The 130,931-nt window shown below is 47.0% G+C and overlaps 5 protein-coding genes and 1 long non-coding RNA gene across 15 annotated transcripts; 2 read left to right on the top strand and 4 right to left on the bottom strand.

Moving 5' to 3' along the window:
• Positions 1 to 9,732: 9,732 nt before the first annotated feature.
• On the bottom strand, positions 9,733 to 18,560 carry mRpL27 (mitochondrial ribosomal protein L27). The gene is made up of 3 exons (XM_077633609.1): positions 18,464 to 18,560; positions 12,285 to 12,466; positions 9,733 to 9,970 (listed from the first exon to the last, which is right to left on the bottom strand). Exons 1-3 carry the CDS (start codon positions 18,519 to 18,521, stop codon positions 9,764 to 9,766), a joined length of 447 nt encoding a protein of 148 aa, XP_077489735.1. The 5' UTR covers positions 18,522 to 18,560; the 3' UTR covers positions 9,733 to 9,763.
• Positions 15,780 to 18,457, bottom strand: LOC144100763 (protein FAM133B-like). The gene has a single exon (XM_077633610.1). It carries the CDS (start codon positions 18,369 to 18,371, stop codon positions 17,925 to 17,927), a length of 447 nt encoding a protein of 148 aa, XP_077489736.1. The 5' UTR covers positions 18,372 to 18,457; the 3' UTR covers positions 15,780 to 17,924.
• Positions 18,561 to 18,562: 2 nt separating the features above from the next.
• Positions 18,563 to 71,513, top strand: mms4 (Methyl methanesulfonate sensitivity 4). Of its 7 annotated transcripts, none has more exons than XM_077633606.1 (13): positions 18,563 to 18,914; positions 24,656 to 24,712; positions 32,035 to 32,169; positions 33,468 to 33,624; positions 34,136 to 34,291; positions 34,812 to 34,970; positions 40,249 to 40,341; positions 41,668 to 41,780; positions 45,185 to 45,320; positions 46,261 to 46,376; positions 50,238 to 50,406; positions 52,265 to 52,321; positions 71,319 to 71,513. In XM_077633606.1, the coding sequence occupies exons 1-13, from the start codon at positions 18,703 to 18,705 to the stop codon at positions 71,322 to 71,324; spliced, it is 1,566 nt and encodes a 521-aa protein (XP_077489732.1). In that variant the 5' UTR covers positions 18,563 to 18,702; the 3' UTR covers positions 71,325 to 71,513. The 7 variants fall into 7 exon arrangements, with proteins under 7 accessions (XP_077489732.1, XP_077489729.1, XP_077489728.1 ...); XM_077633603.1 differs by lacking the exon at positions 71,319 to 71,513 and adding an exon at positions 58,030 to 59,363 and having other exon boundaries at positions 45,197 to 45,320; XM_077633602.1 differs by lacking the exon at positions 71,319 to 71,513 and adding an exon at positions 58,030 to 59,363.
• A 132-nt stretch (positions 71,514 to 71,645) lies between these two features.
• LOC144100764 (uncharacterized) lies at positions 71,646 to 74,022 on the bottom strand. Its single transcript, XR_013307831.1, has 2 exons — positions 73,495 to 74,022; positions 71,646 to 71,764 (listed from the first exon to the last, which is right to left on the bottom strand). It is a non-coding gene; the product is annotated as an uncharacterized LOC144100764 (long non-coding RNA).
• A 9,812-nt stretch (positions 74,023 to 83,834) lies between these two features.
• Positions 83,835 to 121,746, top strand: UQCR-C2 (Ubiquinol-cytochrome c reductase core protein 2). Its single transcript, XM_077633596.1, has 13 exons — positions 83,835 to 83,940; positions 86,325 to 86,405; positions 87,191 to 87,340; positions 87,839 to 87,903; positions 90,470 to 90,526; positions 93,959 to 94,083; positions 94,912 to 95,009; positions 106,869 to 107,019; positions 107,102 to 107,304; positions 108,194 to 108,274; positions 111,087 to 111,160; positions 111,793 to 111,946; positions 121,600 to 121,746. The coding sequence occupies exons 1-13, from the start codon at positions 83,881 to 83,883 to the stop codon at positions 121,684 to 121,686; spliced, it is 1,386 nt and encodes a 461-aa protein (XP_077489722.1). The 5' UTR covers positions 83,835 to 83,880; the 3' UTR covers positions 121,687 to 121,746.
• Positions 121,747 to 122,652: 906 nt separating this feature from the next.
• Nubp2 (NUBP iron-sulfur cluster assembly factor 2) lies at positions 122,653 to 130,366 on the bottom strand. 4 transcript variants are annotated; one of them, XM_077633598.1, is made up of 10 exons: positions 130,206 to 130,366; positions 129,806 to 129,933; positions 129,659 to 129,747; positions 129,076 to 129,185; positions 126,407 to 126,561; positions 126,051 to 126,161; positions 125,897 to 125,984; positions 124,619 to 124,749; positions 123,276 to 123,309; positions 122,653 to 122,886 (listed from the first exon to the last, which is right to left on the bottom strand). In XM_077633598.1, exons 1-8 carry the CDS (start codon positions 130,258 to 130,260, stop codon positions 124,625 to 124,627), a joined length of 861 nt encoding a protein of 286 aa, XP_077489724.1. In that variant the 5' UTR covers positions 130,261 to 130,366; the 3' UTR covers positions 122,653 to 122,886; positions 123,276 to 123,309; positions 124,619 to 124,624. The 4 variants fall into 4 exon arrangements, with proteins under 4 accessions (XP_077489724.1, XP_077489726.1, XP_077489723.1 ...); XM_077633600.1 differs by having other exon boundaries at positions 125,897 to 125,966; positions 130,206 to 130,363; XM_077633597.1 differs by lacking the exon at positions 123,276 to 123,309 and having other exon boundaries at positions 130,206 to 130,365.
• Positions 130,367 to 130,931: the final 565 nt, after the last annotated feature.

Here is a 130,931-nt window from a genome sequence, read left to right as displayed (position 1 = left end):
TTCGCCAGATGAGGTGAAGGGAACAAAATAATAGTTCAGCAAAAATTCGCATAAATGCGCAGCTGCTGCGAAAATTTAGCAGAACACAAAACCGAATTTTGCATATATATGCATATATACACGTTGAAGAGCATACTTGTTTGTGTTTTCTTTTTTTCTGAAATTAACTGTTTCACATGGTGCCACTGAAATAGAACTTGCTAGTCTGTCCCGTGTATAGTCTTTCATTCTTTTTTTTTTTATGTTGTGTGCTCTGGATCGCGCTGTGTATTTCATAATACTTCTGAACCAACTATCCCGCCTTAATGCAGTGTAAAGTACTGCCTTTAAATTTAGGCTTCCTGAAAAGTACATGGCTACCCTGGAAGCTTTCAGTGTCCAGCTTGCTAGCACGGGGCTTATATTTAAATGGCCCTCTGCAACACTTTGTATTTTAGAACATCACGATTTTTAAGTGCACAGCTGTCAATAAATTATCTCATGAGGTTGTAAAGAAATCTTTCTTTGCCAGCATGAATTTAGAGCTTGATGCCCGAGACCCTGAGCAAGGTTCTTGATGTAGGGTTGTTTGCATGCTGTGCTTGCATAAAAGTGGTCCACATATTGGTCACATTTCAATCACACTCTCTGGTGGTTAGCACAACCCTCTCGGAACATTTATGCTGAATGAGTGTGCACGTGCCTGCTTTTGGCTAAGTCGTGAACAATACTGCCATGCATGGTCATACCCTGGCTTTGTGTTCAACCTACCTTTTAATGCTGCTCTTGTTGTTGAATATTGCAATCTCAATATTGCATTATTGCATATGTTTGGGCAGCTGGCTGTGTCAACAATGCCTTCTCCTGCAGCAGTGAGGGCAAAAAAAAAATCCTGCAGTGTTTTGTTTTTGGTCACGAATATTGTATTTATCTTCATAACAATCTTTCGTGTGGCTCGCCATGCCTGGAATGCTTTCTCACACAGCAGTGAGGATGGGCAAATATACTAAGAAGTCTTATTTGTTGACCCTGAATGCAAAACTTAGTATTATAAGATGTTCATAATGATGGCCTTACCAAGAATGACTTTCGATTCAAAACTCAAAGAGCCCCTCATAAAGGTGACAGAAACGGAGAGGGCCGACAGTTCCTATAGTAGCATGGCAGGAGAGGGTTTATGGGGGGGGGGGGGGGGGGCGATGTCACTCCCATCCCAGAGCCTGAAATTTTACGTAGGAAAACCATGCCAAAGCCTTTTTTCTCACCAAATAACCAAGAAATATGTTTCAAATGAGACCCCCCCTTTAAGAATGATCCATAAATCCACCCTTGTAGCACTCCAAGGTGGCATGTTTTACATGACGTTGGAGATTATTCTCAGTTTCCTCATACGAAAACTAAACCATCCCGAACAAACATGAGTAGATTCAGGGCCCCATACAACCTGTACACAGAGGAAACACTGCGGTAGAGATGAAATTGTTTTCTCCACTCAAAGATAGAAATTAAAAATGGAAAAATACAACAGTAATAAGCACTCAAAAAGCTAAACATGATTTTTGACGTTGGCGACAGCTTTAATTAGAAGCACTTAGTTCTACATTTTGGTCAGTGTGCGCTTGAATACACCAAGTGGTGTGTGCCATTCAATCACGGTAAAAAGATCCTTATTTGTGTTCAAAAGCATGGGTATCGTCACGGTTTTCTCTCATTTCGTTGTGTATATAAGTCACAAGTTTGTTTTTTGACAAAGCTGATCCACCCTCAGTACAGCGTAATTGCATCAAAAAGCATGCGTGCTTTCGCTGTAGTTCAAGCCTGCCAGGGCGCGGATCGATTTCTTCTATGTAATAAATATGTTTGCCAAATTGGTAGCCGTAGTTGTGCCCTATAAGAGAAGACAGTAATATATATTGAACTAAATGAGCGCTCTAAATTTCTCAGGGATTTGGTTTCTTATTGTCCATAATGGTCCTACTACTCGAGATAAGTTTAGTTTCAGATAGTTCATATGCTCATTCCACAAGAGCTGCTCATGAAAGAAAACTTTATCGCGTCTATGCTCTATCACATCACTTTGTAAATACAAGGAAAATTCCAAAGTAATTTGGGTGTTACAAGCTCTAAAATTGATGTATTTTGTTTTGGCAGTGTTTAGCTCGAATTCATTGGCAGTTAGCCATTCAGATAGTTCACATAGCCAACTGTTTGCGTCTATTTCTAAATTAGAGAAGATAGGGCCGGGAAAGAAGACATCTGTGTCACCTGCATAAAGGAGCAATTCTTGTGTTAATGGAATACTGGCTATATCATTTATGTACAACAGGAAAAGCAACGGGCCAAGTATTGGGCCCTGGGGCACACCTGTTAAAATTGATTCTAATGTAGAAGAGGTTGTATTATATATCACGCATTGCTTAAGGTTTGATGAGTAACTCTCAATAAGTTAAAGTGCTCGTCCTCGTGTACCACACAACGGGAGTTTATCCACAGATCTAGTTTAGTGCATAATAATCTACATGACCGTAGCTTTTCAGTGCTTCTAGAAGTTTAGGAGTGCCCAGCGACTTCAGTATATGTTTCACAGTGTTGTGCATTATTTCAATGCTGTGTTTCATGTTCAACGTGCAGAGCTGTAGCTGTATGCACAAATTTTCTCTACTTGGTGAAATATTAGCGTGTAATGTTACTGCATTGTAGCACACTTTACCCGTGATCCACAATACAGACAATGAAAGTCAATGTAATGAACACATCAAATTATTTTTCATCAACGTAACCACAGGCATCATGGAAATTTAATGCACATGTGAATTCTCAGTTCACTAAGTACTTTTTATCAGAACTGACACTATCACAGGACATGGGCACAATAAACACATGTGAGAAAAGCCCCCCAAATTCAATAACATTCATACAATACACGAAGGGTGGCAAACGAAATCCAGAAACCATATGGACAGTTGAAACATTTTCACTGTCATAAAGGGTGGAAATGCTTCGCCTTTTTAGCACTTCTTGATCATGACCTCAGCAAGAAAAGCAACTGCTCAACCTGCTACAGGAAACGGATCTAACAATAGCGTGCGACCAAAATACAGACTTGATCTCGATATGAAGGAATACACATAAGCCTGGTATGTCCCCAAATTGCTCGCTCTACGCTTCAAACTTACACGATTCAAACGGGCATGCAACAAAGTTTCTGTATATTAAGAACAAAGCGAGCACAGCTGGTTTCTTTACAATATCGCTGTCAGCCAATGTCGTGACCCCCCCCTCCCACCAAAGCGCAGTTGCCGAAAAGCAAAAGTGACAGTTATATTATAATCAGCACCAGCTGCAATTGCTGGAACGTTGCAGGAACACACATAAGTAGCCAGGGGATTTGATTGCTGATGGAAACGGGGGCGTCTGCAGCGTGCAGACGTTGGTGAGTGGCGACACCACGGGTTCCTGAGCATCCTCAGGGAGATCCCCGCAGGGGGATGATGGTGAGCAGTGTCACCACGGACCCGAGCACCCGTGCCTAGCCGTGCATGTCATCGTTGTGTCCTGGGAAAAGGGGTTCCTGGTGACTGAGGCGATGCCAAGCGTTTGGCCTCTCGGCAGATGCAACACACCACTTTGGCCCCAGCTTCCTGTAGATGGCACCTCCGGCCTGACCCGACCCTGGGAAATCTGCAGTCGCTTTTCCTGTCCTCCCCTCTATCTTTCACTTTCCTACCCCTTTTTCACAACTCTCCTGTCTCCTGCTCACTTCTTGTTTTTTTCCTTTTTTCCAGGCGGCAAGGGTTAACCTTGTGTGGCCAACCATCCTGAGGTGCGTCATATTTGGTTATAGTTAGAGTGTACAGCTGGCATGGGCAGAGCTTGCTTGCAAGCTCCTGTCCCGTTCCCTTGTTGGCCTCCATGGTGGGCGGCTGGCACCGCGACCGAACTGGAAATACATTTCATGGCTCATTTCTTACTCTCCGCTGATCGTCCCCCAAAAAGAGGGCGCACCGAAGTGACTGCTCAATTCTTTGGCAGCAAGACAAATTTCCCATGCTACCATGTCGCACATAGCTAAGACCCTAAAAAACTGCTCGACTTGTGTCACCTTTCGTCGTTTCAAGAGCTCTAACTGGCGCCGTAGGGCGAAGTTACAAAATGAAAAAGCTATTGCTAATGGAGACCTGCTTCTGGAAATTCTGTACAAGCATCAACACGAGAAACTCTCTGATATTACAACATTCTGATAAATTCCATTAACAATCAGCCCACGCCGATCACTCAACACTGTTTGTGGAGTACTTTCTGATGATGACCTAAAATACCTAACCGAGACTGAGCTACTGGAAGGATTGAGAGACCAAAATGTTACTTGCTGTCTATAGGATCAAAATAAGACGCGACAACAGGGGAACACCAACGAACACGCTGTCCTCACCTTTGCCTCTAGTATACTTGCCGATTCAGTCGAAGTAGGGTATGCGAAGCTCAAACTCAGACCATACATACCCGATCCATGCCGAATGCTACAAATGCCAGAGTTACGGCCACAGTTCCCAGAGCTGTCGGGGCAAACAGACCTGCGCTAAATGTGCTTCTCATGGCCATCCCGCTGAAAACTTTGATGTTGAACCCCACCTTTGTGTAAACTGTGAGGGCAGCCATCCAGCTAACGGTCATGCCCAGCCTGGAAAAAAGAAATAGTAACACTAACAGTCAAAGAAAATAAATCATTCAGAGAAGCGCAGAAACGACTCTCGTTGGGGCAAAACACGACCTACTCTGCTGTGGTGCAGCAGGGCACAGCATTGCAGAGGCCTTTGGCGCCTGCCCAGGTCACACACAGTGAACCTGGAGCAGGGCCACCGATGCCCCTGGTGGCTGCGGTTAGTTCTGCGCCACCACCCAAAAAACAGGCCATGTGGACGTCCTGGCCAGCCGGCCCCAAGGCCCCTCTCCACAAGGAGAGGCCTAACGTGAAAAGAACCGTGCGTTCCGCAGGGTCGTCCAGCGTATCTGAGGATGCAGTGGACACCAGTCAAGGCAGTTCTGTACCGTCAAAGTCAGATGGACGGTGGGGCTCGTTAGACTGAGAAAAGAAAGAAAAGCCCCGAATCAGGGCACCTGAAAACACTTAGATTTTCTTGTCACAGATATACTACATAATGGCTTATATACATTGGAATTGCAGAGCACTTTTACATAACATAAGTGATATAAAAGACATCATGTTTGCATACTCGCCTGTGGTCTTGTGTTTACAGGAGACAAACTTAGGTTCAAAGCACAAAGACATTCTCAAAAGCTTTAGTCTTCCATCACGATCATCGAGAGCAGGCTCTCAGGTGGTGTTTGAATAATAGTTAAAAAAGGAGTTGCAGCTCGAGAACTTGAACTCAAAACTAAATCAGAAGCTGTGGCGGCCATCGTACACTCATTAAAACAATTACACCGTGCTGCGTATACCTGGAGCCACATCGTAAGGTAACCATTCATGTATTAGGAGAGCTTTTAGACAAACTACCAGACCCATATTTAATATTAGTAGATTTTAACGCACACTCCAGCTTTTGGTGTAGTGAAAAAAACTGGCACTAGAGACCAATTTATTGAGGATTTTAGAATGAGTAATGATCTTTGTCTGTTAAATGTCAGGAAACCAACGTATTGCTTACCTAGCCCAGGAAAGCTGAAATGCACAGATGTAACTTTTAATTCACCTTCTATTTCTAGAGATTTTAAATGGGATGTCATAGAGAACCCATATGGGAGTGATCATCTACCTGTATAGTAATCAGTTTAACAACTTCACCAAAAGTCATTCCAACGAAACTGCGACGATGGAAGCTGCACTTAGCTGACTGGGCACGGTTTCGAAAAAAGGCCAGCCTAGAAGAAATAGTTACCGACAACCTCAGTGTAGACAAACATAGCGAACTTTTCACTAACAGTATTATCACCGCTGCGCGCCTAGCCATCCCTCAGTCATCTAGAGTAGTAAAACAGAATCACAAAATATGGTATATGTACACAAGAATGTAGAGAAGCCAAAAAGACACAAAACAAAGCTTGGGGAATTTTCCGTAGGTATCTAACGCAGGAGAATTTAATAAACTTCAAGAAGGCAAGAGCGAAATCCAGATGTATACGCCACAGTGCCGAAAAAACTTCTTGGCAAAATTGCGTGTCGTCTATAAACAGGTCAAGAACATCAAAACTCATGTGGGAGAAAATTCGAGGGGTAAATTGCAGCTACTCCCCATTCATAGTTTTCCTTCTGACAGCCCTTGTTATGCAGACTTGTCTGGAAGAACAAGCAGATATTTTAGGTGAATATTTTTTTACTGTTTCCAGTTCATCCCACTCTACAGATTCATTTCTAAAATATAATAAATTCCCCGCAGGGGGGCGTCAGCAGCTAGCAGGCGTTGGTGAGTGGCGACACCACGGGTTCCTGAGCATCCTCAGGGACATCCCCGCAGGGGGATGATGGTGAGCAGTGTGTCACCACGGACCCGAGCACCCGTGCCTAGCCGTGCATGACATCGCGGTGTCCGGGCAAACGGGGATCCTGGTGGTTGAGCCGATGCTGAGCGTTTGGACCTTCAAGGCCTCTCCGGGGAGGCAACACACCACTTTGGCCCCAGCTTCTTGTAGACGGCACCTCCGGCCTGACCTGACCGGGGGAAACCTGCAGTCCTCTTTTCCTGTCCTCCTCTCCATCTTTTACTTTCCTATTTTCTTTCTCACAACTCTCGTTTCCTCCTCTCTTCTCGGTTTTTCTTAGTTTTTCATAGGAGGCTAGGCTTAACCATGTGTGGCGTAACTACCCCAGAGTTGCCCATATTTGGTTATAGCAGTGGTGTACAGCTGGCGGAGACTTTCTCAAGTTCCTGTCCTGTCCCCTTGTTAGGCTCCATGGTGGGTGGCTGGCATCATGGCCGAAGAACGCACTTTTTTATGGCTGCTTCTCTTCTTTCAAATGACCGCCCTCTGAAAAGAGGGCGGACCGATGTCACCTCTCAGTTTTTTAGCAAAAAGAAAACTACATTCCCAAAGTATCACACCATTCATAGCAAACAAAAAGAAAAGCCAGCCAGCCGTTTTTGCATAAAGTTGACACATTTTATTTTTTTTCCACACCATTGACTACTAACCCCGTCTCCTAGTACCCTCCACGATAGTCCCGGGCCTTCCCTTTCTCCTTCCTCTGCGAGGGGGAAAACTCCACTTCCCGGAAAGGGCATACAATGCCCTCAGCGGTCGTCGTGTGGGGAAGTCTGGTGCGTCTGGCGCCCACTGGTCTCAAGGTACAGGGGTAATGCCCGGTGCGGCTACCACCTTCCATTTCAACAGTGCCCCCCCCCCAGAATGCGCAGAAGCGCATACTACAATTCTGTCAACTCGATTCTTGAGGGGCGTCTTCCAGTGGCACGGTTTTCATCTTATCCAGTTGAAAGCAGTCATAAAAGCGTTCCAAAAATAAACTTCGTGAAGCTCGATCATGCATGTCATTAGTTCTGATCTTGCCAGGGTGATCGCCTTCAGAGAGCCAACACGATTTTCGGTGAACAAAAAGGTGTTGGGCGTCACTCCCCAGTCATCGGTCATGCATAAGTAAACTATGGCTCCGCAGGCTGCCGGGCTGGCATCGGCGAAAATATGCAGTTCTCGGTGGGTAACACTTCCGCGCAATCCGTTACTGTAGAACCTTGGAACTTCAATGTTTTCCAACTCAGCCAGCTCATGACATTTGCTGAAAGATAGCATGCTCTTGCAGATCTTCGCAGGATGTTTTGGCCTTGCACATCGGAAACATCAGCCATTCCCCTGTAACATGTTTCTTCTCCGATGGTTCCCTTGCAGCGGTGCAATTCTCAGTTATATGTTGTTTCGACTTGCGCAGAAGGCATTCTACATACTTCATTGTGCCATGCAAGGCTGCCACTGACAAGCGTCGAGGCTTGTCAGGATGCGCTGCACTGTTCACCAGTTCATGCGCCTGACTACGGGATGCGGACTTGTCGATGGTGTTGTTGGGTTGCCCCCCCCCCCCCCCCCCCCCCCCCCCCCCCCCCCCCCCGTGCCTTCCTGTTCTCAGCTCTCAACTTCGATCCGAAGAAATTCCACAAGTACGCGCAGCTCTTTCTTATGCATCGACTCTGTTCCTGTCTCGGAGCTGGTGATGTTACCGTTGCTGAAGCCCTCTGTGTCCTTCGTAGCCATCATCCTGTTGCACAGCAGGCTCAGGTCATTCGGTAGAGCTCGGAGCACAAGAGAGTAGAGCATTGCGCAGTGTGATTCTTCGCCCACAGCCAATGGCTTGTATGTGAGCCTGTAGACCATCATACCAGAACAGCAGAGTGTTGCCTGCCAATGACACCTGTGCAGCAGCCATAAGGCCCTCCATATGGTCCTGGATGAGGATGGCTGTAGCACTCTGCAGTCGGTTGCGACCGCTCGATGGCAGATGCTCCACCTCCTCTCAGTGCAGGTTGCAAATATTGGAATTTATCTCCTGGTGTGCTGTGTGATGTCAGTGCACGTTAAAGACCCCCAGGTGGTCGAAATTATTCCAGAGGCCTCCACTACGGCACCTCTTCCTTCCTTTCTGCTTTCACTCCCTCCTTTATCCCTTCCCTTACGGCGCCATTCAGGTGTCCAACGATATATGAGACAGATACTGCGCCATTTCCTTTCCCCCAAAACCAATTATTATTATTATTATCTCCTGGTGATAGGCCATAGCTCACAAAATGGCTGCCAACTTTTGCTTTCACCGTTGAATTTCACGAGTTCCAATTTGGGGAGTTTTATCTTGGCCACTGTTCTTGTTGTTCTGGTTCAATCTTCATTCGAGTTAGTGCTGCCCACATTCTTTCCTTGTGTGCTACGCTCCGCTGCAGACTTCAGCTTGGCTAGAGAAGTCACGATTTCTGGTTGAAAAGTCTGTGCCGCCTTCCTGTTCAGTGATCAAAGGCTCGATCGCAGCGTCTACATCGTTCAGCTGAGGTTGAGTCAATTGCAGACACTCGATAATAGCCTCCAGATCCTAGGCGTTCGGTGCGGTGGACTTCAGCAAGGCTTCCACCTCACCAACCAGACGCGTCGCTTGAGTTCGCAGGGCATTCCTCTTTTTCTTCAAGATCTCCATGTCTGTCAAAGAGTCGTTCTTGATGGTCCGTTGATGTTGCAGAATCGTTCCTGGGTTTCGGTACCAGAAATTGGTGTAGTAACGGAGTGATGTGATCGATGTTATTGATCACTCACCATCACATACATTCTTTTTCTGTAACCAACCCAACAACCACCATTTATTTTATGAAGGAGAAAAGGCGGCACGCTACATCACTGGCCAAGGCAAGTCAACAACACAACATTGACTACTAACTCCATCTCCCAGTCCCCTCCATGGTCGTCATGCGGGGAGGTCCAGCATGTCCAGCGCCCACTGGTCTCAAGGTAAAGTGGTAATGCCTGGTGCGGCTACCACCTTCCGTTTCAACAGCACTTCCTGGCCGCACCCATCTTGGTTTAGAAAAGTGATTCTTTTTTCTAGACACCCTCCCATCCTGTCCAACAGGAATTTAATATGTTGCTAGCATCACTGGCTATGTGACAACAAAAAAATTGTGAGAAGTTGCATGCACAACACTGTGCCGTAAAGGGTTACTTTTAGATGGCATGGAATGGCATGAAGGGATCATAAGGGCTAACAGAGGCGCCACAGTGGTATTTTGGATAAACTGATTGGTCAGATTTATGACACTAACAATGTTTATTTCATCCACTAGACTTGCGAGACGAGCCGAAAAGTCTGCCCCTGAGGCATCGGAATGACGTGGAAGTACTTCTTGTAGAGGGCTTCCGTGCTGCGTCCTTCATAGAACCTTTGCACTCGTGGGTGCTCAGCATCCAGCTCCACCTTTTCACGTGTCAGCATCACGCGCCCTTCGACTGCCGCAATCAGCGTCTGCCGGCTGTGGCCAAACACCACCTGCACGTGCGGACAACCCCCGTGAGGTCACTTGTGTTTGGTACCGAGAGTGAAAATGCGTGTACTGCACCAATGGACATGCATCACTTGTACTGACAACCAACAATGTACACACACCCTACAACACAGTACTCTGCAGTAGAGATGCCAAATTTTGATTGTGTTTCTCTGCAATGGTGGACTATGAATGCTGAAGGGAACTTGCTGAGGACAACAAAATAATATATAACTAAATTTCTCCTCCCGTATTGCTTTCGTTTCAACACCCAATTTCAGATTATGTGAGGCGTACTGGGGACCAAAAGTGCATCGAGAATGGTAAAATAATATGCACTCCCACAAAAATCACTCGCCAGAGAACAAGAGTGACTCCAACATACACGCACCACACAAAGAAATCCACAAATTTTTATTTTTTGATGTAGAACAATGATATTTGACAAGCTCATTTGGCTGAATGCTTATATACAAAATTTCACCGAAAAATTTGACATTGAAAATTTTTATACGCTTCATTGCTACACCAAACTCGCACAAAGCCTGGTGTGACGACAAAAATTGGAGGAGACATTTCAGCGTTGATGGGTTAAGGCCCATATATGCAAAATTGTCTATTCTCTACTTTACATTAATAGATGCCTGGAAGTCCTTGTACCACTGCTGCTGCAGCGGTGCGCCAGCTAAGCGATGCACCAATGCCCTGTGATGGCAGGTGCTGCCACCGGTGGGGCTTGTGCAACCACTAATTCAACTGCCACGGTAGGCAGGTTGTGATGACCACACAAAGTCACGTGACCGGCTCATTTTTCGACTGCGCGAGGCCAAGCAGAATCTTGTACCCCAGGTTGGCCATAAGGTGGCCACCCTACTTCAGTCAGTTTTTTGCTCACAACGCCACCGATGCCGAATTTTCTGCAGAATGGGAGCCTTAAAGAAGTACATATAAACACCTAACTTTTGGGTGCGTGTTTTCTTGTTTGTAATGATGCGTGAGGAATTATTATACATGGATTACCGCCTGGTATTCTCCTAAGACCGCTAAATAATTTATAATCACATTTCTTTCTCGTGCTGTTTCGGTTCGAGTTTCAACAGCTGAATGAGGACCGTAACGTCAACGTGTGCTTACAGGTCACGTGGGACGTGAAAAAGCTGTAATATAATCGGTGCTTCCACATTTGTTGTCATTCCGGCTCCTGGGGAAGACTGGCTTCAGCACTGCAGTACATTAAAACGATGAAGCAGTGGTTATATGGACGTTTTTTCATGCCTCATTTGACACAAAAGCACTCTTTGACATCACAACCATCAATCGGCTGTTGAAACCAAGACTGAAACAGCATGACACAAAAAATTTGATTATAAATTATTTAGCGGTCGTAGGTGAATATCACATCGTGATTCATGCATAGTAGCGTCTTCCCCATCATTGTAAAGAAAAAAACATGCGACCAAAATTAGGTGTCTATACTCCTTTAATGCTATCATGTTAAAACATGGTAATAGCCTGCAACCACTCTTAAGTTTTATCCAAAGGAATGGTCATTCTTCAAACAGTATTAGCGGCCTGATTTTTTTTTTCCTACTTCAGTATGTTATGTTCATGCGTGCATAATGCACGTCATGTCAAATTACTGACAGGGTGAAAAATGAGAACACAATACAGGAACTTCATTGGATAAGGAATTTATCAAGAAACACGGTGCAATAAACCGCATGAAAACCCTATGTTTTCTGCAACCTATGGTCACAAGAACATTTTTCAAAGTCACTTCTAAGCTGTTTCTGGGGAAAATTTTTTGGGATATAATTATAAAAAGACCTTATAGATACCAAATCTGGTGTTTTCTAAAATCCAATTTTTTTTTCTCGAATTTTGTGATCTGATCCCCACGCTCCCACTTCAAAGAAAGTTAACTGCCAAAACTAGGAAGACAAAACGTCTCCCTGTGGCTGACGCTTTGGCAGACACTTGGTAAAACATAGCAAGTGTTTAATTGGGGAGCTTGGAGGGACGGATCTTTCAGTGCAGCATCAGGTGAGAGCACCTTGTCTTTTGGTGCCGCGTAGCCTCGGTAGCGACAGTTGGCACACAAAGCTATGAAAATTTAAAGTGAGAAAAGTTCCTGTATGAAAATGCGACGTTCTGAAAGATTCACTTAAATTTGCAGCCCCAACCAGACAGAGAAGCACCAACACTGAGAACAACGGGACAAATCCCCTGGTCTATGAAATCCTGTATTTGTTGTTTTTTCGTAATTATTCTTGAAATTTGTGTCGCATTTTACACAATTTGATTTTAAAAAGCCCTCACATTCAGCCCCGGGTGGAACTTGAGCCTATTCTGTTTGACGATGACGTCCCCCTTGTGTGCAGTTTGGCCACTGTGGATGCGAACGCCAAGCTTCTGGCCTCTGGCTCCAGGCCCCTGGCGACAGGCACGGTTGCCCTTGGCTGCACCACGCACGCCCTGGAGCTGCACTGCACTGGGCACAGCTGCACCAGAGAGTACAGCTGTCAAGTTCAATCACCATTGCCACACTTGTCGGCAGGCAGTGCCACTGTCCCAGCGACACAGGTTCATTCAGAAACCATTCATGCATAGGCTGCAGTGTGTGGGCCACAACACCTCTGATGGAAGCATGAACCTCCAGCAGCTGCAATAAAGTGACTTTCACTGTCAGGTGGGCCACTTGAGTGCATTGAAAACAGTGAAGCTTTTCACTATTTGGCCTTTCACTTCAGGTGTCAACTGACATGCAGAAAACTCTCAGTCTTGTGCGACCATCCTTCCACAGATGGCTTGTGTTCGTGCAAACTACAAGCTGCTGCGACTAGTGGCAGCCTGCAAAACCTGTGGAAACACTGCTGCCAGGACGACTGCACTAAAGCTATCAAGATACCTGAGGCACAATGCACGCTATGGGCGAGCTCACTCTTGTTGTGAAGGATTGCACTGTTTACTTTGCAACAGTCAGTTCATTACAAACTACCAACATTTCACTCCCAGACAAGAAAGTGCCGATTCAGTATCAGCTCTATGGCCTCCGCAAGTAGCGCTACAGAACAGCAGGTGCTTTGATTAATTTTTTGCACTTTCATCTCAAAAGGATATCAAAGACAAGTCCATCCAAATTTTTTCCTGGTAAAATTTGATGGCTTAGCTTGCTGTGGCTCTGGTTGCATTCATTTGGCAGCAAAGACATAGTCATTGTTGAAAAATTAGACGTTGAAAATTAAATACAGCATACCCTCATTAATTCAAACTTTTGGGGACCAGAGGTTTCTGCTGGAATTAGCAGAAGTGTGCTTCAATATAATTCAGGACCAAAAGTAACCTGCTTTATGCATACTGTGCACACAAATAGTACTTTGGACCCTATTCTCTAAGCATCAGTATAACAAAAAATAGGGGTGAAGGAAATGAATTTTACTCAACCAGCAGTCTCCGATTGGTTGGCTGGTTGAAAAAAATTTATCGGCACTGCACTGGTTTCCCAGTCGAGTGAGGGACCTCAAGGGAGTAGAGAAAAAATGTGCACACTATATTAAGGTTGAATCATTAAACAGCCACGAAAGAAAAAAAATTGCACCACAGCAAATTTAATTGATGGAAAAATAGACAATTTTCATCTGCTATTGAGTGAAAACTGCGCGGCAATGTTACAGTGAGAAATATCAAAACAGAACAACTGCAAAATAGCAAGCACTTCCGCAGCCTCCTCCTGTATGAGGTGGCTTCACCACATACGAGCAGCTCATAAGCCGCATGTTTTCGGCGCACAGGACCGCGCAAAAAGAAGCGAAGGGTACGCACATTCTAAAAAGAAAAAAAGTGGTACGGTTTTAACATAGTTAAACTGAGTAGGACATGCGAAACCTCTTGAGGCAACACCGCCTCGAAGGCAACCGCCTGCAAGATTGGCAGCCACGCGCATAGAGTGAGGGGGTGGGCCGGTTCCATGCGCAAAGCCTTCGTCAAAGGTTGAGGCTTCACACATACCTCAGGTTTTTCAGATTTACTGGTGGGCGTGAAAGCGCTAAAAATACCACTGACGCACCTATTAGCAATCGAAACAGCTCGCTGATGCACGGCTGATAGCTGGTACTGTTCCGGGCTAGTAGCGAAGCTCGGAAAACGAAACTGCGCTGCAACGGGGCACCTTCGATCGCTTGGACCGTACCTATACACTCCATCCCCTCCTTGAGACCGCATTTGAGTTAACTGAGTGGAGCTTTCAACTCAAGCGGCACTACAAACCTCACGCAACAGACCTCGGACGCTGCGAGAAGTGGAACTGAACAAAAAGTTTGAATTAAGCGAAACTGCAGTAGGAATTATGCGTGACCGCATTTGAGTTAACTGAGTGGAGCTTTCAACTCAAGCGGCACTACAAACCTCACGCAACAGACCTCGGACGCTGCGAGAAGTGGAACTGAACAAAAAGTTTGAATTAAGCGAAACTGCAGTAGGAATTATGCGTCTTTAAAATGCGTAAAGAATATACTCGGTCAATCAAATTTCTGAAGTTTGTTTGAATTAACTGAAAGTATGAATTATTTTAGTTTGAATTGTGCCGGGTGTACTGTAATTTTTCCTGCAGCGCCATTTAAACTTTTGTCACTGACGATGATGTTGAGTGCAAAGGGGACTTGGTGATGGCTGGCGACAATTAGATGGCCTCATAGATCCACAAACAGAGAAGTATGCGACGTTACTGTGAACTGCAGCGATGGTTCCCTTTTTGGTGCCCACTCTTGTCTTCAGGACATGGTGTTCGATCAATATCAATTTCCTGCTCCAAGTGTTCCCTTAAATTGGAATATTGCTGAAACCGAACTTTGAGTTCACTATCGAGCGTGTTTGCAAAACCATTGCTGGCACATATTTTGCATTCCATACTTACAGCTCTGCTTTCATCAAAAGCATAATTCAGCATATAAGCAACACAAGTGATTGTATGGCAAAGATAAATCCACATTGGCAAAAAATGTGCAGTGAATGGTTAAAATATTCACCCTAAAAAGACAAAATTCAAGCCCAATTCCAATCATAATCTAGGAGTCCAAGAAATACAGGCCCCCCCCCCGAGGTCAGCACAGCACATTTTTCTTGCGACCTTAGGTTGTGAAATTCGCACAACTTCTGATGCTAGGAACAAGTTCGCAATTTACACAACAGAGGCAGCCCACAGTGAGCTTCTGCTGAGTTACATTCAGAAGAGCATTACCAGCACCCGGGATAGGCCAGCAGCTGGACGGAGGCCCTCTTCTGGACGCCACCCTTTGTGAGTCAACTTCCTGTTCTTTCAGTTACTCGTGCTACGCATGATCACGTCCTGAATGAAACAACTATCCATGGCCCCAGCTTTTATCCTCACTGCAGAGAGGAATTGTGGTGCGACGCTCTTCTGCTACACTGATGTCACCGTCCATATCCTTCCTACGCCAACTTCAATTCTTGTTGTAACATAGCACCCGTAACACTTTCTTCCAAAAAGGCAGGCAGTTTGCCATTCAAGCAAAGCCAAGGTATGCACAAGGAGTAGGGGAGAAAAATAAATAACTGCAGTCTGTGAAACAAATAACATTGCTTATACCACAGTTGCGAATGCAACACTGGTTTTTGCATCTGTGCTTTAGATTCTTGTGTTCAAAACTGGCACCTTGATAAGACTAGTCCCTCGATATGTTTGCTGTAAATCTTGCAATGGCTTCAAAACTAGCCAGCAGTATCACTTTAAATAAATGAGTAAACAAACAATGCCAGGACAAATGTTGCCCCATACTACATCTCAAGGACTTCAGGCATGTTCAACAAAAACTTTATTTAAAATAAGGAACAAAGCAAGCCCTCAGAGAGAGACACATAGCTGAATCTATGAACGTCAATTGGCAGTCAACCATATACACTGTTTCATCCCATGTTTTGGATAAGGGGGTGGGGAGACTTTCATGGTAGTGCTTCTACTGGTTGCACTCCTTTCTCCCTCATGCCAATTAGGATCACACTGAGCACCTGCACTGGCAAAAATGTGCTTTGAGATATGCAACTTCCATTTTGGCAAAGTAACTTAAGATTCCCCAAGGGCCTAAAGACACACCAGTCTGATATTAACCATGGTTGCTCTAGTTGAAAAAAAAAAAAAAAACTGATGAAAAGATGCCCCTTCATTCTTGCAGCTGCTGAACACATGTAAGCCGAAAGCGCTCTTTGTTGTAAATATTAGCTTATTAATGCTGAAGACATAACTTCTCCGGGAACGACTTTTCCAAGGGTGACCACAGCACCCAAGCCCGTTAATCATTAAATGTAACACGTTCATAGTTAATGAGCTGCTGATTCACCAAGGTCGAGTTAAATCTACAAAATGTGAGTGCCACAAGCATTCCTCTAGGTCACCACAATGCCTGAATTAAAATGATGAAACTTAGATACAGACCTCACTTAGGATTTTAATTGGTAGCCATTTATCAGCCACCAAGATTATACAAGATATATATAAACGGCAATTGCTTATCACTGGCTTAGTGGCTCTGTGGGGTAAATGACTACGCTATCTTGTTCCCACACTTGTACTGGATTCTATTTGTTTCTTGACCTAGCAATACCTGAAACACGTGATAACTAGGATCCGAGCACCACTAGTTTGAAAGGAACTGTTTCCCCAGCAGTGATTTCTCAATTATAGTCGCCTTAACATATGATGGCTTGAGGCAATGAATGGCAAGGCTTTACGAAGCAAGCAAGTTGCAATTCTTGTTCTTTTTCGCATTACAGCTTTTATCATCCTGAACTGGTTTGTGTCCAATCAGCATCAACTGGCATCCTGTACAAATCTTTCTTCTCAAGTGAAACTCTTTTAGCAATCATACTGACAATAATTCAACTTGGGTTACAGGGTCTGCACTGAATTCTTCACCCACAGACCACGACATCAATGCTGCCTCATGAAGAGAGCCCGTGGCTAAAAATGTGTGAAGAGCCCGGCTTCAATCTTCCAGCCCATAAAACAAGGTGAACCCTCTCTGAGCAAATAAAGTAACTTAGGTAACTTAATGTACATGCGGCTTGCACTGCATTCTTAATGGGGCTAAGGCTGTTCAATTAGAAATATATTAAAGGAGTACAGAACTTTCGTGTGCGTGTTTTCTTGCTTGTAATGTTGTGTAAGGCATTACTATACATGGATTACCACCTGGTATTCTACTACGACCGCTAAATAATTTATAATCGCATTTCTTTCCCATGCTGTGCAGGTTTCAACAGCCGAATGAGGACTGTGACGTCAACGTGTGCTTACAGATCACGTGAGACATGAAAAAAACTGCAATTAATTGTTGCTTCCACATTTATTGTCATTCCGGCTTTAGCACTATGGTGAATTAAAACAATGAAACAGCGATTATACGGATTTTTTTCTATGCCTCACGTGACACAAAAGCACACTCTGACATCACAGCCATCGTTCTGCTGTTGGAACCATTACAGAAAAAATTCGATTGTTTAGCGGCTGTAGGTGAGTACCACATGGTGATTCATGCGTAGTAGTGTCTCCCGCATCATTCTAGAGAAGAAAACATGTCACCAAAATTAGGCGTCTATGCTCCTTTAAAAGGAAGTGGTGGATCAATGCGGCACTGGTGGTATCAGATGAAAGCCATGCATCACACAGGGCAGCACAAATTCTTAAAGCAGCTATCAATAAGCACATGGTTCTTTTCCACCAAGCTGCACACTTGTTTCCGTGCTTGATGCCTCGCTTAGATTGGCGTCTCATTTCATTCAGCGTCAAGTACGTACAATCTTACACAAACCACGGTATCTATCGGTGGCACAAATAATGGAAAAAAAGACGAGGTTCCAGATTCTTTGTCACCAACACAAAACTCACTGACTGCAAACGAAACGCCCGAACTTGTGCGTGTTACGGCAAATCATCAGCAAGTGCGGTCAATCCTTGTGTCGCTTGTGCTTCTTCTTGGCCTTCTTTTTATGCTTCCTCTTGGAGTGGTCAGGCGACTTGCTGCTGCGATGCTTGCAGCGCCTCTTCTTGCGCTCTTTCCGCTCCTCGTCCGACGACGAACTACCGCTGCTCGAGCTGCGGCGACGCTTCTTGCTGCTGTCCTCGGTCTCCGACGAGGCGGCGGCGGCCATTATGCGCTCGCGGTTCTTGCGCAGTTCCTCCGCGAACCGGCTGTTCATGTGTTCCTCCTCCCAGGCGGCCAACGTGCTCGAGCCCTGCTTCTTCTTCTCGATTATCCGCTTCACCTCCTCCCAGCTGGGCCGGTTGCGGCTCAGGTAGTCCCTGATTGTCGGGCCGCTGGGTCCCGACGGACCCCGCTGGCGCGCCATGGCGATCGGGTTCATGAACGCGTACCGCGTGTCGCGCTTGCCCATCGCCGCTGACTAGCACGATGTTCCGCGTTCAATGTGATTTCACCGGCACACGCGGACAAAACAGCAAGAGAAACGCAGTCAGCAATAGTTACCCAGTTGCTGTCCCCTCGCACAGAGCGCGGAAACAATCCGCTGCAGCACCGCCGCCATCTTGAAGGTCAGGAGAGAGAAAAAAAAAACGTCAACTATGAAATACTTATTCGTAATGTCAAATTGGGTGGTAATTAATTTTTAAATTTCAGTCACATTTTACTAACAAAAACGTTTCTGAACGAAAAATTATTGTTCTTTTACTCTTGTCTCCTCATGCCGAAAATGGCGGGCTGCTTGGATGGTTTTGATGCACAGTAGCGCAATGGCGACAGGGTGTATCGTACTCGATTCGGACGATGATGACGGGCCGTGTAGTGCCACCGCACGCTCCCAAACGAGCGGTGCCGTGGCGTTCGTCGACTTGTGTAGCGATGCTGACGAAAACGACGCGCACCATGAGCCTCGAGAAGACCAGATGATGACGTCGACAGAGGCACCACCCCGAACAAGGTGCACCTTTTAGAACTTGTGCGGCATGGTTGCATTGTATACTTTAAGGTCGTTTCGATTCATCTGCACTTGCACGTTTCAGCGGTGCAACATGGTGCCCTTTGCGCAATGCCGTTCGTTCCAAAAAGGTGCAGACGTGTGCAGGTCTGGTTCAGGAGGCATCATCTGAATGCCAATTGGTTCCGAAATCGCGCAGCTGCAGCCGCCGTGTATGGTTTGCGAAAAACGCCGGAGAGACTGCACACGTCGACGAGAACGGCGCCCCGCACGGGCAGAGACCGGTCAGGTAGCGCCACTGGGGTGGTGCAGGTTAATAAACTGCAGGCATGGCTGGAGAACGGCTAGGGGGAGCTACAAAGTGGGTTAATTTTGTTGGAAGACAATCAGTTTTCATTGACACATTGTATCGAGAAATATGTATCGGAGCCTATAGAAATACAGCTGGGGCTTAGGCAAGGATGTCCTTTGTCACCTTTGTTGTTCATGCAGATGTCTCTGCAACCCCTGCAAAGCTTCCTTGCTGTCAGCCATTAGCACTATATCATCCAAGCATGTTAGTCCTGGTAATGACTGCTCAATCCATTCGCCTTGCTTGAAAAAAGAAAGGATAAAACCTTGTCTGCTCCTCTCTAGTTTGGTCTCTATCGTACTATAAGGGTTAGAGACCAAACTATAGAAGAACGACGGACTAGGCTTTATCCTTTTTGAAGAAGTATGGGGACAGGATGGCGCTGGTCCTGTCGTGTATTGTTTCTCTTTTGTCCCCGTTTTTCGCGCCGTTTTCTTTGTGAATCATGAACCAACTAGCCCAAACTAGAGTTCTTGAATATACTGCTTCTGTGTTGATTATCAAAAGCTGAACATCACTAAAAAGACTTCTACCCACTGCCTCGTATTGACGACTCGCTCGACAGACTTCGTTGCGCCCAGTGCTTCCCCTCAGTTGACTTAAAGAGAGGGTACTGGCATATAGAGGTGGACGAGCAAAACCACAGAAAAACAGGTTTCGTTACCCCCGACGGTTTGTACAAATTTAAAGTGCTGCCTTTTGGGCTGTGTTCAGCGCTGGCAACTTAACAGTGGATGATGGATACAGTTCTCGCTAGATGCAAATGGCAGACTTGTTTGGTTTATCTCGATGGTGTCGTCATGTTTTCTGAAATCTTTGTCGAATACCTTGAACGCCTGCGGACAGTATTAGATTCCCTCCGGTCGGCCAACTTATCGCTCAAGCTCGAGAAAGTGCCACTTTGGGTAGAAAGAGTTGAAGCTTCTTGGTCATCTTGTGAGTGCCAGTGGCGTTAAGCCCGACCCCGTGAAAACTGCTGCTGTTGCCTGTTTTCCCGTTCCTGCAAACAAGAAAAGTGTGCAACGCTTTCTGGGTCTGTGTGCGTACTACCGCCTTTTCATTGCTGACTTTTCAGAGATTTCCGCATCCCTGTACTGCCTCATGCGCGATGATACACAGTTTATGTGGGCCGCCAAGCAACAGGAGGCTTTTGCTGAGCTGCGCAGACAACTGCAAACAACCCCTGTTCTTGTGCACTTTGGTGAAGAGGCTGATACCAAAGTCCACACCGACGCCAGCAACATCAGCCTCGGCGCCGTACTCGTCCAATAGCAAGGTGGCGTGGAAAGTGTCATCGCGTCTCTCTCTGAAACAAACTATTCTACTGTGGAAAAGGAATGCCTTGCGTTTGTGTGGGCAACCATGAAATTTCGTCCTTATCTCTACGGTCGCTGGTTCAGAGTGGTTACCAACCAGCATTCTTTGTGCTGGCTGGCCAATCTTCGCAACCCATTGGGGCGCCTAGCTCGATGGAGCCTCTGCCTCCAAGAAATCGACTACACTATTGTGTATAAGTCTGGCCAGACGCACAAAGATGCTGACGCACTTGCATGCGCACCCGTCGGGTTAGCCAGTGAAGAGCATGGAGGACGAGAGGTTTTCTTGGAGTTGTCAGTGACTTAGACTTAATGACCGACAGCGAGCTGACCCAGACCTGCAACCTGTCATTGATTATCTGGAGGGCCGAGCTGCTCACATATTTCGACAGTTTTCTAGGAACCTGCCTGCCTTCTGCCTCCGGAGCGGCATTTTGTTTAAGAACTCCAGCACTGTTGACCGAGCGCACCTTCTCGTCATGCCGGCAGACCTCCGGCCTGATATCCTTTTTGCTTGCCACGGTAAACCCACCTCCGGCCACTTGGGCTTTGCACACATACTTGCACACGTGCACCAGGCATATTATTGGCCCAAACTTTTTGACGCCGTCCAATGTTACGTCAGAGGCTGCCGCGAGTGCCAACGTCGTAAGGCGTCCCCTCACAAGCCTGTGGGTTTACTCCAACCTATCGAAACGCCTTAAACGTCGTTTGACCAAGTCGGCGTCTATCTTCTGGGCCCATTTCCTGTGCTGTCAGCCAGTCATAAATGAATAATAGTCACGACCGACAATATAACAAGGTATGCGGAAACTAAGGCAGTGCAGCATGGCATGTCATCTGACATTGCCCAGTTTTTTATGCAGCAAATTGTGTTGCGTCATGACACATCGTCCCACGTAATCACTGATTGCACGGCCTTTACGGCACAGCTCATGCGCGACGTGTTTAAGCTCAGTCACGCGAGCCATCGCAAAACCACTTCCTATCACCCATGAACGAACGGGCTCACAGAGAGACTCAACAGAGCTATTGCCGACATGATCAACATACATAGTACATAGACTCACAGTACAAAACCTGGGACGAGATTCTCCCGAACATCACATATGCGCACAGCACAACCATCCAAGAGACAACCCGCTTTACACCATTTCGTCTGGTCTAAGGACGTGACGTTCAGATGATGTTGGATGCCATGCTTCCATGCTGCACTGATGACCACCCGCTCACGCCAGACACCAAGCAGTTCGCTCAGTGCGCCGAGGAAGCACGTCAACTCGGTCGTATTCACATTCAGCAGCAGCAGGGCACGGATGCGCGCCACTATAACCTCCGTCATCGGCACGTCGCCTACCATCCCGGTGACCAAGTTTGGATGTGGACACTGGTACGCCGTCCAGGCTTGTCTGAAAAACTGGTGTGCCGTTACTCTGGACCTTACAAAGTTTTGCCAAGTTCTTCCAGATGCGACTGGGGAGCCTCAGCGTCGCCCACCCCACTCTGAGGTCATGCACTTAGGCCGCATGAAACCTACTTCGCGTAGTAATGTGCAGTACGCTCTGCGTTAGTCTAGTTGTCGCATGGGGCGCATTTGCCCGCCTCCCTTGTCCATTCTGTTCTTTTGCTAATCTTTTTGTTTCCATTCAATCGCTCCTGCTCCAGCCCCGCTTTTATATTTGTTTTTTTTTGGGGGGGAGGGGGAGTAATGCCACCTGGTGTTCTCAGGTGGCGCATGAAGGTGACGACGTGGAAGTGCATCGCGCTGGCTAGCTGTTGAACTCTGTCTGTCAGTGAACTGTCGCCCTGTATTAAGTTTAAGAGCGTGTGTTATTGGGCTAGTTGGTCAACCATGGTAAATGAAAGGGAGGGGCACTGAGCACAAGGAGGAGAAGGAAACACAACAAGGGTAGACTCGAGACTGACTTTATTTGAAAGAACGTTGCACCTTTTATAGCTTGAAACTGTCATATCACACGCTATGTGCAGTCCAAAAACGTGAATTCATTCTGATACAGTTTGATTGATGGGTCACTTACACAATCTTTACCCTTTTTATACAGAATTTCTCAGCCAACTCACGTGCCACCTGTTTACGGCTCCTCCTTAAAACTTTGGTATCTGCCAGCAAAGGCAGGCATGACTTATTGCGTGTGGCATCTGGACATGCGCTACAGTGCAGGGGTAAATTCGACCCAGTTCCCGATTTCAACGAAAGCTGGTGTTCTCTTAAGCGGTCATTCAAACATCGGCCCGTTTGACCGATGGACACCCTTCCACAGGTGAGGGGGATCTCGTACAGAACACCCGTCAGGTACCTGATGAAACGGTGGCTTCACGCAGTCTGCCATACTCTTCCCTCCGGACATGACCTGAGGGCACAATGAGGCCAACTTGCACAGGGCCGGAAAAACAAACTGCACATCGTAGCGTTTTGCCACATTCTTCAGTTTGTGGGACATCTTGTGCATATACTGTAGAACCGCTGGCCTCATTTCCTTAGAACGGCCGCTATCCCGGCACGTCCACAGTTTGCGCAGAAGCTTCTCTGCCACTGCAACAATGATCGAGATAGGAAATGCAGCCTTTACATCCTAATGACCTGATTATTGAGTCTCTCGTGTACCAGGTGTGCACAAGACTTGGACAAGGTGCCCTGCAAGCAGTACGTTCCGATGGCTCATTTTAAAGTCTTGGAATGCACTGACCCGAAAGGCAACAGGTCTTTTTGTGCCCGTGGCAATGTTTCGACTGTGATCAGTGCCATTGTCTCTGCAACCTGCCACGCAAGGTTCTTAGGGCTTCTAGCTGAAGAGGGGACTGGTACCTTTGGAATTCATCACTGTTTTCGGTTATGTTGTGCCGTCTGCGGGTCATGTTAAACGCATGCTAAAAATTCTGAGGTCTGAGCTTTGGCATCAGGTCAGGCTCCTCTATGACTGGTTGCATGTGCTCGCTTTCCGGACAGACCACGCATGGGTAGGAGAAATAAGGCTACGGGCCTTACGCCGACAGACAGCCCAGGCAGTGGAAGTCTGGTGGAGATGTCTTTTACTGCGCCTTGCCAAAGATAAGCCGAGATTCAAGGATAAGGATAACGGCGGTTCCGTATCAGTACTGGCCAGTACCGAGCTACCGAGAAGAATCGCTGAGGTGCTGAAGAAAGGACTCAAGTTCAGAGCATTGAGCCTAGTGTGCCGGCACACGAGATGTGCCGGCACACGGCACACATTGAACCGGCAGGTAGCGTGCAAGGCATCTGACGAGGATCGTGAACGGTGTCTACTCAACGGTGTTGACAGCCCTCTATGGACTACTAGTGAGCGTCGGAGTACTGGGAGCAGGAGAACTTCGAGCCTGAAGACGTCAGTGAAAGGAGTTGTTTCTTTCTTCAAAGACAACAGTTTGGCCTTTCTACAAGCTGCTAAGGAGGGAGGCTTCGTCATCCTGCCTTCAGGGATGCTTGGTGAGAAAGCCACTCAAGCAGTCGAAAAGAACTTTGTTCAAAAGAAGGTGAAGCCATCCAAGGTAAAGACGTAAGCTTCTGATCAGTGCAAGGACCTTGCTTTAGATACTTTCTAGAGTAGCTAATAACTGCAAGTGCAATAGCTTGGAACTGTTTTTTACTGCAAAAACACATAAGGTTGACAAGCCCTTTAGATGCATAGTAAGTGAAAAAGGTACATGGTAACGTGAAATAAGCGGGTTTCTTCAAAAGTGTCTTAAGTTAGTGGTGGTGGAAGACCCGTTCTTGACTAGGAACTCTGGAGATATAGTCACTTACCTACAGGGCGCTCCATCTATAGGCTATGCCTTTTAAAAATTGACATCGAAAGCCTGTCGTTTTTCATACTCCACGATGCCATGTTTTGTGCCATCAGGTCTTGTGTTGAATATAGGGGTGTAATAGCCTTTCAGAATGCCTGCGGTTTAATGCTGAACAATTTTATGTCTTTGCTTGAATTTTATCTTGGTTCAACGTTCGTGTTGTTTAATGATCAGGTCCTTGTTCAGCGCAAAAGTATTTGCATTGGTTTGTGTGTGGCACCTGTACTGGCTAACATTTTCTTGTCCAGCATTGACCGTGATCTGGCGTGCTTTCTGGACAACGAGACAACTCTGAAAATTTTTAGGTATGTTGATGACTTTTTGGTGTTGCTTTAAGATCAACCTGGTGTGACGCACACTGTAACTGTGGAAGAGGTTATATCGGTTTTCAGACGACATGGGAAGGGTCTAACCTTTACTCCTGAATTACCAGACCATGACAAGCGGCTGGTCTTTGATATTAACCTGTCTTTAACACCGGATCACGTGTGTTGGATGTACTCGCCAGGGGCACAAAAAGACCTGTTGCCTTTCGGGTCAGTGCATTCCAAGACTTTAAAATGAGCCATCAGAACGTACTGCTTTGCAGGGCACCTTGTCCAAGTCTTGCGCACACCTGGTACATGAGACTCAATAATCAGGTCATTAGGATGACGAAGGCTGCATTTCCTGTCTCGATCATTGTTGCAGTGGCAGAGAAGCTTCTGCGCAAACTGAAAGATAGGACGTGCCGGAATAGTGGCCATTCTAAGAAAGTGAGGCCAGTGGTTCTACCGTAGATGCACAGGATTTCCCACAAACTGAAGAAGTGAAAGTTGGCCTCATTGTGCCCTCAGGTCATGTCTGGAGAGAAGAGTATGGTGGACTGCGTGAAGCCACTCGTTTCGTCAGATGCCTGACGGGGGTTGCGTACGAGATCCCTCTCACCTGTGGCAGGGTATCCATCGGTCAGACGGGCCGATGTTTGAATGATCGCTTAAGAGAACGCCAGCTTTCGTTAAAATTGGGAACTGGGTCGAATTTACCCCTGCACTGTAGCACATGCCCATATGCTACACGCAATAAGCCATGCCTGCTTTTGCTGGCAGATGCCTTAGTTTTGAGGAGGAGCTGTAACCAGGTGGCACGTGAGTTGGCTCGCATGCCACCAAAGAAGGGTAAAGATTGTGTAAGTGTCCCATCAATCAAACTGTATCAGTATCAGAATGAAGGCAGGTTTTTGGATTGCGCATAGTGTGATATGACAGTTTGAAACTATAAAAGATGCGTCGTTTTTACAAATAAAGTCAGTTTCAAGTCTGCGTGTGCTGTGTTCCCTTCTCGTCCGTGTCTTTTTGTGCGCAGGACCCCCTTTTATTTATGACAATATTAAGCTTCCTTTTGTCAGCTATTTTGCACTTGTTTATTAACTTTGATAGCTCTACCAGTTCTGTTCTGTCTGCAAGGTTAGACTCTTTTATGCTTTGGAATTTCTTAATCAAATCTTTCATATCCTGAGATAGCTTGCCGGTATCCCATCCAGCCATCCCACTGCCTACTTCTATGGAGCACTCCGTAATGATAGCTATGAGATTTATCATTCATTGTTTGAACATCAAGATTGTCTTCCTTAGTTAAAGCCGAAAAAATCTGTTCTGTAGCAATGTCCTGAATTCCTCTATTTTCCCTGTCACCGCTGACTCTCTAATGGACTTCCTCTTCACTAGCTTCTTCCGTTCCCTTTTCAAGTCTAAGCTAATTCGAGACCTTACCATTTTGTGGTCGCTACAACGCCCTTTTCGAGGACCTCCATATCCTTTGCGATACCAGGGGGAGCACATAGTACGAAGTCTATTTCATATTTCATTTTTACTCTCACCATTAGGGCTCTTTCATGTCCACTTCCTGTTCTCTCGTTTCCAGAAGAAGGTATTCATGATCCGTAAGTTATTTCTCTCTGCGACCTGTGCTAATAACTCCCCCTGCCATTCCTGGAGCCTGTGCCATAGTCGCTAACCACCTGGTCTCCAGCCTGCTTCTTGCCTACATGCGCATTGAAGTCGCCCATCAATAGAGCGTACTATGATTGCACTGTTCATTGCTGATTCCACGCCTTCATAGAATTTTCGAACGATCTTGTAATCATGGCTGGGTGTAGGTGCGTAGGCCTGCACCACCTCCAGCTTGTACCTCTTAAGCTGCAACCCTCTCGTTAATGCTGTAGAACTCCTCTATGTTGCCAGCTGTATCCTGATTAATGAGGAATCCCACACGTAGTTCCCCTCTGTCCGCTAATCCGCGATAGCACAGTGCGTGCCCACCCCTTAGCACTGTGTACACCTCATTTGTCCTCCTAACCACACTAAGCCCTATGACATACCATTTAATACCCTCTAGTTCCTCTAACAGCACTACTAGGCTAGCCTCACTTGATAAGGTTCCAACATCAAACGTTGCCAGGTTCAGTTTCCGATGGCAGCCTGTCCGGAGCCAGGGATTCTTAGCACCCTCCACTACAATTACAAGAAAGCATTTGACTCAGTGGAAACCTCAGCAGTCATGTAGGCGTTCCGGAATCGGGGTGTAGAAGAGTAATGTCAGGTAACAGCAGAACTGTTGAAGGATTGGAGGGGAGATCGTGATAGAAAAACTAGCCACCCTGTATACGCAATGCCTTAGCGCGTCGACCGTACCAGCAGCTTGGAAGGACGCTAACATTATTGTAATTCATAAGAAAGGAGACTCCAAGGACTTGAAAAATTAGAGACCGATAAGCCTACTGTCCGTTGCCTACTATGTATTCACTAAGGTAATAGCTGTAATAGCTAATAGAGTCGGGGCAACCTTACACTTCAATGAACCAATGATTAGGCAGGCTTTCGTAAAGGATAATCCACAATAGATCATATTCACACTATCAATCAGGTGATAGGGAAATGCGCAGAATGTAACCAACCCCTATATATAGCCTTCATTGATTACAAGAAACCACTTGACTCAGTGGAAACAGCAGTCATACAGGCATTGCGGAATCGGGGTGTAGATTAGCCTTATGTCAAAATACTGCAAGATATATATATATAGGAACTGCACAGCTACCATAGTCCTCCATAAAGTCGGCTGTAAAATTCTAATAAGGAAGGGCGTCAGGCAGGGAGACACGATCTTGCCAATGCTATTCACCGCCTGTTTACAGGAGGTATTCCGAGGCCTGAATTAGGAAAGTTGGCAATAAGAGTTAATGGAGAATACCTAAATAATCTGCGATTCGCTGATGACATTGCCTTGCTGAGTCACTCAGGAGATGAGCTGCAAACCATGATCAATGAGTTAGACAGACAGAGGAGTACGATGGGTCTAAAAATTAACATGCAGAAAACCAAAGTAATGTTCAAGAGTCTAGCAAGGGAACAGCAGTTCACAATTGGCAACGAGGTGCTGGAAGTGGTAAAAGAATACGTCTACTTAGGGCAGGTAGTGACAGCTGATCCGGATCATGAGAGGGAAATAACTAGAAGGATCAGAATGGGGTGGAGCGCATATGGCAGGCTCTCTCAGATCATGAATAGCAGGTTGCCAGTATCCCTCGAGAGAAAAGTGTACAACAGCTGTATCTTACCGGTAATCGCCTACGGGCAGAAACGTGGAGGCTAACAAAAAGGGTTCAGCTTAAGTTAAGGACAATGCAGCAAGCTAGGGAAAGAAAATTGATAGGTGCGACTTTAGGAAACCGGAAGTGGGCAGAGTGTGCGAGGGAACAAACGTGGGTTAACGACATCCTAGTCGAAATCAAGAGGAAGAAATGGGCTTGGGCAGGGCATTTAATGCGATGGCAAGATAACCGCTGGTCCTTAAGAGAAACAGAGTGGATTCCAAGAGAAGGCAAGTGTAGCAGGGCGGCGTAGGGGGTGGGGGGAATTGTTTACTTTTATTTATTTAAAATATCCCGAAAGGCCGCCCTCACGGCTGAGGGTATTACAGGAAGGGAAGGGGGGGGGGGGGGGGGGGTTACAGGAAATATATCAAAAATAGAAAATAAACGAGAAAACAAACAAAAACACATTATAGGACATTGTAATAAAACACTCAGTGGTAATAATTCATTATTCAATTGTAAATGAAAAACTAAATAAGCAAAATAAATTAGAAAAATGAACGGAGCAGCAGAAAGTGAAAAATTATTCCCTGCTATACAACCTATACAACTTTATTGAAACCACAGCATTAAAATGAAGCAATATGAACCAACATTAATAAAAATACAAGGCGAAAAGACCCAATGCATTGATATGAAACAATGAACGCAAAAAGTTAAGCGGTAGTAATGGCAGACATTAGTTTCTGAAATTTATCTGGATCAGAGGCAGTCGCAACACGTGAAGGCAGAGCGTTCCAATCTGTTATAGTGCGTGGTATGAATGAATGGGCGCCAGTAAATGTGTGACATGACACACGCTTAACTTTAAAAGGGTGATTGCGTCGGCCAAAAATAGAAGAAAGCGAACAAAAGAAGTCATTAATAAGTGCTGAGTGAGGATAGTTTATGAAAAAAATTGGCAGTGGCTTAGCTCCGCTATGCCAGGATATACGTAGCGGGAGGTACGTTTCCCTGGTTGAGCTTGTGTTGGCACTGTACGTTTAGCAATGAGAGACATGTCCGCTTGAAATGTCCGGGTCGCAGATGCCCTTTCGGAAACTCGAATGGTATGATCAGTCACACGACGGGCCTTCACATCCTCTTCGGTTGGTTCCCGTTGACCAACGCCTTCCATGGGCTCCATCTCGGCGGCTATGCGACGTCTATTACGCTCGGCAGTCTGGCGTCTCCGTTTGGCAAGGCGTTCTCTCTGTTTGGGCGTCTCCGCTGCTCTCTTCGCCTTCTGATGCTAATTCTCTCTTTGCTGAGTAGCCAACTGCCAGGCGACAACCTCAGGATCGGAAGAGTTAATGTTCTCTTGTCTATACCGCCGTTTAGCAGCGGCTGGACTCTCATTCTGTGCATCCATATTAAGTGCTGTGATACAGCAGCCGATTACATCTCCGCCTTTTATACGCAATGCTGTGCATGCGAAGATGCGCGGTTCGGGTGATGAATGCAGTGTGACGTCATACCAAATGGCGGCGGGGGCGAGCCGCACAGTGTGACGTCATGCCAGATGGCGCGGCGAGTGCGCAAAGCACCGTAACCGTCTCACATATCTCGATGGATACCCGAACCAACCACACCATAAAGGAAGGGATAAAGGAGGGAGGGAAAGAAGGAAGAGAAAACTGAAAATCGAAAGTTGCATTTTGAGGAAAGGCGCTGGCACACCCACTCTTCCTCTCCAGTTGCCATGGTAACGGCACATGCGCACAACTGGCCTCCCTCATGTACCATAAAAGCGCAGTGATAACGTGCAACTTTACGGCGGAGACATACTTGCAATTCATGAACACCTATGCGTTTATTCAAGGCTGTGATGCTGGTACGACACACGAAAATGCTGGTACCACGTACGATGTATGAAATGAACTGCACGGTTGCAATGATTCTATGTTGTTTATAAAATATGCTTGATGAGGGTCCGAAACACCCGAAGCATATTCAATTTCAGGTCTAATTAGTGTGGTATGAGGGTCGCCCAGAAAGTAATGCACCACACTTTTTTTCTCAGGCTACAGTAATGGTACAAATGCGAAACCTTCAGGTAAACATCATTTGAATTTTCAGGAGTGTGTGTGTAAATTTGTTTCTTCAGACAGATGACGCAGCTGCAGCATTGTTTCAAAATGGCATCTGTAAGTGATGTATGTTACAAGCACGTGTCATTATTGAATTTCTCACTACGGAGAAAGGAACATTTGGGAACAATCACAAACGAGTGTACGGTTTGCGGAAAATGTGAATTTGACAGATGTGCGGTTAGTCGCTGCGCACAGAGGGTGAGGCCATTAGAAAGCGGTTAGGCAGAGCTCCGAGATTTGCAGCGTTCGAGGTGGCCATCCATAGCTGTCACACCTGGCACGACACAGCTTGCTGATGTGCTCATTCGCGAGGACCGACGCATAACGGCTCAGCAGTTGGCGCTGAAGCTGTCAATCAGCAGAGGAACTCTGGATACAATCATCTGTGCTCTTGATTCCTCAAAAGTGTGTTCATGTTGGGTTCTGCGCTGTCTTATGGTCTCTCAGAAACTCTCTCAGAAAAAACAGCTCCTGAAACATATTGAAGCTGAGGGGGAAGCGTTCTTGTCCACGGTTGTGAGAGGTGATGACACCAGGGTTCACCATTTTTAGCCCAAAAGAAACAACAGTTGATGGAATGCCGTCATCCTCAATCTTCTCGGACGAAAAAATTCAAAGCAACTTCTTCCGACGGTGAGGTCATGCTCACTGTGTTTCGGGACTGTGAGGGTGCCATACTCATTGATGTGATGCTAAGAGGCAGCACCATTAATTCTGAAGCTTACATGAAGACATTAGCCAAACTCAAGAAGCGCTGTCAGCTACTTTGGCTCCATAACAGCTCAGGTGATTGTTTGATTCAACATGGTGACACCCGACCTCACACAAGTTTGAGGACTTGAGAGCACATCCCTAAACGAGGTTGAGGAGTGTTCTCCCATCCACCCTGCTGCCCTCAGACTCCCACTTGTTTGGGCCACGGAAGACATTTTGAGGATGATGACGAGGTGATTCGTGCAGTGCAGAAATGGCTGTATGACCAGAACTAGGATGGCACAAACAGGGCATTTCTTCCTTATGTCTCGCTGGAGGAAGATCATAGAACAGAGCAGAGATTAGTGGAAAAATAGGGAGTGTAGAATAAACGTCATTCTTTCTTGTGTGTAAGTTTCATTGTGTTCAATAAATAATTTTTGAAGAAAAAAAAAATGTGGTGCATTACTTTCTAGGCGACCCTCATATAAGGCTGTGTTTGAAGGTAGGAAGTAGCATGCTTTATGTTGTGCTTAAGAGACCTAATGACCGATTAGGTGCGCGGATGAGGTCAAGAAGTTTATAGAGATACGGTGGCTGTAGCTGGCAAAGGACATGGTTAATTGGAGAGACATGGGAGAGACCTTTGCCCTGCAGTGCCGTAATCAGGCTGTTGGTGATGATTCTTTACTGAATAGTGAAGGGGTGTTAAAACAGTTGAAACGTGTTGCATCATTGTCCCGTACCGTACCTTCATATCGTGTTCCACAATTTGAAAAGGATTGGGAAGAAAGCTGGAGTAGATGTTTTTTCTCTCTGGCGGCTACTGTGTGTGTGCGCGTGTAAAGGGTCCTGTGAAACCTCTAAACACTCTTCCCCTCTGCACAAAAAGCACCAAAGCAAGTTTGTGCCCTGCAAAGAAAACCTTGTCTACTCTTTGTCTTGTGGCAAATAGGCAAATGAGCTGGGGAGCATATATGTCAAAGTGTCTGGTTGAGTGGCAACAAGGATTTTTATGAATCTAGCACTCCTTCCATTACTATCTCAAAGAAAGCATCTATTCTATGCGGAATGGCCAAATATGGCGGCAGCCATGCTGTCGCGCTGTAAAGTGTGAACTCACTGCAGCCATAGTGGTTGCCATATTGGTTGTGCCTTTAAAGGCTGGCAAGAAAATGAATGCGTGAAAGCTCTGCTGAGGATGCCATGTCTGTTCCCACACGAGCAGCGAGCACAGTGGCGGCAGCAGCATGTCTGTGGGAGAAGTCCGCCTTGGCAGTCTGTGGGACAGTGAAGAAGAGGAGCTACCTCCCCTGTCCGCCAGACTACAGCTGCGCCAGGAGCCACCGCAGCAGTCCACCAGGTTGGTGCTCAACTCATCCGCATGCAGCCTCCAGTTTTTCAATGGGATTTTCCCTGCACCCAGCTTCTCTGAGTGGGACTGCGACCCCACCTTGCACAGACCAAGAAACGTCAGTCCTGGCCAAGGTGCCCTTGTACCATTAAAAATGAATCGTCATAGCATCGTAGCCTCGACTAAGCTACGCGATGTGATTTAAGGCCAAACCTGGTGCCCAAAGTTGTCGCATGGTGTTTTCGTTAACTGAGGTGGTGCAGAAGCAGTGGCCAGTGATGGTGGCCAGAACTCGACCGTCTTCCTTGCATGTGATTAATGGTCTTGTTGCTGCTTTTACATCATAATTCATCCACTAAGCTGGCTCATTCTGGCAATAGCAGTGCTTATGGGCCCCGTTTTAATGCTCAGCTCGTATTAAACTAAAACATTACAACTTCTTTTTTCTTCTGATAGCATGAAATTAGCTAGTTTGGATTGTCCTCATGCAACATAAAATGTTTGAAATGGTCTTTGCACTTAAAGTTGTTTTGGTCAAGTGTCAGTCTGTTGTCTCGCATTGTGTGCTGTCTCCCCTTTTTTGTGATCAACTGTGAAAACAGAAGGAGATGCAAAGAATGTCATTTGCTTTGCTGACAGTTAACTAGTGGTAAAAGCGATAGAATCGGTACTTGAGCTCAGTGTATTGAGGTCTGATTTGAAGAAGGTTGCACAGTAGCCATTGTTTTTAAAAACCCGGCCTTATTCATAGCAGGGCATCGTGTTTTCAATGGACAGCATGGTACATCAAAAAGCTGCATGCGAAGTCAATCTTGTTAGCTTGGTGTTTGATCCTGTTTAGTATTGGAGCACCACAATGTTCTTATCATATATAATTTATGCTGCGTACCAATCCTGTGTGAGAATTCCTGTTTTTTGTGGCGCACAAGGTCTCTAAATTTTTTCATGACACAAATCTATGGTCAAAATCAGCGTGCAGGTGATCCTTGCTAGTTTGCACACTGCCATGTTGTTTCACTTGTGTTCTGTTCGTGCTTCCTAAAAAGACAAAAATGCAAGGATCTCTGAACGACTAGTTTGAACATTGTGTCAGCCGAGCAAAAGTGAGGGGCCTTTGCCTGTCTGAAGAAAACTTGCTCTCCAGTAAATATTGTGACGTTATGCACAGCTTTTTGGGGAAGTGGATTGCGGTACAACCAGTATTGACTTGGTCGGCACACACTTGGTAGCATGCAAGGGCCATTGCATGCAGGGTCTCATGCAAGGGTGCAGGCTGAAAAAGTACATTGTTCTCTTTCATGGAAAAGGCCACAGAAACGCAGCTCGGTGCACAAAATTTCGGACAGTGAGGATGAGGACGAGTTCCCAGACGTCGGCCATGTTATCGGGGTGGTTTGCAGTGCGACCTCTTCACTGATGAGCTTGGATATGCCGCCCCCTCCGGCATGCGATGCAGACATTCCTGTGAGTCAGATACCATGTGTTATGTGCATGTACTGGCGGAATGTTGCAAAGTTGGGCAGACTGCATTGGTGTTGTTTCCCCTGTCTGTTTGTTCTTGATGGCCACTTCTATGCAAATATTATGCGAGTTTTTTATCCTCAGAGTTTCAGAAGGCAATAGTCCTGATCAAGGCAGCTACAGCAGTCGGGAGCTGCGGGGGAAGCCACCTTGGGGTCGCTTTCAAACAGGGCTACTGTTCAGTGAGGGAAATCACTTAAAGAAGGCAGCAGCAGCAGCAGCTTCAGAGGAGGCTGTGTGCATTAGAGGTTTTGCTATGCTCAATGGTTGTGCCTGTATTTCTCGAAAGTTGCCATATTTTGGCAAGCCGTCCTCTTTTTTTTCTTCTGAGCCCTCTGCTGTAGTTGGCTTGAACAGGTTAATAGTAGTCCTTTTTTCTTCTTCATGAGGTCTCTAAGAGCACACCCCTGGCATTACAGTCGTATTATGTCAGCAAAGATCACTTCTTTGTTAGGGGTCGGCAGCATTCACCCTGCTGAAGAAGCCCAAGCGTGCACGCCTCAGTCCCGAAGAGCGCGAGGCTCGTCGTGTGGCCAAGGAGCAGGAGAAGCAACGCAAGGCATGTGTCACCGAGATGGGGCGTGCCACCAAGCCAGGACACTGCATGAAGGTGAATGGGCCTGCTTCGTGTAGTGAGTCGGTGTTGCTACTTGTTTTGCAGCTTGTAATGATGTAGTGCGGTTTGTTCCCAACACTGATGGCTTCTCTTTGTTGTGCATGATTGCGTTGCTGTTGATGGGCTGACGCCGCATAAAAAAAAAATGAATAGCTCACATTTGAGTGAGCGTACTTGGAATATGCCGACTATTTCTTTCTGTGTTTCGGAGTGGGTTGTGTGCTACAAACAGTTTCAGTGGCCACAGTACTTGAGTTTTGGCAAAACTGTTAAGAAATGATATATATTTTTTTGGTCACACCAAGGCGGATGCGCTGTTCTTAGCAAAGGATTTGTTGCGTGCAGACTCTGAGTACATAGAGCATGAAAGTTGATAGCTGCACTTCCTTCCATCAACCTTTTTATGCTTGCGAGATTATGTTGCCACATGATTGCTTCGTTGTCTCAGTGCCATGTGAGCCTCTCGTTGGAGTGATGACTCAAGTCATTGTGTGTGCTGTGTTTCAATGTGCAGTATATGACAGTGGTGCTCGACTCCCGCCTGCTGGATGATGAGGCATCTCTGCAGGTGATCTGCGACACACTTGGTCAGGGAGACATCTGTGCGCAAGTGCAGATGCTACCCGTTGAGCGTGCTGTGTGCTGGAAGCGTACTGCACTCTCTCTCACTCAGGTATTGGCAGGAGCTATACTCAGTTTCATACATCAGTAAGGCATGTTGCTGGGCAAGTTGGTTAAGCATCTTTGTCTACTTTGACACCGTTGTCTACTCGTCTTTCCTTTGTGTGTGTGGTTTTACTTGCGCCAAGGTGGATTCTTTCCAAGTTTCAAAGATTCATACATCAGGTGCAACGCTTTCAAAGCTAGCGCTCTTGTTCACGCTGCCCGCATCCGCAACCAAGAAGTAGTGCACTCCTTGTGGCGAGCGAAACATCTTAAAGGCTTTGCCTGCAGGCTTAATACATGACACATTTGTCATTAACTTGATTAAATGCACTCTTACTGCTGACGACAAGCTGTCACATTCTCGGGCCCTAGACCACTCGGCGACAGCACAGGCACGGAGTAACCTCCCTTTATTTTTCCGTGCAGACTACTTCCGTACCTTTCACAGCGTTGCATCTGATGTATAAAACGGAGTATAGGAAGCATGGATGTTATTGTCAAAAAAGGAATGCCGAAAGAACTGACCCGCCGATTACCATGGCCAAATGCAAGAATCAGCCACAGCTGTATGCAAATATGTACATCGTTTGCCCTGAGTGGCGACCTCTGTGTGCAGTGATGTGAACATTTGTTCCCGCCACTGCGCACAGAGGGCACCACTTCCTTCTGCTCTTTGTTTGAACCTTTGTATACAGCCATCGCTGTAAATGTTGAAGAGGTGCTCATGTAATTTGATACGTTTGGTTTCCGGTGTCAGCTGTTGAGGTTTCATGGTCATGCGTGGGTGGTTTAATGAGTTACATGACAGTAGGTCAACTTGTGGATCTTGTGACTGACGACAATGGGTCTGGATCATGTCACCCAGCTATGGGATGATGGTTATTTCATGTGGACATCTGAGGTCTGGCTGTAGCAGCTGATGCCTTCAAATGAACTAGTGTCATGCAAGAGTCAAACTGCTTAACCATATGTAATGGTTATGGGGACAGTAGTCTCGAAGTGCTGGGAGCAGAGCAGATTCGTTCATTTTTTGACGCGATAGCTTTAAGGCTCTGCAGAAAATCTAGTGTTGTCAGCATTGTGCGCGAAGAATTCCTAGAGAAGCAACGAGGTGGGTCATGTGACCGTGTGGCATCATCGCAACCTGCCGACGGGATTTTGACGGCTGTGGCAGTTATATTATGGTCACTCGGGAGGAGCAACCTGGGTCGCACAAGCCACACTGGTGGCAGCACCTGTCATCACAGGGCAGTTGCGCATAGGCTATACCGCTGCACCACTGCACCAGGAGTGGTTCGACGACTCCCTTGGATCTATGAATGTAAAGTCGAGAGAGATAAATTCTGCATATATGGGCATTAATTAACCCTTAAAGGGACACTGAGGAGAAATTGAAGTTGGCTTGTGTCGATAGAATACCGGCTCCTAAGCACAAAAACACCACTCTTTCTGAAAACAAAGCTCTTTTAAGGTAGAAAAGAGCAATAAATAAAATACAGGTATCGCCACCACAGGCCAATCTTGCAAGTACAAGCGTGATGATGAAATAGGAGAACAGACACCACAGATCTCCGGAGCTGATAAACATGCATAAAGGTTATGCGCTTGATTGATATTCAAGTATACAAGTTTTGTTTTGAAACCACCAGTGCATTTTTATCACCTGACAAAGACAGAAAAAAAACAAGCTGAATGTTTAGAGTCAAAGAAAAAAACCTGCAATTGGCAGCACAACAGGCAGCCAGCTGAGTTTCGGTATGTTTTAGGGTGCACAGCTATACATTCTACGTGCCTGCATGGTTTCGTTATGAGCATTGATTTACAAGTGCAAAGCAGCAGAGGACCTCCAAGTGTCTTAAGTGCTCCTCGGACGAAGTTCGTGCACCGGCGCACAACTGCTACATAGCTGTGTATAACTAATGTTCAGCGTGCCTCCACGTTAGCAAACGCACCACTTGGCTTGTTCACTTCATCAGTGTACCAAGATGCTGAGCTGCATAGCCAGCCCTACGAGGACATTTATTACAGAATTTAAATATGCCCGAGCCGCCGTGGTGGCTGAGTGGTTATGACTCTCGGCTGCCAGCCCGAAAGACGCGGGTTCGATCCCGGCCGCGGCGGTCGGATTTCGATGGAGGCGAAATTCTAGAGGCCCGGGTGCTGTGCGATGTCAGTGCACATTTAAGAACCCCAGGTGGTCGAAATTTCTGGAGACCTTCACTACTGCGTCTCTCATAGCCTGAGTCGCTTTGGGACGTTAAACCCCTATAAACCAAACCAAACCTTTAAATATGCCCGCACGTACCATTTTCTACACATCAGTCGTGGCGACGGCTCGGCAGTGACAGCAACTCTGCCGACTCCTCAGCACTATAGGACTTTTTTGGCAGAACCGCAGCCTCAGCCCTCAAGAGCGCACATTGTGTGGCGTTGAGGTCACTGCATACCGCAATTCTTTGCAAGAACTTTTTTGTCGGAATTGGGATCCACCGTAACGTTGGTGCAAACGTAAACGAAGCGACAACACTAATAGAGGCCTTCAACGTCCGGCCGGCAGTAGTTTTCATTTCGGCTGCTGGTAGGCGGGAGTGCAGCGCTGGCCGCCAGCAATCATGGAGTCCTCGTCTCCATTTCCATCGCTTTACGTCCCTGTTGTCCTATTTCGTCATCACAGAGTCCCGAGTTTGAATCGTAGTGGTGGGAAAAATGTTTTTCAACTTTGAATCCAAATCAACTTAGCAATGAATGCACCTTTCGCTTCCAGTCAAGCGGGAACAAAGCCACAAAATGCCAAACTATCAGATTTCGCTAACAAAAAAATTTGGTAGCATTGTCCACAGTGTCCATTTAAAGGGACACTGAGGAGAAATTTAAGTTGGCTTGTATCGATAGAATACCACCTCCTGATCACAAAAACGCCGCACTTACTGAAAACAGTGCTCTTGTAAGGTAGAAAATATTAAGAACCAAAATACAGGTATCGCCACCACCGGCCAATTTCGCAAGTACAAGCTTGGTGACGCCATAGGACAAGAGACGCCACCTTGGAGGAATTTTACATCCTACATGGTTTCACGAATCTCTGAGGCTGACAAAGGTAGGTTGAGCAGATCAATATTGAAGTAAGTTTTGTTTTAAAACCAATAGTGCACTTTTATCACACAAGGAAGGCAGGCAAAAGACAACCTGATTGTTGGAAGCAAAGAAAACCGATGCTTGGTGGCGCCACAGGCGGCCAGGAGAGTTTCGATTTGTTATGGCGCTTTGCGTCTATGAGCTTTGCGTGACCCGTGGTTTTGTTTTTGACGCGCCTCGATTTACAAGCGCCGAACAGCACAGGAACTCCAAGTGCCGCTTCAAGTGCTTAGTTAACCTTTAAAGGAGCCTGTTAAGGCTTGTCAGATGATTGCCACGGTCGATGAAGAGCTATGATGGCACAATGGTCGGTGACCGTACAAGGCAGCACTTGTGTATTCGCACGCTTGCCCGGCGAAACATTCTCGGCTGTGCCAATCAACTTCAAACTACTTAATGGAAATTGTTTATTAGGGAAGGGAGACAAGGTACAAGGCAGTTCAGAAAAAATTGCTGATGAGCCAGGATACACCTAGCGAATGCACTGAGATTTCTGCATCAGAAGAGTGCTTTGATGGCTGTAACTTGAGCCGTCGTGGCGGAGTGGCAGCGTCTCCGCCTCAATCGCCGAAGGCCCTGGTTCGATTCCGAACCTCGGCACAGGACTTCTTTTCTTTTATTCAGTGAATGGGCGGGGGTTTCAGTGGCTCCCATGAATGCCGCCACACGTTGGTTAGCGGTTAAGCGCAGGCTCTGTTAAGGCGCGTTTATGCTGCGGCGAGGCGCGTGCGCGCGCTGCACGGCGAAGTCACGCCGGTCAAAGCGAGACCCTCTATACTCCAACTGCGCTTGACCGCCGACGCGTTCGGCGGCTTCGGCGCACTCTGACCGCACTGGCGGGGGGAGACTTGGAGCATGTCTCTATTTCGCGCCGAGTGCGCCAGCCGCCGCCGGCCCGGCCAGACTGATTTGGCTCCGCGGCGAGGTGCGCGTTGTATTCAATAGCTGCGGCAGTTGGGCGGAGCTGTTCTTTTCGAGCTCGGCTAATTTAATTCATTCACAGTCCATATCTGAAGGTGCAGGCAAGTGGGCGAGAGAGCCAGATCCAGTGGACCCGTTGGATCTAGCGGAAGCCGTTGAAGCGTCATGCGCCGGCTTTAGTTTCAAGCCAGCGACTTTAAACGCGCCGCCCTTGAGCACCCATTTGTTTTTTGTCGCAAAAAATAAAATAAATAGCTTGGCCCTTGCAACCGTGGGAGACCTCGACGCCGCCTGCTGCGCCGTGCAACCGCGCCGTTCAAGGAATCACAATCCGTTGGCCCCAAAGCCCCGGCCAGCCTCCGATGGGTGCAAGGCGCTGACTTTGTCCTGGCCCCTTGCGACTCCCCGCACTGGGGTTATGATATTTAGTTAGCAACGGCTGCTCTCTGAGGAAGGGGGAAACCACCCGGCGGCGCCTAACCTAACCGTGCTCCCTCAAAAGCATCGCACACTCTATGGGGCTGAGGTAGCTGAAATGCAGGCCGGAGTTTTTGCGAGAAGTACGTCGTCGGGTTCGGGAACGGGATCCATTGTAACGCTGGCAAGACGCCGGTGCAAACGTAAACGAAGCGACGGTAGCAACCCCCGATAGATGCCTTCAACGTGCGGCGGCGGTAGCTTTCATTTCGGCAGCTGCTAGACCGCACCGCTAGCCGCCAGAAATCACGGAGTCTCCGTTTACGTCACGTTTCACGTCAGTCCATTCTGTGGCGTCATAAGAGTTCTCCGTGTCGTCATAGGAGTTCTCGAGTTTGAATCGGAGCGGCGGGAAAAAATTTTTCAACTTTGAATCCAAATTTCTTTGAAATAAATGCATCTTTCGCTCCCGGAAAAGCGGCAACAAAGCCATGGAATGCTGAACTATCAGGTATTGCTAGCAAAAAAATTTTGATAGAGTTCTCCTCAGTGTCCCTTTAAGGCGGAGCTTAAGTGTCCCATCCAACGTTTCTTTACTGCCTATGAACCGAGGACCAGTAACACACCCTCAAGAACCATGCTGGGATACTATGCGCATTTCTGATGTCACCTGGGTTCCTAGAGATGGCAGTGTAGCAGGTGGTCAGCAGGCTAATGATGAATGCTGGCAGTATGACCTATGCTATGTTTAGAGACCAGGGCTGCTTAATTCAGTTTGCTGGTGTCTAGCAGTCCACATGTGTCTTCTGCAGGACCTGATCTCCAGAGAGCAGGTAGAAGAGCGGGATGTGCTGGTAGTCCTTCCCTGGGACCAGTTCCTGCACCTGGTCTCTTCCCAGAGGCAGGCAGGTGGCTTTTTCTCTCTTAAGAGCATTACCAGGACTCATTGGCAGCATGAAGGAGTGACACATTCTTCCTTGAATTCGTCCTCGTGCCTGGCCGGCAGAGCTCCGAGAGGCAACCCTTGTGCAAAAAAGTGGGGACAGTGCTCCCATCACTGTGTATGGTTGAATAATGCAGAGTTTGGGACCAGCACAGAGTGGTTAAAGTAACATTAACCAAATACCCCTGTCATTCTGCAGGCCCTTGAACCGAGTGTTTCCGGACACAAAGGTCATACTACTACATCCATGGCCATCCGCTCATCAGCAGCTGCATGCAGTGTCGTCTCTAAAAAAAATTTGCAGGATACAGTGCAATAATGAACGGAACAACAGGGTGGAGCGCTCCGTCCTGTGTTTCGTTCATTCTTGCACTATACATGGAAACAAACCAACTCGCCCAAGCACTGTTTGAAAAATATGAAACCTCAAAGTGTACTACAGTAAAACGTCATTAATTTGGATAATTAGGACTGTTACCGCACCCCCTCCAAGTGCCCGTGTATGTCTCTGGTGTCAGAAGCTCGTTTATTCGGACACACTGTGGCTGGCTTGGGTTGATTCGGCCAGGTGTCCACGTGGCACTTGTGTTCTTTCAGCGTGCTCGGCATGTGCTGTTCACAGTTTATGCCTCCTCACATGCAACGCCACATACAAAGACGCTCCACCACTACTACTGCATCGCACATTGAAACAAGTCGTTTACCATTATGGCGCAGTTCCGCTTCCAGCCCTACCAATAGTGTGCACAAACGAATGCACTTTATGGGACAGCAAGAACTTCTGTTGTGGAATAATTTTGAAGCAAATATTTCAGCTGCTTCTGGCATTTTCAAAATTTTGTATTCTTCGAAAACACAAGGCCAGTGCCTGAAAAAAAAGGGGGGAGAGTGCATTGAAACTTTGTCACTCTCATTGAAGCTGTGTCGACGCCCTGCAAAAATGGTGATTGAAAATTCCGGGAATTGACCTACATGTGGAGCTGACGTATTTGTGGGGTGTGAGACCTGTCTCTGAAACCCCAGACTGCTTACTTTATTTTGTAGCGATAGCTACATTGCAGTAGCATTTCGAGCCTTCAACGAGGTGGCGCCGTGGCAGTGGCGGCATCGCCAGGCTGTCACGTGGTTGGGTGCATGCTTGACTGTGCTTGCACTGGATTGTGCTAACCTACGCAAATAGTACACTGTTATTTTGTGGCAGGATTGGTGACAACAACAACAAAAAAAAATCTCATGGTGGTGGTGGTGATTTGAATGAAAGCAGAACATGCAGTGGATTTCCCCACAGGACCCATCGAAGAGGACGCGGTCATCCCTCAGCGAATACATGATGAGTGTTGGTGGAGTCTACCCTGAAAAGAACCTCACTTATGTTGTCTACAGTTTGGAGAAGTACTTCAAGTGAGCGTTTGACCCTTTTGTGCTCATGCTCACTGTGGGATGTTGTATTGTGATGGGCTTGCATTGACTGGCATCTGCATTGTGTGCATCAGCTCATGGACAGATGAATGAATGATCTTCATTGTTTTACACTTATTGCATGCAGTTTGGTATGTTTAGTCAGTGGACCTGGTTTGCAGCTGCTTACTGCTGTAGTAGACAGAGTAATATGACACTCTGCTGAACGTATCTTTTTGGCACCTTCTAATTTTGTTTTAATGTTCTCTAGTTGAGAAATCTTTATCCTATATGAGATCCTCCATGAGAGTAACACAGTAAGAGCGAATTGCATGGGGACACCAATGCTGTTCGAATAGACCAAAGTTCAAACTAATGAAAAAGAGCAGCAGAAACTGTGTACTTCAACCAAGCAGCAGTTTGGTGGTGAGATAAATAAAAAAATATAGGTACTATATATAATCGGTCATTGTAAAGGAAAGGCGCAGTACAGCAGAATCTCGATGATGCAGTCATGGTTGATACGAATTTGTAAAGTTCCCTAGCCAGAGTGCAGTGTACAGAATTTCGAATGTTACGAACGCGCTCACGCGACTACTGATGATGCAAGAGCGCGAGCTGTGACCTTTGAGCATCACATGCTGCCCACACTTCGCTGGCACACTGTGATGGCTGGCTGTGCACTGTGACCAGCGAGTGTTGGCATTATGTAAATCCTGTAGGGGGGTCTGCATAAATGCGTTTCCCATGCTTGTGCATACAGATTTTGTTTGCTTTAGATGATACGAATTTCAAATGATGTGAATATTTTTCGCAGCCTCGTGAAATTTGTGTTGTGAAATTTTCTTGACTGCTTGAATTATAGAGATTCTACTGAATCAGTCTCACTCTTTCTGTGGACACCTGAACCATGTCATAGGGCAAGGATGGAGGAGGGAGAATAGAAAGAGAGAAAGAGGCTCGCAGTGGACGCTCTGGAATAATTTCGATCACCTGGGTATGTTTAATGTGCACATGGGTACCTTTTGTGTTTCGGCTGCATCGAAACGCAGTTGCCACAGCCGGAGTTGAGGCCAGGTCCTCCTGCTCAGTAGCCAAGCACCCCGAACCACCGCAGCAAGTTAGTCGCCGCGGTGGCTCAGTGTTTATGGTGCTCGGCTGCTGACCCGAACGATGCGGGTTCGATCGCGGCCGCAGTGGTCGAAATTCTAGAGGCCCGTGTACTGTGCGATGTCAGTACATGTTAGAGAACCTATGATGGTTGAAATTTCCGGAGGCCTTCACTATGGCACCCCTTATAGCCCGAGTCGCTTTGGGGCGTTAAAACCCCATAAACCTAACCCAAAGCACAGCACGTTAGTGAGGTTACCCTATTTTATTTTGAAAAACCCCATGTTCACACTGCATTTTTCATGGAATCCAACTGCCAACACATTCTGTTCCAAACCTCGATTACGATGCAAGGCGTCCTTTTCGTTTTCTTAAAAACTGGAGAAGGTGTGGATGGTAGGCACCGGACTCTCGGAGGGCATGTCATGGGCCGTGCTTATCGACTAAAAAGTGGGTTGACGTTGACACTAGCAAGTGTGACCTACTAGTTGCTATGCGCTTGCGAAGCGCATCTGATTGATTAAGCGATTTACAAGTTGCGTTTGCAAAGCTGAAAAACCGAGCAGTGTGTGACAGTTGCAGGATGATCACATGCTACTCATTTTTTGAGCTTTGCAACCCCGAGTTTTGATCAGAGCTGTACGTAATGCGTTGCAAGTAATTGATCATTTGCAATCAACTACATTTTCTTATAATTTTGTAATTACTTTCTTTCAAATGGTAACATTTCTTTTTATTCAGTTACTGGTAATCAATTACTTTCTTCGAAAACAAGTTTTAACCAACAGTACACATTTAAGAACCTAACATCATGGCAAACACTGGTGCTAGCGAGGATGCCTCCTTTGTGACAGCCGACCTGCGAAGTCCGGACCACAACCGGGCCACCGCTGTCTGCAGTGACAGTTCTCATCACGCGAAAAATCACAGACCTTACCTCCCACTGTGACCAACTTGGAGGCACAATGCACGACGGAGTAACAACGATCGAAGCAGTGCACAGCTGGTGTGCAAATGCTGCTCACCCTTCCCTCCAGTGCTTGCATTCAGAGAGCATCCAGTGCTTTGTTGGTCTACTCACGAGGAAATGTGGGAAAATTGGCAATGATAACTTAGAAAAGCAGCTCCTCTTGAAAATTAGCAACCTGCAACAAAATATACAGCAAGCCGCAGTTGTCCCTTGTAGCCCGAATAAAACTTTGTTAGGACATTAAAAGAGGGAAGGAAAATAACAATTGATTACTCCTCAGTTCCACTTTTTGGGCTCTAATTGATCAGCTACATTTTCAGATCGGGTAACTGTAATATTAATTGGTTATTACTTATTTTTTGTCCAAGACTAGTTGAAACAATCTACCAAGCCAATCAGCCTCTTATTTTCTAGGCCTTGCTTTTCAGCACTGCATGCTTTGTTGGCGATGTCTTGTTTTGGATTCTTAGAGGATCTCCCTAAGGAGTCGGGATGAAGGGAATTTCTAAATCTCAGCAGAGGCTAAGTTTTGGGTGACTGCTCCTGCTTGGAATCGGGACATTGACCCGAGGCAAAGATGTGCAGCATACATTGTTTCTGTTTTTTGTTGCGAGTGCCAGCAATGCTAAAATGCGCCTTAACTCAGTCACGCCATCCTTCACTTAACAACGGACACAGCGAGCTGTTGACGGATGCCACTTGGGGAAAAAAAGGAACCAGAGCCGACTTCTCCACACCTCCTCTGGCACAGTTTCATGGTTGCACTGCTCTGTTGGCTGCGCATAGTTAGAAATATCAGTCACGGAACTGATTCACGTTGCAACTAACAGGCTGCTTTTTGTATAGACTTGGTAAAACATGAATGGACCAAGTCAAATTAGCCAACTGAAACTCTTTCACTGTAGTCTGCATTGCCACACTGAGTTTCCAGTGATAGGAAACGACAGTGCTGGAGGAAGTGTCTCTGAGCGCCAATGCTTTTCCAATGTGAGGCTCTAGCAGAACTATGATGTACTGGTTGTCCGGAAGGCAGTTGAGTGCGGTGATATTTCCCGATACCATGGACACTTTTCACTTAAAGTGGTTGTGACATGGTGTGTTGTGTGTCTCACCTATAAAAATTTCCTCGGAACTTCAGCATACAGTTTCATTGTTGCGCATTTTCTCCAAGAGGTTTCCCAACGCAAATCTTGTGCATTTGTTGATTTGATAGTCGTGAGTCAATCATAGAGTTTGCCCGGCTTGTCTCTAGCAAGGAATAGGAAGGTTAGACTCCACAAGACAGGCTAGCTAAAGTAGGAACACGCAGCCAACCCTGAGGTCAAAGCTGTTTCTACAGAAAGGAGAAAAGCCGGACAAATGCCGAGTATCGTGCCCTGGTGCTGGGATCACAGCCTGTGGTGCGAAGGGACAGGCCAGGTGTCTACGATGGGGCGCCTCTGACCCGCAGAGATATCCAGGAAGTAAGTGTGTCTCAAGCTAAAATCTCTTGGAACCGTTTTTCCTGTGGACTGAAAGACAAGTAACTGGAACGTCAAATGTTGCTGGGAAAAAGGCTTAGTTCCTGTACTTTGTGCTCTGCTGTGCTTTTTTATGCTTCACCTCATGTTGGGCCTGTTTGTCATCTTGCTTGCTGTCCTGTGACTTGGCTGGCCCCTGCGGTGGTGACATCTCCGCCATTTTGAATCACTGTCTCATTTAGCCTCACCAAATTATTTAACATATTTTTGCAGAAATCAATGTTTTTGTGACTTTGATGCATGATAGCATCCAGTACTGTTTCCGGATGTTACAGTCTTAATTTCAATAAAGCTTTCTCTTCTGGGTTGGCACAATGCATGGGGTTCAAAGTGGCGTTTCCTGATTGGACGACTGTGTGTGTCTCCACCCTTTCAAAGGAACGCTGCATTGAGGCTCCCCATTTTTAGCTGTCACCACCGTGGTTTAGTGGCTAATGCCAGAAAACTACACTGAGCCCTATTTTCAGGTACTGACCCTGTGAATGAATGCAGTTTTTACTTCAAGCTGATGTGTGATTTATGTAGTTCCTGATAAACATATTGTTTCATTAAAAGCACTTTATTTTGTTAAATTGTGTAAAAGATGATGTAGAACATTGTCTTTGTTTAATACATTCAAATTACATACCACAGCAAAAGCAAAACCAGCCTGCTGGTGGAATTGGAGCCCTTTACTTATTTTACAAATGGTTCGTTGGATAGCATTGACGCGAGTATATTCTGCAGCTTTCAGGAGAGCTCTGCATGCACAAACAGCCAGAAGTTGAAATTGATGGCTGTATGCTCCACTCAGTCTGAATACCTTGGATTTCCACTTTCTCACAGTGCGTTCCTCAGCTGGAGCGTGAAATTGTTACGGATGAGCCTCACTTTGCGTGTGCAGACACTGGTGCCTCTGCAGCTGGACTCGGGCGTGACCATCACCACCAAGGAGGACCCCCAGGAGCTGGCCGAGTACCTGGCCAAGCTCACCCGTGCCCTGGCTGAACGGCCGCACAGGTTGAGTAGTCTCTCCTCTGGGGCCTTGAGTGGAGGAGCAGGCTAATCACGAAATATGATGTGAAAGCAGGTTTCTACAGGCGGACATATCTGAAAATGCAATTGAAAGTGCATTTCCTTCCTTTCGTGACTTGTGCACAGACAGAAGTTGATGAATGCGACGACATGCAATGCAGAGTGCAAGAGTGTGTTGCAGTTTAACACGAGATATGATCGGCTGCGGCAATAGCATAGTGCTCTCGTGCAGTGGCCGGCGAAGCTGATCTGCTTGTGCTGCTGCTGGTTTGAAACCTAACTGCGGTTTATTTTATTTCTCCTGGTTGGCCAAGGTCACCCTCATTCAAAGTCTCATTTGTTTCCCGGCATTTCCCGCATCACGTGACTAACTTGAGAGTCTTCACCACACACCGGCATTTTCGAGGTTATGAGGCCAATAGTGCTTTCACAACAAAAGGTACATGTCCCGTGTCTACCTTTTTCCATCGTCATCTTTTGCACTGTGTTCAGCTAAGGACCAATGCAGTAAAACCTCGTTAGCTCAGATTGCAAGGGACCGGGTAAAATCTCCAAATTAATAGGGGTGTGGTAACAGTGCTCTTCTTTTTGGTCCGATGCAAAATTGAAGCGCATATAGTAATTTTCTTTGAATAATTTCAAAGCGAATGTAATGTTTTGAATACTTCCAACTCACAAAAAAAGGTTGAACGGCACAATAAGCATTTTCAGAATCAGGTATTTTTTCTAACACACAATGGCCTTGTGTGTTAGAAAAAAAAGAGTGCATTGGAGCTTTGTCAAACTCTTTAAAGCTGTGCCAACTTTCTGTGAAATTGGGGGAGTCTACATATGTGATGATCCATAACAGCGCGACAGACGGGACAAAGAAGAGGAGACACAACACACAGCGCTGACTCACAACTAAAACGTTTATTGGCTGCCAGCCAGTATAAATACTGGCCTGGTGGCCGGGAAAAAGATACAAGCACGCTTGACTTGCGTGATATCAAAACATCGCCAGTTCATCAGGCACGTGTCAACATACAAGAGTCATCAGTGCAAAATATCACCCCTACAGCAGGCACGAGTTTTCATTCACAATCAATGTAGCGGGTTTCCTTATCCGACAAGGCTACAGAGGGAGTGCTGATACACTGATCTGAAGTCCTAGCTATCAGGTGGGCTTCTATTATTTCCCTAGTTAGCGAGTCGCGGTTCTTACCTAATACAGAGCATTCCTTGTAAAGGGGAAAACAAGTTTTTGAGTCGTCGTTGTCTTCCTCGTCATCGTCATCTTCATTGTCTTTGCAGTTTCTGCAATGTTTTGCTACGTGGCCTGTGATAGCGACACGAGAGACATTATATTGGTGCTCCTTTAATCTTTCGTTAACACATCGGCCAGTTTGGCCGATGTAACATTCGCCACATGACAGAGGTAGAGAGTAGATGACCCCTTCCCGGCAAGGCACGAATTGTTTCGCGTGCCTTATCAAGCAACTGCGTGGTTCCCTTCCTACTGAATTTACTTTTTTGACCATGCTAGACAGTCGCTTAGGCGCCGAGAAGACAACTTCGACACCAGCATGTTTCCCAATTCTTTTCATGTTATGCGAGACTTGGTGCAGATACGGTACTACGGCAATCTTTCTTTTCTTTTCCTCCTGTCTCGCTTCACCTATCTTAGCCAGTCCGACCTTTTTCTTCAGTTTTTCTGCAACAGAACCCAAAACGTCTGCATGGTAGCCAGCCTTTGACAGGCGGTTAAGTTGGTTGCAGAAGCTGCGCTCCAACCTGTGCGCACAAGATTTCATTACAGCGTTGTAAAGCACAGAAAAAGCGATCGCTCTCTTCACCAGCTTTGAATGAGCTGATGAAAAAGGCAAGATTGGCTTTGCACCACGGGGCTCAAAAGCCCAACAAACATGAGATGGAGTGAAATGAAGCGAAAGATCTAAAAACCTAATTTACAAGGAATGCTCTGTATTAGGTAAGAACCGCGACTCGCTAACTAGGGAAATAATAGAAGCCCACCTGATAGCTAGGACTTCAGATCAGTGTATCAGCACTCCCTCTGTAGCCTTGTCGGATAAGGAAACCCGCTACCTTGATTGTGAATGAAAACTCGTGCCTGCTGTAGGGGTGATATTTTGCACTGATGACTCTTGTATGTTGACACGTGCCTGATGAACTGGCGATGTTTTGATATCACGCAAGTCAAGCGTGCTTGTATCTTTTTCCCGGCCACCAGGCCAGTATTTATACTGGCTGGCAGCCAATAAACGTTTTAGTTGTGAGTCAGCGCTGTGTGTTGTCTCCTCTTCTTTGTCCCGTCTGTTGCGCTGTTATGGATCATCGTCAGCACCAACTCGCCCAACAACTGGTTTTGTTAAACTACATATGTGCCTAGCCAGTGTATTTGTGGGGTGTTGGAGTTGTTTTCAGCTGTTGCTTTTTTTTTTTTTTGTCCGACTGCGTCATTGCGCAGCTGTTGCTTTTCAGCAGTAACTGTGTGGAAACCTGCTAGGCGTACGCAACACTTGCTCAGCGCCACCCTGCATCAGACGTTGGCAGCACCCACCTCCATGTTTCTCGTGCTGGCTGCCCTTTCGCATCTTATTAGCAAATTTCACGTGGAGAAGAGCGGCTGCGGTAGCTGCGGTCAGCTCTCAAACTCGCCACGCATCCTCCAACTGGTGCGTGCGCAGACACCTGGTGGGTACAGATGTGGGCACCATGCTCATGCCTGCCCGTATGTGCTGCATGCGCAAGTGTGCAAGCATGCGTGTCTGTCCATGGAGTCGCAGCTTTGGCTTACACGCAGTGCCATCTCGGATGAGGTGCGCAGAATTCGAACCACACAAGTAAGTTCAGATCTGATCATATATCGAATACCTTACTGTTCAACCGAATATTTGAAATTATACATTCACATGCACACCTACAAAATAATGAATGGCCACCAAAAAACTGCCAGGAACCGTTCACATCATAGTAAATTTATGTATTTGGGAACAACCTGTGCTGTAGTTGTCTCCTTTTGAGATAACTGCGCGGCAACAAAGATTTTGCTCAATTCCGCCAGATGCTGTGCTGCGTGCACACTGTCGGCAATTTCAGTGCACAGCTGCTGCAAAATGCCAAAGACCCCACGCTCTTTTAGGGTGCGACGCGATAGCAGCGGCGTCGTGTGTGAAGAGGCGCTAGCTCACAAACTGCGGACTGCACATGAAGCGAACACGCAATGTCAGTGCACAGGAAGAACGAAAAAAAGGTGGTGCCAAGGGAAAGAGGATGCCTTCTGGTGAGCAAATTAGGCTAGCGATGCTCTAGTCAGCATCCAAATGTCCTCAGCTGGCTGGCCAATCCATGGCCAGCTATGCAATCGCACAATCTTTTTTTGTGATGGCCCACTGAATGTTGTCGTGCTTGTCATTGTGCACATGCCAGAGATGCATGGGTACCTGCCTGACGTGATCTTTGACCTCAAATGGAATGTTTGGACAACTGCATTCTGTGCTGTTTAGCCACGAAAAACCCTGCGGTCGGGAGCGTGTACAAATAGCCTGATGTGGGCTCAGGTGCGTCTGAATTAACGGGCGTCCGTTGCGACAGACACGCATGGGTGTTTGCCGGTACCGCATTAGCAGATTTCCAAATAACCTCAAGGTTTCACTTTCCCCTCTCGAGAATCTGTGCTTCACACATGGAGGAATCATGAGTCCATGGAGCTTTGCAATTTTGTGGTTGGAGATATCACTTTCTGGCGTTCTGCGCAGCTCTGCTGAAATAGTAGTGGCCAAACATGTCAAGCAGTCTCATTCTGAAATCAGGCACCAGTGAACATGAGCTGCTTTTCCTCTGCAGGGAGGCCAAGCAGAGCCGGCCCCTGCAGCACCTGACAGCTGGCTGCCTCTCCAAGCATGACAGTCTGCGGCGCACATGGCAGGCGCAGCTGGAACAATTTGCCGGCGTCAGCCGGGATGTAGCTGAGGCCATTGTGGGACAGTATCCAGCACCAAGGTTGCTGCTGCAGGTACCACATTCACTTTCCAACCCCTCGCACTGGAATGGCCATTTCTCGGAGGTACCTCTGAACAACTATTTGCACGGCAGTCAAGAGTGCTGCGGACATTCGTACTGCTCATAATGAAGCTCGTGAAGAATCTCTGGGCCTAAAGTCCAGAATGATGATTTCCGGAGATGATGTTTCGAGTTGCCCAGCAGACTGTCTGAAAATATACAACAGTGTAGACCTTTCAACTATTGCAAGTGAACAGCCCTAGCCCTGATGATAACGCCTGGGAAAAGTGGTCGTCGGCAGTTACACTTCTCCTAGCCACTAATTGCCTTTGTACTGGATAACCTCTGAATATGTGTGGCAGTGAAGCTCCATTTGGGAAATCTTCCCCTTTTTTTTAAACAATTTGAGCAGGAGAATTTTGCGAAAAGGGAATTTTTACTGCATTTGATAAGCACCAAACTCGTCTCACTTTTTCCAAATTGACGGAGGTTGCAAGCTACAGCAGGGAAGGGCCTGGAATATGGATTTTTGTGTCTAATTGAGGGAATTTTTGGTTCTGGCATCCATACCTGTCAACTCTTTCAAATTTTTCCACAAAATGTGCGAATTTGGACTCATACTACGATTTTGCTAATATTGCCTCAAATTTTACAGGAAATAAATTTTATTTGCGGTAAACATTTGAAATTCTTTAAAAGAAAAACACACCGTTGCCGGTGGTAACCTTGCGTCGCTATGAGAGAGGGATAATCATAGTGCCATCTGTGAAATTAGCAGCAGCAGCAGCTGGAACATTGTACAGTAAAATGTTGTTAATTCGACCCAACTAAATAAACATCTATTCCTACTCCTCACCCCAGTTGATTCAGATAATCTGGACTGCCGCCACAGTCCCCCCAGATGTCCGTGTAAGACTATGGCGTTGGGAACTTGTTTATTCTGATGCCCCAGGTCAGTTCGGATGGGCTGCCAAAGTGGTGTCATGTCGCACTATGACGTGCTCGACTAACCAATCGCCCAAATATTAGTCCGCAGGCCTGAACTGCATGTTACATTGCTTATTGGTGCCCCTCTGACATGCGCGCAACTGCAGGTGTTTTGACGATCGGCAAGCCTCCAGCGGTAGGCCGATAGAGTCTGGCCACCACGTAGTTTCATTTTTAGAGCTTCGCTGCCGGCCTGGAGCAGCAGTGGCTATTGGCTGCGCTTATCAGTCAGCCAGGCAAGCGACATGCTGCTTTGTAGCGATAGCTACATCACGGTAGCATTTCGAGCCTTCAGGGTGGCAGCGCCGCCACGCTGTCACGTGGTTGGTCACGTGGTGCGCAGCAGCTGCTGGCAGCGCAGCTCCATGGTTGATCACGTGGTTGGTCATGTGACCAGGTTCCACTCGGTCAGCTGTAGCTATCGCGTCACTCCAGGTTTAACTAGAGCTAAACCGCCGCCAATTTTTAGAACAATGATTGAATTGTCGTGGGCATTTTTTTTGTTTTTGTTTATTTATTGAAAGCATCTTTTTGCTGCTCTGGCAAGGTTCTGAAACAAATGCGCGCTGCCCTCGTTTCAGTCCGCGTGATACTTGCATTCTTCCAGCACGCCGAATTTTGCGCTCGTCACGTGCTGTTCGCTGTTTGTGTGTTTCCTCACGTGCGATGCCACGTGTGGAGAAGCTTCAGTGCTATCGCGCCGCGTACTGGCGACGCAACGCGACATTTAAAAAAAAAACTGTTTGCTGGCTTGACTATGCTTTTGTGTTACAAATTTGAAAGCCGTAAGGTATGGGCATGGAATGTTACTGTGCGCCAAGAAACAGAAGGACTAGCAATTAGTTAAGTCGATGAGCCACGAAGTGTGTGTTGTTCTTTCTCAGGCGTACCAGGCGTGCAGGGATCGTGCACTGGGTGAGACACTTCTGGCAGACATCCAGGTGGGCTGTTTTTATTTAAATGCTGCGTGCCATCATCCCATTCTTGGGGTTTCTTTTCTGATTTTGCTTGAGTGCCCACATCTCACAGAAACAAAAAGAAAAGACAATTCTGAGTGACAGTTATTGTCATGTGCTGGCATTATGTTTGCAAATGTGCACTGTTGACATTGCATATTATTCATTCATTCATTCATTTATTTCCTCCAAGGTCTCAATCGGGACATTACATGAGGGAGTGGGTGGTTATGGCAAACAAAAGTAATAAAATTATGATGAGAGGTTTTCGATGAGCTGCCTGAATGCTTGTGTGTTGATGATAGGGGCAACTTCGGTTGGCAGGTCATTGAATAATACTTGTTGGGGGGCTAGTTGGTGCATGTTTCCAGAAAAGGGTTGTAGCGCCGAAAAAAACACATAGCAAGCGAGCGCATGTGTGGATCTTGCTACCCATCTTGATTGTTGTCCTTATATTCATTCGCATTGGCGGTTAATAAACAGTTGGAAGTTGCGCCTGTCCCGTCTCGCTTGCTATGTGTTGTCTTTTTCGGCGCTACAACCCTTTTCTGGAGAGGCAGGTCATTCCAGTCTCGTGCTGTACGTAGAAAAAATGAGTGCTGAAAGGTCACAGTATGGGCTTTTGGGGGACACACTGTATTTTGATGGCGAAAGCGGGTGATGCGGTGGGCTTTTTTTTATGTAGGGGTTATCGAAAGGCAAGGAATGGAAAAATCTATGAAAAAGGTTCAGACGTGCTATTCTACGGCACGCAGCTAGGGGGGTAGGTTTATTGCGCTTTTAGTGCGGAGATGCTGGCATTGTAGGAATAATTAGACAATCAAGCGTGTCGCGCGATTCTGTACTGACTTGAGGGCGTTAGTAAGATTATTGTAGTGCGGGTCAAAAATAGCATTAGCATACTCCAGCTTGGGTCGTGCAAAAGTTTGAAACGCAAGCTGTTAGATAGAAGATGGAGCAAGCTAAAGGTTACGACGTAAATAGCCTAACGCACGATTAGCAGAATTGATTATCTGGTTAACATGAGAAGTCCAAGTTAGGTCGCAGGAGATATGCACACCGAGATATTTGAATGTTTCTGATGTTGCAGTCTGCATGTTATTGATAGTATAATTGGGCTCAACGTAATTACGACGAAGGTGAATAGACATTAACACGGTTTTAGAAACATTTAACGACATCAGCCAAGATTTACACCAGTCCTGTATGTGAGTAAAGTCAGTTAGTAATGCCAAATGGTCGGCAGAGTTAGTAATTGCGCGGTAAATGACACAATCTTCGGTGAAGAGTTGGATATTAGAGAAATAATACAAGGTAGGTCATTAATATATATAAAGAATAGGAGCGGCCCAAGTACGGTACCTTGCGGTACGCCTGACAACACCGGTATTAAGGACGAAGGGTGTGAGTTGGCATATACGAATTGCTGGCGGTTAGTTTAAAAACCCTCGAATCCAGTTTCGAACGCATGGATGAAGATTAAGACGTGATAACTTTAACAGGTGACGACCATGGGGGACCTTACCGAACGCTTTTTCGAAGTCTAAAAATAATGTGTCAGTTGGGATGTTGCTATCTAGGTTTAAACGTAAGTCGTGCAGAAAAAGAGCAAGTTGAGTGTCGCAGGAATGATTTTTGTGAAAACCATGCTGACTTGGGCGAAGAAATTGACGGATGTTAGTAAGTTGGCAGTATGCGAGTATAATACATGTTCCATTATTTTACAAGAGACGCTTGTTATGGAAATGGTGCGGTAGTTACTCGGTGATGATCGGCTTCCTTTCTTGAAGACTGGGATGACCTTGCTCGCCTGCCAGTCATGTGGAAGTGAACCGTTGAGTGATCCCCGCAATATAAGTGATAAGAAAAGGCTACACGTATGCTTAGTATTTCTCAGCACTTTCGCGTTTATACGGTCCACACCGGTGGATAACGAGTTTTTCAGTGATTCAATTATTTTGACAATGCCAATGGGATCAAATGTGATGTTTTGCATGAGAGGACGCGTAAAGTACAATGCCGGATCGGGAAAACTGTCAAGTGGTTCATTAGTAAAAACCGAACTAAATTCTGTGTTTAGACAATCTGCAACCTCAGTGCTGGGGATTAGAGATTCAGAACTATCATTAAGTGGGATCTCAATACGTTGATAAGGGCTGATAGTTTTCCAAAATCGCTGTGGGTTAGTCTGCAGCGTGGATGGTAAAGTAGTGGAAAAAACATCTGTTTAGTTTGCACGGTCTTTCGTGGCCGCGTAATACTTCTGTCATGTGCAAAGAGAGTTAGCTGCTTTGGCCGAGCGAAACAGGCATTTTTTCTTGTTATTTAGTTGATTTATGGTTACATTAAACCATGGTGACGTTTTGTGAAAAGTTAGCTGTGAACACGTCGAAGTATTCTGATAATTCGCGGTTCATGCTGACGTAGTCCCCTTTAATTATCACAAAACGTTAGTGTTTTTCGATTTTATTGTTCCTTTAGTTCATTGCAATAAAACCAAGTATGTATCGTCAGATGGTCGCTCAAACTGCGCAACATGGTGATAGGAGTAAAGTTATCGGGATGCGTAGTTAATACGAGATCTAAAATGTTAGACGAGTGATCAGTAATGTGTGTGGCATCAGTGACGAGCTGCGTTAAGCCAAATGTTATACACGTGTTTAAGAAGTCGCTAGCCAGGCTACTTTTAGATAATTAAGAGGCAGGATCAAACGAGTCTATCGTAGGAAAATGAAAATCACCAAACGGAAGAACAGGACTGCTTGGATACGTTTTTGTTAAAGTATTCAGGGCGTCATGGAATAAAGGGGTGAAAGAACTATCATCACTAGGGGGCCTATAGCAAATACCAATGAGGGTGGTCGGGTGCGTAGCATCGTATCGAAGCCAAATCATTTCCAATTGTGATGAAATGTTGATAAGCGAGCAATGCAGATCCCATTTAGTGGCGATTAGTACACCCCCACCGCGGACATCATCGGGTCTAGCCTTTCGGAATATGTCGAAATTTGAGAGAAACGGAAGAATCTCAGTATCATCAATGGATGTGTTAAGCCATGTTTCGGTTAGTAGCAAGACATCGCATGAAGATGAACCTATTAGACTGCACTAGGATTCACGCTTGGGAATAACGCTGCGAATGTTAGCAAGCATAAATGAGAAAGGGTGACGGTTTGGTGAACGCGGTGTACATTTTGATTTTAATAATGGCTACGAACATTCCTCAATGACCTGGTTGGAAGTGTGGTCGAAATAGTATGATTCTTCACTTGTGACAAGCTTTTCATGTCGCAACTTGTAATGCAGTTTTCGGGCCTTTCCAAACTCAATGAGGCGTTTCTGGGCACGGCGCGTGCTTGGAGAGAGATCTTGAGCGACGACGTGCGTATCCTGTATCTTTAAATTTCCGAGCGGAAGACAGGATTCGCTCTTTGTCTTTAAAGTGAGCAAACCTCATGATTATAGGCCTGCGTTTTTCAGTTTGGAAAGACCCAATACGATGTGCACGCTCAATTTCGGGGGTTGTATATGGATATCTAAATACTGATTGCAATGTGATATGATGACGTCCTCAAGCCATGTTTCTTTATCTTTATCTTCAATGCCATAGAACACAAGATTGTTTCTTCTAGACCGGTTTTCTGCATCGTTTATCCGGGCAGAAAGTACATTGATCTGTGCGGTATTTTCAGCGCTTATCTCATGCAGTTTTCCTGATTCATTCTGCATGTCATCAATACCAGCACAAGCTGTCTCAGTGTGATCTAGTCACGCCTTAATATCACCAAATTTTTTATCATGACCGACCAGTTTCATTTCAATTGACTTTAGTCTGTCTAGCATTAACACCTGCCCAGATTGCAGCTCTTTCAAAACACTAAGAATCTGTTCGTTGGGACCGGGATTTGATTCAACATCACTGGCTAGCATGAGAAGTTTTAACAGCATATGCGCACAGTCACACAAAATAGAGCAAAAACGCCGTGGGCCCGGCAGCACCAAGAGTACATGGTGGCTACTTGGCTTAGAGTAAAGGGAATAAGGGTTCATTGCCTGCACCAAGAAGAAGCGTGAAAAGTAAGCACAGGCCATCGCAGGTGTTCTGCCAAGCCCACTGAAGGGCGCGCCGTGCCGCACTGGCTTTTTAACAGAATTCCACGCATGCGCAGAATGTAAAGGAGTGGTTCTGGTGTTCACATGACTCAGGGAAAGCCATGCTGCTTGGAGATACGGTCGGTGGTCTTGCACAAGCTGCACGGAATGAGGTGCGCTGTCACCAAACTGGTGATTTGAAGACCGGAAATGCTCCACCGGAGGATGCCCGGAAAGCAATAGTGTAGCACCAGGACCTGGCTCGAAGGTGTATGCGTGGTACGGGACACGGTGGCTGGAGGGCTCCAACAGCAGCAAGCCCCAAAGTCTGACGAACTGCACCAAGAAGAAGTGTGGAAAGCAAGCACAGACCATCGCTGGCGTTCTGCCGAGCCCACTGAAGGGCGGGCCGTACCGCGCTGGCTTTTTAACAGAATTCCACGCATGCGCAGAATGTACAGGAGTGGTTCCGGTGTTCACATGGCTCAGGGAAAGCCATGATGCTTGGAGATACGGTCGGTGGTCTTGCACAAGCTGCGCGGAATGAGGTGCGCTGTCGCTGAACTGGTGATTTGAAGACCGGAAAGGCCCCACCGCAGGATGCCCAGAAAGCAGTAGTGTAGCACCAGAACCTGATTCGAAAGTGTATGCTTGGCATGGGACACGGTGGCTGGAGGGCTGCAACAGCTGCAAGCCCCAAAGTCTGACGAACTCTGGGAATCAGGCGACACCGATTCCCCCGACTTGTAAAAAAGCTTGCACGGGCCAAACAGGCCAGTGTGTCAGTGACCGGCAGCACAACTATTTGAACCCCGCTGACGGAGCAAACCTGCCTTACCACTGCTGGGATTGCGGCTGCGACCCGCTGTTTTCCACTGTCAGGGCAAGGTGGAATGCAAGGGGACAACTGCATCAGCACGACATCCTTCCCACTCGGTTGTCGTGCTGCGCATGCTCGCCTGGCTTCCTTGGGAGGCGGACTTGCTTCAACAAAGCACAGTTCCAGCCGCAGCGTCTCTGCTCTGTCCTTCGTTGGTTGACTAGTTTATTTATTTAAGAAAAGTAGTGTGTTTTTTTCTGCATTTCAGTGAAGGAAAAAAATTGCAGGGGACATTTATGCTCCGCCCTAAGGGAATGACGCAATAGCGTTAATCGGGTAGTGCCTGTGTATGCAGGAGGCCGTTCTGTACTTTGCATTCATAGATCCCTGGGAGTCCTCGTACCACTCCTGGCGCAGTGGTGCAACGGCTAAGCGATGCGCCACTGTCCTGCGATAGCAGGTGCTCCCGGCGATGGGCCTTGTGTTGCCTCACTGCCTGGTGGGCAGGTTGTGATGCAAGGACCAGGTGGCCCACCTGTGCCTCCTAGGTTGCTCTCTGGGTGCCACCTGCCAGAGTCATGCTCGTGATTTTTCACTCTAGACACCAGCAGTGCCAAAATGGGGGATACTCTTCCCTGCCTCCGTTTCTTCTATTTCTCTCTGCTGTTAAGGAAAGGAACAGGCTTTTTTAGCAAATATAATTTACCTTTTTTTTTAAGTGCAGGTTGTTGAAAGTCAAGCTTGCCTCCTATGATACTTAATAAGGAATTGTCATCTGCAGGTGCGGAGAGGAGCAGGTGCTCTGCAGTCAACACGCCGGGTGGGCCCTGTGATATCTGGGCGCATCTACCGCTTCTTTGTGGCGACAGACCAGGACGCTTACTTTGATTGAGTGACTGACTCCCCTACTCCAAAGCCCAAGTGGCAGTGCTTCTTGGCTTTAGTCTGCCTCAAGATTGTAAGCCCTGAAGCAGTGCTTGCAATGGAGATGAGGCGGAATGACTGCAGTTGGTGGTCGAACATTCGCCATATGCATGATGTTGACATGAGCTGTTGGTGGGGCTTCTGGCCACTGCTGTGAGTTGATTGAGATTTACTCTCGCCTTGGATGATTGAAAGCTATAGTGATGACACCAAAGGCAGCTGGGAGTCAAGTTTGATTTTTAATAAGGGCCTGCCATCTGGAGAGGCATGATGTACGTAACATGTTTGCCCTGGACATTCCTGTACTGGACACGACCAGCAATAGGCACAGAGATGTGGGGTCGGGAAAAAGGATGCGGAAAAGGCCACATGCCTTGTGTGATCTGTTTGTGTAGGGCCTATTTTCCATTCTTTTATTCAGAACCCAGCTTTCACGAATAAGGTGCATGGTTACCTGTACAGTTTATGGACATTGTAGTTGACCATATGACAATGAGCTTGAGCAACTGACGCCTGCTGCCTGGCTGTCCTTCAGCTCTTTTTGAGCCGCTTTAATAGCCACCTTTATTCGACCAGTGTGAATATTTGCTTACTGCCTAGCATGTGGTGTCTCCTGCTGTGCCATTCGGTCAGGTACACTGGAACAGGGTGGAGGGGCAGAGCTCATCCTATGTGAATGGGGCAGGAAGTGGGCTTGCTGAGCACCCCACCCATTTCTGACATCCCTGCTTTAGGTTGTGGTGAGAAAGTTGGAGACACAATTTAAGTGCTGAAATTTTACACCAATGTGCATCTTGATGAGTAATTAGATTCGTCATATGTAGTTTAGTATTGCTAGTAATTTATTTGACACTGTGCTAATTTCTTGCAGTATATGTGCTTTTTAATTTTTTACTGAAAGCTACAGCTTGTCTGTTTTGCAGCAACTTAATTTAACCACCAGAGATGTAGGTTCCTCTTCTGTGGCCTACTGGGATTGACTTATTTTTATTGTAAATAGAAGATATTATGTTTGTAAGCTGTTGCAGAATGGTTTTCTTAGCAGGCTTTGTTAGCAAACAGTGTAGTGAAATAGACCTGTGCATGGATGTGGAGTCCCCCAGAGTGTCTCCTTAACCCATAAATGCCGAAACTTCAGGACATTAAAAAACAAACTTTTTATATAAAACTTTTTATTTTTTCACTTCAAAATTTAGTGTCATCTTTTTATTGATGGAAATATTTTTCCATACACTAACTTTTCAGCCGTCCTACAATGTAGTATACCATAGAGATCAACTTGGATATAACGGAACTGCAAAAAAACCACCTTCAAAATCTTCTCCCGTCACTCCAAGTCGTAAACACGGAGAAACGTTTTGCGATCATGCAGATAGCGCAACTGCGGCAGCAGCTACCACCACCCTCACCTCGGCTTGCGCAACGAGTGAGGTGGCAGAATGGGGGAGGCAACGTTTTCTTTGCGCTACCGCCGCCAGCATCATGCAAGCAGCCATGTCTTTTGCTATGTCCTATTATTTTTCACTGCTTTTGAGCATGTTGTAATGCCACGTGGTATGACCTTCCAAAGGCAAACGCAACGAACATGCGCCGACGGCGCTGAAGCAGTCGCGCTTTGCTATCGGAGGCGCTGTTCTCATGTCAGCTGATGCTTTATTGTCATTGAACTTTTCTGCCAAATGTCGTAACTCAGCACAAGCTAACAGAGTTTGTAGCGAGTTCATTATATCAAGGTCAACTGCCTCAACACCTTCAATACATGGAGGTCTCAAGTACACGCGCTTCAAAGGGGGCGTCGTTGGGGAATTGAGAAAATTTGTAATGTCGATTTCGATTCAGGGAGGTATGCGTACGGGCGGCTTGCCAGCGCACTTGCTGCTCATGGCTCACTACTGGCGATAACTGCTTCAGGGAGGTATGCGTACGGGTGGCTTGCCAGCGCACTTGCTACTCATGGCTCACAACACGCGATTGCTACTTCGGGGAGGTATACGTACGGGCTGCTTGCCAGCGCACTTACTGCTCACGGCTCACTACTGGCGATTACTGCTTCAGGGAGGTATGCGTACGGGTGGTTTGCCAGCGCACTTGCTACTCATGGCTCACAACACGCGATTGCTACTTCGGGGAGGTATACGTACGGGCTGCTTGCCAGTGCACTTACTGCTCACGGCTCACTACTGGCGATTACTGCTTCAGGGAGGTATGCGTACGGGTGGCTTGCCAGCGCACTTGCTACTCATGGCTCACAACACGCGATTGCTACTTCGGGGAGGTATACGTACGGGCTGCTTGCCAGCGCACTTACTGCTCACGGCTCACTACAGGCGATTGTTGCTTCAGGGAGGTATGCGTACGGGCAGCTTGCCAGCGCACTTGCTGCTCATGGCTCACAACAGGCGATTGCTACTTCAGGGAGGTATACGTACGGGCTGCTTGCCAGCGCACTTACTGCTCACGGCTCACTACTGGCGATTACTGCTTCAGGGAGGTATGCGTACGGGTGGCTTGCCAGCGCACTTGCTACTCATGGCTCACAACACGCGATTGCTACTTCGGGGAGGTATACGTACGGGCTGCTTGCCAGCGCACTTACTGCTCACGGCTCACTACTGGTGATTGTCGATTCAGGGAGGTATGCGTACGGGCGGCTTGCCAGCGCACTTGCTGCTCATGGCTCACTACAGGCGATTGCTACTTCAGGGAGGTATACGTACGGGCTGCTTGCCAGCGCACTTACTGCTCACGGCTCACTACTGGCGATTGTCGATTCAGGGAGGTATGCGTATGGGCGGCTTGCCAGCACACTTGCTGCTCATGGCTCACTACAGGCGATTGCTACTTCAGGGAGGTATACGTACGGGCTGCTTGCCAGCGCACTTACTGCTCACGGCTCACTACTGGCGATTGTCGATTCAGGGAGGTATGCGTACGGGCGGCTTGCCAGCGCACTTGCTGCTCATGGCTCACTACTAGCGATTACTGCTTCAGGGAGATATGCGTACGGGTGGCTTGCCAGCGCACTTGCTACTCATGGCTCACAACACGCGATTGCTACTTCGGGGAGGTATACGTACGGGCTGCTTGCCAGCGCACTTACTGCTCACGGCTCACTACTGGCGATTACTGCTTCAGGGAGGTATGCGTACGGGTGGCTTGCCAGCGCACTTGCTACTCATGGCTCACAACACGCGATTGCTACTTCGGGGAGGTATACGTACGGGCTGCTTGCCAGCGCACTTACTGCTCACGGCTCACTACTGGCGATTACTGCTTCAGGGAGGTATGCGTACGGGTGGCTTGCCAGCGCACTTGCTACTCATGGCTCACAAAGCGATTGCTACTTCGGGGAGGTATACGTACGGGCTGCTTGCCAGCGCACTTACTGCCCACGGCTCAATACTGGTGATTGTCGATTCAGGGAGGTATGCGTACGGGCGGCTTGCCAGCGCACTTGCTGCTCATGGCTCACTACAGGCGATTGCTACTTCAGGGAGGTATACGTACGGGCTGCTTGCCAGCGCACTTACTGCTCACGGCTCACTACTGGCGATTGTCGATTCAGGGAGGTATGCGTACGGGCGGCTTGCCAGCGCACTTGCTGCTCATGGCTCACAACAGGCGATTGCTACTTCGGGGAGGTATACGTACGGGCTGCTTGCCAGCGCACTTACTGCTCACGGCTCACTACTGGTGATTGTCGATTCAGGGAGGTATGCGTACGGGCGGCTTGCCAGCGCACTTGCTGCTCATGGCTCACAACAGGCGATTGCTACTTCAGGGAGGTATACGTACGGGCTGCTTGCCAGCGCACTTACTGCTCACGGCTCACTACAGGCGATTGCTGCTTCAGGGAGGTATGCGTACGGGCGGCTTGCCAGCGCACTTACTGCTCACTACGGTCGCTTGCTGCTCCTGGGCGGTATACGTATGGGCCGCTTGCCGGTGCACTACTGGCGAGTGTTGCTTCAGGGAGGTATACGTACAGGCTGCTTGCCAGCGCACTTACTGCTCACGGCCCACTACTGGCGATTGCCGCTTCAGGGAGGTATGCGTACAGGCGGCTTGCCAGCGCACTTACTGCTCATGGCTCACTACAGGCGATTGCTACTTTGGGGAGGTGTACGTACGGGCCGCTTGCCAGCGCATTTACTGCTCACGGCTCACTACTGGCGAGTGCTGCTTCAGGGACGTATATGTACAGGCTGCTTGCCAGCGCACTTACTGCTCATGGCCCACTACCGGCAATTGCTGCTTCAGGGAGGTATACATACGGGTGGCTTGCCAGCGCACTTACTGTTCATGGCTCACTACAGGTGATTGCTACTTCGGGGAGGTATACGTACGGGCTGCTTGCCATGGCTTCAGCAATGGCCCGGCTTTGGCAGCTTTGGTTGTGAAGTAGAGGTTTCACTCTAAAACTGCATGGATATCTGCAACTAACTAATATGCGTGAAAGTTACGCGTTTAGATATTGAAGTACATATGTTTTGTTTTGAAACCACTTTTGCCTAATGTGTAAGGCGCAAGACAGACAACATGAATTAATGCTGGAAGCGGAAGATAACATATTTGGCGGCGCTACAGGCGGTCGACATGATTTGTGTTTCGCGAGTATGCGCACACAGCTGATGCTGGTGGCGAGGGCCAAGGCCAACGGGATCCTGGAATAGGGAAGACCAACTAATGAAGCTTTAAATCTATCTCTCGCCCACACCTATGCCCGAACTTTTTTCTTCCCAAATAAATATTTTTACTACTGCTACTTCTCATGTCCGCGTGATTTCATGTTTGATGTTCCTCGATTTACAAGTGCGGAGCAGCTTAGGAACTCTCCTCGAACAAAGTTCATGCCGCAGCACAAAACTAGCTACAACGCACCTGTGCTTATGTTGCACGAAGCAAGTGCACCGCTCGTCGTGTTCGCTTAGTCAACTTAAGAGACTCTGGGCTGCAAACCAGCACTACGAGGACTAATATTACGGAGTTTAAATATATTCTGTAAACCAATCTACGAGGACTAATATTACGGAATTTAAATATATTGTGTGTACCAATCTCTTCTCCTCAGTCATGGTGTATGATGGGTTGGTGGCAACAGCTGCCAAATCAGTAGCATAACACTGTAAAAAAAAAAAAAAATTCATGTTTACGCAGAACCCTGAAAGCAATGCGTTGCCATCCACATTATGCAATTCATAAAACGGACACTTTGAGAAACGGCAAGTCTTTAAGAAGGACTCCATGTTCTTAAACACTCAAATTATGTGCTGTTGAGTAGAAAAGCCAACCCATAAAAAAATGTCTTGCATAGCCTGTAGCCTCTCTCAGACCATTCTATGTGTATTCAAGTCAAGCGGTTTGTCGCCGTTGGCTTGGACAAAACATTACGGCAGCAGTGCGTGGCCCAGACGACCGTACTAGCAAGTCCAGTTCACTCATACTGACGCTGCTAGTGTGACCAAAATGATCAGTGGAGTGTCATGTTGAACATAAGCTGTCAGCCTCATGCACGTTCACAATTTGTGTGACTGATCAACATGTCGACACATGTTCATGCATGCACAGTTGCAGTCCAGGTACAGAAGGATTGAATTATATTATGTACAAGACCTTCCTCTATGCATGTTGTGTTTTGCATACATACAAAGCATGTAGCTTAGAATGAGTCTTTGCATGAGTACAGTGATACGTTTTATTTCATGACAAACTGCCTACTCTGCATACTGCTGTCGGATTCATCTGAAAAGCACAAAAAGGAATTCTCATTTAGTAGTCACAGAGTGCTAATTATAAATAAATTTCACAAATGCATTTTAACCATCTTTTTGAACAACTGGCTTTTGTAAAAGCTTGAAAAGGTCATTTAAGAACCAAATCATTACGATTTATTGCCCATTTTGATGCAGATGCTTTTTCCTCTACATATTACTCATTGCACAACTCGGCAAGCAAGGAACAATGGCAACATCTGCGAATGGCTGAACACTTGTCCTCAAGCAAGCTTTTGCTCACAGCTCCCGTTATCTCAGCATGCACATAAAATGTATGGATCCCTCATGTCAACTGAATAGGCAGTCACAGGGTCACTGAGGTATTCCAGTATCTCTGCAGTTCGCCTCAGGAAGAACGGATTCTCAAGCTTCTGGAATGAGCTCTTGGCAGAAAATTAACCAATGGTTGTTGCTATGTGGACCTTTTTGGAATGATGACCCAGACAGAAGAAGTGACCCCATGTGTCTGGCGTGAAAAAAGGACGAAGACATGGGTCTTTCTGCTTCTTCATTACTGTGAAACGTTTATTACCTCCCTGCTTTGCGCAGCTTCACTGTCTGTTCTTTGGCTTTTTGTGGAACTATTCCATATTTTCCTCACAAAGCACTTGTGGAGAAGCAGAAAGGCCCATGTCTTGGGCTTCTTTTGCAGCAGGGACACCTAGTGAGGGCTCGCCTTTCTGGGTCGAAGAGGTCCATGTGTGGCGACAAACTTTGGGACAGTTTCTGCAAAGAGCCCTCTCTATTCTGAAGCCTAAGAATTCATTCATCATGAGGCACCCTGTAGATGTATGGAATACCTCAGTGAGCTGTTACCGGCACCCACTGTCACTTGACATCAAGGACATGCACTTTTCCTCGCCACCTGATGCAGTGATGTATGTTGCGAGCAAAACCATAAAAAAAAAGATTTCGGAGAATTGTGCTTCCTTGTGGAGGGAAGCGCAAGAGTCTGGCCATGCTCAGCTGTTACCTTCGCTTCTTGTTCGTTGAGTTCTGCAGTGAGTATTACGTGCCGAAAGAAGGTGTCTGCATCGGCCCGTGTTTAACACCCATCCTGAGCGACCTTCTTCTCGCACGGCATGACAGGCCAATCCATAAGGTCCTTCATGCACACAGTGTCATCCAGGTCTGTCAGCTATTTCTTTCTGGTCCTGTGCTGTGTTCCTAAATTAAGCACTACCTTGATTTTCTGCTTCATGAGGCCTAAAAGTGCTCCTCCACACGTCGTGTAGTAACCTGGCCATTTTTTCGTACACATTAGAAGCACTCGACTCTCAAGCCATGCATGCTGTAATTTAAGTGTGATATCATTAATTCTCACAGCACGAATATCTCGTGCAAGAATGTCTAAGTGCCCCCTTAGACATTAGAAAACAAAGCTTGGTCCCACCCGCTGCTTGAGACACTCTCTGTCATGCAGTTCTCGTTCCCTCACCAACAGGGGTAATTTTGAGTGCACCACTGTCTCCATCATGAGCACTTGGGTTGAAAAAAGTAGCTTGTTTTGTTGGACTGGAGATATTTAATTTTACTGTGCACTTGGCACTTAACTGCCCCGGACTACACAGAGCCAGTGATCAATCGCCCTTTTAATTTTGCTGTATATTTGGTGTATTTAGTATGTTCTTCTAGATTCTGATCGAAATAAAGTGACATAGTTACTAGAAATCTGGGCTCAACGAAGAAGGAGGCTAGCCAGATAACCTGATTGCAGTTGAATGCAAGTGTTGGCATCCTAGGCAGCACTTTTAAAATGCACACTGCGGCAGGTTTCCACATGGAACTTCGTGCTCCGAACATTTCAACCTTCCATTCTGCATAAAGGAAAGAAAATTCCTTTGGCCTTTCTTCACAAGCCTCTGCGAGTACACATGAACAGTCCACATTTTGCATTTAGTTGTGATAGGCTTGCCTAGACATATATGATGTCCTGTAGATTAAGATCGGGGATTAAAGATATTTTTTCTCAATGTCTGTTATACTGAGGGGGTACGAATATAAAATTGAAAAGCTTTTTTCTCTATGCATGAAATAGTTTAACTGAAGGTACAGACCCTGAGCTATTTGGTAGTAACTCAATCACTGAGCCAGAAAGCGCGTGTGAAGCACGAAAACCCCTTCTTGTTCTCGCTGTTTTTTGCTACTCACTTGAATAGACAAACGAAGGCAGAGAGAGCATTAGAAGAGGAACATGCAATACTATAAGTGCAGCAATTCATACTATTTACCCGTAGCTCATTATAATCGCATGTAACAGCGTATCTATTTACCATGCCAGAGCACTGAAAAAAGTTGCTAAATGAAGGTGTGCTGATCCAAGTGGCAGAAACAAGTAACATTTTGAGCACATAATACGACAATAGAAGGCTTGTCATTTCCAACAAAAGTTCATGACTCCTCCTGCTTACAAGACACAGAGCAGCATTCATTGTAGATTCTACCTGTGACACAGAAAGCAAGTTTTTGTTTGAGTGGACTGAACTAGGAAAGAAGCATAAAATACATCTATGGCGGAACGACTGAACTGAAAGGAATTGAGGGTACTGCAGTAGTGAATATATTGATATATTGCATGCAATATATATGTGTCCGATATTCTGACATTCAACACTGCTGCCATTGGCTTAGCCAACTAATTATACTTCACAAAAAATGTATTATCGCGAAAATACTAATACTATTAATATTTTTGCGATAATGCATATCAATGATATATTAGTATTGGTAGTAGCAGTGCAGATTCTATGGAAAAAAGGCAGGGGCATAGTGCTGGCTATCATTCTCATAGCAAGCAGGCACCTGACCAATGTGGCCAGCGTAAAGGAAACGGGAGGTACGACTGAAGAGGGGAAGGCAGATTGGCAGGCAAGGCTAGTTAAACAGAATGCTGAAAAGAAACATTAACACACAAGTAAAGATGTATAAGACCAACCAGACATATCATTGCACGGAGCGGAAAACTCTTATTAACCTCATTTAACTTAAAATGTATTATTCTCATATATACGTGTGCTATAAAGTGATAATTATTAATGTGTACCATAATTGAGCGAGTGAAACCAAAACGGAGGTGAGTTAGAGGTGAGGTGATGCTTGTGCCTTCGTAGTGGGAGGCAGAGGGATCATTCAGTTGAAGACACTAATTATAGTTAAATATCATAAAAATATAAGTAGGAACAAGTATGCAATGTTAGTAGCTGCACATTGCTTCACGCACCTGTCTAAAACGTGTACGTGCATGATTTTTCACAAGACAGTGTCTCCTTTTGTTGGGGTACCTGCTGTGGCAGTAGTATACAGTCAGGCCGGAATGAAGTGCAAACAGTGCTTATGAACAAAACAAAACGTCTTGCCTGTCTGCTTTCAGCTGTAGCTAGCCTGATTCATGTTTCAGGGTAAAGGGTCTTTGACATTCAGAAACTCTTTCTAAATGAATATCTTGCTGCAAAACATGCAGAACATGTCTGTAATGCATTTGATATCTGTCCAGGCTGTTACCTCCAACACCAAGCAGATATGTAAAGCCTCCTTGATGGCAAGAGAGATAAGGAAGATAGACACGCTTTGAAGAATGAAGATTTGATGTTGAGAATGGCAAATAAATACTTCTGCATTAATAGTGAGCACTTTAGGTCAGAACAAGGTGCCTTTGAATTTGGTTGCCTACAATTTGTTTGGGAGAATGCAAAAAACGTGATAAAAGTGCAATCTATAGATACAACATTGCATGCTGTGTAAGAAAACAAGAAAAAAAATGAAGGCAGTGCTATGGAAGAACTTTCAATCATTCAAGGCTAAAATGATAAAGCATGCTGATGTTTTTTTACCCTGGACAGAAATAGTGGCGCGGCTGACACACAAGCTTTGATGACAGTGCAAATCCGTGGTCCTGAACAGCAGACCTATGGCATTAGAGCGGCTGGATCCTTGAAAGTAGTACTATAACGGCAGTCTAAATGCTTTTGTGCACGACAGGTGGAAGTGCTTTACTTCAAAGCAACAGTAAACCACTGATGCAATCAAAAGTGCGTCTCTTCCACCAAACTTTTTTTGCCGCCAATGGAACGGCATTCATGGTTTCATGTGGAAACGGCAGTTAATTTTCTATGCAAAAAATTGCTCTGGGCCCTGAACTTTTTTAAAATAAAGTTCAAGAAATGCATTGCAGGAATTAGACGAGCCCCCCTCCCTACCTGCCCCAACCGCTTCTCAAAGTTGCCCCAATTTCCGCCTCTGCCTACAGCAACGTTAAGCTGAATTGCATGTAGCGGCTCATATGCATGCCGACCGTGTGGGTCCAAGTGAGGGAAGTCTGCGAGATGAGCCTTCGAATGATTGTTGTTATTTGTCTGCCATTTCATGCAACGACCAGGTGCACTTGGGACAGGTGTTAGAGTAACTCATGCGTCAGCCAAACTCACTCACGTTCGTCCATTCAACTATCAAACAAATTATGCCCGTCAAAAAGCTCTGGGCTGTTCGTTTTCAACCAATAGAGAGAGAGGTGCGCATGCGCAGAGCATGGCCGTGTGAAGATGCCGGATTGTAAAGGAGACTAACGGTAGGTAGAATTTGCAGGTAGGGAGTTGTCTTGCTGTCTTTCGTATGCTCCATGAACAGAATGTGGACACAAGAGCCCGAATCACATTGCATTTCTTACGAACTTTTTTGGTCAAAAAATTGGGGAATGCGCTTTTCTCAAAATTTCTTCATTAGGGCAGGAGGTTACATTGGTCATCAGGGTAGGGCATAGAGTCTCTTGCCTAGTATACTATTACCTAGAGAAAACACTGGTGCCTCATCCAGTTTGCATGGAGCTTCCTCAAGACTACTTCAACTAACATGGGTGCTCTAAGCATCATGGGCCGGTGCGCTACCGACTGCAGAGCCACAAGTTTTGACCCAAATTTAATGCAAAAATAAACATTTGATAATCAGGAATGCCTTAACATTCAATATCGTATATAAATTGCAAAAAACGAGCAGAAAAGCATGTAAATGCAAAGGTTGCCCAAAATAGAGATGGCTTGCTCTCCTATTGGCCAAGTAGTGCACACCACAGAAACTAATGTCTCGTGCTTAACGTGCACTTTTAAAAAGAAATATTTTAATGGCATTTCGGAAAACAAACCTTTTATTGGCGTCGTGTGCTGTTGCATTTTCACTACTATGGCTTTTGCACACTACGTTAGTGCCAGCCGTATGTACGTGGGGTGCGCTAGTCTGAGATATTTCCCACTCAATCCTGAAGCACCACGTATGCGCACAAACGTGGAGAACAGCATTTTCGTAATGGGAGATCTCAGTAACGCCGCTCTGTGTTCACGAAAAAATCGAAGTGTCCCGCACTTGAAGGGAGGAAAACTCCGGAGAGGCCCTTCCCATCAACATTCTTCCGATGCCCTTCCCATACAACACCCTGGGTACCCTCGGAGAAAAATGCGGAGGAAGTCGTGGTTTTCCTCAATCAGGAGGCCATCTTGTCCAGGCGCAGCTTAGCAACGGCGTCATAGTTGCTACTTACAAACCGGGCGGTAGCATCTTACCATTTGTGGTGCGGCGTAGGCATACCTTCCTGAACTGCTCGAGTTTATTTTTGGTGGAGCTCACAGGCTGACATTTGCGTCGTTCACTCATTTCTCAAGGTGGAATTCAGTGCAAAACTCTCGTTGAGTGCACAGATTTGAACACGCTTGGCGACAACGATCGCGCAGGCGTTTCGTCTGCTGCGACACTGCATGGAGCAGTCGGGAGGCCATCGTTGCTCACTGAGGGGCATTCGCTCTGTTCGTTCACCAGTGATTCAGCAGAGCGGTCATCAGCGTATTGTGTGAACGTTTCGTGTCTTGTGCGTGCAGTCACACTCCCGTTTCCATCGACCATGAAACATCGTTGCTAGTTATGTGTGTTCTTGCAACGCTTCAGCAATTCTAACTAGTGTTGATTATAATATAACTGCCATTTTTCTTTTTCGATGCTTGCACTTGTGTGAGCAGCGGGGGCCGTGACATAGGCAGAGTGCGATACTGTAAAGGAAGCAGCTGCGCTCGCTTTGTTCTTAGTGTGCAGAAACTTTGTTGCATGCCCGTTTGAAGCGCCTAGCGAGCTGTTTGCCTCTGGGACGTGCCGGGCTCAATTGTATTCGTTCATATTGTGGGGTTTTAATTGGGGGATAAATACGTTTTCCACCATTTAATCGCGGCTAACACTGTTCATAACTTCCAGACCCCACCCCATGATCACGTACGCCTTTAGCGCTAGTCCTGTGTGCCTCTTGTGTTCGTCGTGGCTGCGCTACCGAGCACACGCCGACCACGGCGGGCCTTGCTCAGAACAAAGGAACGGCACTCTGGCTGACACAAGGCATTTATTGCTACAACAAAAATAATGCCAGCTAGCAACAAGACACTAAGGAATCGAGGTCGTCCGACTCAACAGCAAGGTTACAAGCGAATGTTGGCCCACGCTAAGGCAAGAGATACTCCGAGGCCGGACGGGACAAGATGCGGGAGGACGGTCCTCCCCACGAGGCCTTGCCCCGTGGGCGTAGAGCGGAGCGCCGTGAGCGATACATCCGCTCCCGACGACGTTCCGTCAGCCGAAGAGGGTGATGTTGTGTCCCGCAGCAAGCCGTTTGCGGCTCCGGCGCCCTCTCGTTAAGTTAACCAGAGAGAGTCACGTGGTGCGCCCCGCATCAAGGCGATGCTGTTGCTGCAAGGTGCATCACGGGAAAGGGGACGGCGGGGCAGGTTACACAATATCGAGGTCGGGTCTGAATTTTTGGTTGTACGCTATTTTAAATCGAAAGCTTTACTGGCCTAGCGGCGCCGATTTCGTCGTGGGCTGCATGTTTGACCTTCATTTGACCGGAGCTGTGCCGCCGGCTTGGCGCATGCGCTTTCTGCAGCTGGGTCACCGCCTGACTACGCGACTCGCCGCGCGCCTGGCTAACCGCGCTGGCCTAGTCGGTGCGAGCTTGTCCATGCACGATCGAGAGCGAGGCCGGGCCGTCTTCTATAAGCATTGCGCAGGATCGGGAAGCTTTGAGCCGTCGTCGGATATCGCCCAGCGAACTGCCCCACTGGAGCGACGGGTACGCAAAAGCCGTAGTAAACACTACACACGACGCCAATAAAAGGTTTCTATTTTCCGAAACGCCATTCATCATCAGCCCGACTACGCCCACTGCAGGGCAAAGGCCCTGTCCTTTGCCAGCTGCGCCCACCCTATATATGCGGGCAAATTTCCTAATCACATCCGCCCACCTAATCTTCTGTCGCCCCCTGCTATGCTTGCCTTCGCATTACATGCCCTGCCCATGCAAGCCCATTCATTTCTCTAATCCACATTAATTTTTAATTTTCTGCAGTGCTGAAGACAGCCTTCAAGAGCCAGAATGAACGAATGTGGACTGACTGATGTTACTGAGAGGAAGAAGGAAAGAGCACGGGCCTGCCTACTGGCTCAAGCCGAGCCACGCTCGCTGCCGCTTGCTGAAAGTAGAGGGGTAAAGGATAGGAGAGCAAGAGTGAAAGAAAAGACGCGCCGCGCTATAGTCCCCTGACTGATCCCGGAGGCAGTGCAATACCGGGCCGACCCGTGCCAGAGTGCTGAAAGCCAAGCACTCCTCCATATTCCAAAAATGAGTTTAATATTTTAGGTCCAGGGACCCGCTGCAGATATTAAATCACGAATGTGGAAGCAGCGATTGCAGTTTTTATTTTTTGTCTCACGTGACCTGGAACAGCGCCTCCTCCATGCAACTGCCTGTTAACAAGCACACGTGACGTCACAGTTCCCATTCGGCTGTTGAAGCTGAAACCGAAACAGCACAAGAAAGAAATGCGATTATAAATTATTTAGCAGTCGTAGGAGAATGTGGCATCATTACAAATAAAAAAAACACGCACCCAAAAGTTCGGTGCCTATACTCGTTTAAGCACGAAATATTGTTTCTGTGGTGTGCAATACTTTGCTAATTATAGGAGAGCAGGCCATCTCTTATTTTGGGCAAACTTCGCATTTACATGCTTTTCTGTTCATTTGTTGCAATTTATAGACAGGATATTGATTGTTAGGGCATTCTTGATTATCGAACAACGCTTATTTCTGCATTATTTTTTGGCCAAAAGTTGTGGTTCTGCAGACGGTATAGCGACCCGCCGCGGTGGCTCTGTGGTTAGGGCCACGGTTGGAACGCTCGGCTACTGGTCCGGAGTACCCGGGTTCGAACCCGACTGCGGCGGTAGCGTTTCGATGGAGGCGAAACGCAAAGGCGCCCGTGTCCATGTGGTCGAAATTATTCCGGAGCCCTCCACTACGGCACCTCTTCCATCTTTCCCTCCTTTATCCCTTACGGCGCGGTTCAGGTATCCGCCGAGATGCGAGACAGATACTGCGCCAGTTATTCCTTTCCCCTCCCCCCCCCCCAAAAAAAAAAAAATTTCAGTCGGTATACGCACCGGCCCATGATGCTAATAGAGCGCCCATGGTAGTATTCTAGGCACTGTACCCATGGTGGCTGAAGTGGTCTTGAGGGCACAAGCGCCATGCAAACTTCCGTAGGAGGGGCGCCAGCTCTATGGCTTTAGGTAGTAGGGGACGCCGCGCGGTGAGGCGTGACGCCGACAAGGATTTCTATATAAATTATAGAATCCACGCAGAGCTTTCAAATTTGACACGAATACCCATAAAGACCACCTCTACAAATACGTTACACTAGAATATGCCCCCCGAAATAAATTTCACGATCCTTTTAAGAGCTCCATATGTGGGTTCTTTGAATGCTGGTACCACTGATCTCCACTATGTGGCTCGATGACGCATTCCCGCTTTCTGAAGTGGGCGCAAGTGAAGCCATCGGTAGTTGGATGAAATATCCCGAAAGTTCGGTGTCTGCTGTGTATTTCAATGCAAAAAGTCGCGTCTTTCACCCTTCCGTCCTCAGTTTTTCGCGTTGTTTTCGTGTAACGTCTACTGTAATATCAAAGGAATAAGCAAGCTGAACGTGATAAATGTGAGCATTGTTCGGGGAACACTAATTTCAGAGGAACCGAAGTGAACAGGCATGCATGTCTCCCCATGCCGCGGCAAAGGGGTACGTGCATTAAACACCATTTTCTGACCTGGTTCTTGCCTTCCGAGCGTAATTACGAGAGGTAGTGGAATGACGATGAGCCTAGGTCATCTTAACAGAAATTTTCGTGTAGCAAAGAAAAGGCAATGGCGCAGAAATCCTGACACTCGAAGAGCCACTCCAGCTGCCGCTGTTTCAATTTCGGGTTGGTGGCGGACGATGTCTCTTCTCATCGATGACAGGTGATGTCAGGTGATACGTGCTTTTAATCTAACTCTATAGCACAGCCACATTTCATATACACAGCACGAGAGAAACGACTGACGAGAAAGCGAATGCCGCAGCGGATGTGACAAGCGCTGTTAGAAGTCAACTGCACCAAGCATCACGAATAAAAGCCCATTCAGGCATAATTTGCGACAGTACGAAACAGTACACGGTACACTGCGTCGAAAAAGCAGTACCATACCTTTAGGAGAAGAACCAGCAGAACACCGTCGGCACCTCACTAGATAGTAGCCTCACCCTCGCTCCGGTTCGGTCTAAACATAATTCGGTAAAATGGTCGCTGCAAAGTCGGCTGCCTAATGAAGGTTTCCACGTATTCTTTCTTACCCCCATTGATGACATAACTTGGGCTTAGAGCGCGACAATGTGCATCACAACAAAGAGCAGAGTTGGCAACGCTAGCGCAACTGGACGACACAGTTGAGCAGACGAAGCTCCGTACGTACTGTGCAGCGACGTTCTGTCGTCTGCTAGTGTCGTCCCATAGCGATGCAATGGACCCTTATTTTTGAAACGTCTTTCCCGGGGACTTTGCTGCTCTCGTCATGCAGTTGACGGAGCAACAGGCAGGCATTGTCATGAAAAAAGACGAGAATGTCGAAAAGACAAAATGCTAAGTGGAAAACGAAAACTGAAAAACCGTGCTGAGGTCCGGTTTCGTGCACTCTGTTAAAGGCTGACTTCCGGGACATGCCGCCCAACTTCCAGTGGATCCACTTTCGAGCATAGAGCAATGCCTCCTGAAGAACATGCCTGAAGCAAGACCTACTGAACTAGATCACTGCACATTTGGCACTGCTCCAGCGCGCACTTTCTAGTTCATGCCTTTTGCCGCTAGGGAATAGCAGCTACGGATGGCGTAGCGCTACAATTAACCTATTGAACAAGATGGCGTCGGTTATTTTACTTCAAGAATGTAATAGCTTTGTCATTTGTCTATGTTTTAAGTATTTTTTATTTATTTATTGCTTTAGCAAAGATGCCGGTAAGTCTCACACATGCATGCGCGTAAAAAGAATATTCACCGCTTAATTTAAAGAAATGTCATATTTGCATCGTTCATTACTAGGTGTCAAAATAATAAGACGGGACAAATGCACAGAGAGGCAGTAAGAGGAGAGAAATCATTTGTCGCAAGCAGATGATGATGATCATGACCTACGGATGGATGGAAGGTAGGAGCATCCCCTTTGAAACAGGGCAGTGGTTGTTGCCACTATGCTCAGTTTTTTTTTTCCTTTATTTTTGTTTACTCTGCTGTAAGTTGTTAATACAATTCGCCATTTCCTTTAAGAAAACGTCTTCCTGCACTTTTAGGGCGCTCGACTACTGATCCGGAGTTCCCGGGTTCGAACCCGACCGCGGCGGCTGCGTTTTTATGGAGGAAAAACGCTAAGGCGCCCGTGTGCTGTGCGATGTCAGTGCACGTTAAAGATCCCCAGGTGGTCGAAATTATTCCGGAGCCCTCCACTACGGCACCTCCTTCTTCCTTTCTTCTTTCACTCCCTCCTACGGGAAGGGATAAAGGAACAGAATAATATTAGCGCCTTCTCCAAACTTCTTTATATCGTCATTGAGACACTTAACTAGATCCGTGTTCTCTTGCCTGCATTTGTCCCCTGTCCCTAAATAAACTACTACTAGCCATGTCCTCTTACCGGAAATTGTACCCGATACCCAGACATGTTCTTTGCAAGTTGACTTTATTCTTTGCCAATTTGTTCCATGATGTATCAGCATACCTATAGTCCACCTCCCTTCCTCTCCGTTGTTGTTCTGTTGCTCCCTTCCCAGACGTAGCCATCAATAAATGGTGGGTCTTCTAGATCCCTGAGATGTGTCTCGCATAGCGCGTATACACCTACTTCTTCGTCCTTCAACTGCTGTTCTATCTCTAACCACCTCGCTCTCTTTCTACCGCCTTGCATGTTTATGTACCTGATCCTAGTGTTAAATTTCTTTTTTGTAGTTTTCTTCCTGGACCTCCTAGTGGCCGTTTTATTGGCGCCAGCCTTCATTGCTAAACTTTCTTTACTTCTACCTACCCCTATGCCTTGAGCCGCAGTGGACCCCCTAAAAAAGCTACTGCCCGGCCTGCCAGGCGCCACCCGGTCTCGGATCCTAGCCTTCTGTTAAAGTGGATGCCATCTCGTGTAAAGCCTCCGCCAAAGCCTGCTCTATGCACTTCCCTGTTTATGTCTGCCACTTCAAAGCCTTTCTCCTGGCTTAACTTCCATATATCTCCCGATTAACAGCCACAACGTCCGTGGCAATTTCTCCGTTCCGTCCTTGTACTTCCGGCACTGTGCACACCACGATCTGGACTTGCTGTGCTATCGCCCTTAAATCGTCAACTCCCTCCGCTATTCTTTCCGCTACTTTTGCGGCTTCACCATTCCAGACATCAACCATTGGATGGATGGATGGATGGATGGATGGATGGATGGATGGATGGATAGATCAGTAAAACACTCTCCGGGGCATGTTGGTTCATAGCTAACAAGAATAAAAGCGCAATAACACGACACAAAGAAGGAGGAAACCGACAGGACAGGCGCTAACTTGCAACACTTTACTGTCTTCATAAACCACCGCGTATATATCAACCACGGGGGGGGGGGGGGGGGGGGGGTAAAGACATAGGGGGGATCACAGTTGAAAGCACGTGCGTAGAAAACTCGAATGGCATAACAAGAACAGGAGATTCCGCAGATACTATGCCATATCTAAAAACTGACATTCTTTTTTATACATCACGATCGACGGGGTGCTAACACATGCACTCCCACTCTTACATATTCTGTGCGCTTCTATCAATTCGCGTGCGATCGTGTCTTTACTTTTGCAGATTACACTTGTTTCCAGAAGTTTTGCTCCACATGCCTTCTTTCTTCCTTCTTCTTTCCAGCAATCCTTACAGTGAATCGGTAGATTTGACCCGGTCCCATTCTTTAATGACAGACTGTGTTCTCTCAAACGGTCATTAATACATCGCCCCGTTTGGCCGATGTAAGTTTTACCACACGTCAGTGGGATGCTATACACAACTCCAACCGCACAATCTACAAAAGGATTAGCATGTTTCGTTTGGCAAACTTTATTCTTGTCCTTATCCGGGTTAGTCATTCGGCACAATGCGGCGAGTTTCCTGGGAGCAGAAAAAACCACTGGCACCTTGTACTTGGAAGCAACATGCTTAAGATTATGTGCAACTTTATGCGAATACGGGATCACAACTGGTCTAAGTTTCTTTTCTGAGGTTCCACTTTCATCTCTTTTTTCTTTTCGTACTTTCTTCACCTTTTTTAGTAAAGCTTCGCTGACTGAGCTCAAGACCGAAGGTGGAAAGCCCGCCTGGATGGATGGATGGATGGATGGATGGATGGATGGATGGATGGATGGATGGATGGATGGATGGATGGATGGATGGATGGATGGATGGATGGATGGATGGATGGATGGATGGATGGATGGATGGGTGGATGGATGGATGGATGGATGGATGGATGGATGGATGGATGGATGGACGGACGGACGGACGGACGGACGGACGGACGGACGGACGGACGGACGGACGGACGGACGGACGGACGGACGGATGGATGCGGCTCAACCCTTTGCATCGGGCGGTGGCTCAAGCCACCTAGCCATGTCTTGTGAAATTTTACTCCTGTCTTGCTTTTAGCCACCAATCAGATAACCTTCGCCTGGTTACTTCTAACCTCTTAAAATCCACTTTCCCTTCACTATCCCTAAACCCCAATGCCTTGGGTAAATCAGCCCCGCTGCTTTCCACTGTAGGGTGAAGCCCTTTACAGAAAAGTATCAAGTGTTCAGCCGTTTCCTCCTCCTCTCCGCACGCAATGCACAAAGTGTCTATCTCCTGGTACCTGACTCAATACGTCTTAGTCCGCAAAACTCCAGTCCTGGCCTCAAACAACAAAGAGCTTCCCTTACAATTATCATAGATATTTTCTTTGACAATTTCCTGTTTAAAGGTCTGGTATGTTCATAGTGCCGATTTCGTCAGCATCCCTGTTTTCCACAGAGCTCTCTCTGTTTCTTTAACCTTTTTCTTGACCGATAATTGCTGATTTGCCCCCTTACTGCTGTCCAGATATTTGCTTGTCAATTTTCTAGTTCGCTTTCTCCATTTCGTGTCAACATTCTTTATATACAGGTATCTGAAAACTTTCCTAGCCCACCGCTTTTCCTCCATCTTTCTCAATCGTTCCTCAAATGCTATCTTACAGCTAGCCTCTCTGCTCTCGAAAGACGCCCATCCCATATCACCCTGTACCCCCTGATTTGGTGTATTGCCATGTGCTCCCAAAGCTAACCTCCCTACTCCCCGTTGTTTAATTTCCAGCCTTGCTTGAACATCTGGCCTCATACACAGGACCGCATTACCGAAGGTCAGGCTAGGGACCATCACCCCTTTACAGATCCCTCTTACCACCTCATACCTATTGTAATTCCACAGTGCCCTATTTTTCATGACAGCTGCATTCCTACTAGCTCTATTCATTAAATATTTTTCATACTCTGTCAGATACTCAGCACTATTATTTATCCACACCCCAAGATACTTGTACTCATTCACTACATTTAGCACGAACTCCTGTATTCTATGCTCGCCGCCCTCTTCATTAAATGTCATGACTGCAGATTTTTCCTTACTATACTTGAAGCCTAATCTATCTCCCTCTGTACTGCATATGTCTAACAACTTCTGCAGGTCTTCCTTGTTGTCAGCCATTATCACTATATTGTCCGCATATATTCGTCCCGGTAATGTCTGTTTAATCAATTCCCCTTGCTTGAAAAAAGATAGGTTGAAACCTAGTCCGCTCCCCTCTAGCTTGGCCTCCAAACCTTGCAGGTACAACATGAACAACAAAGGGGACAGAGGACATCCTTGTCTGAGCCCCCGCTGTATCTCTACAGGCCCTGATACATTTTTTTCCCATTTTATGAGCACTCTGTTACCTCTATATATATCTTTTAAAAGATTAATTACTCCATTTTCCACATCCAATGTGCCCAATATGTCCCACAAGTGCTCCTGAGTAACGTTGTCATAGGCTCCCCTAATATCCAGAAATGCTAGCAATAAGGGCCTATGTTCCTTTTCCGCAATTTCTATACACTGTGTCAATGAAAATAGATTGTCCTCCAACCTCCTTTGTTTCTGGAACCCATTCTGTAGTTCCCCTAACACCCCCTCGTTCTCCACCCAAGCCTGCAGTCTATCCTTTATAATTTGCATCACCACCCTGTAAACCACAGATGTCACTGTTATGGGGCGATAGTTACTTACGTCTGCTTAGTCCCCCTTTCCCTTATATATCATATTCATTCTACTTAATCCCCATTCATCGGGAACTTTCTCATCCACTATCATTTTGTTCACTACCTGTATTAATGTTTGCTTGGATTTTGGTCCTAACTTCTTTATCAACATAATCGGGATACCATCTGGTCCTGTTGATGTGCCACTAGGAACCTTCTTCTCTGCCCTTTCCCACTCTCCTTGCTCAAGTGAAGCTATTGCTGTAACCGGTCTATCCTCCTTCGATAAATTATGTACCACGTGCTTTGCTGAAAATTTTTCTGTCATCCTTGTTCCTATGTGTTTTATTGCTTCATCCCCTTCTAGTCGAATACCCTCATCTGTAACAATAAACCTTTGTTCTAGCCTAGTTTTATTACTCATTGCATTTAGATGTTTCCAGAATTTTTTAGCTGCTTTTCTATCCTTTTTATTTACTTTTGACATCCATTGGGCACCCTTTCTTCTCATTTTCTCATTAATCAAATAGGATGCGTCCCTTCTACACTTTATGAAGGATATCCCATTTTCTGTCTACTTCGGGTTTTGGTTCCCCCCTCTTCTTGGAATATCTGTGTTCCCTAGATGCTTCCTGGCGCTTTTATATTGCCCTCTTGACCTCCTCATCCCACCAACTCTTGGGTTTGCATCTTTTCCCTTTTAGCTTTACTCGCACCTTAGCTAGCTCTCGCTCCAGTAATCGAGTTAATTTGGTATAAGTCCATTCTGTTTCGCTATCCTCAAAAATTACTTTCTCGATTTGTTTGGCTGCTGCTTCCAATTGCTTTTCTGAGTAAAAATTCCCCCCTGATTGTTCATCTCGCTTCAGTCCTACATTGCTTTTTCTTCTGAAGCTCAACTTGATACGCTTGTGGTCACTACCTAGACTTCTGGAACCATCTTCATCTATGTTCATTACCCCTAATCTATTATACATCCTCTGTGACATTAGTGCATAATTTATCGTCGAGTGCAGACTCCCCGCCTCCCATGTTATGAGCCCTTCACACTTCTCGGTGCTGTTGCATACAACTAAATCATGCCTGTCACACATGTCCTGCAGCATGCTTCCTGTCGAATCCGTGTACCCATCCAGGTCTTCTATGTGTGCATTCATGTCGCCTAATATAATTATCTCGCCCTGACCTCCTAGCTCATCAATGTCGCTTGCAATACATTCTAACATTTTCCTGTTTTCCTCTTTGGCTTTAACCTCTGTCCACAGGTATACAAATCCAAGGAATGTTTGCTTGCCTGACACTGTTCCTTTTAGCCATAAATGTTCCCTGCATCCCAGTGTAACCCTTTGAAAATTCATACTTTTATGAATGAATGCCCCAATTCCACCTCCCTTTCTGCTGCCCTCTGTTCTATTGCAATATTCCCATGCGTAGTCTGGGTTACAGGGTGGTTGCTCCATGTCTCTAAGATGTGTTTCCACTAAACCATATACCATTAATTCCTCCTGCCTCAACTGTTCTTCTATTTCCTCCCATTTCAGTCTATTCCTGCCACCTTGCATGTTAATGAAACCTATATCTGAATTAACTTGGCCCTGGCGCTTGCGTCTCTTTCTTCCCCTATGGCTCCATTGTCCGTTTGATCTTAATTCTTCCTTCTCTACACTGGTTCCTTCAGAGCTCTGGGTCCCCCAAAAAAAGCTGTTGCCTGGCGACCTATCCTACTACCCACCTTCTTGCCAGTGGCACCACAGGTCAACCGAGCGCCCTCAACGGCCAAAACGTTAACGAAAATTGGCGCATGCAGTCCCATAAGACCCCGCCAAATGTGCAGGTCTGTAGTTCCGTAGGTGTTGGCCTGAAGCGTCTCCTCGATTTCGATGGGCCCCGAGATCGCCTCAACGTTGCGCAGACTGGCCGCTAGGCGAGGCTAAAAGATGACCCTCAATTTCGGTTTCAATGGCTGGTAGACTCTGATGCACAGCGTCCGATCATGCTGTTTCATCCTTTTTTCAAGTTTTTAGCATCAACTTTTAATTTTTAAATGACAAAAAAAACATGTTTTTGAATGTTCCAGAGTGCAGCAAATGCCTAAGAAGCCTGAGCTGACTTCCACATAATACTGAAAGATCATCAGTTTCGATTTCGAAATCTGAAACTGTGCTGTGCACGTCATTCTATCATGCCGTTAGGACCTTTCGTCTGCTGCATAACCGGTTACTTTTGGACGGGGTTTACAACAAAAGGAACATGTTCGAAACATCCATATTGCAACAAGTGCTTGAATTGGCTAGAAATGCCGCAAAATAAGTATTTACACTGCATGATGCATGGTTGTATTGTACTGTTGCCAATGGCAAGAAATCAACTATTTCGGGCAAGCAAAAAGGGAAAATAATCCATGAGATAGAATAAGAACCGGAGGAAGTCCGGAATTACCTGAGCTCTCAACTGTAGCCAGGTGACCTGTGGGAAAGGAGGACTGCCAGGCGCTCAATCGATGGAAGCCGAAGACGTCGCGGTAACCTGCTTGGTCAGTCGTTAATTGGCCCGCAGGGGGCACACCCCGCATATCTAATGCTCTTAGAACATTGCGAAGCGCGCGTCTGTTGCAATCTTGCTGCGGAGCATTGAGAGAGATGTTTCGATAGGGTGAAGCAGATCTTGAAGGGCCCAGCCTGCGCTGTTCCTGGTCATTTTTCCGACGAGCCTTCGCCGAACGAGCCTGAGCCTTGAATAACGTTGACAAATTTCAAATAAACTCATGCCCCTCTTCTCTATTCTTTCCGCAAGAAACACAGCTCACTAGGTTCCTGTGTAATGCACACGCGCACAATGACTTTGGGAGTAACACAGCAGGCCTGACTGACCGGATTTCTCCTAATGACAAGCACGTGCGTTGATGAAATGACAACTGGAACAAGGGGAGTATCAGACATGGTGAGCGACTTGTGAATATTTAAAAAAACTGCGCTTGAAAGCACAGACACGAGTGCACTTACAAGGAAAAATGGCATGCGTCGGTGCGATCGAAGGCGGCGGAAATCGCTTCTTAATTATACTGCAGTTTCAAGAACTTTCGGGAAAGAGGTATGTTTCTTGCTGTACATCTTCGCAACTGCGTTCTTGTCTGAATTATGTCGAGTGCATGGTTTGTTAGCGACGGTTTGATTAACTTCTTGCATATAATATGAAGTAGTGCTTCCCTGCGGACGCTATACTTGTTCTCCTCAGATCAGGACAGGCAAACCCGGCCGCGATTTTATTCACGCTAGTTGTAGAGCAAGCATGCGTTCAGTGGGCTTTGAAGATGCGTTCGGTCTTTGAGCATGATATCGACGAACTTCTTGAGGCCATGTAACACTCTTCGGTGCGCTGACATCGGGTAAAAGGCTCCACCCCTGTCTTGGTGGGCAGTCAAACAGTCTACATGCAGTAGCATTTCCTTGGCTGGAAATGCAAACTACAAACTGCAGAATAATTTGATGCTGTGCTTGGCTGCCAGTTTTTTCCTCTAATTATCTTGAGCCGTCTTTCGCAGAGTTCTAAGTCGGCAGGAAGTTCATGGAACGAAACGCCGGGGTTCTTGCTTCGCTGACTGAACATGCAAACCGGAACGCAACAGCAACGCATTTTCGCTCGCTACTTCCTCCACCAACTGCAGTCATCGACGCCTTAGTTGTCAAACGGTAACACTAAACACACACACACAAATAATATAAGAAACAGTGCACCAGAAGGCATACTTTTTGCTGCAACGGCAATCACAAAATTCTGTGCTGCCTGCGTGTTGTCTGCTAGCGGGTCATTTGACAGCGCCGTCGTACGGCGGACGCGCGCTCTACGGCGGGCAGAAAAACCCCTGACGCATATATAATTATATACTTCAGGCATGTTCTTCAGGGGGCATTGCATAGAGCTACTACTTTCGGGCGCCCGATGCGGCATCCAGCCCCCTAGTGGAGATTCAATTCAATTTATTTCAAACACTACATTATCGAGGACCGCGAAACAAAAAGCCTTTTGTGGCTTGACAAGGTCCGCAGCCCCTTTTAACAAGCAGTGACAGAGCATAGGGTTAGGTATTACATATTAAGCTAGAATTACCTAAGTCCCAATAACACGAGTGTCAGACATAATGTATATATATAATATATACATACATATATGTGTAAAATGAATTCAAGTGAAACAAAGTATATGCAGTACATATAGCACCCACGTACAATTGAAATCGAAAGAATTAACGCTAATTACTAATGCACATTATACATATATGAAATCAACAAATGGGTCACATAAAGCATACTGCAATGCACAATTCGGCAAATACACTGTTACAAAAACAATTTCTTCCATTTTTGCGGAAACAAAGAAAAGAGAGCTACCTAGATAGCACAATAATGAAACTTATACGGTGTTAATTTTATTTAGATAAGATGGTAATGTAAAGCGCAACATTTGGTATGTGTAATTAGTCCTTGCCCGTGGCATCTCCCAGAATTCGCAACTGCGCGAATACCTGGGGATCTTTAACGTGCACTGACATCGCACAGCACACGGGCGCCTTAGCGTTTTTCCTCCATAAAAACGCAGCCGTTCGAACCCGACCGCGGCGGCTGCGTTTTTATGGAGGAAAAACGCTAAGGCGCCCGTGTGCTGTGCGATGTCAGTGCACGTTAAAGATGAACGGCTGCGTTTTTATGGAGGAAAAACGCTAAGGCGCCCGTGTGCTGTGCGATGTCAGTGCACGTTAAAGATCCCCAGGTGGTCGAAATTATTCCGGAGCCCTCCACTACGGCACCTCCTTCTTCCTTTCCTCTTTCACTCCCTCCTTTATCCCTTCCCTTACGGCGCGGTTCAGGTGTCCAACGATATATGAGACAGATACTGCGCCATTTCCTTTCCCCAAAAAAACCAATTATTATTATTATCAATGCCATAACATGTGGGTGACGCAGGGGTAACGTAAACGCTTCTCGCCTCAAAGGCGTAAGCTCTTGTAGAGTGAGTTAGGTGAAGTTAAAGTTACACAGGATTTGATGCGCATAAAGATTAAAACAAAAACAATTTCTTCGAGGACTTGTTCTAGATGGCGCTCGCTACAACGCTTATTCTCGTCACAACTTTTTACTATGATCCGCACGTTGGTGCAATCCTGCATTCCCCCCCCCCCCCCCCCCCCCCCCCCCCCCCCCCCCCCCCCCCCACCTCCGCTCCCCCCCCCCCCCCACCTCCGCTCCCTGCAGCAGCCTCTGTACTGCAGCTGCTGCTGATGTGTGGTGGAGCCATGGCGGCGAAGATCGCACGGATCCCCGGTCTTAAGTTGCAAGCGGTAAGGCTTCCATCGCGTATTCAGCACATTTTTTGCCAGGAATCCCGCAGCCCGCGTCAGCCGTTGCTCTGCTGCTTGGCGTCGAAATGTCTGACCCCATCGCTGCGGCGTGACCGGCGTTGCTTGTGAAGGTTAACAGTGGGGGTCACACTCTTCATTCTTCACACCGGAGAGAAGCGTGCTTTATTCGCTTCGAGATGCCGAGTTCCTTTGAAACTTCTCACAAAACACGCGCAGTGAACTGGTTAGTATTCGAAGCTCCGCTCCTCAAATCGCTGCTCTATCCGACTCGGCACGCGTGGAGACAGCCGCTAGTTTCCGCCTGGTCGACCCCCTAGTCGACGTTTGGCGTGTCGAGTTGTTCGTGGAATTTATTTGGCGTCCACATTTCTCAATGTCCTTGGCTGTAGCGCGGTCATCAATGTGTCTATGTGGACCGCGGCGGCTTGGTGTTTTCAGTGTGCCACTGGTTGAAGCGACGAAATCTGCCATTCCATCATGTCCGTGGTTACGAGCACGGCCGGCTGAAAGTCGAGAAGCATGAAAGAGCTTGGTTCGTAAATGCACAGCACCGACTGAGCTCCACACAAGGAGCAGGACAGGATGGAGGCAAAACGCACGTGCTGTGCGTTGCTAGCGCACGTTAAACAAACCTTTAAATTAATCCAGAGCCCTCTTGCGGCATGTGTCGCATCTGGACGTTAAGGCCCACAATTTATTTAGTTCTTAATGACATGGCAAAGTGCATTTAACGGCTGGATATGTTCAAAATAAGTGAGCTGCTCTCGATGGTCTGGTAGTACGCAGCCTCTGAACGGGCCATGACTGCAGTGCTGTCTTCATGTTTCTGGTCGTGCATCATCATCATCCATACATCGTTGTGCAGTACTGGATAGTCTGGCCGAGAGGACGTCTCTTTATTTGGGCAAGTGTGCTCCTAGTTGAGAGGGCTTTTCAATCCTAGGAAGAGGAAGCAGGGTTGGTTAAGGACTCTGGTGGGGTTGCAGTCATTGCCTTTTTTTATGGCATTCCGGTCCATCTTATCTTGGCACTCAAAGAAGCATGGTCAGCATGATAATGGGAGATGCCCCATTCTCTCCTGGACACTTGCTCTTGGCCAAGCAAAGTGATGACTGTACTGAATTTGCAGTCGTAAGCAGGCTTGTCTAGAGTGGTGTGCTGTGGAACGAAGAAGGTGAAACCTTGGCCAAGCTGCTCTGTCTCTGGTACGATGTTTGTGTCACTGCTGGTTGTATGCTTGTGAGCCTTCACTTCAGTGGAGGCATTGTCTCTGGAAGCTGGTACCTGCTTTAAAGGTATAGGGAACAAAAAAATCTTCTGCGGAGATTTCTGGTTCAAATGATAGCTGTGATGCTGATAGTGACTGAAACGGCACTCTTTTAGGACATCAATTAGCCAAAAGGCTATTGCCAGCACAAACCCTGTGAAAGTGTGTTTCTGCTTCATGGTACCATTCATTTTGTTCAGCTTCCTCTCTGCCTGCATCTCATGTTTGTATGCGTAAGGGGACTACTTGCCTGAAATCTGAAATCCCCTTGACCTAAAAAGCAACACTCGCTGAATGCGGCCGTTCACATACGCCCAAAATACAGGCATTCGCTCAAAAATAACCAGAATGATGTCTGCGTATGAATGAAAATCTAGTGCTTTCTCAGTATTTCCAGATTTTTATTCACTTTAATCTTTGCGTTGCTAACTGCCACATGAAAGACAAGCTTGGTTATGACTGTGTACGGCTAAGGTCGCGCACAGCAACTTGGCTAGTTGGTGGCTGGCTGCTGGACCCATTGTGCAAAAAGTGTCATTGGTTTGCATGCTGAGATCTGATGCAGAATAAATTTTGGTTGGCACTTGAAGTTAAAAACTAAACATTACTGCAGTGTTTCTCTGCGGCCATGTTGCCTTACCACACCAAAGTGTCGAAATGCGTTTGGCTGTAGTGTTAAAGGTGTGAGTGCAACTGGACATCTTTGTCTTGCACCCAGGGCATGGATCCTTAGGCCCTCACCTTGAACTGAAAATGCTTCTGCTATCATGACCAGCAGCACGCATTCTTGGTGGCGATTTCGTGTATTATTCAAGATGGGCACTTGATATAAAAGTAGAAGCAGCAGTCAGGAATGAATGAATGAACAAGCACACACACAAAGAATAAAGATGGAATAACTGATGTTGAAGAGTGGAAGTTGTCTTGGTCATAAAAGTGGTGTGTGCTGTCACAGAAACTGATTTTTTAAGATCAGAATTGAAACAACCCCAAAACACTGGCTAGAAATGAGAGGCATGTGAGGTGTAGCAAATTCCTTCTCTATTCTTTTAAGAATGCACATGTTTTTACACCATTTTTTCCCTGGTGTGAGCAGGTGCGAGCCTTCTCAGCGCAGGCTGTCCCCAAGGCTGCATCACAGACCAAGGTGGAGTCCCTGCCCAAGCAGGATGTTGAAGTACGTAGATGCTCTCAGTCTGCGCGTTTTGAAGCATGAACAGGAAGAGGTGGCTGTGTTTGTATGCAAGGTGATTTCTTCCGGTTCAAGCCATGCCCATTTGGACAGCTCCGCTTATTGGACACTTGTGGAATTTGGGGCCTGGTGTGCTTCTTTGCTTGCTCGTTGTCGTTCAGAGAAGAAAAAAATGCAAGCTGACTGGGAGTTTGTGCTAATTAGTGCCAGAGGGTTAACTGAGGTGCACAGCATTGTAGATGTTGCATTTTAAGTGTTCTTTTGGAAAGCTACCTTGTTGAGGATTGGTATGCACATGTAATCAAAACTGCTCATATCAGGAGAGAAATTGATGACTGGATACCTCTGTCCTTGCTCATGTTTAATAGTACTTAATAACGCATACAATTGTGTGCATGTTGTTTGAACTTAGGTCAAAGCATTCTTCATCTTCAAATATACAAGGCAGTCCATGAAAAAACATTTGGACTGATGGTCCAGTGCAAATTGAAATGCACCAGGGGATCGCATGCCTGTGTGTCCTCCCTCCCCTTTTGCATATCACGACCCCAGGAGAGCCTTTTTAATCCCAGGGCCAGGTCTAGCCCGAGCCAACTGCCGCTCGGACGTCATTTCAGCCGGGAAATATTTCAAAAGGCTTTCATCCTTTGCATCCCGATGTGCATGGCCCCCTCAAAAAAACGCCCAAATGTGAATGATGGGCAAAAAAAACTCTGGGATTGGGGTGTGCAGGGAACGCAAGCATAGTGCACCTGAACCTTGCATTGCAGACTGCCACACTACCCAGCGGCCTCGTGGTGACCACGCTTGAGAACTACTCGCCTGTCACACGGTTGGCGATCGTGGTGAAGGCCGGTGCCCGCTACGAGGATGGCTCCAACCTCGGAATCACCCACACCCTTCGCAATGCTGCTGGACTGGTAAATATGCCATGCCCTTGTGTTGCCAGTAGGTGTGCAAGAAGAAGGAGCCACTGTTGCGGTCATTGTCTCAAACAGAAGCCAACACAAGAGAACATAAAGTACTATGCCATAAATGTTGAGGCTGCCTGTCTGCAGCCGCAGCAACATTGTAGTGAATGATGCCTGCATTAACACCATACTAGGCAAAGCATTGGAGATGTCTGTTAACACTCCCAGCCTCCATGTGAATGGCTCACTACAAAGCCTTCTCTGTTTCACTCGACTGCGGTGTTACAGGCACCAGCCTCGGACATCCATGTTTGCAGTAGATGCAGAGAAATGGGCCGCTATCGGATTGTGTTGTCTTAGCACGCAGCTTGGCTCCTCGGGTTTCAAAAACTCATGTACTTGGTGTTCCTTGTTAGGCTGGAACACACTGCACTGTTGTTTATGCGCCACTGCCATTTTGCTGGCCTGCTGTGGTAGCTGGTGGAGCAAGTGTTCCCTCTTTTCCAGGCCACAAAAAACCACTCCAAGTTCGCCATCACCAAGAACATTGAATATGTTGGCGGCAACCTGACGTGAGTTTTGCCCCCCTCACTTCACTTTAGGTAGTCAGCCAAAAGAATGATTGTGACGTGAGTAGACAGATAGTAGACCTGAGGGAGCTCGGGGAGCGCAACCTGGGACTCAATTAAGGCACCTGCATTCGCTGGGCCAGGAGTGGTATCGGGACTGCCCACAATCTGTGAATTTGACACATTATTTTAAAACACTTGTTGAAAAGAAAACAGTGGTCGAGTGGGATTTGGGTCACGAGCCGATGCGCTGCCTCTGCACCACTGATAGGCATTTCTTCTGTGTAAGCTAAAGAGGGAGGATCTCTGATGCTATCGCATTGTAAGAGTGGTCGTCAACTAGAAACGTGGATTTGGTCAGAGACATGCGTGGTCTTCTCTGCATAATGCCTAAGAAAAGTTTAAATGTTCTTTTTTCCGAAAGGGCTGGGGTCTCAGAACTTCTCTTTATGCTAGGCCAGTGTACATTTGAAAAAATGCGGCATTAACCCTCGTCCTCATTAACCTGTCGTGGGGCACAGTTACACGGTGCTTCTCATGCTGTTTTCACACTAAAGGAGCAGGGTTTCATTTTTTGGCAAGGTGCAGTTCTGCAAATTTTATTTGATTTTTGCTAGTGTTGGTGTGCTTGTGACTGAGTGTCAGCAGGACTCTTATGGAGCAGCGTTAATTTTACTGCTTAGCAAGCTGTTGATAGCTCCAGCTGAATTACTTTCTGCTGATTTAAGTTTTCTACCGTTATACACGCACGTAATGGCCGCAGGTTTTTTTTTCCAAGATTTGACGTGTGGCCATTACATGGAGAAAAAGAAAAAATTTCGCTGGTACTTGCCTTCTTTAAACCAAAGCAGTATTGGTGGAAGAGAGCTTGCAAGATGGTCCTGCTCCTTGTTGGAGATTCCCTTGACTCTAAAGCTTTTCTCAACACTCTTGAAGGAAACTGTGCTTCGAGGGTCCAGCAGCACAAGTGTTTTCTGATGCACAGCCGTTGCCGTCCACTCAGTGTATGTACAGTGAAATCGGCAATCTTAGAAGGTCGCTTTACCGAAACGTCCAGCAGCTGAAGCATGCTGCTCATACCTCCAGGTATGACAGCCAAGTCCATTTCAGATGCCCGCTCTCTCCTTGGAAGCTGTCCAGAACCAGGAACGCGTGTCATGATTTGCACATCAACCAGTCTGTCACCAGCTCCCCTAACAAAGGCCGGCACGTTTTTGTTTTGAAACAACATAGTTTACGGCCATCCGCTGTGATGTGGCCCCCGTTGTGAGATCACCCTTCTTCCCCTTTGATTGGCATTGCCAATCTGAGGGCATTCATGCTCTCTGCCGTGCTTCTTGATAATGAATTTCTGGAACGAGAGCAGCTTTTCTCTTCGGGTAAGCATTGACGCATTGTTGTGCAGGTTCTTACGCTTCATGAAGCGCCGGAATCCCCTTGTTTTGTGCAATGTCGAGCGCTTTCATGCCATTGCTCCATCAGAAGAAGCTCTCTTCCGGGAACAGCTCTCGCCTCCATACGTTTGTTTTCCTCAGTGCATACTCTGGGGAGGACACCCCAACTGTGGTCCAGCTACTCCTTGTTTCTTTTGCAAAGTCCACCACTTTCAATTTAAAGTGAGCTCATGTATTTCCCTATCCTGAAGCGATAAGAGCGGCAAACTTGCAAACGCAGGAACAAAGAGGATGGATACGTTGCGAGATTGCACGTGATTGGTGAAGGAGGTAAAACGAGAAGCACAGACATGTTGAGCTACTGGCTGTTGTCTGCTATTCTTGGTTCAAATATTGCACCGTCTGTAAATTTCGCACGTTACCTGTTGGCTAATCGGGAAAAAAAAGCTTTGAAACTCTTGCACCCCACAGTAGATGGCGATGCCAAACTTCCTGAAATCATTGGTGCGACTTATACATAAGTAATTTGAAATTTTTTTTATCGCTTTCTTTAGAAAGTTAGGGGTGCGGCTATTACAGGAATGCAGCCGTTACATATATACAATATTTAACAAAGTAATTTAAGGCTCATTCGACCTTAGTTAAATGAGGACTGTGGCTACTAATGAATCATCTTCACTTTCCATTTGCGCCCCTTGTTCTGGTGTTTCTCTGTCTCCCTGCTTTTAAAACTTGCCGGGATGAGAACATTGTTAGTGAGGGGGGATTGCACTAACTTGCACTGATTGCACTGACGCGAAAGCCACAGTGCAGAAAATCCGTCGTCGGAGGCAGCAGCATTGTGGGCAAAAAATCCCCAGGTGGGTCATGTGACCCTGTGGCATCATCACAACATGCCTTCTGGATTGTGAACAAACTGACGGCAGTGGCAGTTAAACTAATGATGAGCAGCCTGGGTGGCACCAGCCCTACTGGTTGCGGCAGCGGTGCATCGCTTGGATGCTGCACCCAGGAATGCCATGATGACTCACGAGTGTAAAGTTGAGAATGACCAATTCCACTCCACTATCGTGTCAAACGTTTAACTCAGGTGTCCCCTCCGATTTTTTCCATGCCTGTTGTCTCATTGCGACACCAGGCACGTGAAACTCTCTCACTGTGGTGGCTCCCCACAGGGCCTGCACCACAAGAGACCACCTCATCTACCTGCTGGAGTGCAACCGGGACGACATGTGAGTCTCTCACATTTCTTTGTTTGCCCGACGCAAGAAGTACAGACGAGCGAATATTTGATAGTTGGAATGCGAACTGAATATTCAGCTCATGTTTGATGCAAGAAGGTATTTGAAAGTGTCCAGATATTCAGCAGGGATTGAATACTGCGTCACCGTTCATAAATGTGAGCGTGGTGCAACCGCAGTGCCTGTGCACATTATCTGAAGACCGAGCTTAAAGTGACGGGAAAACACTACAAAGGCGTCCCTGTCATGAAGTTCTGCAAGTGGGCTTTTCCACATATCACACGTGACAAGAACAATATGGCCATCCACCCGCTTAAAAATCAAAGCGCACACAAGCTTTTCTTTTTTTTTTATCCTTTCATAATGTTTTGCACATGCCTAACGTGCACACCAATGATACTCATCCTGTCGCCTTCACAACTCTTCCAGCGTGAGCTCCGCCACATTGTTTTGGTCAACTGTGGTATGCGAGAGAACCCACTTGTGGAGTCTTGCATGGTGCTCCTAAAGGGGGCTAATGTGAGGCAAGTGATCAGTCAAAAATACCGCCTAGTGCATGGTGACTTGTACCTAACAACAGGTGTGCCGCGATTTTGGAGGACCCCCTATTGCTAGGTGTCAAAGAGCTGGGTGATCATGCGAAGTCGTCACTGAGTCATGACCATATGAGGGTGGCCATTCGATGGCCAGTGTAGTCGGTAAGCTAACATTGAATAAAACCTGGCATCAAATATATACTGAAGCAGGTTATCCATTGGAATACGCTGTCAAGGGACGATTCATTCACACACAGAGCCCCTCACTCAGTCATCCGCGGTTCGTGCACCACAATGCGCACTAAGCTCACAACCATGCCATTGCGGATCACACCCACGCAGGGCAGCCCCCGAAGGCCTTCCGGAGTACGCGTTGGCAGTTTTCTGTCCGAGGAGAGGGCTACAGCTCTTGCCCATTCGGCCCCTTTCAAGTCAAGTGCTGACAGACTAGGCGCTTGCGGATGCACACTGAAAAGCGCACCAAGTAGTTGACACACAAGACGTAGGCACCTACATTTGGACACTGGCCGCCATCTTGAAGTAGGAAAAATTAAAGGATAACTGAAAAAAGCCCTGGGCTGCTTTGACTCTGGAACAGCCCAAAGAAGAGGCACTTCTGGCCTGCTAGGGGTCACCCTGCAGGCGAGAATAGTTTACGAACTGCACAAAGGTTTTAGCAGTAGCAGGAGTGACTTTGAGCTGGCAAAAGGCAAGAGACAAAGCAAGCAGCATATACTACGTCCCCACTCGTGCGCTGCCAACCAGGAGAAACTACAGCTGAACCAGCACACCAACACTCTTTCAGAGACACATAGAGGCTACATGGACATATACTACGTTTAAAGAAACATGGCCAGATTAGTTTTATATGAACATAAGTGAATTAAAAGACGCTGTCATTTCTGTGACACTAGGTGAAAAAAATGCTTGGCCACGTAGTTTTGGTTACTGAGCTTTGCTATAGTTATTCCGCAGTGATGGCAGCCATTGGCCACGCATTCGCCAGCTGTTGAACCAAGCTGCGTGTCAATAGTCATTACTCTTTCGTCTTGAAAGCAGTCTCACGGTTCCAACACCAGTTTGTGTTCCCATCATGTAACATCACTTACGGCCGTGTTGTTTTTCATTGGTTTTTCACACAGTTTGTGAGATGGACTTCATCGCAGGGTCAGAATTTTCAGCAGTATTTTTCCTTTGTGTGTGTGTTGGGGGGGGGATAACCTAATTGCACCGTTAATCTCCCATTGACAAACATAAGAAATTAAAAAGAAACATCCCCTGTGCTGCTTGGTTTCTGTGACAGTTGGCTTCCTTCATGTTTGGATAATGGGGGGGGGGGGGTGTTTCTGCTGGTCCTTTGAGGTCCCAATTTGGTTTTACTACACATCATGCTATTTTTAGATGCCAGTGCCAGTCATTCATATTTGGAAATTTCAATATTCGCACCCCCACCCCCCAAAAAGAAAGGTTGCTTGCAAGATTTCACTGTGCCAAGGTTGGACACGAAGACACTGACTCCTTGCTCTGCAAAGCACACACTGCAGGTATTACAGAATTGCACTTAAAGGGCCACAGAAAGGGGTGCTCGAGCTTGGCTTTAAAATGCTTGCACTACATAGAGTACAGGCTGCCGAGCGCCTACGCCGCATACGAGACCTCAAAAGCGAACGGGAAATTTACAACACATTTCTAAAAACTCCCGCTTTTCGCACCTCACGGCGACGCGCGGTGCCGGGCTTTTGCACGAAAACCTGGCAGACGACGTCACGTCTTGCTAATGACGTCAGCAGCTGGGGGTTATCATTGGTTCGCAGCGCCAAACTCTTTCAGACGTCGCGCGCGCGGCAGCTGGCGGAGGTAGGGGAGGGGCCGAGTGAGTGGGGCCGGCGGAGGAGCGCCGCCGTTTTGGCCTGCGAGAGGAGAGGAAAAGGCGCGAAGACGCTGAAGTTGAAATTTCGTCTGCATATAACTCAGCTTCTATAAAACGCATTAAATTATTCTTGCTGGTGGATAATTATGAACCGTCGTCTTTTAACATCCCAGACTTATCGCACCTTTATTGAGACCCCCTTTCTGGGTCCCCTTAAGTCCGCTTCAGCGCGGAAATGTAAAAGCCTTTCTCTTTCTTCTCTTTCTCCTTCCATTTTTCATGGTTTTTATTTTTTTTAATTTTGTTTTGTTTATTTTATTTTATGCCATCTTATTTTTATTCTTGAAGCATTGGTTTTATTTTATTTTTTAGATTTTATGTTTTCATTTATTTTTATTTTGTTTTCATCTTTATTTTTATTTTCAGTTTTTTTTTAATATTAAGTAAGCCTTTTCACGCATTTACATCGTTTTTCATCACATCAGTCACACAAAACCTGCTTCAAACACAGCTATTTTAATTAATTCAGTTTAATTAACAAACTAATTGCAATTCATCAACCAAACTTTTCCCACTTCAAGATCTACTCATGCACTACCTAACACAGTCAAACTTTTGCACATTTATCTCCACAGAACGACATAATCGTGTGGACAAAATTTGCGGACAGTTCTTGCTGACGCAACATAACCGTACAATGCTTTCTCATTAAAACTGTTGCTGCAGCTGAGCACCATAGGACGCTGCAGCTGAGGTTTGAGCGCATGGCCTTGTGCTCGGCAGCTGATGTGCCGGGTTGTAATGCTGCGATCTGTAAAAAGTGTTTCTGTTCCTTGTAACTGGTGAAGAAAATGGACTGCTGTGCTTGAAGCTTAAACTGCACCTGAGGTTACACAGACTCAGTTGATGACAGCAAGCAAGCTTTAGCATATCTGTAGTGGCTTCTGTTTCGCACTGCAGTGTTTGCAAGCCCCCAGAGGCCAGCTAGGAATGCATCTATCCTTTGTGGTTATGCAGCCATGTGGCGTTCAAGTTTGCCTCGGAGGTGGCCTTCCTGCCGGCCTTCAAGCACTGGGAGGTGGGCGATGTCGCACCCCACCTCTACAAGGACCTGGCCATCTTCCGGCAGAATCGTGAGGCCGGTCAGTGCACACCTAGTATCCTTGGGGAAGAAGAGGTGTGGTTCTGCGACTGTACAATTTCACACACGGCAAAAAGCGCTGCTGCAGCACCCAGCTGGAGGTGCATGCAGCAAACCCTTCTGTTAGCCCACTCTTTTGCTGCAGGCGATCCGAGATTAAGTCGTGTTCTTCTGAAAGAGCAAGGCTTGATGAAAACGTTTACTTTCGTGATAATCACACTTCCTTGCCCAAACCACGACATGTCTCGACAGCCATTGCTTTGCACGCACAAGCAGGCGTCAGCCGCTGCTTCTGTCTCACCAGACACCACGCGTCCGAGTCCTGGTCTGCAGCAGTGGGTGTATTTTCGACGCCGGCCGTCAAGGGAGCGCCGCCCTGCCACCGTAAATTCACTCCGGCCTTTAAAAGGAACACGTAAATTCACTCCGGCCTTTAAAAGGAACAGTGTATTAGTACCCTACCTAGCACAGTGCACATTTGACATGCTCCATCGTGGCAACGTGCCTTGCTTAGTAGATGTCCACGAGTTAATGTCGCAGTTACATTTCACAGCTTAGGTGTGTGAACTGTAGTGCACACCTGCTTGTTGTGGCTTACGCTTAGATAAGGTTAATTTCTAATTTTCCTCAGTGCTCTGCACGCACTGTGCGAGATATATGATTGTGTAGATTTTGCTAGAAGAAGAATGTTGCCCAGTTCACCCTGGAGTCTTCTGGTAGAAAGCATTTAGAAGGAATTGCTACAGCACACCGCTCTGCCAACACGGTGCACCTGGAGGTGTAAATCTTCGGTTGCTGGTAGTGCAGGGGAGTGTCTGTTTCCCTGCAGTGCTTGTGGAGGCACTGCACGCGGCTGCCTTTCGTGGGGGCCTGGCCAACTCTCTCTACATCAACGACTTCCTGGTTGGACGCCACTGCCACAACAAGGCAAGTGCTCAGTAAAAGCTGATTAAATCGGGTGCAGTAAAATCTTGTTACAAGAGACAACTGGTTATAAACAGCATTTGAAAATGGTTTGGTTGGTTTTCCTATGTTTGCCATGTTGACAACATCGCACACAAGAGCTTCAGTTACAGAGACACTCGGTTACTAGGGGCTACTTTTTTTAGGTTCCTAGGGTAATTTCTTCTCTGTTTAGAAGAGGCACAACCCAGATACGCTCACGAAACGTGGCCGACATCGTACCAACTCATATGCGCTGCATTTTTCATTCCCTTGGCTCGATTCTGTTCCATTCCACAGCTGGATGTCACACATTACATGGTTGCGATTATTGTCTCGCTGAACAGAAATTTCCGTCATTCTGCTTCTATATTTACAGTCGCGCTCCTGCATCAACTGTTGAGTTGAATTTACGTTGGGTTGGATTTCCGTCCCAGCTTCCGTGGTGCCGCTCGCTTTGCACGCCGGCAGTCAGACCGGCTGTATTCCGGTGCTGTCGCCATGTTTACGGGGGACAGTTCTGTTCGCCAATTCATCCGCTATAGTCTCGCATCAAACACAAACTCAAATGTCTAAAAGTCATGTTGAAGTGAGCGAAATGTCTATAGTTATAAAAAAAAAAAAAACTGGTGCAATAGTTAATTGTGTGAAGCTGAAGCCTGTGTGAAGCTGAAGGCAGCGCAATCCAGTTGCCCTGGAGCGTGTCATATGCGTGCTCCGACCTACGATAAGGTCGAGAGAGCTTTGTGCTCCTGGTTTTTAGAGACACGTGCCAGAAGCATTTCTGTCGACGGCCCAATGCTCACAGAGAAAGCGAAATGGTTTGCTGTAGCCTTCGGAGAAGAGAGCTTCACTGGTGGCACTGGTTGGCAGCAGCGTTTTAAGAGTCGCTACAGCATCGTCGAAAAGACCCTCTCGGGTGAAAGCGAGATGACCAGCAGCATCGACACAGAGAAGTGGCTGTCGAAGAGTGGCCAGAGATTTGCGATAGCTTTTCACCGTCTCAAAATAAGACTGCACCTAAAGGGCAGTGCATGCCATGGTGGAAAAAACAGCACAGTGCACGTCTCGATTTTGCTCGCTGCAAATATGGATGGGTCATGCAAACTGCGGCCACTGGTTATTGGCAAAAGCAGGTCGCCACGCTGTTTCAAAAACACGAAAGGCCTCCCAGTTCGATACTCATTTAATAAGGCTTGGATGACACGCGATCTTTTCACCTAGTGGCTCCGAATTTTGGATGCCGAACTGGAGAAGTCAGGCTGCAAGGTTTGTCTTCTTCTCGACAACTGTTCTGCCCATCATGTCGTCTGTCAGTTGAAGCAGATTACTATCAAATTTCTGCTGCCAAATACAACAACGAAGCTTCAACCTCTCGATCAGGTCATAGTGACAGCGTTTAAGGTTGGTTACAGATAGCAACTAGTGCAAAGGCTCCTAATCAACCTTTGATTGAGAATCGAACTCAAGGTGGACCTCCTCGGAGCCATACAGATGCTTGCTGGTGCCTGGAATGACGTGAAGCAAAGCACAATCGTGAACTGCTTCCACAAAGCAGGGTTTGTGGTGGCTTCAGACGACGGGTGTCAAGACACATAAGATGACGGTGCTGGATGCCTGGACAGCGAGTTTTGTGAGCTCTCGGTGTTCGCAGGCGCTGTCCCAGACGCACAAGATTTTGTCAGTGCTGATGACGACGTGCAAGCCGTTGTGGATCATGCTGATGCTGAGATTGTGGCTGACATCATAGATACCGAGCAGTGGTGAAGATTCAGGCGAACAGACCCAGCTGCCATGCACTGCGGTTGAACTTACATCTGCATTCAGCATCATTCGTTGCTGTTGTGGCGCAATGGAAGGCACTGGACTTTGTCATTTGGATACCAGCAACAAGCTTGAGGACAGCTTGATGAACTTCATGGTGCAGAAGAAGAGGCAAGCTAAGCTCACGGACTTTTTTCTTGCAAAATAAAGTGCGGTGGTCATGAAGCTGTGCTTTTGTTTTTTGTGGACATTAGAGGAGCAGATCTGTAATTTCCCACTTGTCACGATCCCGAGGAAATTGTCCGAGATGTGCGCAGTTTTGAAATAAGCATCTAATAGGCGTATTTTACATTTCGAATTATTGATATATCGAACTTTTTCGCGATCTCCTTAGAGTTCGACATATCCGGGATCGACTGTAAATGTGTGCCACAACTGCCAGAAACCGCAGACGCGCCGCATTCGCTCATCACCATCGCTATCACCGTCATAGCCACACGAACAAAAGCCAGCTTTCTTGCCCCCGTATCGTAGGTATGCGTAGTATGTACGGCTGCCGTTTCACGACGACATTCTTAGAGTGGGGCGTGCAGCGCACGTGGTGAGTGATGTCAACAAAACGGTCTGTCTTCTTGATAAGCTTGAAGTCATCAGTGATGTTGACTCTGGCCTGAAGCAAGCAACAGTTGCAGAGAAGTTTGGACTTTTGCGAAAGACTGCGAACACCATCCTGAAAAACCGTGACGCAGTCGTAAGACAACAGCATGACGGTGGGCTTACGGCGAAGCGACTTAAGACTTCGGGGAGCCAGCTATCCAAGGAAGCCGTAATGTTGCGGCTGCGAGACGCACTTGCAAGGAACATCCCAGTGAACACAGGCGTGTTGCTCCGGAAACGTGCTGAACAGCTAGCACTGATTCTTGATTGTGCTCACTTAAAGTGCAGTGAAGAGTGGCTTCAAGTGCATCTCGGGAGAAAGTGGTGCTGTTGACACAGACTACGTGTGCCCATGGAGAGACCGTGAACTTCCTCGTCGGTTACTTCACGGTCACAGCCCCGGCGATGTATTCAACGCAAATGAGAGTGATTTTTTCTGCAAAATGAGGCCAGGAAAGACACTGTTGAAGTTCAAGTCTGATGCAAGCCACGGCGGGAAGCGGTCGAAGGAATGCATCAGCATCCTTTTTTGTTGTATTATCTCAAGAACTGAGAAGGAGCGTCTCCTTGTGATTGGGGAGTCGAAACGACCCGTTTGTTTCAGCCACTGGCATCACATTCCGGTCATGTACAAAGCAAACCAGAATGCATGGATGGCATCCAGCATTTTCAACTCCTGGCTGCTAAAATTTGATGAGGAGAAGAAAGCTCAGAATCGTGATGTGCTTCTCTTTGTGAACAATGCTTCTTGCCCCACCAAAGCCCCTGTGCTCAAAGTTACTTTTTTCCCTCCAAACTCCACATTCCACCTTCAACCAAGGGATTGTGCATGCAGCAAGACCGTACAACATTAATTGACATGAAGTTTGCTGTTCAGGTGATTTCAGCCATACTGTTTCAGAAAAACAGGCATGACATGATGGAAGAGGGGCCTTATTGGATCCCGTGGAAAACTTCCTTGAAGATGAAGCTTCGGCAAGCATCCAAGACACTGCAGAGGTACCAGAATCTGCAGATGCAGGCCTCACGTGCTCTGAAGAGCTTACAGGTTGTGCAAGTAAATGGTACATGTGCCATAGAGGATGAACCAGGCAGGGATGGTGTCAAGGACATTGCAGGGGAAAAAGTGCCGACAGCATTTGAGGCTGCTGAGCAGCTAAGAGCGCTTCAGAAGTTTTGCGAGCAACAGCAAGACATGCAAAGGGAAGTTGGGAGGAAAGCTAATACACTCGCAAAAAGACAAACTACTATGGAGGACTTCTTTAAGCCATGCTGAACAATCTCCTGTTAATGTGTATGAACGCACTCATATGCTGATGTGCAATAAACTTTAGTCCAACTCCTCGGCATTTTCAGAATTTTTTGTTGCAAGAGACTCAGTGTCTTTTGGTGACAAGATTTTACTGTACCATCAAACCTTGGGCCTGCCTGTTTCCTCCCGTGTATAAGTCAATGGCACTCGTTAATTCGGAGTGAAATCGGGCACGCTCTGGTTGATTTGGACTGAAGAAGGAACGGAACTGAAGTCGGTTGCTACTGTCATCATCCGGGAACCAGTGCCGAGTCTGCGTAAACTTACGAGGGGCAGCACTGCTACGGTAAAACCTCGCTTATTTGGCCCCCATTCATTCAGAAATTTGGAATGCTGCCAGAGCCCTACCAAATGTCCATGCAAGTCTATGGCATCAGCTGCTCGTTTATTTGTGCGCCACGGGGCTCGCATTGGTCGATTTGGATAAGCCCTTGAAGGGGCGCAGTGTCGAGATACAGCGTGCTCGAAAGGCGATCGTCCAGATGTTCGTCCACAGGCCTGAATTGCATATTACATTTCTCCTGCACAAAGGCAGGCCTGTTGAGGCAAATTCCCGTCGATAGGCCGAGAGAGAGTTCAGCCGCATAGTTTCGTTTTCGGAGCTTCATCACCAGTCATCGCCATCAGATGCGCATATCAGCGAGCCAGCCAAGTCTCACATCGTTTGGTATGACCATGGTGCAACGAATGCCTTGTTGCCAATCTTTTTTTTTCTCAAAGGTGCCTTGCCGCTCCGGCACCAATGCGCACTTCCATCCATGTGGTATTTCCGTTCTTCCAGTGCACCGAAACTCCACGCTTGTCACATGCAATAGTACAAAAATTCTGTATAGGCATTCCAATCAGCTAACAAGGGAATTATCTGAGGCATTTCATTGTCACATGCAGTTCGCCGTTTGTGCACTCTTCACATGTGACGCCTCATGCTCTTTTGGACACTGAAAGAAGCCACGGAGATTTTGCCATAATGGAACAGTTCTGCTTCAGCCACTCCCAATAGCATGCACGAATTAAAACATTTGATGGAACTGTGAGAAATCGCTGCTGTCGTGTAGTTTTCGTCTTAAAAGGAGACAGTTGCCCAGATTACCATAAAAAAATTTTGCCTTTATGCAAATGGTTTTTGGCATTTGAGGGCCATTCGCTAATTCGACATTTGAATAATTCGGACATTTTTTTACTCCCTTGAAGTCCGAATTAATGAGGTTTTACTGTAATTAGAATTGTCGGCGTGTTCCCTGCCAGCGCTCATCTATGCCTTCGCTCGCTTATTCTGATGCTATGGGTCTCACATTCGTTAATGCAGACAGGCTCCCAAAGGGAGACAGTGTCCAAGTATGACTGGTGCGGCAAGCAAGCATCTAAACAAGCCTTCTCAAACCTGAATTTCATGTTGCAGAGTTGCCTCTGGCATGCACGCAACGGCAGGCATGGCTATGAATGGAAGGCTCATCTCCAAGTACATTCGCTCCACTTTTCAGAGGTTCATGCCAGCTGGCATCAGCAAGCTGCGTGCTGTTTGGGGCACCATGTCCTGGTAGTCTTTTCTATCGCCGTTTTTTTTTCTTGGTGCTTCGGCGCCACTTGAGCATTTCCGTCTGTGTGGTTCTTCCTGTGCACCGAAACTGCATGCTCATCACATGCTACTTGCAGTTTGTGAGGCGTGGGAAACAGTTGCTGTGGAGTTCCACTGCTAAAAATAGTCACTGTCGTGCCGTTCTCATCTCAAAAACAAGCAACCATTGCCTGGTCTTTCACCAAATAAATTCACAGTGATGCAAGCCGTTCTTGTTCGGGGTGATTTGAAAATGAACATATTTTATTCAGATTGATGCCTTGCCTACATTGTGCCTCGAGACTGACTCTTGTTGGTGGCCCTGTCAGGCATAAGACAGAGTATAAATGCTGCTATGTAATGTGCTAAACTCAGCGAAAGCTGTTGTCACGCTGCTGCCAATGCATGAGAGCTACAGACAGTGTGGAAATCTGGGCTGCCGAGGCGATCACATCAGTCGCTGGTGCAGTTCACACAATGGCATGATCAGTCATGTGAGCGGATGCTGGTGCTGCAGAATTCTCAGAGTTGGGCTTCATGTAACAGCTTTTGCTGTAAAAAAAAGAGGGAATAAATTGGTTTCTCAGTTTTTCTGGCATTAAGATTGCATTCACTTTGTGCTGTAGTCCTTACGTTTCTTGTGTACCGTATAAATTCTTATAAGGGCCCCACTTTTTTTTAAATTTCAGTTGTGGGTGCGGCCCATGCACATATTAAAAGTAACCTTTTTGCATTGCGAAATAAAACTAATTGGGGCAGGTATGCAAAGGTTTTTGCTCAGTCACTGTCGGTGTCCTCGGAGCTGGAGGCTAGCCCTCAGATGTGCGCTGTTAGAAGACAAGTTTGTCCCCAGTGCCGTCACATTTAAACTCTTGAAAATGATGTCTGAGGAAAGAGAGTCCCATGTACTCGCAATCCACTCGGCAGCAGTCACCAAGGGTGCTCTCTTCATGGGCGGCACTCACCATCCATTCCGTGTAGCACCGACGGAAGGCAACCTCCAACGGCTTCTTCCTGCTCATGCCCAGGGGCCGTAGCATACCAGAAAGCCCCTTGGAATCACTGCCATGTCCATTTTTGCTTCACAAAGCTCTTCCGAGTCAAGTGCCCATGGAAGCTATTGAGCACAAGCAAGGGGCCTTTTTACAAGCGTTGCACAAGGGCACTTGTTCCACGTGGTCTGAATCCAGTCGGAAACGAGGGTGTCATTCATCTGTCCCTTTTCTTGCGCATGGACGATCAGGCCTCGAGTGAACTAACTGCTCTTTAGGAAGCTTTTTGCACTTGAAGACATGTGCCGTAATGCACAGCATTACTGTACATCGCTGTCACTCTGCACAAGTTGTGCGCACAGTGACACTCCCCCGGTCGTGCAGCTTTCTGGGCAGTTTGATCTGTCTTGCCGATTTGCAGTAAGCTCGATTGGTTTTGCTGCCGCATTGCGATCACATACGTATATACTCGCGTAATGAACCCACTCTTTTTCCTGAAAAATTGACTTCAAGTTGGGGGGAGGGTTCATTATGCGAAAAAAATTTTTTCCAAAATTTTTGGGCGAATAAATTTCATATCACAATGCAATCACATCTTTACCTGTATAGAAAAACGATGGATGCGATGTGAATAAAAAAATTTATTTCACACTCTGCTTGACTCGGTATCGCACTATCACTCAGCCTCGATGTGAGTAAAAAAATTTATTTCACACTCTGCTTGACTCGGTCTTGCACTATCACTCAGCCTCGCTGTCAGAGTCTAGGCTTTTGCTTGTGTCACACGCAACTTGATCGTCGTCATCGTCCCACAACGCATCGTCCAAGCAGTTTGATATGCCAGTTTTGTTGAAACTACGGACGATCACCTCGGGTGCAATTAAACTCCGTGCTTCCAAAATCCACCGGCAAAGCATGTCGATTGTTGGCCTTGGTACCTCACCAGTCGATGTCGGGTCACGGTTGCCCGCTGCCATCCACTCAGCGTACAGCCGCCGCATGTTGTCTTTAAATGGTTTATTTACCGAGACATCAAGGGGCTGCAGCACTGAGGTTAGGCCACCCGGAATTGCGGCCGTGTCTGTTCGCAGCTCGCTCATTCGGTGCCGGACGTCTTTAAGTGGCCACGAAAACTGTCTAGGACAATAAGGAGCGACGGCCAAAGAAGGGCCCCTGGTTGCCATCATGTCTTGAACCAGTCGACCTTGAGTTCGGCCAACATCCGCCCTTTCTCTTGGGCACCAATGTGTATCCCAGCAGCCTTTTGGAAGAGTCTTCCTCTTGAATGTAACACACAGTGGCAGTTTCCTGCCATCTGCCGTTACAACGAGCATTATGGTGCACCGGTGTTTCTCGGCGCCCTTTGTCCTTGCGTGCATGCTTCTTGCACCTTCCATGTCAACAGTGCTGTTCCACGGCATATCGGAGTTATACCGTAAGAGCAGGAACTTCTCCTCCCAGATACATGTGGCAAAGCGACTTTGTCCTCACAGTGCAGCCGGTGACATAGCGCCTTCTCAGGCATAGCCCGTTCTGATGCATAGAACGAGTTGTCCAACCACTTCAAATTCGAGGATAGGAATGCCATGACTCCTTGCCACATGGTTCTGAATGAGCTCGCGAGACATCCTTCGTTGCGCAGCCTCTTCACGTTCAGCAGTTCTGCCTCCACGTGAGGGAACTTCCCTTGTTTGGGCCCTCGAAATGCGGTCCGATCTTTTCCAGTAGCTCTCAGTTTGTCCACTTGTTTGAAAAGCGCACGCACCAGGTTGACATTGAAGAGTCGCCCACCCGCATGGTTGCCGTGCTTCAAGGCATGCTCCATGACATTTATTTTGAAACCGGCCTTGTAGCCGGTGTAACAACCCATCACTCACACGCAGCTCCAGCAGCATTATGGTGGTTAGCTGACGTCCAAGTGTGTTCACGGCCAGTCGAGAGGGGGGGGCACACGCGCTCATTCATATGGCCTTCGTATTTGCCACGGAAGCAATGCGAGTTTTTTTCCAGGAGTTATGCCGCCCGCTGCCACTAGAGGTGCGACAATCCTACCGTTGGCTCCACGCCTCCATCTGCGGCGGCACGCTGTAGCCCGCTGGTTCATAGTGAGCGCAGCACTGAAATCAAAGAAAACAAAATGCAGATGCTTAAGCTGCATATCTTCAACACAGTCCACATGTGCAATGTGCACAGATTGTTCATCGCATACTTGGCTCGATGAAAATATTTAAAATGAGGAATCACTCTCCCATTCCTCAGAACTATGTCGAGCATTTGTGGTTTTAAATCAAGAAGGAAATACTTTGATCACTTTTTCTCGTATGTCTCATGGTTCGTGGTTAGATGACAAGTTAATGCCAAGGGGAAGAGAATGATAACTCAGAACGAAAGCTTTGTGCTCGTCCCATAGAAATGTACTATATAGCGGAGAAAATTAAAATTATCTACGACGTGTGAGCGTAAATCTGATAGCACTTGAGACGATAGAGTAGAGTAGAGTTGAGTGCAGAGTTGAAAGTCAGACTCATGTACACTAACGTTGAACTGTCAAATAATTTTATTGCTGGGAGATATATATAGTACTTAATTACGCTGATATCACTTTTCGCACGTCCTGAATGTACTTATTAATTCAATAGCGTTAAGGGCCCCGTGTTGCAGAAAAACCGGTGTCAGCGGCGGCGGCGTTGGCCGTGAGTGAAAAATCCCAGAAACATTAATAAAACCGAGTAGGAAATTGGTCGAGTTGTGGAATCGAACCAGGACCTCCGGAGTGCAAGACGACCACGCCAACTACTCCTCCACGCCAGCTCGATGGTTTGGAATGAACAAAGGCGCATCTAGTGAATACGGTGTTGTCTTAGAAGGGTGCTTTAGAGACATGTACTGTGGTGTATTAGTAATTATGAGCAGGGAAATTACAGAAGTCGCAGTTTAACCGAGTAGCAAATTATATTTCCGCTACTTTTCCTCTTCGCTTGGCACGCACGTAGTGCCATCAGGCGGCGCCCACTAAAACCACTCCCTCCTCGCAATATACGCCACTGCCCCAACAGATAGCATGCAACGGCAGCGCCTCCTGCTCATCTCGTTCGGACGCAGTAGAGCCGTGCGGGGACGCAAGAATAACGCGGCAAACGACGCAGCGCACGTCCAAGGCGCGTTCACCACAAACCTTGTGGCTTGCTGCTCGTTCGTTCGGCGCGGAAGCTATGGTGGCGTTCGTGGCATCTGGTTTGTCGAGAACGATGTGCTTATGAACTACGACTGCAACTTGAGTCGCGCGCATTTCGGCAAGGTGCCTGGCAGTGCTTCTACATGGTTTGTCGCTCCGCGCGTCCTTTTCACCATACGTAGCATCAGCAGCATCAGGTTCACACGGCGTCTAAGGTGTTGGCTGTGGGCGAAAAATCCTGGAAGGATTAATAAATAAAAGAGTACCAACTTGGTCTAGGTAGGGAATCCATAACCCTATCATGTCATACCCTCAAGGCGAAGCTTGAGTGTCCCCTCCAAATTTTTCACCCTCATATATGTGTCACAACTTCCTTAAACGAGAGGCCTGCATTCATAGCTCAAAGGAATACTAACTACTAATGTGTGAGCAAGTGTCAAGAAGCATTGTAATGCATTCTCTGCTCGAAGCCAATGGCACGCCGCCTTTCCACTTTTGTTTGTCGAGAGGCTACCAGATTTCTCTGGAAGGACTGTAGCCACGCGCAGGTTTATCTCCATGTTCAAAATTGTTGTAAGCGCATTAGGCGTCTAATGTTTCAAGTTTCTGGTCACCTTAAAATTTTGCAAGGCCGAGAGCGACCGTCCTTCGGACCTTCGAACACTTGTTTTATCGCTGTGCCGCCGCACTGCATTCAGTTTGAGACATGGGAGTTTGCCCCAGTAAACAATTTTTGAGTTGGACGCAAGCTTTCTTCTCGTCATTCTGGCCTGACTAACGTTATCAGAACCTAACAGAAGCAGCTGCGTAGTATGCTACCACAGATATTGACGCGTACTGAGTATTGCAGTTTCAGAACGTATTGCCAGGACGCGGTAGAACCCCGAGGAGAGCTGAAGGTAAAAACATTTACTGGTTAACCAGAAAAAAGTCCCTGCGCACTTCAGCTTCTTCTTCTTCTAGCCTCGCGCTCGTAGACCAAGTCTTCATCTTTGGCGTCTTCTTGCATGCGGCATTTGCCCCCCTCCTCAGGAAGCATCGTCTCGATGGTAACAAAAGGAAGTAGGAGGTCAAGATCGGTCAGAGTAGTACGGCTTCATACGTACAACATGGACGACGTCGACTGGTTGCTGGCTTCGCTTGGATGTCGATAACCCGTCCGGCACCACCTCATACGTGACGTCGGTTAAACGTCGCACCACAACATAGGGCCCGAAGTACCGCCGTAATAATTTTTCGGAGAGTCCACGACGGCGAATAGGCGTCCAGACCCACACTTTGTCGCCAGGTTCATACATGACATGTCTGTGGCGAAGATTGTAGCGTCGTGCGTCAGCCTACCGCTGAGTTCTGATGCGCACACGCGCTAGTTGGCGAGCTTCCTCAGCGCGCTGTGCGAATTCCTCGGCGTCCTGATCGACATTGTCGCCGTCAGCATTCGGGAGCAGCATGGCATCTAGCATAGTTGTCACTGGTCGACCATGAAGAAGGCTGAAAGGCGTCATGCGAGTGGTGTCTTGTTGTGCCGTATTGTGGGCAAACGTGACGTAGGGAAGAATTTCGTCCCAATTCTTGCGCGCGCGCGTGCGTGCGTGCATGCGTGCGTGTGTGTGGGGGGGGCATTACACGAGTATATAGGGTACTTGTACAAGCCTGTATTTCGAATAAACAGTTGGCACTTGTATCGTCTTATTTTGTGAAGTGTAACATGCATATTTATTTTTTTTATTTATTTATACATACTGCTAGTAATCCCATTTGGGATTGTTGCAGGAGGGCAATATAGGGTTAGTAATAACAGTTCTAAAAATACATCATTTTGGTGAAGATCATAAAATAGACAACTAATAGAAGGGTAAAGCAAAGGCACTGGAATTAACTATGGAAATACAACCAAAAATACAACAACGCAGAATAACAATACAACGAACTGTATCATAACCATATCGAAACAAGGCAAATTAATCTCACAATAGGCGTCACGACAGAAGTTACATCGCAATAGTTCCGAAAACAATACTGGTAGTCTGTGTATACCTGAACAAAGTTAACATTAAAAAGACACACAGAATAGGAAGCAATATTAGCAACATAGAAAACACACACACAAAAATATTTGCTAATTAAGTACCGAGCTCTCGATAGCAGCGCTCAACTTTCCTAACGATGAGCTGCTAGTTATTGAAGGGTTTAGACTGTTCCATTCACGAGTGGCAAACGGAAAAAATGAGTATTTGAAGTAGTCAGTATGGAAAGGGTACTCGTTAAGTGGATTCAAATGTTTGTGACGCGTCGATCTTGCTTTAGAAAAGGAAATATATCCAACTAGCCCAGCTATGACAGTCATGCTGTTGACTGAAGGAGGAACTTGCTTTGACCATGCATGCAGCTGTCCCTGTTTGTGAAAAGGCATGTGACTGCGCCCCGTGCTGTGGTTGCTGTGGTGGGTGCCGACTGCAGACGGGTGAGCGATGCGCTCCAGACCCTCGAGCTGCCCACTGACCCTGGCGCAGAGTTCCTGCCCAGCAAGTTTGGCCCTGGTGCGTACGCCAACGTAACAGGAGAGCCCTGCATGTTGCTCTCCCAGTGTGTGAAAGGGGGCTTCCTTCCCTCTGGCTGCAGGCGAGACCCGTCTGGAGTCGGCAGGCGAGTTTGTGGACGCTGCTGTTGTAGTGGAAGGTGCGGGCGTAAAGAACGCCAAGGAGTGCCTGGCGCTGGGCGTGTTCGCCCACCTGCTGGGCATGGGCCCCCGGCTGCCCCACAGTGAGAGCCAGGCCACCAAGCTGGGTGAGGCGGCCGCCAAGGCCACCCAGAAGCCCTTTGCTGTAAGTACTCTTGGCATTTATTCATCCACCTGAGAAAAGCAAGCTTACAAAAGCGATCAGTGCTAGCAGTACACACGTGTTTCGTCCATGAACCTTTCCTCGGTTTTAAGTGCAAGTAGTGCCTGTCTCATTAAAATGTCAATATGGGCCAGCTTCTGCAAGTCCCCTTACAGCCAACTGTAATGCTCCTAATAGGTCAAGTTGGTCATAAAAGTAGCCACGAGAACTTCTTAGACAAGCATTCTAAAGGTCTAGAGTAGACGACGTGTGCACCTGGCGGCGCATCACACAGTTAGAACCTTCCTCAGGCTGGACCCATCGGGAATGGCACAGATTAAAAGGTTGGTAGCAGAAATGCGGCTTGACAGTCCTACTTTGAAAAATTGTCAGGAAATTTGAGGCTAGATTACCATACCGAAGCGCTGTGTCAGGGAATTTCTGGAAATCTTTCCTTCACGGATTAGTCAAAAGTCCGCACCATCTGTCAACCAGCACTGTGGCCCAAAAGGTGGCCTGTGCTGTAAATTCTTGTGATCATTCGCGTGCCCACTTGCTGTAGTTTCTTTAAGAAGCCATGAGCCTCTGAAGCGCCAGCACCTCCTTAGGCCAAATGGTTCATTTTTGCATCATTTCCAGTACTTGGGTTTAGGTTTCAGACACTGAATTTTTATGAGCAATTCGTGGCGCATTCACTTCTGTGTACGAAGCGAAAATTTTTGTTTCAATTGGCTTTGAAGGTGTCAGTTGCAGCATTATTGCAAGTTGTTTTCGTCTTTAGCTTAGGTTCATGCTAGCTAGAAAGTCGAGCATCTTTACTAAAGCTGTTGTGCACCGTTTCACATGGTTGAGTGCTGTGGGCACAGTGAAAGCCCTTTGAATGTGCTTGCAGGCGACGGCGTTGAACATCAACTACACCGACACAGGCCTCTTTGGTGTGGCGCTGGCCGGACACCCAGACGATATGGACCAGGTGAGGGCAGTTGCTTTAATGCGACATACGAAGAACTGCAAAAGTGAAGCGCATTGTTTGGGAACCTGCTGGCGCGCAGGTGCAACTGCTGAGCCACTGCGCCGGTGGTGGTGGTATGAGGACTCGCTGCAGCCTGAGTGTGCGACACGTAGTCAGGATAGGGAGGAAGAAGAGTAATTCCTCCGCTTCAGTCTTCAGTCCTAAATTTTTTTTTTTTTTTACCGTATATACTCATGTATAGCCCGCACCCCCCACTTTCAGCCGCAAAATGTGCCTCCGTGCACACTACTGGCGATGAACGGCAAAGGTGCACAGTGATGCTTTCCATCGCCGCTGATGGAAGGAAGCTTCCACCCTACATGGTCTTTAAGAGAAAGACTCTGCCAAGATAGAAGTTCCCCCAGGGTACTGCAGTGCGGGAGCAAGAAAAAGTTTGGATGTCCCAAGAATTGGCGACAGACTGGCTGAAAACAGTGTGGCAGAACTGACCAGCAGAGTGGCTTGTTGGGCGAGTTGGTTTACCATATCGAAAATATACCTGCGCTCAAAAGACACGGACTGAAAGATAAAGACACACACACACAGCGCTGTGTGTGTGTGTCTTTATCTTTCAGTCCGTGTCTTTTGAGCGCAGGTATATTTTCAGAACTGACCAGGAACGCCACAAAGCCCTTCTTGGGCTCGACAGCTTTAGAGGGCACCTAACAGACTGAGTGAAGACTGCTGGCAGGCTGCCGAACGGACTTGGCCGTAATTCCGCTCTATGTTTGCATTAACCGGCCATTCAAGATGGAATTTCGGCTGTGCTACACCGAGTGGATGGCCACGGAACAACTCCGACAGGACGGCTGAAGCTAGTGTCCCTCCAGCAAGAGTGCGCTTGGATTCTGCACTCATAGCGTTCATTGTCAGTGGACACCATGCTAAAGAGTTTTACAGTCATGCCACTGTCAAATGCCATGGACGGCACAGAGGACGACCAGCTTTGGGAGCACGCCAATGAGACGAGCTCGTTCGACGGCGATTAGCGCGAAAGCAGCAATGAATGGTGAAATAAAATGTGTGTATTTGTCGCGAGCTTTTCAATTATGTATCTGACACAATAGTCACAGTGGCACCACAGTGTGTTACTGTGTACCTATAGGCCTGACTTATGTATAACCCTAACCTGAGAAAATTTGATGAACGAAGTGTGGATTATACACAAGTATATACGGTATGTGCTTCACTTGTGCCTGTGCATCAGTGCCTATATGTCAGAGGAGGGGGCTGAAGAGCGACTTTGCCACACATAGCTTCTCTCACTTGGGAAATTTCTTGCAGCAGGTTTTTTGGAAAAAAATTGTTACAAGTGCTTAGCCAGCACTAGTTTTGCAGTGTGAAGCTACGCCCCAGCGATCTCCAATGCCCATTCATTTATTTTTTAGTGCAAAAAACTACTGGCCTCATAACCTGAAAATTGCCGGTGTTTGTTGAAGCCTCTCAAGTTAGTTGCACATTGTAGGAAATGGCGGGAAATAAATGAGACTTTGAATGAGGGTGACCTTGGCCAGCCTGGAGAAATAAAATAAATATTGCCGCATCTGGGTTTCGAACTCACGGTGGTGCAAACAGATCAGCTTCACTGGCTGCTTCAAAAGAGCACTCGATCATACCTCGTGTTAAACTGCAGCACACACTCGATCTGTGCTAAACTTTTCATCTGTGCGCAGGTCATGAAAGGAAACGCGCTGTCAGGTATGCGGTGTTGTCCACCTACAAAAACCTGCTTTCGCACAATATTTCATGATTAGCAATGGGAAACCGCCAGAAATTTTTTTCCCCCAGCCTTGACAAGGCGGCTGTTCCCCAAGGCAGAAACAGCAGCGAGCATCTAGAGACAGTTCGCTGGCCGTTGCGGCAACTGACAGTGGACCAGTTCTGAGAGACTCTTGGAGAGCTCTCCCATATCGTCACGGACGGTAGTACACGCAATAGTGCGGCCTAACTTGTACAACAGAACCACGAATTTTGTCATTCCCCGAATGAATGGGGCTGCCTTTGTGTAACCTTGCCAGCATCGCCTCCTGCCTTTCACTTACTCGCTACACGTCGCAACGATCACGGGGAAACTGGCAAACAGCTCAGAAATGAAATGTCTAAGAAACGCACTAAACTATAGAAGAGAAAATTTAACAGCTCCCGTACCACGGGATCAGCACTAGAAAAAACACAATTTTGGAAAACCAAATTTTTAGACCTCGCTTCTTTTGAAAAATTTGTCACAAACATGCATTAGCCCCTCAGGAAAGCTGGTGGCTCATCGTAAAAGGTTGAAAAAGTCGAAAATTTGGCGGCTGGTATAGTAGCTGCAGTCCCGTTGGATTCGGCCAGATAAGCACATGCTAGCAAATATGGTTCACCTATATTGCATGCAGCAAGCTTTTTAAGAGGTCATCATTATTGTTTTATTCCAAACATTGGAATGTGTTCATGTAGTCAGTCTCCCAGGCAATTCGGGAGAGTTGGCAAGTACGCAATTCTCATTGAGCATTTATTGATTTCTTGTGCTTTTTCATCCTTGAATGTATGGCTGACAGTATCCGAGTGCAGGCAGCATTTGCCCTCATACCGAACTTTACTGCCTGAAAATTTTGCCGTTTTGGAAGGTGCATCTTTCTTTTGCTGGGACAAATATGTGGGCAGTTATGATTTGTGCTCTGGCAGCCAAAGTATGACTGCATGTCCAGCTTCAGCTGCAGGTCACAAAAGTGGCCCAGCATGAGAATCTCTCCTTACTTAGTTGCTGCTTGTTTGCCGTGAAACAATGCAGCTAACCAAGGCAGTCCTGGGCCAGGTGCGGACGGTGTCCCAGAAGGTGGCCGACAAAGATGTCCAAGATGCCAAGTAAGTGGTTTGTTACAACAAAAAGCATGCCCATCTTTCGCATAATTTGTAGACAACTGCTTCTCATGCTGCAGTCAGGATTTAGGCAGGGCTGTATAGATGGTAATAAGTGGGAGGCTTGGATGCTCTGGGTGAAGGTGTGAACACCATCGCGGTCAACGGCAGCTTTTTCCCTGTCAGTCCCTTAATCGTTCTCTCACCTGTTGTTTTCAAGTGCCATTATTGTTCCACTTTGTCACCTGAGGAGTGTTTCTGCAAGTAAAGTGGACTGTCAGGCTAGTTTGTGTATATTTGCAACCAAGAAATGCCCACTTATATTCTTGGGCTAGAACGATTTAATTAAATGCTAATTAAAACTTCATTGTGAGTACTGTCAAACTCTGCAACAAAGAAAGCTGCGGCAGCGAGAATTCCACCCGAACCAAGTATTACCAATTCCAAACCAGCAAAGCATACAAGTCAATGCAGTTATTTTCCCCCACAATGAATAATTTTTGGAGCGAGGTTCTGCTTCATTGAATTTTATAAGCAAGCAGACTTCTTTTTTCTTTCCTTTTTAACATGCTGGTATCTCGTTAGCGTGTCATCTTAATCCCTTCTTTGTAAAATGTTCTGCTCCATTTTTGTTGCAGGCAGAAGTTGAAGGCATCGGTGCTGTACGGCCGGGAGGGCCACTCAAACGTGGCAATCGAGATGGGCGTGCATGTATCACGCACTGGTCAGCCATGGCGCCAGGACGACCTTCTGCAGGCCATCGACGCAGTCACCACTCAGGATGTCGCCACGGTCAGTGCTTGGCTTCTTCCAAGGACCGAATGCTGGCCATGGGGCGTTGCTATGCTTTGCATTGGAACTAACCACCGGCCCAATGCCAACCTGCACAACTGTCCTGTACTTTGAGACACGATATTGAAATATTCGAGGCTCGACTATATTTCTTTCATCCCATAGAAGCGTGTGGCCGCATTGCTCAGCCAGAACCACAAGATGGGGGAACATCACGGCACCAGCAGAACTTTGGTCATTACCAGATTCTGACAATAAAATTAATCACATTCCCATCATTCTATCACACTCCAACTTGCAAAAAAACACGAGTTCAATAGGACGTATAATTGTATATAAAAGTAGCTGCCTCACAAACTCGTTGAGATGGAAAAATATTGTACCAGATAAACACGTGTAAGGGCCGAACACGTATATGGGCCGCACCCTGTTTTACCGAAGGAAATATTAAAAGAAAAGATCCGTGTAAGGGCTGCATCGCACTTTCCAGGACCCAAACAGGAATAGCCATCAAAATGCATGATCAGCTCCAGCTGCGAGCAGCAGTGCGCTTCATCGCGGAGGCCGCGCACGCTCAAAAGAGCTTCCATGTGCCTCCCATGGACGGCGCTCATCATCATCATAGTCAACTTTTTCCTCCACTGCAAGCTCCCGCTATCCACATCGGTATCAGGCACGGGAGTTTTGGTAGCTTGTTAGTTCACCGTAGTTGTGGCTTTCGTGTACTGCCCCTGAGCATTGCAGTTTTAGCAGGATGGGCAAGCGCCTTAATAGCTACATGGCTGGGAGTTTGTCCTTGAACGCAGCAAGCGTGCAGCGGGCAGGAAATTTGACGTGGCCGAGAAGTGCGTCCAACGATGGTGCAACCAAGAGGATGCATTGAGGAACACAAACTGCAAAAAGCGCGCTTTCTGAGGCAAGTCATGCAAATTTCCCAAACTGGAAGAACAACTGCTCTACTGTGTGATGGAAATACGGAACAGCGGACATGCTATACAACTTCTTGTGGTATGAGCATGCACCAGAGCACAGCACCAGCTCAGTGTCTGAAGACACCGAGAGTGACGATTGAACGTAGAATAAACGCCGCTCATTCCCCGATTGGTGCGTTTTTACTTAAAAAAGATAATTTCGCACATATGGACCACACCCCGAAAATTGGCCCTTGAATCTGGAGAGAGAGAGAAATTTTATTTGGTCCATTAAGGGTTTAGCGTTCGATCTTCGTCTTCATCGCTGCAGACTCTTGACTTTCAAAGCAGGGTTGGGCCCCTAGTCCAGGGCTCCACTGAGTCGCGCTGCTTCGCTTGCATGCTGCACCATTGCCCTTTGGGCGGCGAGCTCGCAGCTGGTGAGCCAGCTCTCCCACTGCTCCGCGCTTGGGGTTTTGTGTTAGTGGAACTTGTAGTTTCGCTTACACTCCCAGGTTATATGGTAAAGCGTGGGGGTTACCCCGCACACTTTGTAGGTTAAAGAATGTTCCCGTTTGCAGCCTCCACCAACTAGCTGCTTCTTGTGTTAGGCCCATCATGTGGCGGGGAGTATCTAATTCTCCTGCCTCTTTGATAGTTTAGGTATTCTGAAAATCCGATCTCCACGGTGAAGTGCTGTCTCAGGGCGTATGATCGCTCGGCTCGGTACATGATATCAAGCCAAGCTGTCTGCCCTTTCGTTTCCTTCTATCCTTGTATGTGCCGGAATCCAGATTAATTTGTGGGTTGCTGTTTTTCTGAGGTGTACTGCTTCGCGGAGAATAGCTAAGGCAGCCCTGCAGATTCTACCTTTTGTATAATTTCTGCATGTCTCTTTTGAGTCCGTTAGGATGACCAATGATTCGTATTTTCGATAGCCCTCAGCCGCTGCCAGCGCAACAGCGACCTCCTCCGCTTCCGCTATCCTGACGCTACGTGTAGTTGCGCATGTGATTAGATTGCCTGCGTTATCAACTACCACCGAAGCTGTCTTGTAGTAGCTTTCGCGTCTATTCCATGGATACATGGTTGCATCCGTGAAGACTGTGTTTTCTAATTTGGCTAAGTACCTCTCCACATAATCTGCTCGCGCCTGTCTCCTGGCCGCGTGGAGATTTGGGTCCATGTTTTTCGGAATGGGATTGACCTACAGGGTTTTACGGATCTCGTCGGGTATATCGGCGGATCGATCGAGATGCCCCCTTGGGTCGCGACCCAACCTTGTCAGGAGCGCTCTTCCTGCAGCCGTGTTTCTGAGTCGTTGCAGCTGTGCTTCGTGCTGTGCTTCTGCCAGCTCCACAAAGGTGTTGCTGATTCCTAGCTGTAGCAGCTTCTCATTCGATGTGTTTCTTGGTAGGTGGAGTGCCGTCTTGTAGGCCTTCCTTAGGATTGTCTCTGCCTGTTCCATTTCGCTTTTGATCATGGGGTGGTATGGCAGCGAGTAGATGACCCTACTGACTATGAGGCTTCTTACTAGTTTTAGCGTGTCTTCTTTCATTCCATGTCTTTGGTTGGAGACTCTGGTTATCATTCTGCCTACCTGTTCGGCCGACTTGCCGAGCAGCCAGAGTGTGTGGCTGCATTTTCTGCTTGCTTGCAGCCACATCCCTAGGACTCATCATGTTTTTCTCCTGGATGTTTTGCCCCTCTAGTTTCACTTCGAGCGGCGCGTCGGTGGGATGTCTTCCTGCCCTCAATAGTTCGGACTTTTCTGTAGAGCAGGCTAGTCCTCTTTTCTTCACGTATCTTTCAACGCATTTTGCTGCTCGTTGTACCAGTTCTTGCTTTTCCCCCAGGGATCCATGGTTCACCCAGACCGTGATGTCGTCTGCGTACATAGCGTGCTAGATGTCCTGGATTCTGCTGAGTCTTCTCGCTAGGCCGATCATCGCCACATTAAAGAGTATGGGCGAGGTGACCGAGCCTTGGGGTGTTCCTTTGCTTGGGGTGGTGAAGACGTCACTCCTCAACTCCCCTAGTCCCACCGTGGCCGTTCTGTTGGTCAAGAAATGTTTGACATAGTCGTGGATTCTTCTTCCGCAGTCGGTGTTGTTTAGCCCCTCCATTATAGAGGCGTGGCCGACGTTGTCAAAGGCACCTCTTATGTCGAGTGCCATGACTACGTTCTCCCCTTGTTTGGGCATTGTCTCCAGGACTTCTTCTTTAAGCTGCAGAAGTACGTCCTGCGTCGAGAGGTTCGCCCTGAAGCCGTACATGATATCCGGGTAGAGCCTCTTGTTTTCTAGGTGTTGCTGGATGCGTTTCGCGACGATCCTCTCGTACAGTTTTCCCAGGCAAGAAGTGAGAGAGATTGGTCCGAGGTTCTCGATCTGCAGCTTCTTGCCTGGTTTGGGGATCATGACTACTACGGCATGCTTCCACTCAGCTGGTATCTTTCCGTCTTCCTATAGTCTGTTTAGGTAGGCCGTCAACTGGTCCACCGCTTCGTCGCTTAAATTTCTTATGAGAGAGTTTCTAATTCTATCTGCTCCTGCCGCTGTGTTTTTCGTAATGGCTCTCATTGCCGCGGTGACTTCCTCTCTGGCGATGGGCGTTTACAGTAGAATCTCGTTACAACGAACTTCACGGGACCGCCGAATTTAGTTCGTTATTTTGAAATATCATAGTACTGAAAAACCTTCATTTTCATGTCAGTAATGCATCACAAGAACTAAAATTACGTACCTTTGCAGCAGATTTACGTATTGGTAAGTAACTAATAAACAATAACGCTGGGCACAGTTTAACCACAATTTATTGCTTTAAGAAGTCTGTTATCTTCTTCTGGCGAGTAGATGACAAGCGCTGCAGGACGAACGCCTCCACATCCTCGACTTTCCTGTGCACGTCATCGGGGACATCTTTGCAGCGCCCGAGGAATGATCGGGTCTTCTCTAGAAAGACTAGGACATCCGAGCCGGAAACAATCTCTTCCTGTTCGTGCTCTGATCCAGTGTCGGCATCGTCTTCGTCGCTACTACATTCTTCTTGCTCACGCACTTGATTCACGATGTCTTCAGTAGTGAGCTCCGCGGATGTAGCCGCCACGCTGTCGCTGTCCACATAATTCGAAAGTCGCTGTCCACGGTAGTTGCCCAGCCGCAGACGTTTTCTTGAGGGAGCGACTCTCGATGTAGTTTTATGATCTTGTCCCGATCTTTGAGCATCGTTGCATTTGTTGACTGTGTGATGTCAAGCTCCCTGCACAAGTCCACCGCAGCGGTGGCCAAGTGGTTGAGCATCCGCCTCGTATGCGGGAGGTGCGGGGTTCGATCCCCAGTGCCGCCGGGTACCCACCGGTGATACAATGGGTACAAGCTTTCCCCTGGTCTGGTGCTCGGCTTATTTAGGGTGAAATGCTTGGGAAATGGGTCTTTGACCCCACCTTGAGAAAAAGAAAAAATACCTTGTGACATGGCGCTCTTTGGCCATAGCTGCCCTTGCGCCATAAAAATCCATAATCATCTTCATCATCAAGTCCACTTGCTTTATTCCAGCATTCAGCTGCAACAGAATGTGCGCTTTTTCTTTAAGCGAAAACTGGCGTCGCTTCTTTTTAACGCGGGGGCCAGGAGAAATTGTCAGCAAAGCTAATGCACAACACAATCACAGCGCCGATAACTTTGCAGATCCTACCGTTCGCTGTCGACGTGGTAACACTGCGCTGAATAGGCTTAAGACTATGGCGCAGTATGCGACCACACGCTGAATGGGTGATAATGGCCTTACCCTTTGTATCGGGCGGCAGCTTGCGCCGCCTAGCCTATATTCATTCAACGCGACACTAGCGTTGATGCCGATGCCGCTGGGGCTGTATCCGTTGCAACGGGTTCCCCAGCGCATAGCTGCTGCTTCGGATGATGATGATAGGCGTCAACTTCAGGGATTTCGTACGAAACTTTGACGGAACTTCGCAATAACGAAGCATCTTGCGATGATTGCGAGATTAAATTGCATACGTTATTCTGAAATATTCGGTAATTTGAAATTCGTAGTACTGAAAGTTTTCTACATTTAAAATATAGGCATTTTGGCGGGGATTTTAAAAAAATTCGTAAATCTCAAAATTTTGTTAATCTGATGTTCGTAGTAACGAGGTTTTACTGTATACGGTATTTCTATGATAGCCACTTACTGCGTGCAGATTACCAAGCACAATAGTATAGTGTTCCTCCATCTTCAGAGAGAACACATTTCTCAGTGTTATCGATGGACTCCAGAGGGCCTTCTGTCGACGTGCAATAGTGACGAGCCTTGCTGAGCGCATCGAGCATGTGGGCACTAATTGTCATCAGTGGTGTCCTGGTTATCCGTGACGTTGGCAATGATGTCTTCGTCTGCAAGCTTTCTCATGGTCTCTGTGTTGTCGTCCGCGGAGATAATGTTGTCTACCACTGCCCCATCACAAATAGCACCAGCAGATTCGGACAACTGCTTCTACAAATCAAAACCCGCAACGGCTGTGTCGAGCTCACCTGACAAAGAATTCGTTTTGTCTTCTCCAATAACGCAGAGACCAGGAGAATGTTGAAAGCAAATCATAGTTTCGTTTTTGACATCATTCCACAACCAACTTAGTGCAGGCAGTCTGCCTAAGAGGTCGATTCTTGGGTGTCTTCCAGTCCTTGGGTCCTACAGGAGCCATTTAATCAGACGTTTCTTAAAACCAACCTTCCTTCCTTCACCACACTGATTATCCCCAGATCGAAGGGTTGAAGCACCGCAGCCGTGGCCCAATGGTTTGGGCACCCGTCTCGGCTGCAGGAAGTTCGGAACCCTCCGGCGGACACTCACCGGTAAAAATGGGTCCAAGCATCCCTGGCTTTCTTTCGGGATGTACACTTGGGAGAAGCTCTGTAAACCCCCCTCGCGGACCAAGCCCAGTTTGGAACGACCTAGCAGCCTGCTAAAGGTGGTGCCCGTCGGCCAACGGGGTTCAAATGCAAGCAAAGCCTCGATGCACTGTCACAACAGCCTTTCTCCTCCGTGAAGACAAAGCAGCCCTTCCGCAGAGAAGATAACTCCCTCAGCGCCACGGTGTCTCCTTGACAACACCTCCCCTCTCGCGAGATGCACACAGCAGCAGGATGCGAAGTGCAATGTTGCTGGAACTAGCACCATAGCGATGGGCACCAGTGTAGTGATCTTGGCCTATCGGGCTGTCGTTGCAAGCCTTCAGGAACTTGATAAAATGTTTTAAGGGTTATCCACGCTCTTCGATTGGACCTGTAAGTCGCGAGTGGTCCAAGTTTCATTCATCCATCCATGTTCGTGGCGAGCAACTTGAGATTTCTACTGACCTCGTTCAACTCTTGATAATTTCTAGTTTGATGAAAAAAGGGATGTTTTGCTGATGGCAGCACCAAACTTGCAAACTGCATGCTAGTGCAGGCACAACAGACGGCTTTTTTAAAAACTCATATTCTCGTTGGCTTGATACGTGTTTGCTGCCTACATCACAGAAAATCCATGTCGTCATTGGTCTGCACGTACTATTTACTACCAATAGCACCCGCAGTCCATGCGGGAAAGCTAACCTTCGGAGGTGGGCTGAGGGAAAGCCAGTGTCTTCAGTCGACCAGATTTGTCTTAAGTTTGGCTGAACCTGCAGGGAAGCTAGCCCGTGGACATATATTGAGGGAAAGCCAGCCTCTTGAGTCACCCGGTGTTGTGTGAAGGCTCTGTCAGATGTGACGTCTAGTTTTTGTACGATATAGCCATACATTGTTCTATGCATCCACATTGTAGCTCTACGGTGCTCAGGAATTATTTGGGATAAAGGATAATTCAGTCTAACTGAGTTCAGTATAATCGGGTTTAACTGTATTCCTAGTTGTATCCACAAACATGTCATCAAAAAAAAAATGTGGCTGGTGACACATAATTTCGTGAAAAATTATAAGGTGTGCAACTTTATGGAATCACGAGAAACTAGGGGCCTTACTCATAGCCCGTGTGTCGCTTTGAGGCATTAACGCTTACGATTTATACAGTGGAGCCTCGTTATAATGAATAGGTAAAAATCGTGAAATAGTTCTGATATAACTGAAATTCTTGATCAAAATTTTGCCAAAAACTGATGCACGAAGTTTAGTCAGTGGGAGAGACCTTTTTCGTAGTGTTAGCATCCAGTTAGGATGGCTTCCTTGCATAAGCGGAAAATGGGTGCTGGAAAGCTGCAACAACCGACCCTGTCGCTGGTTCCGGGGCACAAGTGTGTGCCGGCTGTTCTCACAGCTATATATGTTGCTGTGGCACAAACGCTTGCCGCACCACCACCAGTAAGCCGAGGAGTGAAACAAAGCCTGCCGCTCGATATAAAGTGAGAAATGCATGTGTTATTTCGATATAGCGAATAATTGGTAACATCCGTCTTCGCTATAACAAGCGTTGGCTGTAATTCACTGGAGTGCTGGAGCTAGATGTACCAAATGTTTCAGCGTTGGCTACTAGGGGGGGTGAGAACATTGTCATCGAGAGCTGGTGAAGACAGGCAGGTGCCAACAGTGTGGCTGGCAATATACTATGTGTAAGGGGATCACGTGGCCAATCATGTGTCAGTGGACTGTTGGTAGCAGTTCATTTTGCACTGAACATTTCAGGTTTATATGCCCTATTAAACGACCCATATGGCCTTGTGACAATTACTGGGCATGTCCCATTTCTTTCAGCACCTGTGCTCTAGGAATTGAAGTCTGGAGTAAGGGCCACTGAATGTGAGGTTGTCTCAGTGAAATCGAGCGTCAGGTAGTGCTGTGCTAATACTTACTTACTTACACTTGGTGTTAGCAATGTTGTTTGCTGTCAAAAATTCTGTTTTGCTTACACTGAGCCAATTACATCACCAGCCTGACTATGCCCACTGCAGGGCAAAGGTCTCTCCAATTAACCCTGTCCCTTGCCAGCTGCGGCCATCATATACCCGCAAACTTGTTAAATCTTATCCGCCCCCTGCTTCGCTTGCCTTCTCTTGGAATCCGCTCCGTTACCCTTAAGGACCAGCAGTCATCTTGTGTTCGCATTCCATGCCCTGCCCAAGCCTCCTCTCAATTCAGACTAGGATGTCATTAAAGTGGTATTCACACAGGGGACATTGGCGCAGATGGATGTGGATAGGAGGTGCGCAACGTCACCAATCCGCCTAAAGGGATGAGCAAAGCGGCCGGGCTGAAGGGGCAAAAACAATACCTCCTTGCAGGGTTGTGCCGGTGTCAGGACAGAGGGGGCAAACAGAATAGAAACCGCCGGCCGAACGCATGGTCCCCTCCTCGGTCAGCGGAAGCTGCGTTGCCACGAGCACTCTCAATGACGTGTGCGCAGCCGCAGTCACTTAGGCGGGGATTCCATCGCCATGTGAATACCGCTTAACGCGCTGTGCCCGCTTCCGGTCGCTTAACGTTACACCTATCATTTTCCTTTCCATGGCTCGCTTCGTTGTCCTTAACTTAAGCTGAACGCTTTTCGTTAGCCTCCACATTTCTGCTTCATAGTTTGCCTTACATCCAAAGCGCACGCTTGCACATTTCACTGCAACAAACCTTGGCTGGCACATTCTGGCTTTGTTTTACCTCTTGCCACAGAACAACGACATAATAGTGTTGGTAGGTCGAATCACTTTCACTCAACCCACCGCCAAAAAGTAATGCACACTCACTGAAAATTACACTGAGCGCCTCACAGCTTCGACCGTGATTTCAGTGCTACCTCTTTGTTTTCGTCCAAATCTCATCCAAGTTTCAAGAACGAATGATACGTGGCAGAGTAATATGGTTTCATGGACGCACTACCTCCGCAGCATTGCCTGCTCTGTATGAAACGGGGTATAGTTATTTCACCCTCGTGATCTGGATCTGCAGTCAATACCTGCCCCCAAATAGATGTATTCCCTTAGCACTTGCAGCACCTCGCTACCAATTGTAAACTGCTGTTCTCTTCCGAGATTGAACATTAATTTCGTCACAGGTCTGACCGCCGCCTTGGTCAGTTGCTCCGCAGCCGCTGGGGATTGAGGGTTAATAGGTTTGTTCATAAAGGAGCCAATCATAGCATACTAACCAGCCCCTCTTGCATACCCATCAAGGTGAGCTTTGTTTTTCCCCCCCCTTTTTTTTTTCAACTTGAGCTTGTACAGCTCTGCACTAGATGTGAAGCATATGCTATACAGGAGACAAGGGTAGTGTTGCAGCCCAGCCACTTTCGGCAGACTGGCGTTTTGTAGTTTGTGTATTTGTCACAAGCTGATGTGTTTGTTTGTTGTTGTAATTTTTTATGGATTGCCAAGGAGGTGCACATTTGTTTCCCATGGATTTGAAGTGCCGTGTTTTAAGTTGAAAACTGGTTTTTTTTCAGGAAAGGAAATGACGCAGTATCTGTCTCACATATCTGCTGATACCTGAACTATAAGGGGAAGGAGTGAAGAAAGAGGTGCCACAGACTCCGGAATAATAATTTCCACCACCTGGGGATCTTTAACAGTGCGTGCACTGACATTGCACAGTACAGAGGTGCCTTTTGCCTCCATCAAAGATGCCACGGCCGGGTTTGAACATTTTTCAAGTTGTGGTTTTGTGCCTTTTCTTTTTGCAAATAATGTCCGTGTCGTTAGAGGATCTGCACCAAAAATATTTGCTGTGCAGTTTTTCTTACTCTTTTTATACCCTTCTCACATGCCTGACACAACAGGTGGCTGCTCGGGTGTCCAAGGGGAAGCCGGCAATGGCTGCAGTGGGACGCCTGCACAAGACCCCACGTGTGGACGAGCTGGTCTAGGCCCTCTTCACAAGCGTAGCTGCAGGATGTTTAAAATAAACTGTTTTATGTGTAGCTGAACTAATCCGCCTCTTTTCACAATATCGCCACAGATTCAACAAATTGTTGTCAAATTAAGCTCTGCATGGATCCTACAGTCGGCAACCGATTAGTGTGGAGAATCTGGGTGGGCGCCCAAGTGAAGGCGGGCGGGCGGGGCGCAGTTATTTTTAAAGCGAGAGCTGCTTCAAGGGCCTTGTTATGCAGAAAACCCGGCGTCGGCTGCGACTATGTGTGAGCCGTGAGCAACGAAGGTGTTGCTTTAGAATCCTGCATTGGTCGGCTGGCATGGCAGCTTGGCGCAACTTATTGGTGCAGTGGTGCCAGAATTAAGACGCGCTGCTGCCCCAAGAGCTGACGCATGGCCTGCGTGCCACAAAATTTGACTACTATTCAAACTTTAGCAGCGGACGACATTCGAAAAATCTACCAATGTGTGAACCTGCTGAGAATATCAGCCCTGCCGTTGTTCCCCTGGAAGTCTGACTTACGAGGTGGTTCCAACGTACAAATTACACTGTGGTTTGGCAGTGCTTAAAATCAAGGCATTCTTATAACATTGGTGGGGGGCCAATTTCCAGTTGTCAACTGTCCCAACCTCTGTCCCTTTAAACAGGGCTTTCTTGCAGTTTCTTCACCTTTGAAAGTCGGCAACATCCTTGCCCAAAAGGGTACGATGGTGCTGCCGCGGGACTTTTTGCATTGTGTGATGGCAGAGATTTCTGCCTGTGTGACAGCACGGCATGCTCTTCAGGGCAGCATGCATTGCACAGTGCAAGTTATAATCCATGATGAACTGAAATGGTTAATCTGGATTTTTTTTCAGTCACTTAAACCAAGCTCCCATTTTATAGGGCACTAAGAAGTACATGCTACATCAGAAATGTTGCCAAAGTAAAACTGCGGTACTTGTAGACAGACGCTGTGTGGAGGAAGACTTTTGCAAGCTTTTTTAACCACAGTTGAGAAGAGCAGCCACAAATTATTCTGTAAAAGGGCATTTTTCTACCCTCTGAAACAATGTAGCAGCATCGTATTTGATGACAACATATGAAGAGTCCACAAAACCAGCTTGTGCATGAAATGGACTCCAAGTCAACGTAGGAAGCGCCGCCAAGTCCTTTGTTCCATGCAGCTTGCAGCCCTGTTGTTAGTGGCATGCTGCAAAACATCAAAGTGAAAAATCACCATTTTTTTTTTACTTGGTTAAATCGGGAGATCAAGTTTCAACTGTATACTTTTACTTTTTAGCTCTTCCCCCAAAAAATATTTTAGAAATTGTGAGCTTTGCCAGCAGAACAATGGTGTTCTTTCAACAAAAGTCGGTCAACTCTGTCAGTAGCATGTTCGTGCAGTGTAAAATCCACACTGACCTGTCAACTAACATAAAATCGAAGTGGCAACTACTCGAATCAAGTGCTCAAACCATTGCTTGTAAATTCCATGCTTTGCTTAGAAGGCTACACTTGTGGTTTTCTATGCATTCGTGTTGACCCCCCAAAAGACATTTGAACTGACGCTATGCCACAATAGGAGGAAGAGATGCTCACATCTGAAAAACTTCCTTCCATGGGGGCTTCACGGCTGGCCAGACAGAGAAATGCAACAAGGCAGTTTCTGTTAATTACTATTGCGAGCATCAAACAACTTGCAATGTCATTAGCCAAATGGTCCCAAATCCAACGCAATAGCTACCTTATTTACTCTCGTAATTAACCCACATTTTTTGCAGAAACGTTGACATCAACAGGGTTCATTCTACTGAGTAAAAAAAGTTTTGAGATAAAGTACATGTCTGCCCCTGCTGCAAAAGGTGTTTGCTGTATCATGGCGTGAGCCGACAATTTTGTGACAGTTGAATATAGCCAACTGCAGGAACATGCTGAACACCGGCTTTGAAGGTCAGGTGCACGGTTTCGGCACGGTTTCTACGGGAGGTTTTAAAAAAAAGAAGCCAGTGGGCTGATTATGTGAGTGGTCTGATTATGCTACTGCTTTCTCGAGAAAGCGCCTCACAGATGCGTATTCTCAGGCCAGAGTTGGATGACCCAGCACACTGGATGTTTTAATGGGAAAGCATTTCATGTCCCAAAAGCCATTGTCTATAGCACGAAATTAGGAGGATATCAGAACGCCAGTGTACGATGTCAAAACACGTGCAGACATGAATGACAAGATGTAACTCAACATAGCATGATTCAACACTTTACAAGTTGTGTAGTTATGGCGTGTAGTCATAGTCACAATGCATGACTGATTTGACATGGGGGTTTAACGTCCCAAAGTGGCACAGTCTATGAGGGATGCCGTAGTGAAGGGCTCCGGAAATTTCGACCACCTGGGGTTCTTTAACGTGCACTGACATCGCACAGTACACGGGCCTCTAGAATTTCGCCTGCATCGAAATTTGACCGCGCCAACCTGCGCCTTTTCAGTCAGCAACCTGACTCAACCGAGTGCCATAACCACTGAGCCACTACGGCAGCTTATGATGCATGACTCAGCACTTTACAAGCAATGTAATGTAAGGTGTCGAGAGTTTGTACAATGTATGCGTAGTCATAGCATGCAGTCACAGTGGTGGCTCATAATTCTGCAACATAGCATGGCTAAGCTCTTTGCAAGTAAAGTAATGCAAGGTGTCTGTATAAATTATGCATAGTCATGCCAACTAGCCCAAGTAGCCATTCTAACTTGGCACTTTAATGCTCACACGTAAGCAGTCTTGAGTGTCTCTGCTGAATTTTTTTTTTAAACGGCATGGTACTTTCATATTTGCTTGATGAGTTTAACCACTTGAAAGCTGTTCACTTCCCTGACGTCAAGAAGCATGGCCAAGCGAATGTGAAGTTTGTTTGCAGTTTGAAATGAAGGGTCAGTGTAGGAGCTCTACCGTGAGTCATGAAGCCATCCTGGTCACCACATCTTTGAAGGCCGCAGCCGTTGCAGAGTCGCCAAACTGGTCCATAAAGTTGACCCCATGTTCCAAGCACTCAGCAAGCCTGGGCTCCAAGGGGATCCGACCTATGCGTGTGTGACACCATTTTGACGCTGAGAACAGCAGAGTTTGTTGCACAACAGGCTTTTCTTATGCATATTCCAGATGAGCATCTCCACATCTAATTCTTAAAGCCTGTAGTAATTTTTATTTCCTTGGTTATTATGGGTGTTGCTGTAGTGCTGCTGTGCCCCAAAGTGACTTTTGCTATCTGGAGATGTGGAGCCCAATCGTGGGCGTGATACTAAGGCACTTTTGAAAGAGTTATGTGATGGCTTAAAGACAGCTGAAGACCACACTCGTAGTATTAAACCGTGACGACAGCCTCCAGAAACAAAATGAGAAAACAACTGCTTTGGATGACGGAATAATGTAATGGTGTTTGGAATTAAAGGAAGCGAAATCGATGCAATATGCCTTGACCTTTTAAGGCTTTTGACAGTGATTTAATTTAATTAACAAAGTACTATTAATGGAAATTAATCACAAACTTGTGCACTTGATAACAGCATACCTAAGCAGAAGATCCTAATTTGTCGAAATTAATGGCAGTAAATCAGAATTATTCATTTCATTCTGCTTCAAATGAGATTCAATCTGACGCGCTCTGCGGCCACAGAGTCTCTCCTTTGCTACAGTTAAAAGCCCCTCTTGACACACTGCCTGCTACTCTGACAACCACCGAGGAAAAGAGTCTCCAGAGCTGGTTACGTGTGAGAAGGCGTAAGGGACCCCCCCCCCCGCAAGGCTCACTTTGTGAACGCGGGGTCACCCAATGCTGCATGGCTCTACGTAGCCACTGCTGCGACGCTGCCGCACCCCTTCTGATCTGCGCGCTAAGGCCTAAGGCATATGGCGCGATAGCTAATATATGCATAATTAGTCTTACTCTACTTAACATTCATAAATCCCTGTCATGGTGCAGCGGTGTGACAATGCCCATGTGGGATGGCAGGTGCTGCCACTAGTCAAACTTGTGCGATCCAGGTTGCCCCTAGCAACCTTGAGAGGACGCCATGTTTTATGGGTACCATCGAGTGTTATCTCTCTCTCTCGAACATACGCAGGTTTTCGCTAAACAGGGCACGTAAGGCCTTAAAAAAGAGAGCTACAGTAATAGAGGTACGCAAGCATATCAAGACCAGGAAAAGTTTTGTATGAAGCGAAACTCACCCAGGAAGGGTACGCTGACCACCTTGGCCAGCTCTTCGCCACCTCCACTGGAGAAGATGTTGCTGCACTCCTGCAGAGAGGCATCCATCTTGGAATGTCAAACAAAGGGTGTATTAGCGTGCCATAACAGACACGGTAGGCCGCAGCAACTCACTGCGCAGTTGGGGCAGACAAAGCCGCTCATGTTCTCCACAATGCCCAGCACGGGCAGGCCTGTCTTGCGGCAGAAGGTCACCTCCCGCAGCACGTCCCCCACCGACAGTGCCTGCACACAACAGGGGGGGGGGGGGGATCACAACACTACCCTCGTGGATCACTGGTCAGTATGCTGTGCAGTCATGAATACCAATCCATGCTATGGGAGAGCTCTGTAAGATTCCGACAAAAAGCTAACTTGCAAGCTGCTGTGGGTTGGCAACTCAAAGAAGGTGGCTTTGGCAATGGCCCACTGGTGGGCCAAAAGGGATTAGGACACCGAAAACCACTGCAACTGCATGAGAGACTCCTCACCTGTGGTGTGGTGACAAGGATGGCGCCATCAGGGTTGAGTCCCCGCAGCACTTCAACAGTGGACATATGCTCATCCGAAGTGCCGGGGGGCGTGTCCACCACCAGGTAGTCGAGCTCACCCCAGCAGACATCGACCAGAAACTGCCGAATCATGGCTGCATGCAAGGGCACGTAGATTTACTTTGGCAGATAATTTTGGCTCTACTTAGATGAGCTTGGGAAAAGGGCAAAACAGGATGCAATGAGGACACCGCCTCCTCGGTGTGGTGGTCACCAGGGATGGCTGGCACTATTTGTCAGTCACTTGAGATGCCTCGCACCTCTGTGCCACACAGCTCTCTCTTGTTCATTTTGTGAAAAGTCCTTTTTCATCACATGGCCGGAACTATGCGTCACCCTTTCTCATGGGATTCTAAGCACTCCACATCTGAGCAACCATTGCTGCTAACAAACAGCTCTGCGTATAAATCCAATCTTGTGAGGCACTGACATTGTGAAGGAAGATTGAAAGTATTGCCATGTAGTGGTGATGGCAGTCCAGAGGTCAGGAACCAAGGCGCCAAAGCAACAACAGTCTGGAACAATGTGGAAGAGTCGCTTGTGGCTGTAATCATTCGAGATTAGAGCGGTTGCATCTTGCATCACAGACAAAATGATAGAGGCGAGTACTGGCAGCTTTGAGCGTCAACGAACAAACAGTACAATGCAGTATACACAATGCAAACTGAGTTTTTTTCAAGAATGGTGTTTATTTGTTCCTCGCAAGTGTTGATAGAAATCTTTAGTGTTGTAAAAATAAATGTAGGCACAATGTCCTCCATGGAACATCCTCACAAATCTTTTCCTGCTCATTATTAAGCTTAAAACACTACACATGTCAACATATTTGCTTGTCCGGTAATCGCTACCCAAGACACCCTACAACACGACAACAGACTCGGCACACGAACCCCACTGAGTGTAGGTGATGTGTGCCGCCTCCCGGAACTGAACCTATCAAACATATATTTCTCGTCAAAAGGAGAATTTTACAAACAAGTGAAAGGAACGCCAATGGGAGCCACCACCTCTGTCGTCATAGCCAATGTAACCACGGAACACATTGAGAACGAGCCATCAACTCATTCTACCCACAACCAAATATTTTCCTCGGGTATGTCGACAACTGCTTTGCAATCATTCAGAACCAGATATTTAATTCATACTAGAGGTGGAAAAAGAAAACTCCCTGCAGTTTTTGCACATCCTCGTATCCCGAAAACACGGTGCCCTTAAGTTCTCCGTATAGCGCAAACCAACTCATTCAGGCCGATATCTCCACTCCATTTCGAAACCACCCAACAGTCCACAAATCAACAGTGGTGAAGTCATTGTTCAGGAGAGTTGAGAGACCCACTGCACCATAGAACTTGACAGAAGAAAAGAACAAAGCACAATATTCAAAGAACTCACCATGAACGGCTACCCAAAAAACTTTATTCGCAAAACTATGTCTCCAAAAACACAGCAACATGCGCCGAGAAATCAACACACAACCAATGCCGCCACCAAAATACGTCACTTTATGTCCGAGATGCCAGCGAAAGGGGGTCTCTGGATTGCGCACAAGTCTACCTGTTCCTGAAGACTGGCCACAAAGAGCCCAAGGCATTATCTACAAAATTCCTTGCGCCAACTACGATGCAAGCTACATCGGCGGAACCAAAAATCTAAAACAAAGAATATGGCAACATAAAAACGACACCTGCAAGAGAGCGCAACCCTGTAGCGGAACATAATGAACTTCAACGGAACCAGCGTCCTCGGAACCAAACCAAATTACCAAAAAGGGCTCTTACTTGAATCCTGGTACACTCAAACTGCCCCGAACAACATCAACCGCACAAGGGGAAACCTGCCCGCAATATATGTACAGGGACTTTGCTCTGCAGCTCAAAGAAGAAAAGCCACCATTGAGTGCCTCCCCGCAGTCCGACAACGTGACTGGTAGCCTTTCGCAACACCACTGTCCTTGTGTTGACCTCCTGCTCCCCTCCATGCCTGCTTAAAGACGCTCGCTACTGCCTCCAGTCTCCCCTGAAGAAGGAGCAGAGCTGGCTACGATACATATTTGGTGTCAGAATTTTATTCGTCCTCTACCCGCTTCAATATGATTTAGCAAGTGATGAGTAAGTTCCAAGTGGCGCTACATTGAAATAATGAGTAAAATCTTGCATAAATCGGGGATGAATGTGGTCTGTACATTTTGCTCATGCTCAGTGCAGACTGAAATAATTAGCTACATCAACATCAAGCTGCCAAACACTGCGACTTCCCAGATTCACACCATGCAACAAACACTCTACTGATTCCGAAATCACAAAAAATGCCTGAGGATTGTAAAGGCTCTCACAAAGGCCTTGCCTGAGAGGCAGCATATCAGAGACTCCAAACGAAAAGCTTGAATTCCTAGACTGTACACGAAATCAGCCCCCTTACATCAACCGCACAACACAATGGGAAGGCGAAAGGCAAGCCCACGTTTGCCTCTGCCGCCGCCCGTCCTCTCTAGCATTACAGCCTTGACCAGACCACCCAGAAGGATTAAGGGCTCTCTCCTTTCAGTTTATTCCTCTCCGTTTGAGACTTGCATGCTGAAAGTTGACTATCTGCAAACCACAGTAACTGACCATGCTTCTTGGGCCCCCTCCAGATGATGGGGTCATTCTTGTTGGCTAGGAGGAACCCAATCGACATCACTGCCAGCCGCTGGCTTGCATCTGTGTACACTGGAACCCACCTGCAACAGTCACAAGAACGTTCACTAGGAATTCCACTAAATTCCTCCTCGGGAGTATCTGGCAAGAGCTTTCCCACAACAAAATGTGGAAGGTCCAGGTGTAGTAGGCAGCAAAGACCCCACTTTAAAAGTAATGACTGCACTTTACAAGCTACAATGACTGTTCTTAAGAGGGACGAGTGAGTGGACGTGTCATCCAGTCTTCCTTTGTGTGCTATTATTTCCCGCTTAAGAATGCCCAAACCTATTCTTTGTCACAATGACTGGCCATGAAGTAGATGGAAATGCAGAGTAGCTGCTAGCAGGAAAGCCTGCACAACAACCGACCTTGCAAGAGAACTCATTCACCAAATGGATATACACAATGGCTTTCAGGACGTGGCGATCAGTAGTACTGTCAAAGGCCAAGTTTACATGCTCCAAGGGAAAGTGCACCCAGGTGGATCATCGTGTCGTCACAGCCGTGCACGTACCCTTGCGGGCACTGGTGGATGCTGTGGCCATCCAGGTTGAGCATCTTGGGAATGCTGGGCCCACAGAGGTCCACATCCAGCAGGCCCACCTGAAAGCATACCGGGCGACGGGGCTCGAGACTTGCGCACCCTAACGGGAGCCTATACCTTCTTGTCCAGCGAGACCAGCGTCAGGGCCAGCTCGACAGCGACCGTGCTCTTGCCGACACCGCCCTTGCCGGACAGCACGAGGACGATGTGCCGCACACCGGGCAGTACGCCGTCACCAGCTGCGTCTGTACGCTCACATAAATTCACACAGTCTTTGGAACCAAGAAATCAACCAATACAGTAACGCATTTACGTTAAGTTGCTCAATTTAGCAGCAAGGCTGGCGCGCCAGAGAAATAATCCTGTCCAAGCTCGAGCACATGTGGTGCACTCGAAGCCAGGTTCATTTTTTGGCGCCCCCCGTCAGACAGATGATCGCGATTGACAACTAAACCGCATGCGCCATACAGCTATTATACTGCATGCGCCACAAAACGTCTACTTTTCAACAACTTACTTGTTTGCGTCTCCATATTTTGCGGGCTGCGCCGCTCAGAAGCCGTTTCAGTCATACTATTAAGCTATTAACTAGAGGGAGAGCTGGCAGCGCTCAAGTTCGTTAAGAGGTGCAGCACTCTCACACGATTGGATGGATGGATGGATGGATAAGGCTGAACCCTTTAAATCGGGCGGCGGCTCAAGCCACCTAGCCATTACTTATGAAACTTTACTCTTGTCTTGATTTTAGCCACCAATCAGATAACCTTCGCTTGGTTACTTCTACCCGCTTAAAATCTACTTTCCCTTCACTGTCCTTAAACCCCAATGCCTTGAATAAATCAGCCCCTCTGCTTTCCACTGTGGGGTGAAGCCCTTTACAGAAAAGTATCAAGTGTTCAGCCGTTTCCTCCTCCTCTCCGCGCGCAACGCATAACGTGTCTCTCTCGTGGTACCTGACTCTATATAGTAGTAGCTCTATGCTCTATATGTCTTAGTCCGCAAAACTCCCGTCCTGGCCTCAAACAACAAAGAGCTTCCCCTACAATTATCATAGATATTTTCTTTGGCAATTTCCTGCTTAAAGATCCTGTATGTTCCTGCAGTGCCGATTTCGTCAGCATCCTTGTTTTCCACAGAGATCTCTCTGTTTCTTTAACCTTTCTCTTAACCGATAATTTCCGATTTACCCCCCTACTGCTGTCCAGATATATTTGCTTGTCAGTTTTTCTATAGTTCGTTTTCT

Source organism: Amblyomma americanum, chromosome 8, assembly GCF_052857255.1.
Source record: "Amblyomma americanum isolate KBUSLIRL-KWMA chromosome 8, ASM5285725v1, whole genome shotgun sequence".
Lineage (NCBI taxonomy): Eukaryota > Metazoa > Arthropoda > Arachnida > Ixodida > Ixodidae > Amblyomma > Amblyomma americanum.
The sequence above is the reverse complement of the archived record's forward strand: the minus strand, read 5'-3'. Positions and strand labels throughout refer to the sequence as shown.

What these genes read in the sequence shown, in the direction of transcription:
- LOC144100763 (XM_077633610.1), bottom strand. Translation starts at nt 18,371, where the DNA reads ATGGGCAAGCGCGACACGCGGTACGCGTTCATGAACCCGATCGCCATG.
- Nubp2 (XM_077633598.1), bottom strand. Translation starts at nt 130,260, where the DNA reads ATGACTGAAACGGCTTCTGAGCGGCGCAGCCCGCAAAATATGGAGACG. An exon ending in TCCTTGTCACCACACCACAG is followed by an intron (nt 126,162 to 126,406) that starts GTGAGGAGTCTC and finishes TGTTGTGTGCAG; the next exon opens with GCACTGTCGGTGGGGGACGT. An exon ending in GGTCAGCGTACCCTTCCTGG is followed by an intron (nt 124,750 to 125,896) that starts GTGAGTTTCGCT and finishes ACACACGCATAG; the next exon opens with GTCGGATCCCCTTGGAGCCC.
- mRpL27 (XM_077633609.1), bottom strand. Translation starts at nt 18,521, where the DNA reads ATGGCGGCGGTGCTGCAGCGGATTGTTTCCGCGCTCTGTGCGAGGGGA. An exon ending in TGCGAGGGGACAGCAACTGG is followed by an intron (nt 12,467 to 18,463) that starts GTAACTATTGCT and finishes TCTCTGGTGCAG; the next exon opens with CTGTGCCCAGTGCAGTGCAG. An exon ending in AGTTCCACCCGGGGCTGAAT is followed by an intron (nt 9,971 to 12,284) that starts GTGAGGGCTTTT and finishes CCGCACGTGCAG; the next exon opens with GTGGTGTTTGGCCACAGCCG.
- mms4 (XM_077633602.1), top strand. Translation starts at nt 18,703, where the DNA reads ATGGTTTTGATGCACAGTAGCGCAATGGCGACAGGGTGTATCGTACTC. An exon ending in CATGCGATGCAGACATTCCT is followed by an intron (nt 33,625 to 34,135) that starts GTGAGTCAGATA and finishes CTTCTTTGTTAG; the next exon opens with GGGTCGGCAGCATTCACCCT. An exon ending in AGTTTGGAGAAGTACTTCAA is followed by an intron (nt 41,781 to 45,184) that starts GTGAGCGTTTGA and finishes CTGAGGTCAAAG; the next exon opens with CTGTTTCTACAGAAAGGAGA.
- UQCR-C2 (XM_077633596.1), top strand. Translation starts at nt 83,881, where the DNA reads ATGTGTGGTGGAGCCATGGCGGCGAAGATCGCACGGATCCCCGGTCTT. An exon ending in CCGGTCTTAAGTTGCAAGCG is followed by an intron (nt 83,941 to 86,324) that starts GTAAGGCTTCCA and finishes TGGTGTGAGCAG; the next exon opens with GTGCGAGCCTTCTCAGCGCA. An exon ending in ACCCAGACGATATGGACCAG is followed by an intron (nt 108,275 to 111,086) that starts GTGAGGGCAGTT and finishes GAAACAATGCAG; the next exon opens with CTAACCAAGGCAGTCCTGGG.